This window comes from Salmo salar, chromosome ssa15 (assembly GCF_905237065.1).
Source record: "Salmo salar chromosome ssa15, Ssal_v3.1, whole genome shotgun sequence".
NCBI lineage: Eukaryota > Metazoa > Chordata > Actinopteri > Salmoniformes > Salmonidae > Salmo > Salmo salar.
In genome coordinates this window covers 26,585,117-26,729,295 of record NC_059456.1, presented here as the reverse complement: position 1 = coordinate 26,729,295, position 144,179 = coordinate 26,585,117, and the positions used below count along the sequence as shown (strand labels likewise).

Sequence of the window (144,179 nt, the reverse complement as noted above, 5' to 3'; positions counted from 1 at the left end):
TCAGGGCAAAAAGTTCAATGTTGGTTTCATCAGACTAGAGAATCTTGTTTCTCATGGTCTGAGAGTCATTTTGGTGCCTTTTGGCAAATTCCTAGCGGGCTGTCATGTGCCTTTTACTGAGGAGTGGCTTCCATCGGGCCACTCTACCATAAAGGCCTGATTTGTGGAGTGCTGCAGAGATGGTTGTCCTTCTGGAAGGTTCTCCCATCTCTACAGAGGAACTCTGGACGTCTGTCAGAGTGACCATCGGGTTCTTGGTCACCTCCCTGACCAAAGCCCTTCTCCCCAAATTGCTCAGTTTGGCCAGGCAGCCAGCTCTTGGAAGAGTCTTGGTGGTTCCAAACTTCTTCCATTTAAGGATGATGGAGGGCCACTGTGTTCTTGGGGACCTTCAATGCTGCAGACATTTTTTGTTACCCTTCCCCAGATCTGTGCCTTGACACAATCCTGTCTCAGAGCTCTACGGATAATTCCTTCGACCTTATGGTTTGGTTTTTGCTCTGACATGCACTGTCAACTATATAGACACGTGTGTGCCTTGCCAAATCATGTCCAATCAATTGAATTTACTACAGGTGGACTCCAATGAAGTTGTAGAAACATCTCAAAGATGATCAATGGAAACAGGATATACCTGAGCTCAATTTAGTGTCATAGCAAAAGGCTCTGAATACTTACGTAAATGTTTTTTTGTCATTTGCTAAAAATTACACAAACCTGTTTTCACTTTGTAATTATGGGCTATTGTGTGTAGATTGATGAAGAACAAAATAATTGAATCCATTTTATAATAAGGCTGTAACGTAAAAAAATGTGGAAAAAGTCAAGGGGTCTGAATACTTTCTTAATGCACAGTATCAGCTCCATGAAGGGAGAGCAAGGGACTCAATGCAGTGGCATCAACCGTGAGAAACATACGTCAATATCTCAAGGCCCTCAAATTTAAATCTGGACCGCAATTAATTATCAGGTAGAACAGAAAACCAGCAGTAGTCTGGACCTCGTAGGGTCAGAGTGGAATACCCCTGGTCTATCTAGCTTGTCTATGGCTGCACCTCTCAACCCTACTAGCTGACTGTCTGACAGACAACCCCCAACTCCTGAACCCCCAGAATGCACTCCTCACCCCTGCCAGCTGACAGACACCCCACCTCCCCCCTACCAGCTGACAGACACCGCACCTCACCCCTACCAGCTGACAGACACCCCACCTCACCCCTACCAGCTGACAGACACCCCACCTCACCCCTACCAGCTGACAGACACCCCACCTCACCCCTACCAGCTGACAGACACCCCACCTCACCCCTACCAGTTGACAGACACCCCACCTCACCCCTACCAGCTGACAGACACCCCACCTCACCCCTACCAGCTGGTAGACACCCTACCCCACCTCACCCCTACCAGCTGACAGACACCCCACCTCACCCCTAACAGCTGACAGACACCCCACCTCACCCCTACCAGCTGACAGACACCCTACCTCACCCCTACCAGCTGACAGACACCCCACCTCACCCCTACACTACACCACCTCACCCCTACCAGCTGACAGACACCCCACCTCACCCCTACCAGCTGACAGACACCCCACCTCACCCCTACCAGTTGACAGACACCCCACCTCACCCCTACCAGCTGACAGACACCCCACCTCACCCCTACCAGCTGGTAGACACCCTACCTCACCTCACCCCTACCAGCTGACAGACACTCCACCTCACCCCTAACAGCTGACAGACACCCCACCTCACCCCTACCAGCTGGCAGACACCCTACCTCACCCCTACCAGCTGACAGACACTCCACCCAACCTCACCCCTACCAGCTGACAGACACCCCACCCAACCTCACCCCTACCAGCTAACAGACACCCCACCCAACCTCACCCCTACCAGCTGACAGACACTCCACCCAACCTCACCCCTACCAGCTGACAGACACCCCACCTCACCCCTACCAGCTGACAGACACCCCACCTCACCTCACCCCTACCAGCTGACAGACACCCCACCTCACCTCACCCCTACCAGCTGACAGACACCCCACCTCACCTCACCCCTACCAGCTGACAGACACTCCACCCAACCTCACCCCTACCAGCTGACAGACACCCCACCTCACCCCTACCAGCTGACAGACACCCCACCTCACCTCACCCCTACCAGCTGACAGACACACCACCCAACCAGTAGTAGTAATAGTAGTGCTAGTCTGGTCTAGTAGTAGCAGTCGTGGCAGTCGTAGTAGTCGTTGTAGTCGTAGTCGTCATAGTCATCGTAGTAGTAGTCGTAGTAGTAGTCATAGGTGTAGTTGTAGCCATAGGTGTAGTTGTAGCAGTAGTCGTAGTCATAGTAGTAGTCACAGTAGTCGTAGTAATCGTAGTCATAGTTGTAGACATAGTAGTAGCAGATGTAATCATAGTAGTAGTCATAGTAGCAGTCATATCTGTAGTAGTCATAGTCGTAGTAGTCGTAGTCGCAGTCGCTGTATTCATAGTAGTAGTCCTATCCGTAGTAGTCGTAGTAATATTAGTTGTAGTAGTAGTCGTCGTCATTGTAGTAGTTGTAGTCATAGTCGTAGTAGTAGTCATAGCTGTAGTAGTCATAGTAGTAGTCGTCATAGTCGTAGTCATTGTAGTCATAGTAGTACTCATCGTAGTAGTAGTCATAGTCGTAGTAGTAGTCATAGTCGCAGTAGTAGTCGTGGTAGTAGTAGTAGTAATAGTCGTAGTAATATTAGTTGTAGTAGTAGTCGTCGTAGTAATCGTAGTCGTAGTAGTAGTAGATGTAATCATAGTAGTAGTCATAGTAGCAGTCATATCTGTAGTAGTCATAGTTGTAGTAGTTGTAGTCATAGTAGTTGTAGTCGCAGTCGCTGTAGTCATAGTAGTAGTCCTATCCATAGTAGTCGTAGTAATATTAGTTGTAGTAGTAGTCGTCGTCATTGTAGTAGTTGTAGTCATAGTCGTAGTAGTCATAGCTGTAGTAGTCATAGTAGTAGTCGTCATAGTCATAGTCATTGTAGTCATAGTAGTACTCGTCATAGTAGTAGTCATAGTCGCAGTAGTAGTCGTGGTAGTAGTAATAGTCGTAGTAATATTAGTTGTAGTAGTAGTCGTCATAGTAGTAGTCGCAGTCGCTGTAGTCATAGTAGTAGTCCTAGTTGTAGTAATATTAGTTGTAGTAGTAGTCGTCGTCATTGTAGTAGTTGTAGTAGTACTCAGTGGTAGTAGTCATAGTAGTAGTCATCATAGTCATAGTCGTTGTAGTCATAGTCGTAGTCATTGTCGCAGTAGTAGTCATGGTAGTAGTAGTAGTAATAGTTGTAGTAATATTAGTTGTAGTAGTAGTCGTGGTAGTAGTAGTAGTAGTAATAGTCATAGTAATATTAGTTGTAGTAGTTGTAGTCGTGGTAGTAGTAGTAGTAGTAGTAGTAGTCGTCGTCATTGTAGTAGTTGTAGTCATAGTCGTGGTAGTAGTCATAGTAGTAGTCGTTGTAGTCATAGTAGTAGTCATCGTAGTAGTAGTCATTGTCGCAGTAGTAGTCGTGGTAGTAGTAGTAGTAATAGTTGTAGTAATATTAGTTGTGGTAGTAGTAGTAGTAGTAGTAATAGTCATAGTAATATTAGTTGTAGTAGTAGTTGTAGTCGTGGTAGTAGTAGTAGTCGTATTCATAGTCGTAGTGGTAATTGTAGTAGTAGTCGTAGTCATAGTAGTCGTAGTAGTAGTAGTGCTAGTCTGGTGTAGTGGTAGTGCTGTGCAATTCAGACCAACCGTTGCCACAGTTGACAGGGTGTTTGAGCCCCGGGCCTACCCTGAGACATTCAAACCTACATTTCCCCCTTCATCTCTAACCCTCTTCACTTTGTCTAAAAGATATATGGAAGGAGTTCGGAATTCCATTTTAGAAAATAGACACCTGTAACCCAAAATGGCCATCTCCTAAATTTGACGCAAGCCTTCTACGTAAACCCAGCTTAGGTCACTTTAACTCCGGTGTACGGTGTCCATCTTAGGACACCCACAGTTTCAGCACAACCTCTTTTAATTTCAGCAGGATGTTGAAATTTAAGCAGGAGTTGCCTCTGAGCCTGTCCTAATATGAACACCGTACATTTGGTCTTTTCACGTGTTTGTCCCGAGAGAAGGACGTCATACCTCCGCTCCAAGGTGAAATCCCCCTAGGTACAGATCTAGCATCAGCTTCCCTTCCCCCAGTCCTAACCTTAACAATTAGTGGGGGAAATTAAAAACTGTCCTAAGATCAGAGTCTAGGGGCAACTTTATTAGTAGAGGATTAGTAAATATAGGATTTAGGTTCTAGACAGTCCATCTGTTGTTTGGGGATTTTCCCTGACATCAAACAACCTTGAACTCCTGCCGTACACCTCCCCTTCCTGCCGTAAATACTAAATACCCCTAACTCCCCCACCTCACACCCCCCATTCCTGCCGTAAATACTAAATACCCCTAACTCCCCCACCTCACACCCCCCATTCCTGCCTTAAATACAAATACCCCTAACTCCCCCACCTCACACCCCCCATTCCTGCCTTAAATACAAATACCCCTAACTCCCCCACCTCACACCCCCCATTCCTGCCGTAAAAACTAAATACCCCTAACTCCCCCACCTCACACCTCCCCTTCCTGCCTTAAATACAAATACCCCTAACTCCCCCACCTCACACCCCCCATTCCTGCCTTAAATACTAAATACCCCTAACTCCCCCACCTCACACCTCCCCTTCCTGCCTTAAATACAAATACCCCTAACTCCCCCACCTCACACCTCCCCTTCCTGCCTTAAATACAAATACCCCTAACTCCCCCACCTCACACCCCCCATTCCTGCCTTAAATACAAATACCCCTAACTCCCCTACCTCACACCTCCCATTCCTGCTGTAAATACTAAATACCCCTAACTCCCCCACCTCACACCCCCCTTCCTGCCTTAAATACAAATACCCCTAACTCCCCCACCTCACACCCCCCATTCCTGCCTTAAATACAAATACCCCTAACTCCCCCACCTCACACCCCCCATTCCTGCCTTAAATACAAATACCCCTAACTCCCCCACCTCACACCCCCCATTCCTGGCTTAAATACTAAATACCCCTAACTCCCCCACCTCACACCTCCCCTTCCTGCCTTAAATACAAATACCCCTAACTCCCCCACCTCACACCCCCCATTCCTGCCTTAAATACTAAATACCCCTAACTCCCCCACCTCACACCTCCCCTTCCTGCCTTAAATACAAATACCCCTAACTCCCCCACCTCACACCCCCATTCCTGCCTTAAATACAAATACCCCTAACTCCCCCACCTCACACCTCCCCTTCCTGCCTTAAATACAAATACCCCTAACTCCCCCACCTCACACCCCCCATTCCTGCCTTAAATACAAATACCCCTAACTCCCCCACCTCACACCTCCCCTTCCTGCCTTAAATACAAATACCCCTAACTCCCCCACCTCACACCTCCCCTTCCTGCCTTAAATACAAATACCCCTAACTCCCCACCTCACACCCCCCATTCCTGCCTTAAATACAAATACCCCTAACTCCCCCTACCTCACACCTCCCATTCCTGCTGTAAATACTAAATACCCCTAACTCCCCCACCTCACACCCCCCCTTCCTGCCTTAAATACAAATACCCCTAACTCCCCCACCTCACACCCCCCATTCCTGCCTTAAATACAAATACCCCTAACTCCCCCACCTCACACCCCCCATTCCTGCCTTAAATACAAATACCCCTAACTCCCCCACCTCACACCCCCCATTCCTGCCTTAAATACTAAATACCCCTAACTCCCCCACCTCACACCTCCCCTTCCTGCCTTAAATACAAATACCCCTAACTCCCCCACCTCACACCCCCCATTCCTGCCTTAAATACTAAATACCCCTAACTCCCCCACCTCACACCTCCCCTTCCTGCCTTAAATACAAATACCCCTAACTCCCCCACCTCACACCCCCATTCCTGCCTTAAATACAAATACCCCTAACTCCCCCACCTCACACCTCCCCTTCCTGCCTTAAATACAAATACCCCTAACTCCCCCACCTCACACCCCCATTCCTGCCTTAAATACAAATACCCCTAACTCCCCTACCTCACACCTCCCATTCCTGCTGTAAATACTAAATACCCCTAACTCCCCCACCTCACACCTCCCCTTCCTGCCTTAAATACAAATACCCCTAACTCCCCCACCTCACACCTCCCCTTCCTGCCTTAAATACAAATACCCCTAACTCCCCCACCTCACACCCCCCATTCCTGCCTTAAATACAAATACCCCTAACTCCCCTACCTCACACCTCCCATTCCTGCTGTAAATACTAAATACCCCTAACTCCCCCACCTCACACCCCCCTTCCTGCCTTAAATACAAATACCCCTAACTCCCCCACCTCACACCCCCCATTCCTGCCTTAAATACAAATACCCCTAACTCCCCCACCTCACACCCCCCATTCCTGCCTTAAATACAAATACCCCTAACTCCCCCACCTTACACCTCCCCTTCCTGCCTTAAATACAAATACCCCTAACTCCCCCACCTCACACCTCCCATTCCTGCTTTAAATACTAAATACCCCTAACTCCCCCACCTCACACCCCCCATTCCTGCCTTAAATACAAATACCCCTAACTCCCCCACCTCACACCCCCCATTCCTGCCTTAAATACAAATACCCCTAACTCCCCCACCTCACACCCCCCATTCCTGCCTTAAATACAAATACCCCTAACTCCCCCACCTCACACCCCCATTCCTGCCTTAAATACAAATACCCCTAACTCCCCCACCTCACACCCCCCATTCCTGCCTTAAATACAAATACCCCTAACTCCCCCACCTCACACCCCCCATTCCTGCCTTAAATACAAATACCCCTAACTCCCCCACCTTACACCTCCCCTTCCTGCCTTAAATACAAATACCCCTAACTCCCCCACCTCACACCTCCCATTCCTGCTTTAAATACTAAATACCCCTAACTCCCCCACCTCACACCCCCCATTCCTGCCTTAAATACAAATACCCCTAACTCCCCCACCTCACACCCCCCATTCCTGCCTTAAATACAAATACCCCTAACTCCCCCACCTCACACCCCCCATTCCTGCCTTAAATACAAATACCCCTAACTCCCCCACCTCACACCCCCCATTCCTGCCTTAAATACAAATACCCCTAACTCCCCCACCTCACACCCCCCATTCCTGCCGTAAATACTAAATACCCCTAACTCCCCCACCTCACACCCCCCATTCCTGCCGTAAATACTAAATACCCCTAACTCCCCCACCTCACACCTCCCCTTCCTGCCTTAAATACAAATACCCCTAACTCCCCCACCTCACACCCCCCATTCCTGCCTTAAATACAAATACCCCTAACTCCCCCACCTCACACCTCCCCTTCCTGCCTTAAATACAAATACCCCTAACTCCCCCACCTCACACCCCCCATTCCTGCCTTAAATACAAATACCCCTAACTCCCCCACCTCACACCCCCATTCCTGCCTTAAATACAAATACCCCTAACTCCCCCACCTCACACCCCCCATTCCTGCCTTAAATACAAATACCCCTAACTCCCCCACCTCACACCCCCCATTCCTGCCTTAAATACAAATACCCCTAACTCCCCCACCTCACACCTCCCATTCCTGCCGTAAATACTAAATACCCCTAACTCCCCCACCTCACACCCCCATTCCTGCTGTAAATACTAAATACCCCTAACTCCCCCACCTCACACCTCCCCTTCCTGCCTTAAATACAAATACCTCTAACTTCCTCGCCTCATACCCAGTGGTGTAAAGTACTTAAGTAAAGAAGTATTACTTTTACTTCGCTACATTCCTAAAGAAAAGTATGTACTTTTTACTCCATACCTTTTCCCCTGACACCCAAAAGTACTCTTTACATTTTGAATTCTTAGCAGGACAGGAAAATTGTCTAATTCACACACTTATCAAGAGAACATCCCTGGTCACCCCTACTGCTTCTGATCGGGCGGACTCACTAAACACATACTTTGTTTGTAAATTATGTCTTCGTTTTGGAGTGTGCCCCTGGCTATCCGAAAATGATGCTGTCTGCATGGCTTAATATAAGGAATTTGAAATGATTTATACTTTTACTTTTGATACTTAAGTATATTTTAAACCAAATACTTTTACACTTTTACTCAAATAATATTTTACTGGGTGACTTTCACTTTTACTTTTACTTCATTTTCTATTAAGGTATCTTTACTTTATGACAATTGGGTACTTTTTCCACCACTGCTCACACCTCCCTTTCCTGGAGTAAATACTAAATAACCCTAACTCCCCACCCTCACATCTCCTCTTCCTGCCGTAAATACTACATTTTTACATTTTTATTTCACCTTTATTTACCTTTATTTAACCAGGTAGACCAGTTGAGAACAAGTTCTCATAAATACCCCTAACTCCCCCACCTCACAGCTCCCCTTTTTTGCTCACCTGCTTTACTCCTCTACTTTACTTGGTATAATTTCCATCTCTCTCTTTCGCTCCATCTCTATGCACCTCTCTCTCTCTATCTATCTCTGTCTGTTCCAGTTTCTCATGCTCCTAGTGCTGATAACCCAGCTTAGTGATTTCCACACTGGCATACACACACACAGCCTTGGACACGGACACCCACAGCCTTGGACACGCACGTGCACATGCACACGCACACACACACACACACTTAGCCATGACCCTTCCTCTTGCAACCACACAGTGGCCTGTATGTAACAGGGGGAGAAACACCTCTGTATCGCTGATGGGTATGTAGTGAAAGGTTGCATCCCAAATGGATGCATAGGCCCCTGGTCTAAAGTAGTGAACTACAAGGGAAAAGGGTGCCATTTGGGAGGCAGGCATAGTCACCATGTCAATGTGTGTAGTAAGCACTGGTTTCACAATGTAGGCTACACTCTTAAAAAACAAGTTCCAAAAGGGTTCTTCAGCTGTCCCCGTAGGTGAACCCTTTTTGGTTCCAGGTAGAACCTTCTTTGGGGTTCCAAGTAGAACTCTCTGTGGAAAGGTTTCTACATGGAACTCAAAGGGTTCTACCTGGAACCAAAAAGGGTTCTTCAAAGGGTTCTCCTATGGGGAGACAGCTGAAGAACCCTTTTAGCTTCTAGATAGCACCTTTTCTTTCCTAAGAGTTTAGTGTCATCTGGTTCGCTGCTACTTATTACAATGCAAGACGTTTCTCACACACGTTGTAGACAATTTCAATGGCCGACAGGGCATGCAGTTTATTGTGGGTAAAAGGAGACGAATCCTACCAAAAGCATATTAAATTACGTATTATTTACTGGGGATATGAATGTAACAATGCAGTAGTCAATTCAATGCTGACTGTGTGTGTGTGTGTGTGTGTGTGTGTGTGTGTGTGTGTGTGTGTGTGTGTGTGTGTGTGTGTGTGTGTGTGTGTGTGTGTGTGGTCTTCACAGTAAAGAGCCATGTGTCTGCTGAGGCACAGGGGCCCTTACAGAAACACCCTGGAAAAAAGAGGGAGAGAGAGACTGAGGAGAGAGAGAGACAGAGACAGAGACAGAGACAGAGACAGAGATCCTAAAGAAAGACAAAGGCAAGTGGCCAAGGGGTTCAGGGGCACTAAGTGTCATCTTGCCTCCAGTTGGAGAAAGAAGAAGAGAGGAGGGGCAAGTATGGAATTTAGCAGAGGAAAGTTCTCTTTTTTCCTGGACAGCTGAGTGTCTTATTATGGGATTAGATGGAACCAGTCTCCCCCCCAGGAATGATGTGGAACAGAGGGCTGGCGGTAAGGGAGGGAGGGAGGGAGAGTGAAAGGGAGGGAAGATGTTGGTAAGGAGAGAGAGGGAGGGAGGGAGGTAAAAGGAACGAGTGTGACAGTGGTTAAGGGGGTGATATGTGTGAGTTTATGGAGTGTACTGTTACAACTGGGTGGGGTGGAGGTTGGTGGTGGGTTAGCTTGCGGGAGGGCTTGGCAGCAGGCCCAGTGTGGGTGGAAGGAAAGCAGCCATGGTACTGGTGCTTGTAATGTGGAACCCTGCCAACTCTGCAGTCACTCCTCATTCTCAACAGTTGTCAGATAATGCCCATTCAGGCTCCTAAAGTGCCATAGCACAATATGGAATACAACTGAAGAATGGCTTTAGACAAAGTATATTGACAAGATGGTCAGGTGACCATTCTAACAATGGAAATACATGTCCTCAAAGATACGGGTGTGAACAACAGGCACAAAGTTGCCCGAAATGCCACGTACCTCCAGTGCATTGGAAGCAACCTAACCATTACAAAACGTCTATTATATCAGTGCATTGGAAGCAACCTAACCATTACAAAACGTCTATTATATCAGTGCATTGGAAGCAACCTAACCATTACAAAACGTCTATTATATCAGTGCATTGGAAGCAACCTAACCATTACAAAACGTCTATTATATCAGTGCATTGGAAGCAACCTGACCATTACAAAACGTCTATTATATCAAATAAGCCTCTCTCACTGACCTCCATACAAAAAAAGAATTTGTGGACAGATTTTGGGCAGAGTAAACTCCCCTGCTTCACCTCTTCCTCTCTGCTTTAGATACCCTTGTCCCCCTAAAACAACATGGCAGCCAAAGTATAGTATAGTATAGCGAAAATGAGCGTTTCTGATTGGCAGGTACAACCTCCCTGTTTGCGTTTGTTTTAGTGTGGCAACAAATGAACACGGCCATATTGAGGTGTGGTATAAAACAATGTTGCAACTCCAAAAACAGGCCATGCATTCTGAACTGAGTCGCTCGACACACACTTTTCCATAAACCCCCTTTTAAGTATAACGATAGGCCCTGATTCTGAAGACGTTTGATCCCAAGTGCTAACTCGCTAATATGCTAGCAGGCCAGGACCCGTGAGTGTGTGTGTGTGGGTGTGCGGGGGGGGGGGGAATTCTCTGTTTATAAATCCCAGTACCATTTGAAACTCGGTCCAAGTTTATTATCCACCCACTGTGTGATGGTTTTGTGGAAACCCTCAAAGCACTCATGAAATGTAAACACAACGTTTAAAGGGACTTTTTATTTTACCAGACGTCTAAAAACAAAGGGAGCGCAGGAAATAGACTCCCAGCTTGGAAGATAAACAAACCTAGCGCCTGCCAATCAAACTCAGGTGGTGACGGGCTGTGATGTCATCCAGGACACAGGCCGTGACACAGGAATTAAGCACACATCTATGCTCCTTGGAAGAACTCCGGTGTAGTATAGTCGGTACAGTTACACACATGTAGTGTATGTGAGGCCATGGTAGTTTAATGTAGCCGCAGACACGCACACATACACATGAACACACACACATGAACACACACACACATGAACACACACACACACATGAACACACACACACGAACACACACACACATGAACACACACACACGAACACACACACACACATGAACACACACACACGAACACACACACACACACACGAACACACACACACACACACATGAACACACAGACACATGAACACACACACACGAACACACATACACATGAACACACACACACGAACACACACACACACATGAACACACACACACGAACACACACACACATGAACACACACACACGAACACACACACACATGAACACACACACACGAACACACACACACATGAACACACACACACGAACACACACACACATGAACACACACACACACACACATGAACACACAGACACATGAACACACACACACCCAGCCTGGTACTGTAGACTATGCTCAGGGGGACAGAAGCCTTTTGGGGGACAGAAGCAAAATGTTGCATTTTACTGGCCCCCCTCTTGACGGTGTAGATCAAAAATGTATGTTTTAGAATTAATTTCCTGCAATTCTACACATTTTACAATGAGGCATAGAGAAAATGTTGCCGTTTTAAAGCCAGTTTGCCGCATTTCTACATATATTGCCATTGGTGGAGAGAAGATTTTGCAATATTATTAAAAAAATCTTGCAATTCTACAAATTATCCATGGGGCTGAGAGAAAGCAAATTTCTTGAAATTCTACACATTTGCCATGACTTATGCTATGTTAACATGATATCTCAGTGAGAATGACTAACAAACTGCACCTTGTGTATTCTACCAGTCTAACTCTCAACCTTGTCGGTCGCTTATGCAGTCAATTACGTCCCTTATGCCTAGGGCCGGCCCTGGCTATGCTGTTTATAATCTCACTGGGTCCTTTGTGTGGATTCCTCTGTTTGGCAGATGAAAACGACGATTGATGATTGATGCCAGTATGCTGCGATGGAATCATGGGTTGCATCCCAAATGGCACACTATTCCCTACATGGTGCACTACCTATGGGGCTCTGGTCAACACTAGTTCACCCTATAGGTAGTAGGGTTTAATTGGAGAAGCAGTCACAAATTAGGCCCACGTCGGTTAGCGATGTGGTGCGCTAGCTGTGAGTCGAGGGTGATCTAGAGCGCCTTTCAACAGCGATGGCGAGGCAGCGACCTTACTTCCTCTCTCTGAAGATCACACACAGGAAGTCTGTGGCGGGGCTCTTCGTGACATTGTTATTTATTTATTTAAATAGGCAAGTCAGTTAAAAACAAATTCTTATTTACAATGACGGACTACACCGGCCAAACCTATAACCGATGACGCTGGGCCCATTGTGCGCCGCCCTATGGGACTCCTAATCACGGCCGGTGGTGATACAGCCTGAAATCGAACCAGGGTCTGTAGTGACACCTCTAGCACTGAGATGCCTTAGACCGCTGCGCCACTCGGGAATCAGTGAGTGCCATGTGTGTTCTTGTTCACATGCACATTTGCATGCGTATGTGAGTGGGAGGTTGGCTGTGTGGGGTACTGTACAGTCTAGCTGAGGGCCTCATGCTGCACATTAAAACACTTAGGCTCATCTGAGGCAGTTTAGGCCTACTGTGAAACTCAGAGAGATTTTTTTTCAATAGACAGCTAAGTCAACACAGACTGGCTCCCTTACTGTTCAACACACTCCATACTGAAAACAGCAACACACTCCATACTTAAAAGGGCAACACACTCCATAATGAAAAGGGCAACACACTCCATAATGAAAAGGGCAACACACTCCATACTGAAAACAGCAACACACTCCATACTTAAAAGGGCGACACACTCCAAAATGAAAAGTGCAACACACTCCATAATGAAAAGGGCAACACACTCCATAATGAAAAGTGCAACACACTCCATAATGAAAAGTGCAACACACTCCATAATGAAAAGGGCAACACACTCCATAATGAAAAGTGCAACACACTCCATAATGAAAAGTGCAACACACTCCATAATGAAAAGTGCAACACACTCCATAATGAAAAGTGCAACACACTCCATACTGAAAAGTGCAACACACTCCATCATCTCTGTGACCTGCTTTTAGCCAAATGTCTCCATTTTCTTTAGAGGTTGCATTGGGTTAGGGTGTTTGGCAGTTTATCTATCTGATTTAGTAGCGAACACTGAGGTTGTTTTCTCCCTATTCCACGTGTCCAACCAGGCACTTGAACCCGGGCCACAAGACTGTGTTTGCCATCTGAGCTAAAGCCTAGGCATTAGCTCAGGGGGAAGCCTGAGGTTATTTCAGCCTATTCTTCATTTGATTTAGGGTGTTGGAACCGACGTCTCCTGCCTCAAGAGAGATTTGGCTAGGCCCTCAGAGATAAAGCCTAGGCATTATGTTAGGGAGCTATTGGAAGTTTTCAGGTCTCCAGCAAGGTTACTCAACACTCAAGCGGGTTTCAGCCGACCACATCACACACAAAGCCTATTATACGGAACCTTGTACAGAACTGTTTCTTTATTTAACAAGTCAATTAAGAACAAATTCTTATTTACATTAACGGCCTACCAGGGAACAGTGGGTTAACTGCCTTGTCCAGCGGCAGAACGACAGATTTTTTACCTTGTCAGCTTGGGGATTCGATCCAGCAACCTTTCGGTGACTGGCCCAACACTCTAAACACTAACCACTGTGTCTCTTTTCAATGTGTATTTTCTGAAGATCCTCTTTAGGCACCCTTTTTAGATTAGCGCAATGATAAGCAGATGTTTACATAATTCCTAGAAAACATGGAACTGAACAAATAGCCAGTGGAATGGCATCATTCCTTTAGTCGTGAGTGATGGGACACCATCGTGTTAGGTTCAGAACATGAGGTAAATGGAATACCTTATGAGCAAAAGACGTTGAAAAGATGTTGAAAATATGTTGAAAATAGGAATTTCTTGGTTGAAAGTACGTTGAAAATACATCGAAAATACGTATTTTTGGTTGAAAATCGTTAAAAAGACCTACTGTATTTTCAATGTCTTCAATGTGCTCACTGGATATGTTGTACAGAGCATTACGGTGCTTCAGTACCCATGCTACAACAGTGCTGTAAGGTATCTCTCTAAGATGCGTATAATCAAAAACATGGTAAAAACATCAGCTTGTTTCTGAAGCTAACATGATTAAATCCCTAGTAGGGAAGTTCCTAGAGTGTGTGTAGCGTAACCATGACAACGATTCAAATGGATGGGATTATGCTAATGTACTGTACTGGGTGTGTGAGGGGATTTCCTTCTCTGACACTACCCGTCTGATTGGAGACCGCCAACAAGCATTCGTGAATATACACCCACACGCAGACATGAATACGCACACACACACACGCACACACACACACACACACACACACACACACACACGCACGTGCATAGACACACAAATATGCGTATATACAAACACACACACACATTATCTATTGTCAGCGGTCAATGTACCTGTTTTCTCTTTCTCTCCTGCTTTCTCTCTACCAATCTCTCTATTTTTCCTCCCTCCCTCTATTAGCAGGTGGCCAGCACACAGCATCTGGCACACTGCCCCACTGCTGGTCAACAGAAAAACAGACCAGTAGTGACAATGTCATAGAGACAGAATTTCATCTGCGGACCCATTTCATTTACTACACTCCTTCAAACCCTCAATCTATTTTGAGATGAAGAGAGAGAGGAACTAGTATGTGTGTGTAGTATACGTATGTGTGTCTTTCTGTGTGTGTGTGTGTGTGTGTGTGTGTGTGTGTGTGTGTGTGTGTGTGTGTGTGTGTGTGTGTGTGTGTGTGTGTGTGTGTGTGTGCTGAGTTGACTCCGTGGTGTAACAGCCTGACATGATGATGTCATTGAGGGCGGCAAGCGCCTAAGGACAGCTCGGGTTTAAGGTCATGGAGGACCCCAAGAAGAGGTTACCCTCCACCCTCCACCCTAGCACCCCTCCACCCCTCCAGACCTACCCACAACAGCTGCCCCACATTCACACTCCCTCTATCATGGCCTCAGGAGTCAACCCTTATAACCAAAAACCATGGAGCTCTTTAACACCTTAAAACCCCAGCCAGCAGAACACTATCACTGATCCAGACAGAGGGAGTAACCCGGGGGAATGAGGAACTAATCGCACAGCCTTCCAGAGAGACCCAGGGGTCGGAGAGGGCAAGCCCAGGCCCGGCCCTATGTCTCAGGCGCTTTATGACGTCTGGGTCCCTGGGCTGGAACTCTGTAAGACCAGACAAAGGGCTTACATGACTTCTCTAATGTTTAGTCAACAAGAGCTTACGACTGGCAATATCCCTTTGATGTTCTATATGACTACATGGTTTTACGGTGAATGTCTGACCGCATTTCCATGACTTTGGGTAAAGGGATTTGATTTTGTTTACTCTGTGATTTTGATGCACATCTGTCTGTGTACTGAGATTGGATCAATTTGTATTTTTTTAATTATTTTTATTTCACCTTTATTTAACCAGGTAGGCTAGTTGAGAACAAGTTCTCATTTGCAACTGCAACCTGGCCAAGATAAAGCGTAGCAATTCGACACATACAACAACACAGAGTTACACATGGAATAACCAAAACATACAGTCAATAATACAGTAGAACAAAAGAAAACAAAAAGTCTATATACAGTGAGTGCAAATGAGGTAAGTTAAGGCAATAAATAGGCCATGGTGGCGAAGTAATTACAATATAGCAATTAAACACTGGAATGGTAGATGTGCAGAAGATGAATATGCAAGTAGAGATACTGGGGTGCAAAGGAGCAAGCTAAATAAATAAATACAGTATGGGGACGAGGTAGATAGATGGATGGGCTGTTCACAGATGGGCTATGTACAGGTGCAGGGATCTGTGAGCTGCTCTCACAGCTGGTGCTTAAAGCTAGTAAGGGAGATACGAGTCTCCAGCTTCAGTGATTTTTGCAGTTCGTTCCAGTCATTGGCAGCAGAGAACTGGAAGGAAAGGCGACCAAAGGAGGAATTGGCTTTGGGGGTGACCAGTGAGATATACCTGCTGGAGCCCATGCTACGAGTGGGTGCTGCTATGGTGACCGGTGAGCTGAGATAAGGCGAGGCTTTACCTAGCAGAGACTTGTAGATAACCTGTAGCCAATGGGTTTGGCGACGAGTATGAAGCGAGGGCCAACCAACGATAGCGTACAGGTTGCAATGGTGGGTAGTGTATGGGGCTTTGGTGACAAAACGGATGGCACTGTGATAGACTGCATCCAGTTTGTTGAGTAGAGTGTTGGAGGCTATTTTATAGATGACATCACCGAAGTCGAGGATCGGTAGGATGGTCAGTTTTACGAGGGTGTGTTTGGCAGCATGAGTAAAGGATGCTTTGTTGCGATATAGGAAGCCAATTCTAGATTTAATTTTGGATTGGAGATGCTTAATGTGAGTCTGGAAGGAGAGTTTACAGTCTAACCAGACACCCAGGTATTTGTAGTGGTCCACGTATTCTAAGTCAGAGCCGTCCAGAGTAGTGATGCTGGACGGGCGAGCAGGTGCGGGCAGTGATTGATTGAATAGCATGCATTTAGTTTTACCTGCGTTTAAGAGCAGTTGGAGGCCACGAAAGGAGAGTTGTATGGCATTGAAACTCGTCTGGAGGTTAGTTAACACAGTGTCCAAAGAGGGGCCAGAAGTATACAGAATGGTGTCGTCTGTGTAGAGGTGGATCAGAGAATCACCAGCAGCAAGAGCAACATCATTGATGTATACAGAGAATAGAGTCGGCCCGAGAATTGAACCCTGTGGCACCCCCATAGAGACTGCCAGAGGTCCGGACAACAGGCCCTCCAATTTGACACACTGAACTCTATCAGAGAAGTAGTTGGTAAACCAGGCAAGGCAATAATTTGAGAAACCAAGGCTGTCGAGTCTGCCAATAAGAATGTGGGGATTGACAGAGTCGAAAGCCTTGGCCAGGTCGATGAATACGGCCGCACAGTAATGTCTCTTATTGATGGCGGTTATGATGTAGTTTAGGACCTTGAGCGTGGCTGAGGTGCACCCATGACCAGCTCTGAAACCAGATTGCATAGCGGAGAAGGTACACTGGGATTAGAAATGGTCGGTAATCTGTTTGTTAACTAGGCTTTCGAAGACGTTAGAAAGACAGGGTAGGATAGATATAGGTCCGTAGCAGTTTGGGTCTAGAGTGTCACACCATTTGAAGAGGGGGATGACCGCGGCAGCTTTCCAATCTTTGGGAATCTCAGACGATACGAAAGAGAGGTCGAACAGGCTAGTAATAGGGGTTGCAACAATTTCGGCAGATAATTTTAGAAAGAGAGGGTCCAGATTGTCTAGCCCGGCTGATTTGTATGGGTCCAGATTTTGCAGCTCTTTCAGAACATCAGCTATCTGGATTTGGGTGAAGGAGAAATGGTGGGGGCTTTGGCGAGTTGCTGTGGAGGGTGCCGGGCAGTTGACCGGGGTAGGGGTAGCCAGGTGGAAAGCATGGCCAGCCGTAGAGAAATGCTTATTGAAATTCTCAATTATAGTGGATTTATCGGTGGTAACAGTGTTTCCTAGCCTCAGAGCAGTGGGCAGCTGGGAGGAGGTGCTCTTATTCTCCATGGACTTTACAGTGTCCCAGAACGTTTTGAGTTAGTACTACAGGATGCAAATTTCTGTTTGAAAAAGCTAGCCTTAGCTTTTCTAACTGCCTGTGTATATTTGTTATTAACTTCCCAGAAAAGTTGCATATCACGGGGGCTATTCGATGCTAATGCAGAACGCCACAGGATGTTTTTGTGCTGGTCAAGGGTAGACAGGTCTGGAGTGAACCAAGGACTATATCTATTCCTAATTCTAAATTTTTTGAGTGGGGCATGCTTATTTAAGATGGTGAGGAAGGCACTTTTAAACAATAGCCAGGCATCATCTACTGACGGGATGAGGTCAATGTCATTCCAAGATACCCCGGCCAGGTCGATTAGAAAGGCCTGCTCGCAGAAGTGTTTTAGGGAGCGTTTGACAGTGATGAGGGGTGGTCGTTTGGTCGCAGACTCATTACGGATGCAGGCAATGAGGCAGTGATCGCTGAGATCTTGATTGAAAACAGCAGAGGTGTATTTGGAGGGCGAGTTAGTTAGGATGACATCTATAAGGGTGCCCGTGTTTACGGATTTTGGGTTGTACCTGGTAGGTTCATTGATAATTTGTGTGAGATTGAGGGCATCATGCTTAGATTGTAGGATGGCCGGGGTGTTAAGCATGTCCCAGTTTAGGTCACCTAGTAGCATGAGCTCAGAAGATAGATGGGGGGCAATCAATTCACATATGGTATCGAGGGCATAGCTGGGGGCAGAGGGAGGTCTATAGCAAGCGGCAACAGTGGGAGACTTGTTTCTGGAAAGGTGAATTTTTAGAAGTAGAAGCTTGAATTGTTTGGGTACAGACTTGTATAGTAATACAGAACTCTGCAGGCTATCTTTGCAGTAGATTGCAACACCGCCCCCTTTGGCAGTTCTATCTTGGCGGAAAATGTTATAGTTAGTGATGGAGATTTCAGGGTTTTTGGTGGTTTTCCTAAGCCAGGATTCAGACACGGCTAGGACATCCGGGTTGGCAGAGTGTGCTAAAGCAGTGAGTAAAACAAACTTAGGGAGTAGGCTTCTAATGTTAACATGCATGAAAGAAAGGCTTTTACGGTTACAGAAGTCAACAAATGAGAGCACCTGGGGAGTGGGAGTGGAGCTAGGCACTGCAGGACCTGGATTAACCTCCACATCACCAGAGGAACAGGGGAGAAGTAGGATAAGGGTACGGCTAAAGGCTATACGAACTGGCCGTCTAGCACGTTTGGAACAGAGAGTAAAAGGAGCAGGGTTCTGGGCACGATAGCATAGATTCAAAGCATAGTGTACAGACAAAGGTAAGGTAGGATGTGAGTACATTGGAGGTAAACCTAGGCATTGAGTAATGATGAGAGATATAGTCTCTAGAGACGTTTAAACCAGGTGATGTCATTGCATATGTAGGAGGTGGAACAACATGGTTGGTTAAGGCATATTGAGCAGGGCTAGAGGCTCTACAGTGAAATAAGACAGTAATCACTAACCAGGACAGTAATGGATGAGGCATATTGGTATTAGAGAGAGGCATGCATAGCCAAGTGAACATATGGATCCAGTGATTGGTTGGGCTGACTGGGGACACGGCAATTCAGACAGTTAGCAGGCCGATGCTAACAAGCTAACAGTTAGTAGGCCGGGGCTAAACAAGCTAGCAATTAGCAGACAAGCTGGCAAGCTGGCAAGCTAGCAGTTAGCAGACCGGGTTAGCAAGCAAGCAGACCGGGTTAGCAAGCAAGCAGTTGGCAGACCGGGTCTAGCAGTTAGCAGACTGGGGCAGGCAAGTTCGCCTTTGGGGGACGTCGCGATGGGGTAAGTCTTTTTTTGCCTCTTCGTGCGGTGACGTCGATAGACCAGTCGTGGAATTAGTAGGGTTCCAAGTAGCTCTAGATAGCCAGCAGGCCAGTTAGCAGAATGTGCCTTCAGCGGATGTCGCGCCTGAGGGGCCTGTTGGAATCCTCTGGCAGATTATGTTGGTATTCCAGTCATAGAGGATCGGCGGGGTTCCGTGCCCCGTACCGGCAGTAGAAGGGGTCCGGATATTGTAGCCCAGGAGTGGGCTTCGGTGGTAGCACAGGAGCCCTGGCCGAGCTAGCTTCAGGCTAATTGGTGCTTGCTCCTGGATGGAAATGCTAGCCAGGAGTAGTCACCCGGGATTGCGGTTAGCTAGTTGCGAAGATCCAGATGAAAATGTTCAGAGTTTGCGGTAGGAATCCGGGGATATGGGGAAAAAAATATATAAAATAATAATAGGTCCGTTATGCTCTGGTTTGAATCACGTTGTTCGAACTGGCATTGAAAGGTTAGCTGATGACCGCTAGCAATGGTTTGCTAACTGATAGCTGGTAGGTAGTTAGCTGGCTAGCTTCAGTTGAAGGATTCCAGATCCGAAGTAAATAGAAATACTTTAGAAAAACAAAAACAGATCCACGCCACATTGGGTGAGGCGGGTTGCAGGAGAGTATTTAGAAGTTGAGGTTTAGGAAAATATTTTTAAAAGATATGCGAAGAAAAAGATATATACAAGGGACACGACAGGACAAAGACGTCTGACTGCTACGCCATCTTGGAAATCCCGCTGAAATCCCGCCGTCGCCGAAGCGCCGGGAGGGCTTTGTTGGCTGCAGTTCAATCTGGGCTCAGTTCATTAGACATGAAACGGAGTGAAACGGAGTGAAACGGAGTCTGGGCTCAGTTCATTAGACATGAAACGGGGTGAAACAGGGTTAAACGGGGTAAAACGGAGGGAAACGGGGAGGTTCTAACTGAACTTCGAACCAATAAGATGTGTTCATTTTTATTTTCAGTTCCAAAAATGTTTTGCTACAGCGAGCCTTAATGAACCGTGGTGCTGTTTTTTCCATTGCTTTTGTATTCATTTGAAATTATGTGGTCGTGGATGAGGTCGGCTGACCCTTTCACTGTGTCCAGTCCCAAATGGCACCCTATTCCCTATACATACAGTGGGGGAAAAAAGTATTTGATCCCCTGCTGATTTTGTACGTTTGCCCACTGACAAAGAAAGGATCAGTCTATAATTTTAATGGTAGGTTTATTTGAACAGTGAGAGACAGAATAACAACAAAAATATCCAGAAAAATGCATGTCAAAAATGTTATAAATTGATTTGCATTTTAATGAGGGAAATAAGTACCACCTCAGGGCACAATGAGTGCCTTGTCATGCCATACGGGTTGATGAATGCTCCATCAGTCTTCCAGGCCTTTGTTGACGAGATTTTCAGGGTGTAGTGGTGTAAATCGACGACATTCTGATTTACTCCGCTACACACGCCGAGCATATGTCCCTGGTGCGCAGGGTGCTTGGTCGACTGTTGGAGCATGACCTGTATGTCAAGGCTGAGAAATGTCTGTTCTTCCAACAGTTCGTCTCCTTCCTAGGGTATCGCATTTCCACCTCAGGGGTGGAGATGGAGAGTGACCGCATTTCAGCCGTGCGTAATTGGCCGACTCCCACCACGGTAAAGGAAGTGCAGCGGTTTCTAAGGTTTGCCAACTACTACCGGAGGTTTATCCGTGGTTTTGGTCAGGTTGCAGCTCCCATTACCTCACTGATGAAGGGGGGACCAGTGTGGCTGCAGTGGTTGGCTGAGGCGAACAGGGCTTTTGGTCACCTGAAGGCTCTGTTTACCTCGGCTCCCGTGCTGGCTCATCCGGATCCCTCTTTGGTGTTCATAGTGGAGGTGGACGTGTCCGAGGCTGGGATAGGAGCCGTGCTCTCTCAGCGCTCGGGCACGCCACCAAAGCTCCGCCCCTGTGTGTTCTTTTCGAAGAAGCTCAACCCGGCGGAGCGAAACTATGATGTGGGGGACTGGGAGCTGTTGGCTGTTGTCAAGGCTCTGAAGGCGTGGAGACATTGGCTTGAGGGGGCCAAACACCCTTTTCTCATCTGGACTGACCACCGCAATCTGGAGTACATCCGGGAGGCGAGGAGACTGAACCCTGGCCAGGCAAGGTGGGCCATGTTCTTTACCCGTTTTGTTTTCACTCTGTTCTACAGACCAGGTTCCCAGAATGCTAAGGCAAACGCACTGTCCCGGATGTTTGACACAGAGGAGCGGTCCATGGACCACACTCCCATACTTCTAGCCTCTTGCCTGGTGGCACCGGTGGTGCGGGAGCTGGACGCGGACATCGAGCGGGCATTACGCAGAGAGCCCACTCACCCCCAGTGTCCAGCTGGGCGCCTGTACGTTCCGTCTGCTGTCCACGACCGTTTGATCTATTGGGCCCACACGTCACCCTCCTCTGGTCACCCTGGCATCGGTCGGACCGTGCGTTGCCTTAGTGGGAAGTACTGGTGGTCCACCTTGGCCAAGGACGTGAGGGTTTATGTTTCCTCCTGCTCGGTGTGCGCCCAGTGCAAGGCTCCCAGGCACCTGCCCAGAGGGAAGTTACAACCCCTACCCGTTCCACAACGGCCGTGGTCGCACCTGTCGGTGGACTTCCTTACGGATCTTCCTCCCTCACAGGACAACACCACGATCCTGGTTGTTGTGGATCAGTTTTGTAAGTCCTGCCATCTCCTCCCTTTGCCCGGTCTCCCTACGGCTCAACAGACTGCGGTGGCCCTGTTCACTCACGTCTTCCGGCACTACGGTGTACCTGAGGACATAGTCTCTGATCAGGGTCCCCAGTTCACGTCCAGGGTCTGGAGAGTGTTCATGGAATGTCTGGGGGTCTCGGTCAGCCTCACCTCAGGTTTTCACCCCAAGAGTAACGAGCAGGTGGAGAGAGTAAACCAGGATGTGGGTAGGTTTCTGCGGTCATATTGCCAAGACCGGCCGGGGGAGTGGGTGGCGTTCATCCCCTGGGATGAGATGGCCCAAAACTCACTCCGCCACTCCTCCACTAACCTCTCTCCCTTCCAGTGCGTACTGGGGTATCAGCCGGTTCTGGCACCTTGGCATCTGAGCCAGATCGAAGCTCCTGCGGTGGACGAATGGTTTAAGCGCTAGGAGGAGACCTGGGACGCCCATGTGCACCTGCAACGGGCCATGAGGCGGCAGAAGGCGAGCGCCGACCATCACCGCAGTGAGGCCCCAGTGTTCGCGCCGGAAGCTGGGTCCGCGGGTTTGTGGGGCCATTCAAAGTCCTGAGGAGACTGAACGAGGTATGCTACAGGTTACAGCTTCCCCCAGATTACCGTATTAATCCCTCGTTCCATGTGTCTCTCCTCAGGCCGGTGGTGGCTGGTCCACTCCAGGAATCTGAGGTGCGGGAGTTTCCTCTGCCACCTCTGGACATCGAGGGGGCCCCGGCGTATGCTGTTCGAGCCATCCTGGACTCGAGGCATCGGGCGAGGGGCCTTCAGTACCTCGTGGAGTGGGAGCGGTACAGTCTGGAGGAGAGATGCTGGGTGCAGGTGGAGGACGTCTTGGACCCTTCGTTACTGCGGGAGTTCCACCGTCTCCATCCGGATCACCCTGCGCCTCGTCCTCCGGGTCGTCCCCGAGGTCGGTGTCGGCACGCTGCTGGAGCTGCGCGTCGAGGGGAGGGAGTACTGTCACGACTTCCGCCAAAGTCGGTCCCTCTCCTTGTTCGGGCGTCGTTCGGCGGTCGACGTCACCGACTTTCTAGCCATCGCCGATCCACTTTTCATTTGTTTTGTCTTTGTCTTACACACCTGCTTTCAATTCCCCAATTACTTGTTCATTATTTAACCCTCTGTTCCCTCATGTCTGTTTGTGAGTAATTGTTTGTATGTAGTACGGTCCGTTTATGTGGGCTCTCTTTTTTGTATTGCATTTGTATATGTTGAGAATACCAGCTACACACAGACCACATTACACAAGCCCCTAACCAACAACGCAGTTTAAAAAAATACAGATAAAACTAAGAAATAAAAGTAACAAGTAATTAACGAGCAGCAGTAAAATAACAATAGCGAGACTTTATACAGGGGTGTACAGGTACAGGTACTACCCACACCGGTTAGTGTGGGTATGTACATGTAGGTAGAGTCATTAAAGAGACTATGCATAGATGATAACAACAGAGAGTAGCAGCGGTATAAAAGAGGGGGGGCAACGCAAATAGTCTGGGTAGCCATTTGAATAGGTGTTTAGGACTCTTCTGGCCGGTACAGCTTGCCGTGCGGTAGCAGAGAGAACTGTCTATGACTAGGGCCTTCATCTGACACCGCCTGGTATAGAGGTCCTGGCGGGCAGGAAGCTTGGCCCCAGTGATGTACTGGGCCGTATGCACTACCCTCTGTAGTGCCTTGCGTTCAGAGGCCGGGCAGTTGCCATACCAGACAGTGATGCAACCCGTCAGGATGCTCTCGATGGTGCAGCTGTAGAACCTTTTGAGGATCTGAGGACCCATGCCAAATCTTTTCAGTCTCCTGAGGGGGAATAGGTTTTGTCATGCCCTCTTCGCGACTGTCTAAGTGTGCTTGGACCATGATAGTTTGTTGGTGATGTGGACACCAAGGAACGTGAAGCTCTCAACCTGCTCCACTACAGCCCGGTCGATGAGAATGGCGGCGTGCTCGGTCCTCCTTTTCCTGTAGTCCACAATCATCTTCTTTGTCTTGATCACGTTGAGGGAGAGGTTGTTATCCTGGCACCACACGGGCAGGTCTCTGATCTCCTCCCTATAGGCTGTCTCGTCGTTGTCGGGGACGCTATCTATGTAACTAAGGAACTTCGAACACTTGGAAAAAGTCCAAATATAAATCATTATAATCATTATTATTACTGTACCAAGTGGTCGCACTATTGCACTTCCAGTCATATCCTCAATTCACCCTTCAAACACTGGCAATGCGGAGGTGACCTCCTTCCCCTAACGCAGGACACACACACACACACACACACACACACACACACACACACACACACACACACACACACACACACACACACACACACACACACACACACACACACACACACACACACACACACACACACACACACACACACACAGTGCTTGACTTGGGCGGGCGCTCACCGGTGAGGAGTACCAGCACCTCAAGCAGCATGTTCTACTCCTGGCTGGAGCTCCTGTTCCTCTAATAGAATATTAGCTCAAAAGTATTGTGGTGCTCCTGCACCTAAATATAAACAGTAACACTAACCTAATTGTAACCCAAACTCCATACCTACCCCCTTTGCCAGTCCTTGTGGGACCAGCAAAATCTCTCTCTCTCTGTCTGTCTGTCACACACAGTCTCTCTGTCTCTCTCTCTGTCTCTCTCTCTCTCTGTCTCTCTCTGTCACACACACAGTTTCTCTCTCACACACAGTCTCTCTCTCTCTCTCTCTCTCACACACACACACACACAGTCTCTCTGTCTTTCTCTCTCTGTCTCTCTCTCTGTCTCTCTCTCTGTCTCTCTCTCTCTCTGTTTCTCTGTCTCTCTCTCTCGATCTGTCATAAACACACAGTCTCTGTCTCTCTCTGTCTCTCTCTCTCTGTCTCTGTCACACACACAGTCTCTCTGTTGGTCAGGTGACTCAGGAGGACAGGAACCAATTTATACACAGTCCTCTATGGATTTGTCATTAAATGTCATAATTACTTAAGGGACTTAGCTCTGACGCTTCAGTCAGAACTAGGCTACCCTGTGTGTATGCTGGTTTGGAGAACTCTGTCTCTCTCCCGCTCTGTCTCTCTCTCTCTCTCCCTCTCTGTCTCTCTCCCAATCTCCCTCTCTGTCTCTCTCTCTCTCCCTCTCTATCTCTCCCTATCTGTCTCTCTCTCTCCCTCTCAGTCTCTCTCTTTCCCATTCTCCCTCTCTCTCTCTGTCTCACTGTCTCTTTCTGTCTCTCTCTCCCTCCTCTGTCTCTCTCTCTCCATCTCTGTCTCTCTCTCCATCTCAGTCTCTCTCTGTTTCCATCTCAGTCTCTCTCTCCCTGTCCCTCCCTGTCTCTCTCTCTGAGTCTCTCCCAATCTCCCTCTCTGTCTCTCTCTCTTTCCCACTCTCCCTCTCTCTCTCTCTGTCTCACTGTCTCTTTCTGTCTCTCTCTCCCTCCTCTCTCCCATCTCTGTCTCTCCATCTCTGTCTCTCTCTCTCTCCATCTCTGTCTCTCTCTCTCCATCTCAGTCTCTCTCTCTCTCCATCTCAGTCTCTCTCTCCCTGTCCCTCCCTGTCTCTCTCTCTCTCTGAGTCTCTCCCAATCTGCCTCTCTGTCTCTCTCTCTTTCCCACTCTCCCTCTCCCTCTCAGTCTCAGTCTCTCTCTCTCGCTCTCTTTCTCTCTCTCTCTCCATCTCTTTCTTTCCGTCTCTCTCCCTCTGTCTCTCGCCCTCTCTCTGTCTCTCCTCCCCACCCTTTCTCTCTCTCATCCCACTCTCCCTCCCTCTCTCATCCCACTCTCCCTCCCTCTCTCTCTCCCTCTCTTTCTGTCTCTCTTTGTCTCTCTTTCTGTGGCACATAAAGTCATTGATCTTTTGCAGTTTTTGAGACGTGCAGCAGTTTGCCGTAATCCCGGCGTTTCATTGGCCCCTTAAATGTGTACACTCCATAGGTCAAAGGACATGCTAGTGAGGTCAAGCCACAGCGGAAGACAGGGAGAGATACACTTTGGTACTTTATTAGGAACCTCCATGTCCAGGCTTTACCTCAGCAGCCTAACACAGTGTGCCACACACACACAGTAATACAGGAGATGAGGTGTCTGTTTGATTTCCTTGTGTTGAAGTAACAGAGCAACAAGGAAGTGACTTAATCTTTTACTGGACAGCAGCCAAAGACCTAGGAGTCAGACCCTACACACACACCTTACACTACCAGACACACACACAGATGGAAACAAACACAGACAGACAGACAGACAGACAGACAGACAGACAGACAGACAGACAGACAGACAGACAGACAGACAGACAGACAGACAGACAGACAGACAGACAGACAGACAGACAGACAGACAGACAGACAGACAGACAGACAGACAGACAGACAGTGTCCTGCGTTAGGGGAAGGAGGTCACCTCAGCATTGCCAGTGTTTGAAGGGTGAATTGAGGATATGACTGGAAGTGCAATAGTGCAACCACTTGGTACAGTAATAATGTGTGTGTGTGTGTGTGTGTGTGTGTGTGTGTGTGTGTGTGTGTGTGTGTGTGTGTGTGTGTGTGTGTGTGTGTGTGTGTGTGTGTGTGTGTGTGTGTGTATCTATGGGTAGGGAAGCTAAGAGCTGGTTTGTAGTCTTGAGGATTTTGGCTGCATTACATAGCGCTCCCCCATACACACACACGCCTTCCCATTGGTCAGCACGCGACAGGTGCTGCCTTAAGAGCCCTTCTGCTGCCCCGTCACACACACTTCCACTTCTGCCCCCTTAACAGCCATTACCAGAACACATAGCCACCATTCTACCCCCGAGCCTTATCCCAGCTCTCTTTTTCATCCACACAGACACACACACACACACACACGCACAGACACACGCACACACACACACAGACACGCACAGACACACGCACACACACACACATGCACAGACACACGCACACACACACACACAGACACACGCACACTCACACACACACAGACACACGCACTCACACACGCACGCACACACACACAGACACGCACATACATCATACACGCAAGCACGCACACGCACACACACACACACGCACACGCACACGAGTCCTGCTGTAGGCAGTGACCAGCCAGCTGTTAGTAGACAGGGGTAGATTGATAGGATCTGCATTGCAGATGAATCTCCCTGGTCTCTCTCCCACCCCCTCTCTCTCCCACCCCCTCTCTCTCCCACCCACTCTCTCTCCCACCCACTCTCTCTCCCACCCACTCTCTCTCCCACACTACTCTCTCTCCCTCCCTCTCCCACTCTCTCTCTCTCCCTCTCCCACTCTCTCTCTCTCCCTCCCTCTCCCACTCTCTCTCCCTCTCCTCCTCCCACTCTCTCTCCTCCTCCCCCTCTCTCTATCTTTATATCTTGCTTTCCTCCTCACTCCCTCTCTCTCCTCCTCTCTCTCTGTCTTTATATCTTGCTCTCCTCTATCTCTTTCATCAGCTATTACTGATATTGCTGCCACACTACTTTCTCTTTGTTTCTTTCTATGTTTCTTTCTTTCTTTCTTTCTGATCTGGTCTCACTCCCTCTCGGCTCTCTTCATCCACCACCTCGTCCTCTTCTCATTCTGCATCAGTCTCCCTCACTCTCTTATTCTTTGTCCCTTCCCTTATTTTTCTCTTCAGTCTCTTTGCTATTTCCTCTCCTCTCTGCCTCCCTCCCTTTCTCACCCTCTTCCTCCCTCCCTCTCTCTCTCTGCCTGATGGTGTTAGCTGGTGCCAGCCCGTTGCGTGCCAAGCCAAGTGGTGGGAAGGAGAGAGCGTTGAGCACAAGTCTGCATGCTCTATCAGCCCAACCACCGGCTGCAGCCACACACTTCTGTCTGTGTCCCAAATTGCACAATTTCCCCTGTATAGTGCACTACGTTTGACCAGGGCCCATAGGGTAAAAAAGTAGTGTTCTATGTAAGGAATAGGGTGCCATTTGGGATACAAACAGGAGTCAGTGAGGACAAGGTTGTAAATAATGGAGGAAAGCGCAGGTCTGCGCTGCCACCGTGAGGAGGCTGGTGGTAGTGCGGGCGGCAAGCGGCAGAGGGTCAACAAGAGAAGAGAGAGAGAGAGAATGATGAAATCCTGGCAGCATTTCAGCAACGCCTATTCTGATTGGTTGGAGCTGGATGGGGGTTGTACCTGGCTACTGTGAGATCATCGCTCTAGCTGCTGCCGCGGCGACGACCGCTATACAGTAGCACTCAAAGCCACACAGGCTGATTATGCAAGAGGGAAGAGAGCGGGGGAGGAATGGAGGAAGGGCAATGTGGACGAGTGCAGGTTTTATGAGGATACTGTACTGTGGGTGATGGGATGAATCCAATGAACTCGTCTGTAGCTCCCTCAGAGGAGGCTGGTGGGAGGAGCTATAGGAGGATGGGTTCTTATAATGTCTGGAATGGAGTACATGGAACAGGTATCAAACACAACAAACATATGGACATCAAATGTTTGACCCAGTTCCAGGAATTCTATTCCAGTCATTTCAATGAGCCCCTCCTCCTAAAGCTCCTCCCACCAGCCTCCATTGCCATATATCCTCTAGCGTACCGATAGAAATGGGAAAGGAAAGGGAAAGGGGGATACCTAGTCAGTTCTACAACTGAATGCATTCAACTGAAATGTGTCTTCCGCATTTAACCCAACCCCTCTGAATCAGAGAGGTGCGGGGGCTGCTTTAATTAACATTGGCTATGCATTGTCTTTGTTTAAGGGCTGTTCCTTATCAAAGAAAGAAATATATGGGTACACATTTCCTTTAAGAATGTGGTGTAGTGCTTTGATATGGTCTTATTCAATGAGGCCAGCAAGGTTTTCCTCTGTCTAGAACATCAAGAATCACAAAGACTAATTAAACATCCTCAGGCATAGAGGAACCTTTAGCAGATAAATTGTTTTTAATTAATTCAACTCTTTAAAACGGCTCCAAAAGGTTCAAATCCATAAAAGATTATGGCCATGAGAACATCTTAATTTAAATGCAAATAGTCAACTGCCATTTAATTCAAATATGTAGTGTTAGCCATCACTCTGAATTCAAAGGAGAAATGTCATAATGTCTGTAGACAACTCTGACGCACCCAAATGGATCCCTATTCCCTATTATAGTGTGCTACCTTAACCTTCATTCAGTGTACTAAACAGAGAATAGGGTGCCATATGGGAGTCCAATTTTAAATCTCTAACACTATAAATGCAAACACAAAAGACACACAAAGGACGTCCAACTCAAAGGAAACAGAACTTTCTAGGATCCATTTGAGACTCAGGATGGTGGTGAACTAATAGAGAAGATGAGAGTTGACAAATGACTGCTGGGGGGTTGTGACACAATGCCGTGGTGGGCTAATTGCTTCAGAGATCACTAGTCTAACGTTACACGACTCGCAGCAGACACTGGCTGATTGCTTCAGAGATCACTAGTCCAACGTTACACGACTCGCAGCAGACACTGGCTGATTGCTTCAGAGATCACTAGTCCAACGTTACAAGACTCGCAGCAGACACTGGCTGATTGCTTCAGAGATCACTAGTCTAACGTTACACGACTCGCAGCAGACACTGGCTGATTGCTTCAGAGATCACTAGTCCAACGTTACACGACTCGCAGCAGACACTGGCTGATTGCTTCAGAGATCACTAGTCCAACGTTACACGACTCGCAGCAGACACTGGCTGATTGCTTCAGAGATCACTAGTCTAACGTTACACGACTCGCAGCAGACACTGGCTGATTGCTTCAGAGATCACTAGTCCAACGTTACACGACTCGCAGCAGACACTGGCTGATTGCTTCAGAGATCACTAGTCCAACGTTACATGGCTCGCAGCAGACACTGGCTGACTGCTTCAGAGATCATTAGTCTCTCTCTCTCTCTCTCCCTTTCACACAAACGTGCACCTGCTTTAATGCTATGCATATAGCACACATTGTCACACACAAACCAGCACTCTCACACACACACACACACACACACACACACACACACACACACACACACACACACACACACACACACACGCGCCGTCTGCTGAGGTCACCTTCACCGAGAAAAATACCTAGATAGGCACATTACACACATTACACACTAATGGATGAATAAGAGGCAAGCCTAAAACTATTGTGTAACAACTGTAATAACTGAGTAATAACAGTAATACAGTATATAAACCCAAAGATTACAGTAATACAGTATATAAACACCCAGATTACAGTAATACAGTATATAAACACCCAGACTACGGTAACAGTATATAAAACACCCAGACTACAGTAATACAGTGTAAAAACACACAGACGACAGTAATACAGTATATAAACACCCAGACTACAGTAAAACAGTATATAAGCACCCAGACTACAGTAAAACAGTATATAAAAACCCAGACTACAGTAATACATGATAAAAAAAACACCCAGACTACAGTAACAGTATTTAAACACCCAGACTACAGTAATACAGTATATAAACACCCAGACTACAGTAATACAGTATATAAACACCCATACTACAGTAACACAGTATATAAACACCCAGACTACAGTAACAGTGTCACGTCCTGACCAGTATAAGGGGTTATTGGTTATTGTAGTTTGGTCAGGACATGGCAGGGGGTATTTGTTTTATGTGGTTCGGGGTTTATGGGATATGTATTTATGTAAGAGGGGAGTTTGATTTATGTGTTCCGGGGTTTTTGGGTAATGTTCTTCTTTTGTATTTCTATGGTTTTCTATGTTGTGTATTTCTTTGTGTTGGCCTGGTGTGGCTCTCAATCAGGAACAGCTGTACATCGTTGTTACTGATTGAGAGTAATACTTAAGTAGCCCTGTTTTTACCTGTCCCTTTGTGGGAAGTTATTGTTACACTGCTGTGTATTAGCCTGCAATACTGTTCGTTCGATCGTTTTCTTGTTTTGTTTGTTACGTGTTCAAATAAAGTAATTATGAGCACTCAACCCGCTGCGCCTTGGTCCACTACGTACGACGACCGTTACAAACAGTATATAAACACCCAGACTACAGTAACAATATATAAATACACCCAGACTACAGTATAAACACCCAGACTACAGTAATACAGTATATAAACACCCAGACGACAGTAATACAGTATATAAACACCCAGACTACAGTAACAGTATATAAACACCCAGACTACAGTAAAACAGTATAAACACCCAGACTACAGTAAAACACTGTAAAAAAACACCCAGACTGCAGTTATACAGTATGTAAACACCCAGACTACAGTATAAAAATACCCAGACTACAGTAACAGTATTTAAACACCCAGACTACAGTAATACTGTATATAAACACCCAGACTTCAGTAATATCGTATAAAAACACCCAGACTGCAGTAATACAGTATATAACCACACAGACTACAGTAATACAGTATATAAACACCCAGACTACAGTAACACAGCATATAAACACCCAGGCTGCATTCCAAATGACACCCTATTTCTATAGTGCACTATTTTCCCCCATAGGGCTATGTTCAAAAGTTGTGCACCAGTGGTGGAAAATGTTCCCAATTGTCAAACTTGAGTAAAAGTAAAGATACCTTACTAGAAAATGACTCAAGTAAAAGTGAAAGTCACCCAGTAAAATACTACTTGCGTAAAAGTCTAAAAGTATCAAAAGTACATTTAATCACTAAAATGTACTTAAGTATCAAAAGTAAAAGTATAAATCATTTCAAAATCCTTATATTAAGCAAATGTACAGATAGCCAGTGGCACACTTCAACACAAATTAAATATTTCTGTTTAGCGAGTCTGCCAGATCAGAGGCAGTAAGGATGACCAGGGATGTTATCTTGATAAGTGCATGAATTAGACAATTTTCTTGTCCTGCTAAGCATTCAAAATGTACTTTGGGTGTAAAGAAAAATGTAAGGAGTAAAAAGTACATTATTTTCTTCAGAAATGTAGTGGAGTAAAAGTAAAAGTTGTCAAAATTATACTGCTCAAAAAAATAAAGGGAACACTTAAACAACACATCCTAGATCTGAATGAAAGAAATAATCTTATTAAATACTTTTTTCTTTACATAGTTGAATGTGCTGACAACAAAATCACACAAAAATAATCAATGGAAATCCAATTGATCAACCCATGGAGGTCTGGATTTGGAGTCACACTCAAAATTAAAGTGGAAAACCAGACTACAGGCTGATCCAACTTTGATGTACTGAACTTAAAACAAGTCAAATTGAGGCTCAGTAGTATGTGTGGCCTCCACGTGCCTGTATGACCTCCCTACAACGCCTGGGCATGCTCCTGATGAGGTGGCGGATGGTCTCCTGAGGGATCTCCTCCCAGACCTGGACTAAAGCATCCGCCAACTCCTGGACAGTCTGTGGTGCAACGTGGCGTTGGTGGATGGAGCGAGACATGATGTCCCAGATGTGCTCAATTGGATTCAGGTCTGGGGAACGGGAGGGCCAGTCCATAGCATCAATGCCTTCCTCTTGCAGGAACTGCTGACACACTCCAGCCACATGAGGTCTAGCATTGTCTTGCATTAGGAGGAACCCAGGGCCAACCGCACCAGCATATGGTCTCACAAGGGGTCTGAGGATCTCATCTCGGTACCTAATGGCAGTCAGGCTACCTCTGGTGAGCACATGGAGGGCTGTGCGGCCCCCCAAAGAACTGCCACCCCACACCATGACTGACCCACTGCCAAACCGGTCATGCTGGAGAATGTTGCAGGCAGCAGAACGTTCTCCACGGCATCTCCAGACTCTGTCACGTCTGTCACGTGCTCAGTGTGAACCTGCTTTCATCTGTGAAGAGCACAGGGCGCCAGTGGCGAATTTGCCAATCTTGGTGTTCTCTGGCAAATGCCAAACGTCCTGCACGGTGTTGGGCTGTAAGCACAACCCCCACCTGTGGACCTCGGGCCCTCATACCACCCTCATGGAGTCTGTTTCTGACCATTTGAGCAGACACATGCACATTTGTGGTCTGCTGGAGGTCATTTTGCAGGGCTCTGGCAGTGCTTCTCCTGCTCCTCCTTGCACAAAGGCGGAGGTAGCGGTCCTGCTGCTGGGTTGTTGCCCTCCTACGGCCTCCTCCATGTCTCCTGATGTACTGGCCTGTCTCCTGGTAGGGCCTCCATGCTCTGGACACTACGCTGACAAACACAGCAAACCTTCTTGCCACAGCTTGCATTGAAGTGTCATCCTGGATGAGCTGCACTTCCTGAGCCACTTGTGTGGGTTGTAGACTCCGTCTCATGCTACCACTAGAGTGAAAGCACCGCCAGCATTCAAAAGTGACCAAAACATCAGCCAGGAAGCATAGGAACTGAGAAGTGGTCTGTGGTCCCCACCTGCAGAACCACTCCTTTATTGGGGGTGTCTTGCTAATTGCCTATAATATCCACCTGTTGTCTATTCCATTTGCACAACAGCATGTGAAATGTATTGTCAATCAGTGTTGCTTCTTAAGTGGACAGTTTGATTTCACAGAAGTGTGATTGACTTGGAGTTACATTGTGTTGTTTAAGTGTTCCCTTTATTTTTTTGAGCAGTGTATAAATATTAAAGTACAGACAACCAAAAAAACGACTTAAGTAGTACTTAAAATATTTGTACTTTACACCACTGTAGTGCACTATGTACAGTTTAAGTCGGAAGTTTACATACACTGTCACGTCCTGGCCAGTATAAAGGTTAATTAGTATTGTAGTTTGGTCAGGACGTGGCAGAGGGTATTTGTTTTATGTGGTTCAGGGTGGTGTGTTTTGTAAAAAGGGTGTTTGATTTAGTAATTCCGGGTTTTGGTTTATGTTTAGGTATTTCTATGTGGAGTCTAGTGAGTGTATGTCTATGTTTGATTAATTGTGGTTGGGACTCTCAGTTGAAGGCAGGTGTTGTCTATCTGCCTTTGATTGAGAGTCCCATATAGTAGGGTGTGTTTGTGGGTGATTGTTCTGTGTTTAGCCTAGTGCCTTACCAGACTGTCAGTTTGTCAATCGTTCGTGGTTTTTGTTTGCTGTTTTGTATTCATTTTGAAGTGAATAAATGTTCAAAATGAACAATCACATACCTGCTGCGTATTGGTCTATCTTTTCCGACGATGATTTCGTTATATCGTCAGAAGACGAAGAAATCCCTGACATACACTTAGGTTGGAATCATTAAAACCCGTTTTTCAACCACTCCACAAATTTCTTGTTAAAAAACTATAGTTTTGGCAAGTCGGTTAGGACATCTACTTTGTGCATGACAAGTCATTTTTCCAACAATTGTTCACAGACAGATTTTTTCACTTATAATTCACTGTATCACAATTCCAGTGGGTCAGAAGTTTACATACACTAAGTTGACTGTGCCCTTTAAACAGCTTGGAAAATTACAGAAAATGATGTCATGGCTTTAGAAGCTTCTGACAAGATTATTTACATCATTTGAGTCAATTGGGGGTGTACCTATGGATGTATTTCAAGGCCTATCTTCAAACTCAGTGCCTCTTGCTTGACATCATGTAAAAATCAAAAGGAACCAACCAAGACCTCAGAAAAAAATTGTAGACCTCCACAAGTCTGGTTAATCCTTGGAAGCAATTTCCAAAAACCTGAAGGTACCACGTTCATCTGTACAAACAGTAGTACGCAAGTATAAACACCATGGGACCACGCAGCCGTCATACCGCTTAGGAAGAAAGACGCGTTCTGTCTCCTAGAGTTGAACGTACCTTGGTGCGAAAAGTGCAAATCAATCCTAGAACAACAGCAAAGGACCTTGTGCAGATGCTGGAGGAAGCAGGTACAAAAGTATCTATATCCACAGTAAAAACGAGTCCTATATCGACATAACATGAAAGGCCGTTCAGCAAGGAAGATGCCACTGCTCCAAAACCGCCATAAAAATGCCAGACTACGGTTTGCAACTGCACATGGGGACAAAGATTGTACTTTTTGGAGAAAAGTTCTCTGGTCTGATGAAGCAAAAATAGAACTGTTTGGCAATAATGACCATCGTTATGTTTGGAGGAAAAAGGGGGAGGCTTGCAAGCCGAAGAACACCATCCCAACCGTGAAGCCTAGGGGTGGCAGCATCATGTTGTGGGGGTGCTTTGCTGAAGGAGTGACTGGTGCACTTCACAAAATAGATGGCATCATGAGGGAGGAAAATTATGTGGATATATTGAAGCAACATCTCAAGACCTCAGTCAGGAAGTTAAAGCTTGGTCGCAAACGAGTCTTCCAAATGGACAATGACCCCAAGCATACTTCCAAAGTTGTGGCAAAATGGCTTAAGGACAACAAAGTCAAGGTATTGGAGTGGCCATCACAAAGCCCTGACCTCAATCCCATTGAATATTTGTGGGCAGAACTGAAAAAGTGTGTGCGAACAAGGAGGCCTACAAACCTGACTCAGTTACACCAGCTCTGTCAGGAGGAATGGGCCAAAATTCATCCAATTTATTGTGGGAAGCTTGTGGAAGGCTACCCAAAACGTTTGACCCAAATTAAACAATTTAAAGGCAATGCTACCAAATACTAATTGAGTGTATGTAAACTTCTGACCCACTGGGAATGTGATGAAAGAAATAAAATCTGAAATAAATCCTTCTCTCAACTATTATTCTGACATTTCACATTCTTAAAATAAAGTGGTGATTCCAACTGACCTAAGACAGGGAATGTTTACCAGGATTTATTGTCAGGAATTGTGAAAAACGGAGTTTAAATGTATTTGGCAAAGATGTATGTAAACTTCCGACTTCAACTGTAGGGAATAGGGTGCCATTTGAAACCCACCCAGTAACCTCAGAATTTGTAGCGATCTGTACGGAATGTGGGTGGTCCCTGGATTCTGTGTCTGTCCGTATGTTTTGGGCCACACTGTGTGTGTCCCCTGGCCTGTACTGCCCGGAATAAGAGCCCTGTCTGACCAATCAGCAGTCAGCCATCATTGCCATGGGAAAAACGGGCGGAAAGAGAACCATCAATTAACGAACAATGTCTTCAAGGACCGGGAAAAAATAAGACAAACGTTATTTTCCATCTTTGAACGACGGTTCAGGTTTCATGGAATTGAGGGTGACAGGCTCCCCTTAGCCCAGTGGGGTTTGTGTGTGTGTGTGTGTGTGTGTGTATGTGTGTGTGCGCGTTTGCCATGCTTCCGTGCTAGGGTGTGTATGCACGTACGTGCATCAAGTGTTTTTCCATATGTGTGTGTTTGCCATTCATGCGTGTGCACGTGTGTGCGCGCCCCCCAGAACAATGCCATTGTCTTATACTAGTAGAGACTGGGGCTGGCATTGAGGGCAGCTGCAGATTGTCAGCCTGTAATTTGCCTCTCTGTTGATGTGGAGGGATCAGGGGGAAGTGATGCGTGTGTAATTCCCTTTGTGGGGATCACATGGCCCTACCGGCCTCCAATCAAACTCCAACCTCCATCGTCCCGGTTACATAACCTTGTCCCGTCGTCACGGAGACCACCCAGCACTCCCCGCTGTAACCGTGGCCAAGTAGGTCATCGCTGGTGCACACGATCGATAGGCATCAGACATAACGCTTCCGTAACGTCTGGTTAACGCTCCACTAACGCTCAGCTAACGCTGGGCTAACGTTCAATTAAAACCCACATGTATTGAATGGTTTATCGATGATCAATAGGTAGCTTTGAAGCAGACAGGGTCGGATTGGGTGTGCAGCTAATGTTCAGCAAACGTTTGAATTATGTGACCGTTGTGGCGTGCGTTGTGTAATCGATTATTCCTGTACATGGTCAATTCCTAACAAACGTGTGTCGGTGCGGCGACAAACGTGGAGCCGACTACGTCTCTGCAGTGCTTTACCCTAATCCCATACTGTGGAGTTTCAACTGCTCATGTACGATCAATATTCTGTTGAAACTGATCTAAGTCACGTATCCCCTCTGTAGTTTATCAGATATTCCAAAGCTTCTCAGTAGTTGTCATGACTAACAAGGAAAGAGAGGGGAAGAGAGAGAGAGAAAGAAAGAGAGGGGGGGGCGAGATGCTGCTAGCTAATGTGCTCAGACAGTAGCTTTGTGTCACTCATTGTCCTGTCCCGTTGTTTGATGGCTTCCCTGAGGCCTCTCACTAACTAGCCTCCACTAGCCTTCGTTGGTGGCAATTTTCCTGTGTCACATCGAGTTCATTTCAAGCCACGTTTACATGCTGACACATATCTAAAAAGACCTGCGGAGTGAGTGTCCCTATGGTGCCCTTTGTTTCCTGGTTCAAAGTTCCAGCTGTGGGTCCAACAGGGGTCTGACAGGCTAAGCCATGCCCGAGGTGACAGCTCTCTGTTTGGGGTAAGGAGAGACCCTGTAGGGGGGGTAACACTGAGGTCCCGGAGGGGGACCAACAGAGGTTCTCAGACTGGGTCTGGACACTGGGGGTATGGGCAGCTGTGAGGGCCGGGGGCTAGGAAAGTGGTAGGGGGTGGAGGAGGGCTAGAGGGGTTATTTTCACCACCTATCATCTCTCATTGCTCTGGTGAGGGTTGAACGACCTGTTTTGGCTATTGTGAATTCTCTTTCTTTTTTAGATCCCATGACCTTGGCTTCTCTCTCCTCCTCCCTTGTCTCCAGAGTATAACCACTACAGTCCCTTTTAATTTTAAGGGAATATCTACAATAACCAGAATGTCCTCTACTCCCCTTCAACATCAATGACGAATTCACAGTACTACAATGACAAACTGACAAAGGGTCAGCAGACATGGAAACACTCCCTTTCTCCCCTCACCTCCCTCTAGCTACAGTACACTAAACCGATCCATGAGATAGTTACTGCACACAGGGCTATCACAGACAACCCCGAGGGTTCGGCTGAGGACACACCCAAGTACAAGAAGTCCCGCAACGACCTCCACAGAGACATCAAACAAGCAAATATAGGAATACGGTGGAATCTTATTACGGAGCCTGACGTATGTGGCAGGGGCTACAGTCCATTACAGTCCAATGATGCCTCTTTACCAGACGAACTCAATGCATTGTATGCACGCTTCGGCAAAAACAACTCTGAGACATGCACGAGGGCCCCCGCTGACCCAGGGGACTGGGTGATCTAGCTCTCCAAGGCCGACGCGAGTGAGGTTTTTAATCAGGTCAACACTTGTAAGTCACATTCTCAGAGCATGCACATAACAGCTGGCAGGCATATTCACAGTCATTTTCAACCTCTCTTTGTCCCAGTCTATAATCCCCCTGTTTTAAGATGACCACCATCATTCCTGTTCCCAAGAACTCTAAGGCTTCAGACCACAATGATTACCACCCTGTAACACTCACATCTGCAATCATGAAGTGATTTTAAAGGCTGGTTATGGCACAGATTAACTCCACCATCCCAGCCATCCTAGACCCACTCCAATTTGCATGCCGCCCAAACAGATCCATAGACGACGCAATCTCAATTGCTCTCCACACTGCCCTCACCCACCTAGATAAGGGGAACACCTATGTGAGAATATTGTTAATAGACTACAGCTCAGCGTTCAACACCATAGTTCCCTCCAAGCTGATCACCAAGTTTAGGATCCCTGCTTTATACAATTAACATATCATTATTTATTTATTTTTCCATATTTTCCTAATTGTTTCTGTGATCAAAAAATACAATTAACATTTAAATTAAATTCTTCAAGAGTCCTGTGTAGTATTTTAGTAGATACTTTGTGCAAGACAATTGATAAGCATTAAAAACTTTGTGGATGGAGCTTCCCGAGTGGCACAGCGGTCGAAGACACTGCATCGAAGTGCAAACTGCGTTTCTACAGATCCTTGTTCGAGAACCATGCCCGGCCACGACCGGGAGACCCATGAGGCGACGCACAATTGGCCCAGCGTCATCCAATTTAGGGGAGGGTTTGGCCGGCCGGGATGTAATTGTCCAATTGCGCTGTAGCGACTCCTCTGGTGGGATAGGCGCATGCACGCTGACATGGTCACCAGGTGTATGGTGTTTCCTCCAAGACAAAATGTTATTTTTTGTGGATGTGTATAATTTGTATGTATAAAATGTATAATAGTAATCTTTAAAATTAATAAATTGGGTAATTTTGTATAGATTTATTTAAATTTGCAATGGGCCGCTTCTGGGGGGATTCTGGTAAGATGCCGGCAAAGTCGGCTGAATTCCGGTCGACGGAAGCGCCCCGATGTACTTCATTCATTTTGATTCCGGGCCGAGTCTGACACCCGATTCCGGTCCGATTCAATCAGTTCTGGCCCCCCAGAAGAGGGCCGCTTCTGGGCCTATTCCTCATTACTAGCTGGGCTCTGACCTCCTCCCTATAGGCTGTCTCATCGTTGTTGGTGATCAGGCCTACCGCTGTTGTGTCATCGGCAAACTTGATGATGGTGTTGGAGTTGTGCCTGGCCATGCAGTCATGAGTGAACAAGGAGTACAGGAGAGGACTGAACACGCACGTCAACAAAACAAAGGAGATGATCGTGGACTTGAGGAAACAGCAAAGGGAGCAGCCCCCTATCCACATCGACGGGACAGCAGTGGAGAAGGTGGCAAGGTTTAAGTTCCTCGGCGTACACATCACGGACAAACTGAAGTGGTCTACCCACACAGACAGCATGGTGAAGAAGGCACAACAGCGCCTCTTCAACCTCAGGAGGCGGAAGAAATTTGGCCTGTCACCAAAAACACTCACAAACCTTTACAGATGCACAATCGAGAGCATCCTGTCGGGCTGTATCACCGCCTGGTACGGCAACTGCTCCGCCCACAACCGTAAGGCTCTCCAGAGGGTAGTGAGGTCTGCACAATGCATCACCGGGGGCAAACTACCTGCCCTCCAGGACACCTACATCACCCTATGTCACAGTAAGGCCAAAAAGATCATCAAGGACAACAACCACCCGAGCCACTGCCTGTTCCCCCCGCTATCATCCAGAAGGCGAGGTCAGTACAGGTGCATCAAAGCTGGGACCGAGAGACTGAAAAACAGCTTCTATCTCAAGGCCATCAGACTGTTAAACAGCCATCACTAACATTGAGTGGCTGCTGCCAACATACAGACTCAATAATAAAAAATTGGATGTAATAAATGTATCACTAGTCACTTTAAACAATGCCACTTTATATAATGTTTACATACCCAACATTACTCATGTCATATGTATATGCTGTACTCTATACCATCGACTGCATCTTGCCTATGCTGTTCAGCCATTGCTCATCCATATATTTATATGTCATATTCTTATTCATTCCTTTACACTTGTGTGTAAAAGGTAGTTGCTGTGAAATTGTTAGATTACTTGTTAGATATTACTGCATGGTCGGAACTAGAAGCACAAGCATTTCGCTACACTCACATTAACATGTGCTAACCATGTGTAAGTGACCAATAAAAATTGATTTGATTTGAATTTATTTGTTGAGGATCAGCATAGCGGATGTGTTGTTACCTACCTTTACCACCTGAGCGGCGGCCCATCAGGAAGTCCAGGATCCAGTTGCTGAGCTGTAGTCAATGAATAGCATTCTCACATCGGTGTTCCTTTTGTCCAGGTGGGAAAGCGCAGTGTTGAGTGCAATAGAGATTGCACCATTTGTGGATCTGTTGGGACGGTATGCAAATTGGTGTGGGTCTAGGGTTTCTGGGATAATGGTGTTGATGTAATCCATGACCAGCCTTTCAAAGCACTTCATGGCTACAGACGTGAGTGCTACGGGTCGGTAGTCATTTAGGCAGGTTACCTTAGTGTTCTTGGGCACAGGGACTATGGTGGTCTGCTTGAAACATGTTGGTATTACAGACTCAGTCAGGGACAGGTTGAAAATGTCAGTGAAGACACTTGTCAGTTGGTCAGCGCATACTCGGAGTACACGTCCTGGTAATCCGTCTGGCCCTGCGGCCTTGTGAATGTTGACCTGTTTAAAGGTCTTACATCAGCTACAGAGAGCGTGATCACACAGTCGTCCAGAACAGCTGATGCTCCCATGTATGCTTCAGTGTTACTTGCCTCGAAGCGAGCAAAGAAGTAATTTAGCTCATCTGGTAGGCTTGTGCCGCGGCTGTGCTTCCCTTTGTAGTCTGTAATCATTTACAAGCCCTGCCACATCCAACGAGTGTCGGAACCGGTGTTGTACTATTCAATCTTAGTCCTGTATTGACGCTTTGCCTGTTTGATGGTTTGTCGGAGGGCATGGTGGGATTTCTTACAAGCTTCCGGGTTAGAGTCCTGCTCCCTGAAAGTGGCAGCTCTACCCTTTATCGCAGTGCGGATGTTGCCTGTAATCCATGGCTTCTGGTTGGGGTATGTACTGTGGGGACACGGTCACTGTGGGGACAACGTCATCGATGCACTTATTGATGAAGAATCCCAGAACATATTCCAGTCTGTGCTAGCAAAACAGTCCTGTAGCTTAGCATCTGCTTCATCTGACCACTTTCATATTGACCGAGTCACTGGTGCTTCCTGTTTTAGTTTTTGCTTGTAAGCAGGAATCAGGAGAAGAGAATTATCGTCAGATTTGCCAAATGGAGGGCGAGGGAGAGCTTTGTACGTGACTCTGTGTGTGGAGTAAAGGTGGTGTAGAGTTTTTTTCCCTCTGGTTGCACATTTAACATGCTAGAAATTAGGTAAAACAGATGAGTTTCCCTGCATTAAAGTCCTCGGCCACAAGGAGCATCACATCTGGATGAGCGTTTTCCTGTTTGCTTATGGCCGTATACAGCTCATTGAGTGTGGTCTTAGTGCCAACATCGGTGTGTGGTGGTATATAGACAGCTGCGAAAAATACAAATGAAAACTCTCTTGGTAAATAGTGTGGTCTACAGCTTATGGTGAGATACTCTACCCCAGGCGAACAAAACCTTGAGACTTCCTTAGATTTTGTGCACACTGCCCACAAAATGAGGTGGAAACTGAGCTGCACTTCCTAACCTCCTGCCAAATGGATGACCATATTAGAGACACATATTTCCCTCAGATTACACAGATCCACAAAGAATTCGAAAACAAACCCAATTTTGATAAACTCCCATATCTATTGGGTGAAATACCACAGTCTGCCATCACAGCAGCAAGATTTGTGTCCTGTTGCCACAAGAAAAGGGCAACCAGTGAAGAACAAACACCATGGTAAATACAACCCATATTTATGTTTATTTATTTTCCCTTTTGTACTTTAACTATTTGCATATAATAAGACATTTGTAATGTCTTTATTCTTTTGGAACTTTTGTGAGTGTAACGTTAACAGTACATTTTAATTGTTTATTTCACTTTTGTTTATTGTCTAGTTCACTTGCTTTGGCAATGTAAACATATGTTTCCCATGCCAATAAAGCCCTTAAATGGAAATGTAATTTAATTGAATTGAGAGAGAGAGAGAAAGAGAATGAGAGAGAGAGAAATAACGAGACAAAGAAAGTAATCAGTGAGGCAGAAGGAGACAAAGAGGACTACATCATCATCAACACCTGAACATCTCCCACAGTGTCTACTCTTAATAAAAACTGCAGTCTACATGTCTAACAATGGTTGCCTCCCAAATGGCCTATGGGCCCTACTCAATAGTAGTGCACTATATAGGGAATAGGGTGCCATTTGAGATACACTCCATGTCTACCAACTAGCAAACAACGTTAAGCAATGAGTGCAACCTCTACAATGACATCATCTATACATTACAGCATGGACTGAGAAAGGGACAAAGAGAAGGAGGGAGAGAGAAAGAGAGGAGAAGGGAGGGAGGTAGAGCGAGAGCACATGTCAGAAAGAGAGGGAGGGAGGGAAGGGTGGAGGTGAGGGATGGATGGTGGGAAGGAGGGAGGGAGGGATAGGGAAAGTACACGTGAGAGAGAGAGGGAGATAGAGAGAGCATTACCCTCTGTAAGACAAAGAGAGCAAAAGACAGAGATGGGAGATTCATTTGTCAGAGTGCTCCTCCCCCTTTCAACACCCTGAAGTCCCGACTTCTTTGTTGAGTGTGCAGGCGGAAAAATTACCAAGTCTCCAGCATAAAAACACATTACTTAGCACCCCCGACTCCCTCCCTCTCCCAATTACCACCCCCTTCCCTTTGTTCCAATGCCCAGAAACAATAGAAAATCTAGTACAGATCATCTCTTATCTAGTACAGATAATCTCCTATTTTATTTGATCTAGGATAATGAATTTTCCTCATCGACTGGCCATAGTGGAAATATTGGTCATCAGTTGCGACATGAATAATGGTACTATGGTGCGACATGAATTATGGTCCTACAGTGCGACATATAATGGTCATACATTGTGATGTGTGAAAATGCGGCCCAGATAAACCAAAACACTAATCCTAATTTTGCTGGAGGTCATGCTCAACCGAATGCCAAAGAAAACGGTAGAGATTGTTTAAATAAACTTCCAATTTATGACACGTTGTGAGAAGGCCTTACAAAGAGAACATATTGGGGATGTATAGGCATACCTCCCTGGGCAGGTGAACTGTTCAATCAATACATTAAAAACATCCATTTCAAAAAAGAGAACACTGCTATAAACACATTTGGAAGGTTTAAAGGTTTAAAACACATCTTCATGTTGAAAAGAATAATGCTGGAGTCTTAGACACCTCTACACACTGTTACCTATATCAGAGATACAAATAAAATAACATTTTATTGGTCACAAACATGAATAGCAGATGTTATTGCGAGTGTAGCGAAATGCTTGTGCTTCTAGTTCCGACAGAATACTTGTTAGATATTACTGCACTAACAATTCCACAACAACTACCTAATACACACAAATCTAAGTAAAGGGATGGAATAAGAATATATACATGGATGAGCTATGACCGAGCGGCATAGGCAAGATGCAATAGATGATATAAGGTACAGTATATACATATGAGTAATACAAAATATGTAAACATTAAAGTGACATTTATTAAAGACGTTTAAAATGTCTTACATGATCTACATCCACACTAGTGCAAAAACAAAACATGCCTCCCAGAAATGCCTGTTGTTAGTTTATATGAGAGTGCTTTTCTAAGGTACATCACCTACACTGTGTACCCTCACAGAAGACAAGGACAGAAAGGCTTTTAATTTCAGACAGGCAGGGCAGGGGGCGACCCAGGGGCTATGAAAGGGGGCCACAGAGCCAGTTCTGACACTGTAAGAACGCTTTAGGAATTCACCGTGACAACAGAAACAGACTCTCCTCAGGTAGACCCTTATAACGAGAGAAGAAAATAAACATGTTTTGTCGTCACATCCACTGGATAGGTGGAGTGAAATGTGTTGTTTTACAGACAGGTGCAGTGAAATGTGTTGTTTTACAGATGGGTGCAGTGAAATGTGTTGTTTTACAGAGTCAGCCATAGTAGTACAGCACCACTGGAGTAAATTAGGGTTAAATGCTTTGCTCAAGGGCACAACGACTGATGTTTCACCTTGTCGGCTCAGGTATTCAAACCAGCAACCTTTTGGTTTACTGGCCCAACGCTCTAACCGCTAGGCCACACATGCATGCAGACCCCCATGCACCCACGCACAGATGGAGGATCTAGGCAGTGAACCCTTCCATAACCTCCCCGTAACCTTGGTGATGGTTCTAGGAAAAATGTGAGCCCCACGCTCAACCCTTTTGATCCCTCAAATGTTCTCCCATTCACTCAGTCCTTGGTGCTGTCAACACAGTGTCAGGTGAAGACACTTAAAAAAATGACTTCTACGCAAATAATCCAAACGTAAGTCTTCCTCTGGTACAGTGCCTTATTCCACATTTTGTTGTGTTACAACTTGAATTCAAAATCGATTCAATATATTTTTCTCACCCATCTACACCCAATGTTTGCAAAGTTATTGAAAATGAAATACAGAAATCTCATTTACATAAGTATTCACACCCGAGTCGATACTTTGTAGAAGAGCCTTTGGCGGCGATTAAAGCGATGAGTCTTTTTGGGTAAGTCTTTAAGAGCTTGGCACACCTGGATTGTACAATATTTGCCAATTATACTTTTTGTTTAGTTATTCAAGCTCTGTCAAGTTGATTGCTGATCGTTGCTAGACGGTCATTTTCAAGTTTTGCCATAGATTTTCAAGACGATTTAAGTCAAAACTAACTACGCCACTCAGGAACATTCAATGTCGTCTTGGTAAGGAACTCCAGTATATATTTGACCTTGTGTTTTAGGTTATTGTCCTGCTGAAAGGTGAATTTGTCCTGCTGAAAGGTTCATTTGCCTCCCAGTGTCTGTTGGAAAGCAGACTGAACCAGGTTTTCCTTTAGGATTTTGACTGCTGTATTCTATTTCTTTTTATCCTAACAAAATCCCTGCCAATGACAAGCATACCCATAACATGATGCAGCCACCACAATGCTTGATAATATGAAGAGTGGTACTCAGTGATGTGTTGGATTTGCCCCAAACATAAAGCTTTGTATTCAGGACTAAAAGTTAAGTAAAACTGCAAAAATTAAATTAAGTGCCTTTTTGCATACAAGATGCATGTTTCGAATATTTTTATTCTGTACAGGCTTCCTTCTTTTCACTCTGTCATTTAGGTTAGTATTGTGGAGTAACTACAATAGTATTGATCCATCCTCAAATTACAGCCATTTAAACTCTGTAACTGTTTTAAATCACCATTGCCCTCATGGTGAAATCCCTGAGTGGTTTCCTTCCTTTCCAGAATCTGAGTTAGGAAGGATGCCTGTATCTTTGTAGTGACTGCGTGTATTTATACAGCATCCAAAGCCTAATTAATATTTTCACCATGCTCAAAGGGATATTCAATGTCTTCTTATTTTAATTTTATTAATACCTATCGATGAGTCCATGCAACTTATTTTATGAATTGTTAAGCAAATTTTTACTGAACTTATTTAGGCTTGCCATAACAGAGGAGTTGAATACTTATTGACTCAAGACATTTCAACTAATCCGTTTTTTTTAATAAAAAACTTCCACTGACATTATGGGATATTATGTGTATGCCAGTTTTTTTTCCCGGCTGTTACACAACAAAATGTGGAAAAGGTAAAGGGGTGTGAATACTTTCTGAAGGCACTGCATGTCAGACAGCTAAATGAGACATCAAGGTGTTGAGTTGTATGAGCAACACCGTTTGGTTCCTAGAACTCTCATTTCCCAAGGGCATCATTAGAGGGTGAAACTTCCTGTTGCACAAAAAAAACATCCCCAAAAGCAGCTATGGTGGAGCCTTCACTTTACCGGGATACTTGGACAGGGATGTTTATTTACCCCGTAGCAAATTCCCTTTGTTGCAGGTAAAAAAAAAACAGTAATTGACCACACAAACACGACAGTGCAGCCATGAAACGTCCAATTAACTTAGCTGGCAATCAAAAGCTGGGTTGGGATGCTAGAGCAGGCCTGTGCTTGATCAGCGGGGGTCGAGCCACGGCGAGAAGCTAAATGGAGCCAACCTGGTTCTATAGGCACCAACGGGAAAAAAACGGACTGAAGCTGGGAGAGACAACCTGAACTTGTCTAATAGAAACCACTTGTTTTTTGTTTTCCATTGGAAAATGTTTTGCTACAGTGTGCACTAATGAATACAACCTTGGATCTGCCTGAGCCCAGCGCACTGCCTGAGGGCAGAACATTCCCTGGTTCTGATCCAGACCAATCAAAGAGGTATGCCTCTGAAGGTAGGATGAACTCTGGCGACCTCAGAGAGGCAAGATAAAACAACATGCATCCTGGGTAACTTCCAGGTATTTCCGGAGCGCTCCTGGTCTAACGCACCTTGGGCCGATTTTACAGTGAACTCTGCGGATCGGCTTTCAGCATGTGCGCGCGTGCATACATACAATCATGCATGCCTGTGTGTGTGTGTGTGTTCTTGGCCCAACATGTGTTTCTGATGAGTCAATATAAATCTGCATTTCAAATAAAACCTAATGGGAAGCAGGAGAGAGGGATGGAGTGTGAGAAAGGAGAGAGGGATTGAGTGGGAGAAAGGAGAGAAGGAGGACGAGATCGTGGGGGGAATGACATTCTTGCGGCCTGATGTAGAATGGATGCAAAATTAAAAATATCCCACGCTCCTGGAGGGGGTCCAAAACCTTGGACACACACACACAACCACTGTCAGGGGATCCTCCCCCAAAAACAAAGGAATCGCTCCGGATCCGGTAACCGCTCACTCACAGCCAATTGCGCCCCTGTGATCTGCGCCCCTCCTACACCCCTCCACCCCATCCTGCACCCCTCCTGTGCCCCAGCCTACGGTCTTACCCCTCTGGTATATCAAACGCCAGAGAGAGGGAGCTGTCAAACCGCTGGGATCAAAAAGCGGAACGAAACGTGAGACTGACAGAGTCCCAGGTGATGATTAATGAACTGTGTTTCTCTATAGCTGAGAAGAAACGAAAGAAGCGGAGCAGAGAAATATACAGATGGGAGCTCTCATTGAAAGTAGAGTACAGTAAGTAGCCCAACGTGCTAAGAGAAGATGTGTGAGAGACTCACGTTTCAGGGATGGCCATTTTGACGCAATTATCTTTATTCGAGATGAAAGGTTTGAGTTTTGTTCCGTTGAGGGCAGAGGCTGTCCGTCTATTTTCTTAGGCTTCCCAGAGAATTAACAGTGGATACAAGGTTTTCTATTCATGTCTCTCTCAGGTTTCCACTGGCGTCCAGCCATGTACACACACACACACAGTCTCTCTCTCCTTCACTCTTTTGCCACTGGCGTCCAACTGGGTACAACGGTGGAAACCAAACCCTCCAGTATTTTGACTGGCTGTGATCCGTGGTTCCGGGCGGAATGAGGCCAGAGCGGGATTGATGACTCTCACCTGGAGGAGAACATTTACAGGAAAAACTTCCTCGCTGGAATTCCCAAGTTCTTATATTGGATCCTGGACACACAAGGCCGCAGTCATGCCTGTGTGAGGGCCAAGTGGTCCCTGAGTGAAAGTGAAGAGTCCCTGGCGACACATACCACACACATGTAAGCTTGAAAACTCATCCAAGCACAGACAGGCGAGCATGCACGCATGTGTGTCTGTCTTTCTCTCTCTCTCTCTGTGTGTGTGTCTGTGTGTGTGTGTTTGGATTAGTGTTTTCAAGCTCACGTGTGTCTGTCTCTCTGTATGTGTCGCCAGAGACTTGCTTTTCACTCAGGGACCACTTGGCCCTCACACAGGCATATGAGAGAGACCGAGAGAGAGAGAAATAATCCAATCAAAATGTTCTTTGTCACATGCGTCGAATACTACAGGTGTAAACCTTACAGGGAAATGCTTACTTACAAGCCCTTAATTAACTAACAATGCAGAATAGAGAAAATGGAGAGATAATTGAGAGAGAGAGATCATGAGCAGATGAGCTCCTGCATTTTTCAGTATGTTCTTAAAAAATATATAGAGTTATATAAACTTGGATTTTGTGGCAGGGACATATACAGGATGCTAACCTCCACAACAGAACCTTCACGCCAAAACTCAAAACCTACAACCTGATTTTGGACGGAATTACCTGGAAGGCCCAAGCTATACAGCAAATGCTCTGGCAAACAAACAAACTGAAAACACCATCCAACCTGGAAATGAGTGAGTAATGTTTAGTATGAAACTATATTTTATATTCAAAAGCCAAGAAGAAAAATACATTACAATGATATATTTTACTTTATAAGGACTGAATGCTAAGTTAGGCTACCAAGCTTGCTTGGACAAAGAGATACAACTTCAATTAGCACTGACGTGTCAAGTGTGAATCTTGCCAAAGTCCTTTAGCCCAACAATGGCAGGAGAATCAAACAGGCTACCCCAACCAAATTCAGAGCTGCCTCTCGCAGTTCAGAGGTAATTAAAATACATTACCCTCTGTATGTAATAAATGACAAGGCAAGAAAAGAGTTCCTTATGGAAAATCAAGAGACACTTTTTTGCTCACTGTTATAAAAATGGGTACATAAGCAACTTAATCTTCCACACAGATCATCCCCTGGCATGGCACAGTGCTATATTAACACACTACCCCCCAAGAGGGGGGGTGTTAACGAGGGGTGGAAACTCCGGATATTAGACAATGAGGACTCAGAGTCAGCTAATATAGATCTCTATAAGTCTGGAACAGTATTGGTACAGGGCAACCCCCAAACAGTTTCAGCTGGACTTTCACCCAAACAAAGAGTTAGCTCAGCACGAGAAGCTCTCCCTTGAGAAAGACACCCCCACCCAAAGTGGGTCAGACCAGACCTCTTCATTATATAACCCCACAGACGAGCCACCCCAAGTGGAAAGTCAACCTCCCAGCACAGAGTACTACTCCCTCATTGAAATGAAGGATAAATTTACCCAGCTGGAGGTAAGGCAGGTGGAGCTGGAACAGCAGGTGATTACACTCCAGTCAGCACAGACCCAGACAGTCCAGCACAACAACACCCCCTTAACTAGACCTGGAGAGCTGGAGAGAGACATATCTGCACTCTGGACTGTATTGAGACAACATCTACAGGAGAAAGAGCAGGAGAAGAACAGAGCACTAGAGAGGATCAGACTGCTGAAGGAGAGGGTGAGGGGGATGGAGGAGAGGATCAGCCTGCTGGAGGAGAGGGTGAGGGGGATGGAGGAGAGGATCAGACTGCTGAAGGAGAGGGTGAGGGGGATGGAGGAGAGGATCAGACTGCTGGAGGAGAGGGTGAGGGGGATGGAGGAGAGGATCAGACTGCTGAAGGAGAGGGTGAGGGGGATGGAGGAGAGGATCAGCCTCCTGAAGGAGAGGGTGAGGGGGATGGAGGAGAGGATCAGACTGCTGGAGGAGAGGGTGAGGGGGATGGAGGAGAGGATCAGACTGCTGAAGGAGAGGGTGAGGGGGATGGAGGAGAGGATCAGCCTCCTGAAGGAGAGGGTGAGGGGGATGGAGGAGAGGATCAGACTGCTGGAGGAGAGGGAGAGGGGGATGGAGGAGAGGATCAGACTGCTGAAGGAGAGGGTGAGGGGGATGGAGGAGAGGATCAGACTGCTGGAGGAGAGGGTGAGGGGGATGGAGGAGAGGATCAGACTGCTGGAGGAGAGGGTGAGGGGGATGGAGGAGAGGATCAGACTGCTGAAGGAGAGGGTGAGGGGGATGGAGGAGAGGATCAGACTGCTGGAGGAGAGGGTGAGGGGGATGGAGGAGAGGATCAGACTGCTGAAGGAGAGGGTGAGGGGGATGGAGGAGAGGATCAGACTGCTGGAGGAGAGGGTGAGGGGGATGGAGGAGAGGATCAGACTGCTGGAGGAGAGGGTGAGGGGGATGGAGGAGAGGATCAGACTACTGGAGGAGAGGGTGAGGGGGATGGAGGAGAGGATCAGACTGCTGGAGGAGAGGGTGAGGGGGTGGCGTGTGACAGAGAACAACCTACTAGAGAGGAGGCCACCCCCACAGAGAAGCCAGCAGAACAGCCCACCTCAGCTCCCGACAAAAGTCTCGACACCACAGCAGAACAGTCCACCTCAGACCCTGACCATAGCGTCAAAATCACAGCGGGACAGACAAATGAAGAACCCCAAGCCCAGGGGATCTCACCCCCCTGTCAGCACCCTGATAGCCCTCCTGACAACCCCCCCACACCCACTGAGGACATACACAAAACAAATTGTACTCCTTATGGACTCAAACGGGAAATATATACAAAAAAATATATATACCTTTTCCCAAACACAGTGTCTAAACTCTGGTGTCCAAACACCCAGCGTGCCCTAGACCTTGTGTCTGAGGACCAACTAGGTTCACCTAGCCACATAATAATAAACACAGGCACAAACGACCTGAGAGCACAGCAGGGAAGGGTGGCCACAGCACTGAAAGGAGGGATTGAAAAAGCTTCTTCCACTTTCCCCAACGCACAAGTGGTTATCTCCCCCTGCTACCACGAAAAGACTTCCACACAGCAGGTAAACGCAAGAATTTCCCGTGACTGAAAACCAAATGTTTACCTGGTCCACCACTCCACCCTGGACTTGTACAGACTTTACGACCAGGTCCACCTATACAAGGCAGCAGTGCCCATCTTCGCACGGACCCTTCGCTCTCAACCGCAGCCCCAACACTTCACACAGGAGCAACAGATCAATAGACACACACCCCCAGCCCCCCCCGGACCTATACAGAGGGCCCACGCCGAGAGGACCTATATCCAGACCACACCCCCACCAGCCACATCCACACCAATCAACACCCCCCCAAGTCAACCATGCCCACACCCCATTTAGAACCCTAGAGATCAGACCTATGCCCCTCCTGCCCACCCCTTAACCCCCACTCCCGCAAAGAGAGCCTCAACATGGAAGTCACACATACACCCAGGCCGTGAGCAGGAACAGGCCCAACCCCCACTCTTACACTAGCCCAAGTCAATGGAATGTACCAGATGCTCAGCAGGCTCTGCTCACACTTACTGGCCGGAGGCCAAACCACACAACCAACAACATTGGACACTTTATGGAACACAAAGCCTTCACTATCTCATCCTGGAATATCCAAGGCCTGAGGTAATCTGCCTTTGGCCTAAAGAGCATGAACCTGGACTTTATCAAAGAAATACAGACATTATCATCCTACAAGAAACATGGTATAAAGGAGATGGACCCACTGGTTGCCCTCTATGTTACAGAGAGCTGGTAATCCCATCCACCAAACTACCAGGTGTGAAGCAGGGAAGGGACTCAGGGGGTATGCTAATTTGGTATAGCGCAGACCAAACTCACTCTATTAGATTAATCAAAAACAGGAACATTTCACATTTGGCTAGAAATGCAAAGGAAATGATCTCAACAGAGAAAAATGTCCTCCTGTGTGCTACCTATATCCCCCCACTAGAATACCCATACTTTAATGAAGACAGCTTCTCCATCCTGGAGGGGGAAATCAATCATTTCCAGGCACAGGGACCTAAATGCCAGAACCTGTCACCCTCAGCACACAGGGGGACAAACACCTGCCTGCAGGTGATAGCATTTCCTCCCCCATTTGCCCCCCTAGGCACAACTATGTCAATATAACCAACACAATAAACAGGTCACAACTCCTGCAGCTCTGTCGCACGCTGGGTATGTACATGGTCAATGGTAGGCTTTGAGGGGACTCCTATGGTAGGTACACCTATAGCTCATCTCTTGGCAGTAGTACTGTAGACTACTTTGTCACTGACCTCAACCCAGAGACTCTCAGAGCGTTCACAGTCAGTCCACTGACACCACAGTCAGCCCACTGATCACAGCAAAATCATAGTCTACTTGAACAGAGCAATACTCAATCATGAGGCATCAAAGCCAAAGGAACTGAGTAATATTAAGAAATGCTATAGATGGAAGGAATATAGTGTGGAACCCTACCAAAAAACAATTAGACAACAACAAATTCAATCCCTTTTAGACAACTTCCTGGACAAAACATTCCACTGTAATAGTGAAGGTGTAAACTTGGCAGTAGAAAATCTTAGCAGTATATTTGACCTTTCAGCTTCCCTATCAAATCTTAAAATTACAAACAGAAAACCAAAGAAAATGAACAACAATGATAAATGGTTTGATGAAGAATGCAAAAACCTAAGAAAGAAATTGAGAAACCTATCCAACCAAAAACATAGAGACCCAGAATACCTGAGTCTACGCCTTCACTATGGTGAATGACTAACAATACAGACACACCACGGGAAAAGAAGGAACAGCACGTCAGAAATCAGCTCAGTGTAATTGAAGAATCTATAGACTAACCACTTGGAAAATTGGAAAACACTAGAACAACAACACAAAGAATTATCTATCCAAAATGGAGACGTATGGGTAAACCACTTCTCCAATCTTTTTGGCTCTATAACAAAAGAATAAACAGCAAAAACATATACATGATCAAATACAAATCTTAGAATCAACTATTAAAGACTACCAGAATCCACTGGATTATCCAATTACCTTGAATGAACTACAGGACAAAATGCAAACCCTCCAACCCAAAAAGGCCTGTGATGTTGATGGTATACTCAATGAAATTATCAAATATACAGACCACAAATTCCAATTGGCTATACTTAACTTTTTAGTGACAGGGGGCAGTATTCGGAAATTCAGATGAATGACGTGCCCAAATTAAACTGACTGCTACTCGGGCCCAGAAGGTAGGATATGCATATTATTAGTAGATTTGGATAGAAAACACTCTGAAGGTTCTACAACTGTTTGAATGATGTCTGTGAGTATAACAGAACTCATATGGCAGGCAAAAACCTGAGAAAAATCCAACCAGGAAGTGTGGAAATCTGAGGTTTGTAGTTTTTCAAGTGATTCCCTATCCAGTACACAGTGACTTAGGGTTCATTTTGCACTTCCTAAGGCTTCCACTAGATGTCAACAGTCTTTAGAACGTTGTTTCATGCTTCTACTGTGAATAGGGAGAGAATAAGAGCTCCTGGAAGTAGATGAGTGAGAAAATGACATGAGCTCAGTGGCGCACTCACATGAGAGTTAGCTGTGTTCCTTTTCTTTTTTGAAGACAAAGGAATCGTCCGGTTGGAATATTATGGAAGATTTATGATAAAAACATCCTAAAGATTGATTCTATACATCGTTTGACATGTTTCTACAAACTGTAATATAACTTTTTTTGACTTTTCGTCTGAACTTAACTGTGCGAGCACAGTGCATTTGGAGTACTCTACCGCGTGAACAAAAAGGAGGTATTTGGACATATATATGGACTTAATCGAATCAAATTAACATTTATTGGGGAACTGGGATTCCTGGGAGTGCATTCCGACGAAGATCATCAAAGGTATGTGAATATTTATAATGTTATTTCTGAGTTTTGTTGACTCCACAAAATGGCGGGTTTGGTTTCGTCTCAGCGCTGTACTCAGATTATTGCAAAGTGTGCTTTCGCTGTAAAGTTTTTTTGAAATCTGACACAGCGGTTGCATTAAGGAGAAGTGTATCTATAATTCTTTGAATAACAGTTTAATATTTTATCAACGTTTATGGGAGGCAAAACATTTCTGAACATTACACGCCAATGTAAAATGGGGTTTTTGGATATAAATATGAACTTTATCGAGCAAAACATACATGTATTGTGTAACATGAAGTCCTATGAGTGCCATCTGATGAAGATCAAAGGTTAGTGATTAATTTTAGCTGTATTTCTGGTTTTTGTGACGCCTCTCCTTGCTTGGAAAATGGCTGTGTGGTTTTTCTTGTCTCGGCGCTGTCCTAACATAATCTAATGCTATGCTTTCGCCGTAAAGCCTTTTTGAAATCGGACAATGCGGTTGGATTAACGAGAAGTTCATCTTTAAAATGGTGTAAAATAGTTGTATGTTTGAGAAATTTGAATTATGAGATTTTTGTTGTTTTGAATATGGCGCCCTGCTATTTCACTGGCTGTTGAATAGTGTGTCCCACATTTCCCAGAGAGGTTAAACTCTTTAACATCATCCTTAGCTCTGGCATCTTCCCCAATATTTGGAACCAAAGACTGATCACCCAATCCACAAAAGTGGAGACAAATTTGACTCCAATTACTACCGTGGGATATGCGTCAACAGCAACAGTGGGGAAATCATCTGCATTCGTCACACCCTGATCTGTTTCACCTGTTCTTGTGATTGTCTCCACCCCCTCCAGGAGTCGCCTATTTTCCCTGGTGTATTTATCACTGTGTTTCTATACCAGTTCGTCTTGTATGTTTTCAAGTCAACCAGCGTGTTTTTGTCCCCCGTGCTCCTGTTTTCTATTCTCTTTATCTAGTCTTCCCGGTTTTGACCCTTGTCTGTTTTTCTGGACTCCGTACCCGCCTGCCTGACATCGAGCCTGTCTGCCACTCTTTACCTCTTAAACTCAGAATCTGGTTTTGACCTTTTGCCTGTCCACAACCATTCTCTTGCCTACTCCTTTTGGATAAAAATAAACAACAAAGATTCTAACCATCTGCCTCCTGTGTCTGCATCTGGGTCTCGCCTTGTGACCTTATAGCATTATCATTATCAGCAGACTCGTACATTTCCTCAGTGAAAACAATGTACTGAGCAAATATCAAATTGGATTTTTACCAAATTATCGTACGACAGACCACGTATTCACCCTGCACACCCTAATTGACAAACAGACAAACCAAAACAAAGGCAAAGTCCTCTCATGCTTGGTTGATTTCAAAAAAGCCTGACTCAATTTGGAATGAGGATCTGCTATACAAATTGATGGAAAGTGATGTTGGGGAAAAACATACGACATTAGAAGATCCATGTACACAAACAACAATTGTGCGGTTAAAATTGGCAAAAAACACACATTTCTTCCCACAGGGCAGTGGGGTGAGACAGGGATCCCGCTTAAGCCTCACCCTCTTCAACATATATATCAACAAATTGGCGAGGGCACTAGAACAGTCTGCAGCACCCGGCCTCACCCTACTAGAATCTGAAGTTAAATGTCTAATGTTTGTTGATGATCTGGTGCTTCTGTCACCAACCAAGGAGGGCCTACAGCAGCACCTAAATCTTCTGCACAGATTCTGCCAGACCTGGGCCCTGACAGTCAATCTCAGTAAGACCAAAATAATGGTGTTCCAAAAAAGGTCCAATCGCCAGGACCACAAATACAAATTCCATCTAGACACCGTTGTACTAGAGCACACAAAAAAATATTTATACCTTGGCCTAAACATCAGTGCCACAGGTATCTTCCACAAAGCTGTGAACGATCTGAGAGACAAGGCAAGAAGGGACTTCTATGCCATCAAAAGGAACATCAAATTCGACATACCAATTAGGATCTGGCTAAAAATACTTGAATCAGTTATAGAATTCATTGCCCTTTATGGTTGTGAGGTCTGGGGTCTGCTCACCAACCAAGAATTCACAAAATGGGACAAACACCAAATTGAGACTCTGCATGCAGAATTCTGCAAAAATATCCTCCGTGTACAACGTAAAACACCAAATAATGCATTCAGAGCAGAATTAGGCCGATACCCGCTAATTATCAAAATCCAGAAAAGAGCCGTTAAATTCTACAACCACCTAAATGGAAGCAATTCCCAAACCTTCTATAACAAAGCCATCACCTACAGAGAGATGAACCTGGAGAAGAGTCCACTAAGCAAGCTGGTCCTGGGGCTCTGTTCACAAACACAAACAAACCCCACACAGCTCCAGGACAGCAACACAATTAGACCCAACCAAATCATGAGAAAACAAAAAGATAATTACTTGACACATTGGAAAGAATTAACAAAAACAACTGAGCAAACTAGAATGCTATTTGGCCCTAAACAGAGAGTACACTGTGGCAGAATACCTGACCACTGTGACTGACCCAAACTTAAGGAAAGCTTTGACTATGTACAGACTCAGTGAGTGTAGCCTTGTTATTGAGAAAGGCCGCCGAAGGCAGACCTGGCTCGCAAGATGCTATGTGCACACTGCCCACAAAATGAGGTGGAAACTGAGCTGCATTTCCTAACCTCCTGCCAAATGTATGACCATATTGGAGACACATATTTCCCTCAGATTACACAGACCTACCAAGAATTTGAAAACAAACCCGATTTTAATAAACTCCCATATCTATTGGGTGAAATACCACAGTGTGCCATCACAGCAGCAAGATTTGTGACCTGTTGCCACAAGAAAAGGGCAACCAGTGAAGAACAAACACCATTGTAAATACAACCCATATTTATGTTTATTTATTTTCCCTTTTGTGCTTTAACCATTTGCACATCGTTACAACACTGTATATATACATAATATGACATTTGAAATGTCTTTGTTCTTTTGGGAGTGTAGTATTTACTGCTCATTTGTATTGTTTATTTCACTTTTGTATATTATCTACTTCACTTGCTTTGTCAATGTTAACATATGTTTCCATGCCATTAAAGCCCCTTGAATTGAATTGAGAGAGATCGTTGAGAGACAGACAGTGGCGGTTCTAGACCATTTCAACTGGGGGGGGGCAAGCTGGGGCCAGTTGTACTGTTAGAGGGGCCAGTTACATTAGACGTTATTGTTGTCATATCGTTTTCTTCACTGCATTGCAGGCATTAGCAGGCAAAAGACCATGTTCATAATCATCATCGTTGCCACTGTCTAATAACAGATGTAAAAAATAATATTTCATACTCCACATTTAGGTGGGCCATAAGGGGGTCCAAAATTGTTGTCACAGGGGCACTGCCCCCCCCCCCCAGAACCGCTAGTGGAGACAGAGAGAGAGATCGTTGAGAGAGAGAAAAAGAGATAATTGAGAGACAGAGATCGTTAAGAGAGAGAAAAGATAGGACAAATAGACGGGGGTAAGGGTGGGGTAAGAGGAGACCCCAGAGACTAGTCTGAGGGGCGAGCCCATCGATCTGGTACACTGAGTGGGGTTGCATTTCACCTCCTCAGCAGAACACTGGCGCTTGGCCCATCTGTTCAGGGTCACCTCCAGATATGTGTGTGTGTGTGTGTGTGTGTGTGTGTGTGTGTGTGTGTGTGTGTGTGTGTCTGTATACGTCAAATCAAATCACATTTTATTTGTCACATACTTTGTAAACAATAGGAGTAAACTAACAGTCGGCAAACCATTTCTGTATGGACCTCGCTTTGTGCACGGAGGCAGTGTCATGTTGAAACAGGAAAGGGCCTTCCCCAAACTGTTGCCACAAAGTTGGAAGCACAAAATCATCTAGGATCAAATCATATTGTATTTGTCACATGCAACAGGTCATAGACCTTACAGTGAAATGCTTACTTACAAGCCCTTAACCAACAATGCTTTAAGAAAAAAAAGTGTTAAGTATAAAATAGATAATTAAATAAAAGTAACAAAATTAAAGAGCCGCAGTAAAATAACAATAGTGAGGCTGCACCAGTTAGTCGAGGTAATTGAGGTAATATGTACATGTAGGTAGGCCTGGGCGGTATACCGTATTTTACTATATACCGGTATTGATGCAGGGACCGGTTTGGGTTTTTAACTTTACCTTCTATAACGGTATTTGAATGTTTGGTTGTTAAATGTAATACACCGCGCTTAACGTCCATTTTTATAGTTTACTCCGCAACTTGAGTCTTCCCTCTCCGCTCTCTCTCACTCACTCTCTCCATGCTGCTTTCCACACAGACCAAGTCCCACCCCCTGTCACTCAAGGAGTGCATTTGTTGTTACTTGACCACGAGACACTTTCGTTCAGTCTGGATGGTTAATGCAGCTCATGCAACAATGTTGATGACAACGATGTTGTTTCCACTTTGATCTTAATATAAATCCACAAGCGTTCTATAATTACAACATTAGTGTTTCTTACATCTGCAAACAGATATTTTCTTAGCAAGTTAAGCTAAATCGTGTTAGCCACTAATGCTAATCCCTAGTTAGCTGGCTAGCTAAATAGCTAATAAAAGTACTAAGAGTCAGAGCAAACAAAGCTAGCTAATACAGCCTGATACCATTACTGGTGGAGGCTTAAATCAGCATCTTGTTTGTGCAACAGTATCTTCTAAATCAAAGAGGAATAGGCAAAGCATGAATATGTTGGCTATACGAATAAAGATTTTATGTATCCAAAGATTATAGGGTCCCCTAGGTAACACTGAACATCACTTTGATTCCTACCCTGTCACAATAACCCATCCATGGTATTTTCATTCATTGTCACGTCAAACAACACTGTATTCAATGTGCCCACTGTTATTTATATTTTAACTATAGAATTAGAATAAACATTCTATTTCCATGATTCCAAAAGTTCACCCAAGTGTTTTGATCTAAATCGGAATTGCAACATTTGGTTAAAAATAAGGCCTAGTATTTTTGCCCATATCGTGGCAGTGTGGATCTCAAATGAGTGCAGGAAATTTAGAAATTGATGGAAATGCAGGATATCATTTTAGGTTGAAGTTGAATTGAACAGTATAAAACAATCAGAATGGAGAAAGACACATTGAAATCACTTAGAATATATGTGTTGCCACCCCTAGGATCACTCACTACTCATTAAGCAAATTTAGAACTTTTATTAATCATAAACATAGAACCATGATATGATATTTTGGCCATATCGCCCAGCCCTACATCTAGGTAGAGGTAAAGTAACTATACATAGATAATAAACAGGGAGTAGCAGCAGCGTAAAAGAAGGGTCTGGCTAGCCCTTTGATTAGCTGTTCAGGAGTCTCATGGCTTAGGGGTAGAAGCTGTTAAAGAAGCCTTGTGGATCAAGACTTGGCGCTCCGGGACAGCTTTCCGTGCGGTAGCAGAGAGAACAGTCTATGACTAGGGTGGCTGGAGTCTTTGACAATTTTTAGGGCCTTCCTCTGACACCGCCTGGTATAGAGGTCCTAGATGGCAGGAATCTTGGCCCCAGTGACGTACTGGGTCGTACGCACTACCCCTCTGTAGCGCCTTGCAGAGGTCGGTGGTCAAGCAGTTGCCATACGAGGCAGTGATGGAACCAGTCAAGATGCTCTCGATGGTGCAGCTGTAGAACCTTTTGAGGATCTGAGGACCCATGACAAATCTTTTCAGTCTCCTGAGGGGTAATAGGTTAAGTCGTGCCCTCTTTACGACTGTCTAAGTGTGTTTGGACTATGATAGTTTGATGGTGATGTGGACACCAAGGAACTTGAATCTTTCAACCTGCTCCACTGCAGCCCCGTCGATGAGAATGGGGGCGTGCTCAGTCCTCCTTTTCCTGTAGTCCACAATCATCTCCTTTGTCTTGATCACGTTGAGGGAGAGGTTGTTATCCTGGCACCACATGGCCAGGTCTCTGACCTCCTCCCTATAGTCTATCTCATCATTGTTGGTAATCAGGCCTACCACTGTTGTTTCATCGCTAAACTTGATGGTGTTGGAGTTGTTCCTGGCCACGCAGTCATAAGTGAACAGGAGTAAAGGCGGGGACTGAGCACGCACCCCTGAGGGGCCCTGTGTTGAGGGTCAGTGTGGAACGTGTTGTCACCTACCCTTATCACCTGGGGGCGGCCCGTCAGGAAGTCCAGGATCCAGTTGCAGAGGGAGGTGTTTAGTCCCAAGATCCTTAGCTTAGTGATGAGCTTTGAGGGTACTATGGTGTTGAACGCTGAGCTGTAGTCAATGAATAGCATTCTCACATAGGTGTTCCTTTTGTCCAGGTGGGAAAGGGCAGTGTTGAGTGCAATAGAGATTGCATGATCTGTGGATCTGTTGGGGCGGTATGCAAATGGAAGTGGGTCTAGGGTTTCTGGGATAATGGATGCGATTGTATGCTGTAGCGCTAAGAGTCCAATGACGGCGAGCATTACAAATCAAATCAAATTGTATTGGTCACATACATGTGTTTAGCAGATGTTATTGCGGGTGTAGCGAAACGCTTGTGCTTTTAGCTCCGACAGTGCAGTAATATCTAACAGTTAGCTGCGACTGGGAGACCCATGGGGTGGCGCACAATTGGCCCAGCGTCGTCCAGGTTAGGGGAGGGTTTGGCAAGCAGGAATATCCTTGTCCCATTGCGCACTAGCGACTCCTGTGGCGGGCCGGGCGCAGTGCACGCTGACACGGTCGCCAGGTGTACAGTGATTCCTCCCGACACATTGGTGCGACTGGCTTCCGGGTTAAGTAGGCATTGTGTCAAGAAGCAGTGCGGCTTGGTTGGGTTGAGTTGTGTTTCGGAGGCAAACGGCTCTCGAAAATATATATAAAAAATCAAATCAAAAACAATATAAACTCAGCAAAAAAAGAAGTCCCTTTTTCAGGACCCTGTCTTCAAAGATAATTCGTAAAAATCAGAATAACTTCACAGTTCTTCACTGTTAAGGGTTTAAACACTGTTTTCCATGCTTGTTCAATGAACCATAATTAAATTAACATGCACCTGTGGAACGGTCGTTAAGACACTAACAGCTAACAGACGGTAGGCAATTAAGGTCACAGTTATGAAAACTTATGAACCTACTAACAGCTAACTGACTCTGAATAACACCAAAAGAAAGATGCCCAGCGGCCCTGCTCATCTGAACGTGAATGTGCCTTAGGTATGCTGCAAGAAGGCATGAGGACTGCAGATGTGGCCAGGGCAGTAAATTGCAATGTCCGTACTGTGAGATGCCTAAGACAGCGCTACAGGGAGACAGGACGGACAGCTGACACCTGCACAGGATCGGTACATCCGAACATCACACCTGCGGGACAGGTACAGGATGGTAACAACAACTGCCCGAGTTACACCAGGAACACACAATCCCTCCATCGGTGCTCAGACTGTCCGCAATAGGCTGAGAGAGGCTGGACTGAGGGCTTGTAGGCCTGTTGTAAGGCAGGTCCTCACCAGACATCACTGGCAACAACGTCGCCTATGGGCACAAACCCACCGTCGCTGGACCAGGCAGGACTGGCAAAAAGTGCTCTTCACTGAAGAGTTACGGTTTTGTCTCACCAGGGGTGATGGTCGGATTTGCGTTTATCGTCAAAGGAATGAGCATTACACCGAGGCCTCTACTCTGATGCGGGATTGATTTGGAGGTGGAAGGTCCGTCACAGTCTGGGGCGGTGTGTCACAGCATCATGGGACTGAGCTTGTTGCCCTTGCAGGCAATCTCAACGCTGTGCGTTACAGGGAAGGCATCCTCCTCCCTCATGTGGTACCCTTCCTGCAGGCTCATCCTGACATGACCCTCCAGCATGACAATGCCACCAGCCATACTGCTCATTCAGTGCGTGATTTCCTGCAAGACAGGAATGTCAGTGTTCTGCCATGGCCAGCGAAGAGCCCGGATCTCAATCCCATTGAGCACGTCTGGGACCTGTTGGATCGGAGGGTGAGGGCTAGGGCCATTCCCCCCAGAAATGTCCAGGAACTTGCAGGTGCCTTGCCTTGGTGTCTGAGAGTGGGGTAACATCTCACAGCAAGAACTGGCTAATCTGGTGCAATCCATGAGGAGATGCACGGCAGTACTTAATGCAGCTGGTGGCCACACCACACCAGTCTTGCTGTTGGTGTGGCCACCAGATTTGCCAGTTCTTGCTGTTACTTTTGATTTTGACCCCCGCCCCCCTTTGTTCAGGGACACATTATTCCATTTCTGTTATTCAATTTCTGTTAGTCACATGTCTGTGGAACTTGTTCAGTTCATGTCTCAGTTGTTGAATCTTATATTCATTTTAATATTTACAAGTTTTATATTTATTAAGTTTGCTGAAAATAAACGCAGCTGACAGGGAGAGGACATTTACATTTTACATTTAAGTCATTTAGCAGACGCTCTTATCCAGAGCGACTTACAAATTGGTGCATTCACCTTATGATATCCAGTTTCTTTCTTTGCTGAGTTTATATACATATACAGTGGGGGAAAAAATATTTGATCCCCTGTTGATTTTGTACATTTGCCCACTGATAAAGAAAGGATCAGTCTATAATTTTAATGGTAGGTTTATTTGAACAGTGAGAGACAGAATAACAATAAAAATATCCAGAAAAACACATGTAAAAAATGTTATGAATTGATTTGCATTTTAATGAGGGAAATAAGTATTTGACCCCCTCTCAATCAGAAAGATTTCTGGCTCCCAGGTGTCTTTTATACAGGTAACGAGCTGAGATTAGGAGCACACTCTTAAAGGGAGTGCTCCTAATCTCAGCTTGTTACCTGTATAAAAGACACCTGTCCACAGAAGCAATCAATCAATCAGATTCCAAACTCTCCACCATGGCCAAGACCAAAGAGCTCTCCATGGATGTCAGGGACAAGATTGTAGACCTACACAAGGCTGGAATGGGCTACAAGACCATCGCCAAGCAGCTTGGTGAGAAGGTGACAACATTCGGTGTGATTATTTGCAAATGGAAGAAACACAAAAGAACTGTCAATATCCCTCGGCCTGGGGCTCCATGCAAGTTCTCACCTCGTGGGGTTGCAATGATCATGAGAACGGTGAGGAATCAGCCCAGAACTACACAGGACGATCTTGTCAATGATCTCAAGGCAGCTGCGACCATAGTCACCAAGAAAACAATTGGTAACACACTACGCCGTGAAGGACTGAAATCCTGCAGCGCCCGCAAGGTCCCCCTGCTCAAGAAAGCACATATACATGCCCGTCTGAAGTTTGCCAATGAACATCTGAATGATTCAGAGGACAACTGGTTAAAGTGTTGTGGTCAGATGAGACCAAAATGGAGCTCTTTGGCATCAACTCAACATGTTTGGAGGAGCAGGAATGCTGCCTATGACCCCAAGAACACCATCTCCACCGTCAAACATGGAGGTGGAAACATTATGCTTTGGGTGTGTTTTTCTGCTAAGGGGACAGGACAACTTCACCGCATCAAAGGGACGATGGACGGGGCCATGTACCATCAAATCTTGGGTGAGAACCTCCTTCCCTCAGCCAGGGCATTGAAAATGGGACGTGGATGGGTATTCCAGCATGACAATGACCCAAAACACACGGCCAAGGCAACAAAGGAGTGGCTCAAGAAGATGCACATTAAGGTCCTGGAGTGGCCTAGCCAGTCTCCAGACCTTAATCCCATACAAAATCTGTGGAGGGAGCTGAAGGTTCGAGTTGCCAAACGTCAGCCTCGAAACCTTAATGACTTGGAGAAGATCTGCAAAGAGGAGTGGGACAAAATCCCTCCTGAGATGTGTGCAAACCTGGTGGCCAACTACAAGAAACGTCTGACCTCTGTGATTGCCAACAAGGGTTTTGCCACCAGGTACTAAGTCATGTTTTGCAGAGGGGTCAAATACTTATTTCCCTCGTTAAAATGCAAATCATTTTATAACATTTTTGACATGCGTTTTTCTGGATTGTTTTGTTGTTATTCTGTCTCTCACTGTTCAAATAAACCTACCATTAAAATGATAGACTGATCATTTCTTTGTATGTGGGCAAACATACAAAATCAGCAGGGGATCAAATACTTTTTCCCCCCACTGTCAGAGCGGCATTGTATAGAATACGCTATATACATATGAAATGTTAGATGCAATATTTACACACAATTGACCCTTACACACAATTAAAGGGACTAAGATACCGTAGAATAGTATAGAGTACAGTTTATACATATGGGATGAGTAATGCAAGATACAGAGACATTATTAAAGAGGCTAATGTTTCATTTCCTTAAAGTGGCCAGTGATTCCTAGTCTATGTCTATAGGCAGCCACCTCTGATGTGCTAGTGATGGCTGTTTAGCAGTCTGATGGCCTTGAGATAGAAGCGGGTTTTTAGTCTCTCGGTCCCAGCTTTCGGTGCACCTGTACTGACCTCGCCTTCTGGATGATAGTGGGGTGAACAGGCAGTGGCTCGGGTGGTTGTTGTCCTTGATGATCTTTTTGGCCTTCCTATGGCATCGGGTGCTGTAGGTGTCCTGGAGGGCAGGTAGTTTTCCCCCGGTGATGCGTTGCGGTTGCGGGCGGTGCAGTTGACGTACCAGGCAGTGATACAGCCCAACATGATGCTCTCAATTGTGCAGCTGTAAAAGTTTGTTAAGGTTTTAGGTGTTAAGACAAATTTCTTTAGTCTCCTGAGGTTGAAGAGGCGTGCCTTCTTCACCACACTGTGTGGATGGACCATTTCATTTTTTTTGTGATGTGTATGCTGAGGAACTTGAAACTTTCACCTTCTCCACTGCGGTCCCATCGATGTGGATAGGGGGGTGCTCCCTCTGCTGTTTCCTGAAGTCCTTAGTTTTGTTGACGTTGAGTGAGAGGTTATTTTTCCTGGCACCACACTCCCAGCGCCGCTTTTACACCATTCCAGCCGACGCTTGGGATTGGGCATAAGGATCTTAGGCTTGTGTGCAGCTGCTCGGCCACAGAAACCCATTTCATGAAGCTCCCAACGAAATGTTATTGCGTTTACGTTGCTTCCAGAGGCAGTTTGGAACTTGGTAGTGAGTGTTGCAGACGATTTCTACGTGCTACGCGTTCAGCACTCGGCAGTCCCGTTCTGAGCTTGTGTAGCCTACCACTTCGCGGCTGAGCGGTTGTTGCTCCTAGATGTTTCCACTTCACAATAACAGCACTTACAGTTGACCGGGGAAGCTCTAGCAGGACAGACATTTGACGAACTGACTTGTTGGAAAGATGGCATCCTATGATGGTGCCATGTTGAATGTCATTTAGCGCTTCAGTAAGGCCATTCTACTGCCAATGTTTGTCTATGGAGATTGCATGGCTATGTGCTCGATTGTATACACCAGTCTGTAATGGGTGTGGCTGAAATAGCCAAATCCACTAATTTGAAGGGGTGTCCACATACTTTTGTACACATAGTGTACCTTGTGAAAAGCCTGACGACCACCAACAGCGGATTTTTAAATCTCTCCCGTTGGAACAGTAAACACCTGGTACAGTGATGTTATAGTACTGTTGGATTGTTTCACACTTTATTAGCTCTACCATTTTCGAATCATTTTTCACTAGCGGATCAAGGCAAGAGAACTTGTGAGGGGAAACGGCTCATATCCCCTCTTATCCTCTTTCGCTCGACCGAACAAAACCCACCAACCCAGTTTCCTGATCATAATGTAAATATAGCTCACCCCATGAAGAATACAGACTGTGCTGAAAACACAATGAGCAATATATCCTAAAATAAAACATGAAAGAAAAACACTATTTACAGTAAGGTTTAAATCACAGTTAACATGAAAGAAAAAGAAGATGTATATAATATAACTTATTGTTATATCTTAGGACTTCTTACACTTCTCTTATTTTCATGACAGGAGAGTGAACCTTTTCTAGTAGACACTCCATGTACTTCTAAACTCTGGTTCCATGTCAGATTTTAACACAGGGGAGTAGTTTGAAGCATTCCTAAACTCACAGACCTTTAATTCTAGGGTCAGATTGAAAACACTGTGGGGAGTTCTACAGCATTCCTAAACTAACATCAAACTGGTCTTGAGTCAGATATTGAACAGTGGGGAAAAGCACGGATGAACACTGGGTCTTGTTCTCTGGTCTACAGAAATCTAAGACATTCCTAAACTAACATCAAACTGGTCTTGGGTCAGATATTGAACAGTGGGTAAAAGCCCTGGGAAACATTACTGAACACTGGGTCTTGTTCTCTGGTCAGGTTGAGACCACTGGGGTGTAGTTTTCTACTTTTTAGTAGGATGGTTCACTTGTGTTTCGCACACGTTCTTGACTTAAAGTTCCGCAAAGTCTTGTGTATACACACACACACTCTCACACACACACTCTCTCTCACACACACACACACACACACACACACACACACACACTCACCAGTAGTCCGAGACTGTGGACAGATTTACCTGTCAATCTATGGAGGGTTTTCTCCTGAGAGGTGGTGTAGACAGTCATCTAGATCTTGTTTTCTTTGTGTGGGTGTTCGTGCCAGACACAGAAGCCTCCACTCAAAGACAATTTGCTCACTTATCTTTCGCTTTCCGTTTGTGCCTTTAAAAACTATTCTCAATGTCTAGGAACCCTTTCAACTCGTCTCAATGTCTAGAAACCCTTTCAACTCTTCTCAATGTCTCGAAACCCTTTCAACTCTTCTCAATGTCTAGAAACCCTTTCAACTCTTCTCAATGTCTAGAAACCCTTTCAACTCTTCTCAATGTCTCAAAGCCCTTCAAACTCTTCTCAATGTCTCAAAGCCCTTCAAACTCTTCTCAATGTCTCAAAGCCCTTCAAACTCTTCTCAATGTCTCAAAGCCCTTCAAACTCTTCTCAATGTCTCAAAGCCCTTCAAACTCTTCTCAATGTCTCAAAGCCCTTCAAACTCTTCTCAATGTCTCAAAGCCCTTCAAACTCTTCTCAATGTCTCAAAGCCCTTCAAACTCTTCTCAATGTCTCAAAGCCCTTCAAACTCTTCTCAATGTCTCAAAGCCCTTCAAACTCTTCTCAATGTCTCAAAGCCCTTCAAACTCTTCTCAATGTCTCAAAGCCCTTCAAACTCTTCTCAATGTCTCAAAGCCCTTCAAACTCTTCTCAATGTCTCAAAGCCCTTCAAACTCTTCTCAATGTCTCAAAGCCCTTCAAACTCTTCTCAATGTCTCAAAGCCCTTAATATTCTTCTCAATGTCTCAAAGCCCTTAATATTCTTCTCAATGTCTCAAAGCCCTTAATATTCTTCTCAATGTCTCGAAGCCCTTTATATTCTTCTCAATGTCTCGAAGCCCTTTAAATTATTTTCAATGTCTCAAGGAAACAAATAAAGCTGGACTAAAATGGGGCTGAATTAAGGTGTTAGGACATCACAGCCAGGATGTGGGCATGGCATGGGAGGGGACAGTCTGTGTGTGTGTGTGTGTCTACCTGCCAGTGTGTAAGTCTATGTAGGCTATTTCTGGTTCACACTGACTATCTATCTACACACTGATTAGCTACATCTACAGATCCATCTATAAACAGCTGTGTCAGATTCAGAGCAGTCTGTATTCCATGTAGCTCAGATTCAGAGCAGTCTGTATTCCATGTAGCTCAGATTCAGAGCGGTCTGTATTCCATGTAGCTCAGATTCAGAGCGGTCTGTATTCCATGTAGCTCAGATTCAGAGCGGTCTGTATTCCATGTAGCTCAGATTCAGAGCGGTCTGTATTCCATGTAGCTCAGATTCAGAGCGGTCTGTATTCCATGTAGCTCAGATTCAGAGCGGTCTGTATTCCATGTAGCTCAGATTCAGAGCAGTCTGTATTCCATGTAGCTCAGATTCAGAGCGGTCTGTATTCCATGTAGCTCAGATTCAGAGCGGTCTGTATTCCATGTAGCTCAGATTCAGAGCTGTCTCTATTCCATGTAGCTCAGAGTCTCTAACCTTCCTGTGCCATATAGAGTTTGATTTCTAAATGGCACTCTATTTCCTATATAGTGCACTACTTTTGACCAGAGCTCCATGGGCCCTGGTCTAAAGTAGAGCAGTACATGTGGAATAGGGTGCACACACAGAGATAATGAAAACGCTAGTATAAAAAAGTGGAGAGGGGGGAAAAAATATGACCATGGAAGAGAGGGCTAAGAATAGCAGCTAATTGTGTGAAACCTGCCACTGGCTCTCACACACACACACACACACACACATTCCTTGGCAACGAGTCTGAACAGTAACCTAAGTTGGCCCACCACAGAAACCAAGGCAATCAGGAAATCAAAGTGCTGTGTGTGTGTGTGTGGGGGATAAGCGAAAGCAGAAGACGTGGTGGAAACAAATCGTCCGAAAAATGAGCGGTGAGTGTGTGTGTGTGTGTGTGTGTGTGTGTCTCTGCAATCTGATGTATAGGTGAATGAGAGAGATTTTGTTCACTCATCCCCTCATCTTCCCCCTACCTTCACTCCTGGAGAGCCAGACGGACAGGGAGGAGAGAAAGTGTCAAAGAAAGAGGTCAAATAGGATGAATGGATATCATAAGGTGAATGCACCAATTTGTAGGTCGCTCTGGATAAGAGCGTCTGCTAAATGACTTAAATGTAATGTAAATGTAAGTCCATTCTCTCCCCCTCTTTTTCCACCACACACAAACACAACATCTCTCTCTGATGGGCCACTCTCCTCTAACTGTGCTCAGACATTTCTTAACACAAGACAAAAGGGAAAGAAGGAGAGGAGAGAGGAGAGTGGAGGGGTTAGGTGAGGAAGGAGAGCAGAGAGGAGAGTGGAGTGGTTAAGTGAGGAAGGAGAGAGGAGAGGAGAGTGGAGTGGTTAAGTGAGGAAGGAGAGAGGAGAGGAGAGTGGAGGGGTTAGGTGAGGAAGGAGAGAGGAGAGGAGAGTGGAGGGGTTAGGTGAGGAAGGAGAGAGGAGAGGAGAGTGGAGTGGAGGGGTTAGGTGAGGAAGGAGAGAGGAGAGGAGAGTGGAGTGGTTAAGTGAGGAAGGAGAGAGGAGAGGAGAGTGGAGGGGTTAGGTGAGGAAGGAGAGAGGAGAGGAGAGTGGAGGGGTTAGGTGAGGAAGGAGAGAGGAGAGGAGAGTGGAGGGGTTAGGTGAGGAAGGAGAGAAGGAGAGGAGAGTGGAGGGGTTAGGTGAGGAAGGAGAGAGGAGAGGAGAGTGGAGGGGTTAGGTGAGGAAGGAGAGAGGAGAGGGAGAGTGGAGGGGTTAGGTGAGGAAGGAGAGAGGAGAGAGTGGAGGGGTTAGGTGAGGAAGGAGAGAGGAGAGAGGAGAGGAGAGTGGAGGGGTTAGGTGAGGAAGGAGAGCGGAGAGGAGAGTGGAGGGGTTAGGTGAGGAAGGAGAGCAGAGAGGAGAGTGGAGGGGTTAGGTGAGGAAGGAGAGAGGAGAGGAGAGTGGAGGGGTTAGGTGAGGAAGGAGAGAGGAGAGGAGAGTGGAGGGGTTAGGTGAGGAAGGAGAGAGAGAGGAGAGTGGAGTGGTTAAGTGAGGAAGGAGAGAGGAGAGGAGAGTGGAGGGGTTAGGTGAGGAAGGAAAGAGGAGAGGAGAGTGGAGTGGTTAGGTGAGGAAGGAGAGAGAAGGAGAGGAGAGTGGAGGGGTTAGGTGAGGAAGGAGAGCAGAGAGGAGAGTGGAGTGGTTAGGTGAGGAAGGAGAGAGGAGAGGAGAGTGGAGGGGTTAGGTGAGGAAGGAGAGAGGAGAGGAGAGTGGAGGGGTTAGGTGAGGAAGGAGAGAGGAGAGGAGAGTGGAGGGGTTAGGTGAGGAAGGAGAGGAGAGTGGAGGGGTTAGGTGAGGAAGGAGAGCAGAGAGGAGAGGAGAGTGGAGGGGTTAAGTGAGGAAGGAGAGAGGAGAGGAGAGTGGAGGGGTTAGGTGAAGGAGAGAGAAGAGGAGAATTGGTGAAAGGAGGGTGAGTGCAGAGTCAGAGACAGAGACAAAGAGAGAGAGAGAGGAAGGGTGAGGGAGAAGGAAAGAAGGAGAGGGGTGGAGAGGAGAAGGGTGAAGTGGAGAAGAGAGAGGGGAGAGGGGTGGAGAAGAGAGGAGTAAAATGGAGAAGAGAGAGAGAGGAGAGGAGTGGAGAGGAGGAGAGAGGAGTCAAAGGAGGAGAAGAAAGGAAGTGTTTGTTCACAACCACCGGCTGATAACTTCTCTTATCTCTTGCCCAGCTAAACCACATGCCCCTAGGCCACACTGAGGGAGCGGTGTGTGTGCGTGCGTGCGTGTGAACAAGACAGGGCACGTGCCAGACGGACAGGGAGGAGAAAAAGTGTGAAAGAAAGAGGTCAAATAGGATGAATGGAGAAAGTGAGAGAATAAGAGAGAGAAAACATGGCCATGGAGAAAGGAGAGAGAGCAAGAGAGTAACAGACAGACAGATGGGGGAAAGATGAGTAGAGTTAGCAGGGGCTCGGCTTTGACCTGGTTCCACTCTCTCCCCCATGGTCACCCAGTCGCCTGATGACCACACACATCGCCGGCCCGCCGCGGTGCAACTGGCAGGGCACAGACGCCATCGCCCCACGACACAGAGCCGCCGCCACAATCCTCCAGACACCCCAGCTGGCCACCATTTTTGCTTGACAGCCCTGACTTAACATCTTTGGAGCTGATAGTTCGCCGTAACAAAAAAAATGACCGTTGTGTCCGTGGAAAATTTTGGAGGGAAAGTGTGAATGTCAAACAACGCTTGGACTGCTACCGTATGTAGAAAACATATTTGCTTAGTTTTGTATTACTAGCAAAACATAGCGGCTGCCAAGACATTAACATAAAAGCTACAGGTTTTTGAATTGTCGAGTTAAATGTTAAGTTAAATGAGGAGTGAAATGTACACAGAGTATAACAGTGTGTATCCAGACAACGGTGACTGGGGTTGGGACGCAAATCGGTGATTCGCTCCACATGTTCCAACTCCGGTTGAACCTTTAGGTCCTCGACTTCTGACTCCCCTGTTTATTGCTTATTATTCATTTATTATAATTACTATTTATTACAGTTTATTGGAACGCGATATCTTTAAGGCTTTATTCATTTCAGCTTTAAAAGGCCCGGTGCAGTCAAAAACGTGATTTACCTGTGTTTTATATACACGAGTGTACAAAACCTGCTCTTTCCATGACATAGACATGCGATCGGATGTAACAATTACAGGCATGTGTGCTTTGTCAGTGGCTGCGATGTAGGGTTCAGCCAGGAATTGATGGACAGTCGGAAGAGGTAATTAAATGGTAGGAGGAACATCCCAGCTTCAAGTGGTTTCAGATTTCACATCCTACGTCACACAGGCTCAAAACAAATACTACTGGGTCCGTGAAAACCAGGGCTATCACTCAATGTAAGGCAATTTTAATCTACAGTGTCCACAGATCAATTTAAGTGAAAATGTCAGTCGGAATCAGTACCAGAACCACACAGGTCCCCAAAACAGGGGTTCTTACATCGCAAATGTTTTAAACTCTTCCCTCTGCAACTGTATCCTGGACTTCCTGACGGACTGCCCCCAGGTGGTGGGGGTAGGCAATAACACATCCGCCCTGCTGACCCTCCACACGGAGGCCCCTCTGGGGTGCGTGCTTAGTCACCGTCTGTACTCCCTGTTCACCCACGACGGCATGTCTGCACACGACTCCAACACCATCATTAAGTTTGTTGACGACACGATGGTGGTAGACCTGATCACCGACGACGATGAAGGAGGTCAGAGAGCTGGCAGTGTGGTGCCAGCACAACAACCTCTCCTTCAGCGTGAGCAAGACAAAGGAGCTGATCGTGGACTACAGGTAAGTGAGGGTGAATGAAGTGAATTCAATAGCTTGATTGCTGTTGGCAGTTTCCCTCTATGGCAAGTGATGTTACACCACTGTGAGTGAGGTTAGCTAACTCCTGGTCCCATTCATTAGGCACAAAACAAAAAGAAACAGGGAGGGACTAGCTGAACTTTCCCAATGTGAAACGCTCATTTTCGTTTTCCGATGTAAAACGTTTTGCTTTGGCATGCCCTAATGAATACGACCCCTGTCCGGATGTCTGTCTCTCTCTGCCTCTGGGCTGCGTTCAGAGGAGTTTTTGTGTTCCTGAACGTTCCCCAGCGCGGTCTCGTTCCTCAATAACACCTCCTGAACAGCCTACTGTACAAGCCTTTGGGGCCTTTTAACTGTTAGTTTCACTCAGTGGGAGATTTATACATCTATTAATGGAGGGGAGAAATTCAGCCTGTGGATGTTTTTATCTGCTCGATCTCAATGCGTGACTTTACATAGCAACAGCGATGAAAAATATATTTTTTCTTTATTTAACTAGGCAAGTCGGTTAAGAACAAATTCTTATTTACAATGACGGCCTACACCGGCCAAACCCGGACGACTTGTGCACTGCCCTATGGGACTCCCAATCACGGCCAGTTGTGATACAGCCTGGAATCGAGCCAGGGTGTCTGTGGTGACGCCTCTAACACTGAGATGCAGTGCCTTAGACCGCTGCGCCACTCGGGAGCCCAATCTCTAGACTCTAGAGAGTAGTAGTACTACTGCGAATGGGAGTTGTAGCGATTGCGGAATAGTCCTTACTCTCTCTGTCTCTCTCACACACACACACACACACACAAAAACACTTCCGGTGCGGAGGTGCACTCTTTATCACTGTGACAGTTCCATTTAACACGCGGCTCAAACGCACTTAGCCTCACATCCGTGTTTCCTGTGCCCCCATAGCGAGCAATAACACCCCCCCCCCACCACTTAACATTTGAGACGGGCGTAAAGCAGGAACAGATCCCATCGCCATTCACAGAAAAGCTCATCATATCCCTCCATATCTGGAGAGACAGCAGACTAGTGGTGGGATTGGGGGTTTGCTGTTATCCAAGACAAAGAGAATAGGCGATGTATCCAAGCTGCCAAACTTAGAGAAACATGTATGTTTCCGATAGAGTCACGTTGAATAGCTGGTTTATACTGTATGCCTATACAGTCAGTATACAAAACATTAAGAACACCTGCTCTTTCCATGACATAGACTGACCAGGTGAATCCAGGTGAAAGCTATGATCCCTTATTGATGTCACTCGTTAACTCCAAAAGATTTAAGTGCCTTTGAACGGGGTATGGTAGTTGGTGCCAGGCGCACCGGTTTGTGTCAATAACTGCAATGCTGCTGGGGTTTTCCTGCTCAACAGTTTCCTGTGTATATCAAGAATGGTCCACCACCCAAAGGACATCCAGCCTACTTGACACAACTGTGGGAATCATTGGAGTCAACATGTGGAACGCTTTCGACACCTTGTCTGAGTCCATACCCAGATGAATTGAGACTGTTCTTAGGGCAAAACGGGGTGCAACTCAATATTAAAGGTGTTCCTAATGTTTTGTACACTCAGTGTATGTTGCCACTAGAGAAAGCACATTTTGTACTGGTCAGCTGACCTGGAAGGCCTTCTGTTTTCTCGTGGAAGACAAGTCTGCTTATTTAAGTAGTGTTGTATAGAAAATCACAGATGTACAACACGTGGCCATTTGTAGATGGGATAAGGGATATGAGTGATATAAGCAGGCAGGCAGGCAGGCAATGAACACATGCACACACACACACTTTAGGCCTACATATTGGGCTTGGCACAACTCAAAATACAAATTAGGTTACTGAATAGGGTAAAACGACATGTTTAATATCCAAGAATAGGGGATTCATCCAAGGCCTACATCTGACCTTTCCAGTGAACTGTGTTATCCCCAGAGAACCTGAGCTCTAATGTCTCATCACCTACTGACAATTAAAAATACAACTCCAAGGCTGGCAGAAAGCCAGCAGTGTAGTGCTGCAGTGAGGCCTCTTCTCTCCCGGCAGCGGCATTAATCTAAAACACATGGCGAAACACATGACTTTTTTTCTCAGGTCTTTCATTACAGCTACCGACGGACGGATGCTGACTGTTGCGGAGACGGATGCCGACTTGCTGTGACCTCGGGCATGGGGCGGCTACTACCAATTTCGCAACGCGAGCGGCAGCCATCTGCACAGTTGGACCTCCCGCCACTCTCTCACCCCGTAGGACACAGCACACAGAGATCCGGCCGTTTTCACATGGTGATTAATCACAGCGGACACGCTGTGCTGAACATGGCCAATCACCTCTATTAGCCCAGGAATCACCGCCAACACAAGGCGAGACAGAGGAGACTTTGTTGGCGAGAACACGGGTCATTGTCCGCCGGTCGTGGCCTTGGCGACGCCTGGGTCCGTTTTGCGGACATGAAGTGGACATTGTGCGGGGCGTGTTTAGACAACCTCGCCGTGCACGGCCATGCATTTCCTCCCCAGTAGAGGCTACGTTTCCCATTTCATATTTTGCCACAAGATTCATTTTTCATGAATGTTTCATATTAGGCCTACATGCTAGAAGATGATTAAAAAAGGCACTTACTTAGCAAAGTAGCAGAAATGACATCTGGCGTGGCTTCCTCCACAGCAATAATTGGCACATGAAAGTTGTTTTGCACATTGATACTCGAACCCTAACTTCTTGACTTTTTATTCTATATCACTTTCTCCGAAGGGCCCGTGGCGGGGATTCGATGACAAAACGCCAGGTTACAATGAATTTCCTTTCTACAGTTTAATCCAAACCCAAGTAGCAGCAGCAAAGACTTCATCACTCTCCTTTTTTACGGATGATTCCTAAAACTAGGAAAGTTTCCACTTTGGAACGTTATATTTTTAATATTCATGTTTATATATTCCTAAAATTTTGAAAATTGTTATTGAAATCAAAATAACTTACTACTCATATTACAGCGCAAGAGGTAGAGCTTCATTTGACACACATTAGTCCTTTGTAGCGAGTACATATGAAACGTTATGTAGTATTAGAGGTGGTCTGGGTAAGGCGCAAAATGTTCCAACTTAAAACATCATTGAGAAATAATTAAGATACAAAATGTCAATTATGCTGTATGACAACAATTCTTTCTCCAAAAGACCCTTCGACGGATAAAATTGTAAAAGAAATCTAAAAATTCTGGTCTTATTTTATTATAGTTTGGTGAGGAATCACCCTCTCATCTCTCAGGTGAATCTCCTCAGGTGCAGGTGAGCATTAGAAGGGTACCCTACTGTGAAAATAAAAGTCCCTAACAAAGTCTCAATGGCAACGCCATAATAAAAGTATCAGATAACATAACATTTCTGATTCGGATTACTCCCTGGGAGCCGTGGACGTGGATTAAGGCAGCCTCCCGGACCTCTCTGATTCAGAGGGGTTGGGTTAATTGCGTTAGACACATTTTGGTTGAATGCATTCAGATTGTGCAACTGACTTGGTATCCCCTTTCCATTCCCTGTCCCTGCTTTCAAGACCAGATAAGAGGACAAAATTGAACTACCTGAAGTATGAGGTGACCAATTCAGGACTGTACGCAGCAGAAGGGCCACTAGTCACTCTAGTTATAGACATCCAGGTTGTCATACAGAAGGTTCAGGACCCATATCCACAAAATATCTCAGAGTGTATTGATCTAGGATCAGTCCATATAACCTCATTATGATCTAAAAAGGCAAAAATTATTCTAGATCAGCACTCCTACTCTGAATTGCTTTGCGAATATGGGCCGTGATCCTCATCTTCCTCCCAATTAAAGTAATCTCACTGTTCAACACATTGTGTTAACCTACCTCACAACCTCTATATCAAGGGTGGAAATCAGTCTGGGAACTGGTTGTTTGTAAAATCCTTGAATTCACCTTAAATACATTTTTTACATGTCAAAATTATTTCACTCCCAGAATCTGGTCCATGCCTGTATATAACCCTCAATTCCTAGGCTACTGATTTACAAACACAAATTACCACTGCCATAAGCATTTTGTATGCTTAGCCGGTTTCATCTCAACCAAATTCCATTAACATTTGCTGATATTTCCCTCCGCAGGAACCCACGACAGAGTCATGGCCCATTGGCAAGAAGATGATGCAGAGTTGTCTGGATTCTTAATACAACGAAATAAGACTGGGGTAGTAGGACTTAACATACAAGCTAACTATAGTCTACATACCTACGCCCTCCCAGGCCCACCCATGGCTGTGCCCCTGCCCAGTCATGTGAAATCCATAAATAAAGGCTAAATGTATTTTTTATCGGTTTCAATTGACAATTGTGATGTCAGACACAGGCCTGGATGTTGCTGTGAGGGCTCACCTGGAAATTAAACTAGGGGAAACACTGGCCTAAGGGACCTTGGCAAGATTTAAGTGAACCAGTTATGTAGCGTTGTCAGTTACCTGCATTGCTGTTAATGCTCATCCTGGACTGGTCAGTCGACGGAACAGCTCCTGATCGCTCCCAGACAAAACTGTGGGCAGCAATGCCGGCGAAGACAGGGAGTCGTGCCAATCAAAAGAGCTGTCAAAGAGAGTATTCAATGGCACGCCATGAAGTCCACGGCACGCCAGCAGTTCTGCCAGTGGGGATGCCTTCAGGCTGGCAGACACACAGGCGGGCAACGCAAGGGGGCAAGGGTCTTGGCAAAAACCTTGCGTTGGGTTGGCATGCCTTTTGGTCGAGTAGAGCTGGCATCACTAGGCCACTACCAGACTGCCCCTCTCCCCAGTCCGGTAGGGAGTCGAGAGAGAACACACACCGTCATGCTGTGGAACAAAAGTAGCATTGGCGGGGAGAAAGGCTGTTTTTGAAACGCGTCTTGTCTCTAAAGTCAATAAAGGCTTTGTAGTGAATGGGGTTGGAAATAGGCGTTGTGAATCACAATGAATCGCGGCCTGCTGAGCTTTGTGGATCAGATGGGTTTAATCAGATGGTTTTAATTAATAGCAGACGTTTGATAGCCGACTCTGCTATTGAAGGGATGAGGCAGGATAATGCGTTGCGCACCAAGGCGGCCCCATGTCGCAGTTAGCTTTTTGGTTTAGTTCCAGGGCCCACTGAGGCACAGATAAGACAAGACTAATCAATGTTTATCGTAAAGAGAACTGTCAGTCACACATCTATCCTGGTCTTCACCATAAAAAAATTGTGTGTAGTTACCTTCAACAATTGCCCTTTGGGGATTAATAGAGTGGATGGAATTAAAACTAATCTCCCCTGACCCATAGACTACCTGCAAAATGGGAAATATTTAAATCATTGACATTTTAATGAGCATACGAAGGCAATCTAATACAGATGAGACCAATAAAATAAAAAATAAAATAATTAAATGTAAAGTCTTATTGTAACCCCAGAGGTGGTGCTTGTTACTTAAGCGGTCAAACCATGCTATCAAACGTTACACAGCGGGTCTAAGTGGACTACAAATGCTCTTCTCTTTGAAGAAACATGCACTACTGTAGTAGAACAAAGTAACAGTTTATCAAAATAAGCAGTTTGTTGAAAAAATCAGAACCATGACAACCTCTGATTAACCTGCATGTGAGAACTGAAGACTCATAGAAGACAAAGGCCCAGAAAGAACATAAACAAAGACCCACAACAGTGGTAGGTAGGCCTGATCACCGACTATGAGACAGCCTATAGGGAGGTCAGAGACCTGGTAGTGTGGTGCCACGACAACAAGCTTTCCCTCAATGTGAGCAAGACAAAAGGAGATGATTGTGGACTACAGGACAAGGAGGGCCGAACAGGCCCCCATTAACGTCGACAGGGCTGAAGTGGAGCGGGGTCGAGAATTTCAAGGTCCTTGGTGTCCACATCACCAACAAACTATCATGGTCCAAACACACCGAGACAGTTGTGGGGAAAAAAAGTTATATAGCTGCAGCATCGAGAGCATCCTGACCGGTTACATCACTGCCTGGTATGGCAAATGCTCAGCATCTGACCTTAAGGTGCTACAGAGGGTAGTGCATCACTGGTACATCCAGGACCTATATACTAGGCAGTGTCAGAGGAAGGCCCAAAAAATTGTCAATTACTCCAGTGACCCAAGTCATAGACTGTTCTTTCTGCTAATGCACGGCAAGCAGTACCGGACCACCAAGTCTAGGATCAAAAGGCTGCTTAACAGCTTCTACCCCGAAGCCATTAGACTGCTGAAAAATTCAACAAATGACCAACCCCCCCCCCTTTTGTTTTTGCACTGCTGCTACTCTCTGTTAATTATCTATGCATAGTCCCTTTACAAATTACCTCGACTAACCTGCACCCCACACATTGACTCGGTACCAGTACCCCCTGTATATAGACTCATTATTGTTATGTGATTTTCTTGTTACTTTATTTAGTAAATATTTTCTTAACTCCATTTCTTGAACTGCATTGTTGGTTAAGGGCTTGTCAGTAAGCATTTCACAGTAAGGTCTACACCTGTTGTATTCGGCGCATGTGACAAATCAAATTTGATTTGAACAAAACAATGGACTTCAACAAAGACCCACAAAAGGACTTCAACAAAGACCCACAAAGGACTTCAACAAAGACCCACAAAGGACTTCAACAAAGACCCACAAAGGACTTCAACAAAGACCCACAAAGGACTTCAACAAAGACCCACAAAGGACTTCAACACATAATGAGTAGCTAAGACCAGAAAGGACAACCTTCCACCTCCCAAAGACCCCCAGTATAACTTTTCCAAGTGGACTGGCACGTCTTGTGTGATGCGAGGGCACCACCTGGAGGAGAAGTTGAATGTGTGCTCTAACTGAGGTTTACCCATGTCAATATTTAGAACTGGTAATTGATGAGTTCAGCTTCAAACTATTACAAAATTGTCAGAAATAGTTTTAAAGGCATAAAAAGTTCCCATTCACAATATTCCACTAGACTTTTCAACATCAGTTTTGGTCCTATATTTATATTTTTAATCCCCGCCCCCGTCCCCGCAGGAGGCCTTTTGCCAGGCCGTCATTGTAACTAAGAATTTGTTAACTGACCGGCCTAGTTAAATAAAAGTTAAATAAATAAATGAAAAATAAAATCCCCCCCAAAAATGTTTGAGGTGTCAGGTGACAAAGCAGCTAGAGAACATTTAAACATGAGCCTAGTCCCAGCTCTGTTCGCTTTGCCAACTCCTGTGGTCATTGTCAAACCCCTATAGGAGTTGGCAAGACGGCACAAACAGATCTGGGACTAGGCTACAGCAACATAGGAGTGCAGAGATAACACAATTCAGCCTTGCGAGTCGCTTCACAAAAGGTTGTAGGACATCATACAGCAAAGATAATTTTTAATGGTCCCAAATATTTCTGAACAACTAAGTATACACTTATGTAAAAGAAAACAACAAAAAAAAGAGAAGATATGACAAAATTGATCACATCTACAATTCCACTCAATCTTTAATCAAGACGGGATTACAAATTCTTTTTCCCAAAAAATCTGCAGTTTCAAAGGGCAAAAAAAGGGTCAAACTAGCTCAACCTACTGAGGTCTTTAAAAACCTGTTCAAGAGCGACTGAAAATGTCCTGAACATGTAAAGGCTGGGTTGTTTACAAAAACAGGAGAGAGGGAGAGAGAGAGAGTGTGAGAGAGAGAAAGAGAGTAAAAAGACAAAATAAGAAACCGCTGTCTTTTTTCTAATCAAGAGGAAGAAATTCCCTCTGAGCGACGACAATGACATCATCAAAATGAAAAACAGACAGCATTTTCGCCGCACCGGTGTCTGCCGTCTCCCGTCTGGTCATAGAAACTAAATTCTTTAAAAAACAACGTAAAAACAACAAAAAAACGGAGAGAGAAAAAGGGGGGAAATGTAGCGAAGGGAGGAGACAGAAAAAAAGGAGCTGGGTGAAGGAGGAGTCAGCGTAGGGGGTGAGTGGTGGTTCTGCGTCCGGATTGGCCGGCCCCATTTTGGGGGTCGTTGCGATGTCCTTCCCTGAGTGGGGGGTTGGGGGTGGGGCAGTGGGTCATGGTCTGAGCCAGCAAGCTCTTTGGGGTTTTAGTTTGTATGTGAGTGTGTGTGTGGATAAATGTGTCTATTTTTCCGGTATTTTAGCTTTGTTGAATTATAAATCGTCAGTCCGCCCCTTTTATCTGACGGTAATATCGGAGATAGTCATTTCTCCACGCCTTCCTCTCTCGTCCATTCGTTCGCTGCGTTCGCTCCTAGCTCTGCGGCCTCCCGATTGGCACTTGTATATTGGGATTAGTCCGAGGAGACGCGTTTCCATTCATAGTCCGCTCCTCAACAAGAGCCCCATTAAAAAAACCAAGGGGGTGAAGTCATTGATGGTTTTAACAGTTTTTGTTAGTTTCTGTGCCTATCGTGGGATCGGTGGGAAATAGTCTGGCGCTCGGAGCGAGAGAGAACAACAACATTAACTTTTTTTTATTTTATTATTATTATTATTTTTAGGAGCTCAGCTTGGACTTCTTGGACAGGGGAGGAGTCTCCTCTTTACTCTCGCCGCTCACGTCCTCTTCGTCTTCCTCGTCGTCGTCGGGGTAGTCCACCAGCCCCACCAGACCTCCCTGAGAGAGCGAGAGATGGCGAGAGAAAGCGAGAGATGGAGAGAGAAAGCGAGAGATGGCGAGAGAAAGCGAGAGATGGCGAGAGAAAGCGAGAGATGGAGAGAGAAAGCGAGAGATGGCGAGAGATGGCGAGAGATGGAGAGAGAAAGCGAGAGATGGCGAGAGATGGAGAGAGAAAGCGAGAGATGGAGAGAGAAAGCGAGAGATGGAGAGAGAAAGCGAGAGATGGAGAGAGAAAGCGAGAGATGGAGAGAGAAAGCGAGAGAAGGGGGAGAGATAATTCATCTATTCAGATCTGATCCGGGGGCCACATCAGGACCGCAAGCTACTTCCTTGGGGCCCACAGACTGATATCTGATTCCCATCCAGAGAAGTTATTCCCTATTGGAACAATTACATTTATTACTATCGCATATTACAGGCCACATATCTTTGGAGTAACCATAGACCACCTACAAAACAATCTACACCAAGGGCGCAACAACTCAAACCACTAACATAGAATGCTGGCAAATATGTTAATGAACCCCCAACAGCACACAAATAATATTTTGCACAATGTGGGCATTACTCAAAATGGCCAACTATAACAGCAGCAAGATGGGTGTTTGAGACTCCGGCATCAGACTGTGCAAAGCTAGCATACACCGCACCTGCTAATTTGGGGTAAATTGACTACTGGGAAAAGTCAGCGGTTGTTCGTAGTGGCTCTGTAAACAAACCCAAAGTGTGGATTGCAGTCTGTCCTTCTCCAGACTGCGTTCAAGGTAAGGAAACAAATGTCAATTTTCTACTATGGGTAAACTATCCCTGTCTTCTGTAAGACCTAAAGTACTAAAACACCCCCCAGCCCCTAAAACAAATCACCCCATTACTAGTCACAGAACGAAGACAACTGACAAACTGGCAGGGTTACCTGGCCTTGTCCAATAAGACATTTTCATTTTCCATCAGGAAACATTTGAAATGGTTTCTGTTCTTACGTGCCTTAATGAACACAACTCAGGTCCCCGTGGGGTAGGTACTACTGCCCACCTTTGTGGTGACTGCTGTCGGGGGCGAGCCCTTGGCCCCTGACCCTGGTGATCCTGGGGAGCCTGGCGAGCCGGGGTGCAACGAGGCGGAGGGCGGCGGGCTGGACAGGCTGGTCTTGGTAGTGGAGCCGGAGAAGGACAGCTTGAAGCTGGGGCTTTGGCGGCCCGACAGACTACTGGACTTGCCCAGAACTTCCTTTTCGTCTGAGTCTTTCACTGTGTGGTGGAGAGACCGAGATACAGACAGTTGTAGGCAGTCAGTTTGACCATTTTTAAAGACACAACTTACTTTGTTCTCAGTACATAGAGTATGTCAGCTACTTTCGAATGCATGAGATGCGCTTAAATTTTGTTAACTCAGAGTAACAGAACCAATTGAATAATCCCAAAAGTACAAATTCCAAGCTAATCCACGTGTACCTAAAAACTGTATTTCACATAACTGGCCTGGGTCAAATACATGTTTTGCCAGGAATTCATGCATTCTTTCCCTGCAACTTACGTTTCTTCCTCTCCATGAACTTGCTGATGGGGTCCATGAGGTCTTCGTTCTCGCCGCCGCTAGTTTTGGTGGTCTTGTTGTCCGAGGGGGGCACCACCGCCTCGCCATCCTCCAGCTCGTCCTCGTCCGCGTTGAACCACATCTCCTCGTCGTCATCCAACGTCCGCGCGTCCCGGCGGAACCTGTGGTTCCTCAGGATCGACCTCATGCTGTGTGAGGGGAGGTGACCAACGGTTAAACCTGACCATGACTGTAGAGTTTATTGACAGATACATAATGAATAGCAATCAATAAAGAACCGGCAGATTCCAAACTGTAAAAATGTTAAAACTATTGGTAAAGTCAATAGTGGAGGGGCATAAATATAGCAGCCCCCCATCCACTTATCACAAATTCCTCATTTGTTAAGTTCTCCGTATTGTACAGTGCTCTCTGTTACTCTTTTCTTGTATGGTCATTAGCAAAATATGCATGATCCCAATTCTAGATCCAAGATGGCGGCAACTTGAAAAAAAGAAAAAGATAGTGCTGATTTGTTGACACATTGTACCATGTCGCGTGTAGTAGTTTAAACAGTCAGTGGGTAGCGCTAAAACAATCACATATCTGAACTCTGACATCTTTATCAACGTTTGACATTAGATCGAGTCAAAAGATCACAGCTCTAGCCAATGGGAATCCTTCAAAGCCAAAGACAACCACTCTCTCACCCTGTAGCTAACGGTAGTCATTCCCAAACAACCACTGCCTCACCCTGTAGCTAACGGTAGTCATTCCCAAACAACCACTCCCTCACCCTGTAGCTAACGGTAGTCATTCCCAAACAACCACTGACTCACCCTTGTTTGGTAGTCATTCCCAAACAACCACTGCCTCACCCTGTAGCTAACGGTAGTCATTCCCAAACAACCACTGACTCACCCTTGTTTGGTAGTCATTCCCAAACAACCACTGACTCACCCTGTAGCTAACGGTAGTCATTCCCAAACAACCACTGACTCACCCTGTAGCTAACGGTAGTCATTCCCAAACAACCACTGACTCACCCTGTAGCTAACGGTAGTCATTCCCAAACAACCACTCACTCACCCTGTAGCTAACGGTAGTCATTCCCAAACAACCACTGACTCACCCTGTAGCTAACGGTAGTCATTCCCAAACAACCACTCCCTCACCCTGTAGCTAACGGTAGTCATTCCCAAACAACCACTGACTCACCCTTGTTTGGTAGTCATTCCCAAACAACCACTCCCTCACCCTGTAGCTAACGGTAGTCATTCCCAAACAACCACTGACTCACCCTTGTTTGGTAGTCATTCCCAAACAACCACTGACTCACCCTGTAGCTAACGGTAGTCATTCCCAAACAACCACTCACTCACCCTGTAGCTAACGGTAGTCATTCCCAAACAACCACTGACTCACCCTGTAGCTAACGGTAGTCATTCCCAAACAACCACTCCCTCACCCTGTAGCTAACGGTAGTCATTCCCAAACAACCACTCACTCACCCTGTAGCTAACGGTAGTCATTCCCAAACAACCACTCACTCACCCTGTAGCTAACGGTAGTCATTCCCAAACAACCACTCACTCACCCTGTAGCTAACGGTAGTCATTCCCAAACAACCACTGACTCACCCTGTAGCTAACGGTAGTCATTCCCAAACAACCACAGCTAGAATGACCACCAGCAACTCCAAACATCACTAGCAGAATTTTGATTCCACCGTCCTTCCATCCATTCAATCATTCATCCATCCACCCACCCACCCACCCACCCACCTTCCATCTATCCATCCCCCTCCCACCATCTTACAGTCTATATGTTCCCAGAGGGGGAAATCCATTTGCACCACATAGTAAAAACAATTGACACATGACAAACATATACAAAAACAATATTACCTGTCCAGTTTGGGGTTGTCAATATATTACCTGTCCAGTTTGGGGTTGTCAATATATTACCTGTCCAGTTTGGGGTTGTCCTGCCTCTCCCTCTGCTGTTCGTAGCGCAGCTTCAGTCCTTTAAAGGTCTGCACATAGTTCACGTCCTCCAGAGCCTTCCAGTAGTTCTCCACTATGTGGGCCGTCAGGGACTTCACATCCTCCTGGGGGGAACGGGAGAGTATAAAGGGAGAAAGAGAGAGAGGGAGGAAGGGAGAGGAGGAAGGGGGGAGGGAGGCAGGGAGGGATGGGAATAGGGAGAACGTACCAGTCTTGTTTAATACAATGTCCTGTGTCATGTATATATACGCACATTAGTATGTGGACTCTAATACAATTTGTGAATTCGGCTATTTCCAGCCACACCTGTTGCTGACTGGTGTATAAAATCGAGCACACAGCCATGACATCTCCATAGACAAACATTGGCAGTAGAATGACCTTACTGACTTTCAACGTGGCACCGTCATAGGATGCCACCTTTCCAACAACTCACAGTTCATCAAATTTCTGCCCTGCAAGAGCTGTCCCGGTCAACTCTAAGTGCTGTTATTATGAAGTGGAAACGTTTAGGAGCAACATCTGCTCAGCCGCGAAGTGGTAGGCCACACAAGCTCACAGAACGGGACCACCGAGTATGGAACGCGTAGAGCGTAGAAATTGTCTGTCCTCGTTCGCGACACTCACTACTGAGTTCCAAACTGCCTCTGGAAGCAGCAACAGCACAAGAACTGTTCGTCTGCAGCCTCATTAAATAGGTTTTCTTGGCCGAGCAACCGCACACAAGCCTAAGATCACCAAGTGCAATGCCAAGCGTCGGGGCTGGAGTGGTGTACAGCTCAAACATTGGACTATGGAGCAGTGGAAACGCGTCCTCTGGAGTGATGAATCAAGCATCACCATCTGGCAGTCCGATGGACAAATCTAGGTTTGGTGGGTTCCAGCAAAATCCCACACCATCAGACCTCCTCCTCCATGCTTCAGGGTGAGAACGACACATGCGCAGAACACCCGTTCACCTACTCTGCGTCTCACAAGACACGGCGGTTGGAACCAAAAATCTCAAATTTGGACTCATCAGACCAAAGGACAGATTAACACCAGTCTAATGTCCATTGCTCGTGTTTCTTGGACAAGCAAGTCTCTTCTTATTATTGGTGTCCTTTAGTAATGGTTTCTTTGCAGCAATTCGAGCATGAAGGCCTGATTCACGCAGTCTCCTCTGAACAATTGATGTTGAAATGCGTCTGTTAGTTGACCTCTGTGAAGCATTCATTCAGACTGCAATCTGAAGTGCAGTTAACTTTAATGAACTTATCCTCTGCAGCAGAGGTAACTCTGGTTCTTCCTTTCCTGTGGCGGTCCTCATGACAGCCAGTTTCATCATAGCGATTGATGGTTTTTGCGACCACTTGAAGAAACTTTCAAAGTTGTTGAAAATTTTCAGATTGACTGACCTTCATGTCTTAAAGTAATGATGGACTGTCGTTTCTCTTCGCTTATTTGAGCTGTTATTGCCATAATATGGAATTGGCCTTTTACCAAATAGCCCTATCTTCTGTATACCACCCCTACCTTGTCACAACACAACTGATTGGCTCAAATGCATTCAGATGGAAATAAATTCCACAAATTAACTTTTAACAAGGCACACCTGTTAATTGAAATGCATTCCAGCTGACTAACTCATGAAGCTGGTTGAGAGAATGCCAAGAGTCTGCAAAGCTGTCATCAAGGCAAAGGGTGGCTACTTTGAAGAATCTCAAATATAAACACTTTTTTAGGTTAATACATGATTCCATGTCTGTTATTTCATCATTTTGATGTCTTCACAATTAATCTACAATGTAGAAAATAGTTTAAAAAATTTTTTTTTTTAAAAACCTGGAATGATTAAGTGTGTCCTAACTTTTGATTGGTACTGTATATAGATAACATTTTGTGCACAAATCTGTTTACATCCCTGTTGGTGAGCATCTCTCCTTTGCCAAGATAATCCATCAACCTGGCATATTAAGAAGATGACTAAACAGCATGATCATTAAACAGGTGCGCCTTGTGCTGGAGAAAATAAAAGGCCACTAAAATGTGAGGTTGTCACACGACACAATGCCACAGATGCCTCAAGTTTGGATGGAGCGTGCAATTGACATGCTGACTGCAGGAATGTCCACTAGAGCTGATGTCAGAGAATTGAATGTTAATTTCTCTATCATAAGCCACCTGACCACATGTAACCACACCAGCCCAAGAGCACACCGGCTTCTTCACCTGCGGTATCGTCTGAGACCAGCCACCCGGAAAGTGCACACTGTCAGAAACTCCCTTTGGGAAGCTCATCTGCATGCTCGTCATCCTCACCAGGGTCTTGAGTGCCCCACGGTGGCAGTGGGGTTTCGGTTTGGACTGGCATAAGCTACGGACAACGAATTGCAATTTTATCGATGGCAATTGCATTTTATTGATGGCAATTTGAATGCACAGAGATACTGTGAAAAAATCCTGAGGCCCATAGTCGTGCCATTTATCCGCCGCCATCACCTCATGTTTCAGCATGATAATGCACGGCTCCATGTCTCAAGGGTCTGCACACAATTCCTGGAAGCTGAAAATGTCCCAGTTCTTCCATGGCCTGCATACTCCCCAGACATGTCACCCATTCAACATGTTTGGGATGCTCTGGATCGACGTGTACGACAGCGTGTTCCAGTTCCCACCAATATCCAGTAACTTCACACAGCCATTGAAGTGGAGTAGGACAACATTCCACAATCAACAGCCTGATCAACTCTATGCGAAGGAGATGTCTCACGCTGCATGAGGCAAATGGTGGTCACACCAGATACTGACTGTTTTTCTGATCCACGCCCCTACTTTTCTATTTTTAAAGGTATCTGTGATCAACAGATGCATATCTGTATTCCCAGTCATGTGAAATCCAAAAATAAGGGCCTAATTACTTTCTTTCAGTGTATATATTCGAAAATTACAATAAAAAGTTACATCACAAAAAGATGAGACATCGGAAGCGGAAAAATACTCACCACGCGGACATACTCAAACATCTCTATGATGGCTGAGTTCATGAGGTTGTAGCGTGCGCCATTGTTGAGGAAGGCCTTGACCACGGGCTCAAAGAGAAAGTTCCTTATGATGTAGCGGTTGTAGAACTCGTCCTTCAGACCAATGATCCGCCGCATGAAGCGCAGCGCGCCTGGAGGAGAGAGAGAAGGTGGTGGAGGAGAGAGAAAGAGCGAGAGAGGGTGGAGGAGAGAGAGCGAGAGAGCGGGCGGTGGAGGAGGAGCGAGCGCGGTGGAGGAGGAGCGAGCGAGAGAGGGCGGTGGAGGAGCGAGCGAGCGAGAGAGGGCGGAGGAGGAGAGAGAGAGAGAGAGAGAGGGCGGAGGAGGAGAGAGCGGGTGGTGGAGGAGAGCGGGTGGTGGAGGAGAGCGGGAGAGAGGGTGGTGGAGGAGAGCGAGAGAGAGGGTGGTGGAGGAGAGCGAGAGAGGGTGCGAGGAGAGAGAGAGGGTGGTGGAGGAGGAGAGAGAGAGGGTGGTGGAGGAGGAGAGAGAGAGGGTGGTGGAGGAGGAGAGAGAGAGGGTGGTGGAGGAGGAGAGAGAGAGGGTGGTGGAGGAGGAGAGAGAGAGGGTGGTGGAGGAGGAGAGAGAGAGGGAGGTGGAGGAGGAGAGAGAGAGGGAGGTGGAGGAGGAGAGAGAGAGGGTGGTGGAGGAGGGGAGAGAGAGAGAGGGTGGTGGAGGAGGGGAGAGAGAGAGAGGGTGGTGGAGGAGGGGAGAGAGAGAGAGGGTGGTGGAGGAGGGGAGAGAGAGAGAGGGTGGTGGAGGAGGGGAGAGAGAGAGGGTGGTGGAGTAGGGGAGAGAGAGAGAGGGTGGTGGAGGAGGGCGAGAGAGAGAGGGTGGTGGAGGAGGGGAGAGAGAGAGAGGGTGGTGGAGGAGGGGCGAGAGAGAGAGAGAGGGTGGTGGAGGAGGGGAGAGAGAGAGAGAGGGTGGTGGAGGAGGGGAGAGAGAGAGAGAGAGGGTGGTGGAGGAGGGGAGAGAGAGAGAGAGAGGGTGGTGGAGGAGGGGAGAGAGAGAGAGGGTGGTGGAGGAGGGGAGAGAGAGAGGGTGGTGGAGGAGGGGAGAGAAAGAGAGGGTGGTGGAGGAGGAGAGAGAGAGGGTGGTGGAGGAGGAAGAGAGAGAGGGTGGTGGAGGAGGAGAGAGAGGGTGGTGGAGGAGGAAGAGAGAGGGTGGTGGAGGAGAGAGAGAGGGTGGTGGAGGAGAGAGAGAGGGTGGTGGAGGAGAGAGAGAGGGTGGTGGAGGAGAGAGAGAGGGTGGTGGAGGAGAGAGAGGGAGGGTGGTGGAGGAGAGAGAGGGAGGGTGGTGGAGGAGAGAGAGAGGGTGGTGGAGGAGAGAGAGAGGGTGGTGGAGGAGAGAGAGAGGGTGGTGGAGGAGAGAGAGAGGGTGGTGGAGGAGAGAGAGAGGGTGGTGGAGGAGGAGAGAAGAACACGAGAGAGAGGGTGGTGGAGGAGGAGAGAAGAACACGAGAGAGAGAGAGGGTGGTGGAGGAGGAGAGAAGAACGAGAGAGAGAGAGGGTGGAGGAGGAGGAGAAAGAGAGGGTGGAGGAGGAGAAAGAGAGGGTGGAGGAGGAGAAAGAGAGGGTGGAGGAGGAAAGCATGAGAGGAAGTGTCAGCACTGTGTGACAATATAGCTTCCGTCCCTGTCTGTCCAAAGCAGAGTTAGATCCAGAGACTCCGCACAACACCTGCCACCCAAAGCCAGCCGTGCTAGCTGACAAGCCAAGAGACTAGTCTATCATGTTGACTTATGTCTATGGGAAGGTGACGTCAATTGAACGATGGCAGTTACTACAATCGCTAGATACAAACTAGCTAGTGATTTCACATCAGCTACAGTGCATTTGGAAAGTATTCAGACCCCTTCCCTTTTTCGACATGTTGTTACATTACAGCCTTATTCTAAAAAAGGATTAAACTAAATTGTGCAAACCCACAGTTTCCTCAGCTATCCGGGTGGCTGGTCTCAGACGATACAGCAGGTGAAGCCAGAAAATGTATTTAATCCATTTTAGAATAAGGCTGTAACATAAGAAATGTGGAAAAAGGAAAGGGGTCTGAATACTTTCCACATGCACTGTAACACTCAGGGGGAAGGGATCTGATGTAGGCTGAAGCATGGGCTTGGTCCCTCTGTATTTACCCCATTGGACAACATCCTGACTCATCTTATTATTTTATTATAAATATATAAATTATCATTATTCACTAAAAAAAAAGGTTGATTATTTTGGTTTCTACTACAAAGTAGGGCAACGTCATTGCCGGTTGTAACCACATTTGTAAAACGATGCCATTCTAGCAATTGAAGGAGTAGAGAAATAAACATGGCGGCAATGGAAAACTGGGATCACCCTCTTTATTAACAAAGGCCAAAACGACTTTCAAAATGCATATGCAAAAACTGCTTTCGAAAGTGTTTTCCTGTGATTGCATTAAGAATTGCTGTGCATTGACTTCATGTCAGAATACATGTTTCCCTCCCTATGACTCCTGCAAATGCCATCTCCTCATTAGTTATACCCACGTGGGTGACTGAAAGACGAACGAAGTCAGTGGCGGTAATGCACCTAATTTATGAAAGTTGCCAATCGCAATATAAAGTCGAGAAGAAAAAGCCTGGAAGGAGGAGAGATGTCTAGAAACGATTCGGTTGACCGTTTTATGTGTGGATTAATTGGCAGAGTAGAGAACCTTGTGCATTTCAGGTAAAATAACAACTCAATGTTTTTATCCCAGGACAAACTAGCTAGCAACAGCAAGCTAGCTAAAAAGGACAAATTAGCTAGCAAGTGCAAGCTAGCTAGCTAAATTGCCATAAATGTTTAATGCATTCGACCTGTCCCCAAATTAATGTAATTGGTTCAGAGTTTGTTTTGATATTTTAACCTGCGTGTCGTGATCGCGTTTGGTGTAGGGGGACAAAATACATTTACGCACGATGGCTCACGGCGCATCCGGTTTGGGTTCCTTGTCAGGGATGCAAACTGCTGAGGGCCCAAAATGGTGGACCTTTTTTTTGTTGCACTGAAACATGCGAAAAATCCCTGCTAGCAGGAAATGCAGGTTTAACTAACTAAACAACAAAGAATATGATCCACATGATCAGTCTCTGTGTGTAAAATAAAAAGTGGTTAATGTGAACCTAACTCACAGCTAAAAAATGTAAAGAAAGCAATCTAAATGTTATTTGTTACCTACATTTTACTGCAAATGAGAAAAAACTATACAGTAATAGTGCAGTTAGCCATGACAGCCTTTATAATAGAATGCTTGTTACCATGACAGCCTTTATAATAGAATGTTTGTTACCATGACAGCCTTTATAATAGAATGCTTGTTACCATGACGGCCTTTATAATAGAATGATTGTTACCATGACGGCCTTTATAATACAATGCTTGTTACCATGACGGCCTTTATAATAGAATGCTTGTTACCATGACAGCCTTTATAATAGAACGCTTGTTACCATGACGGCCTTTATAATACAATGCTTGTTACCATGACAGCCTTTATAATACACTGCTTGTCACCATGACGGCCTTTATAATACACTGCTTGTTACCATGACGGCCTTTATAATACAATGCTTGTCACCATGACGGCCTTTATAATACAATGCTTGTTACCATGACGGCCTTTATAATACAATGCTTGTTACCATGACAGCCTTTATAATAGAATGCTTGTTACCATGACGGCCTTTATAATAGAATGCTTGTTACCATGACGGCCTTTTTAATAGAATGCTTGTTACCGTGACGGCCTTTATAATAGAATGCTTGTTACCATGACGGCCTTTATAATAGAATGCTTGTTACCATGACGGCCTTTATAATAGAATGCTTGTTACCGTGACGGCCTTTTTAATAGAATGCTTGTTACCATGACAGCCTTTTTAATAGAATGCTTGTTACCATGACAGCTTTTATAATAGAATGCTTGTGACCACACACACATAAATATTGCACTTGGGAAAAAAACATCTTAAAGTAGTAATATAATGAAACAAACAGGCATTATATTGTTGCTCTATTATAGTGGCCACTATAGTAGACATCGATCAAGTGCACAAGGCTATGTGTTCAAAAATAACGTTCACTGAGTTAAAAAAAATTATAATCCCCCCTCATTAATAATATGACGTGTTACTGTCACGTTCAACACAACAAAAGCAATATCTTTGGGCTACACATTACTACATTGTACACTTTCTGCCTGTGGACATCTGTTCTACAATGTGCCAGCAGAGCATGATACCCTTTGTTGGCATAATTGATCTATTTCAGGCAGATAGTACACCTGGCATACTCCTTTTATCCACTGTATTGAAAAAATGAGAGAGGGAAAGTGTGCGGTGTTCCTTTCATCTCTCCATCTTAAGCCAGGCCCAGCTCCAGCTACACTTTAACCCTGAATCCACTTGTTTAACAATCAACACCTCCTTTTCACCTAATTCTCACATTCTGAAAATTAGCCACATACAGTAGAGGTAAAACATTAGTTAACAGATTTGATCAGATGAGTTGGCTAATGTTGCTCAACATTTCTCTGGCTAGCTAACGGAGATCCAGCTAGCAAGATACTTAATGATAATACTTGTTCCACAACACTTTCTCCCTCAACTCAAACTTTCCAAATGCCAGTAGTTTTTCGGTTAAAGCTCATGAAGTACGCTTCATCACCTTCTCACCCTCATCTCCGTGGTCAGGCTTCTCACCTAACGTTACCTCTTCGTTATCTTTCAGGGGACGCGCTGGTGTAACTGACAAGCTGCCTTTCCAGAGCGCTAGCTGATGCTGTAACTAGTAAGTTGGTTGTCTCTTCTCTCTTCAGTCGGGTGCTGCGCTGCATTCTTTTGTTATGTGAACAATTGGCTGAGCCTTCGATACAGCCAGTATTGCTCCAAACGCGCATCACTCGATCTCCCCTCCCTCCCTCCCAAACTTTGCTCATCGGATGTACACGAATCACGTAGGTCACCTATTTTGGATTCAAAACGGCATATTTCACCTAAAGGTGACTAGTTTGCATCCCTGAACAGTGAACTTTAACCCCTGACTATACGGTGTATGTATGTATGTATGTATGCATGTATGTATGTGATATATATATATATATATATATAGGGGACTCACAAAGGGCCAGGAAGGCGTGCTGCGAGGCGGTGAGCACCAGGACACGGCGTAAGACGTCCTTGTTGATGATGTAGTTCTTGATGTGGTAGGTGTGGTGCTCCACGCAGAACGTCAGCAGCTCCAGGATCAGAGCCAGCAGCTGAGACGTCTGGAAGTCATCTGGGGGGGGTTCATAATTATCATAAAGCACTCACACACATACAGTACAGTGGCTCATATGGTGAGCGCGTGTGCGTGTGTGTGGGGGTAAGATTGGTGTTCATTCACTCACACATACAGTAGCTTATCTCAGGTGAGCGTGCCTGTACATATAACTTTCAGTGAATGTGTCCTTCCTCATGATAATCAGAGAACTCACATTACAGTGGGCCATGGACAGGTCAAAAATAATGTCATCTTTGCACACACACACACACACACACACACACACGTGCGCACAGGGGATTGATGACTCACCTTTGCTGAGTTTGTCGTCTGTGGTGTTGGCCAGTAGAGGAGCAGAGAGGATGTGCATGCAGTGCTTGTAGAAGAAGCTTAGGAACTCAGTCTTCTCAGTTTTCTGCAGGAGGACCAGATACAAACTGAGTTACAAACACTCCCAAGTAAAAAACAAAGCTTCAACAAAACACAGGAGATCTACACCAGGGATTAGACGAGAGAGAGGCCTCATCTCCGGACGAGAGGAGAGAGGTGTGAGAAGGAGCTAGACCTTCGTTGGCGATGACCAGCATGTTCCCGCGTGAGGGTTGTTAGCTCAGGGTGAGAGGTGTAAGGTAGGGTGAGAGGTGTAAGGTAGGGTGAGAGGTGTAAGGTAGGGTGAGAGGTGTAAGGTAGGGTGAGAGGTGTAAGGTAGGGTGAGAGGTGTAAGGTAGGGTGAGAGGTGTAAGGTAGGGTGAGAGGTGTAAGGTAGGGTGAGAGGTGTAAGGTAGGGTGAGAGGTGTAAGGTAGGGTGAGAGGTTAAGACGCTCTACTCACGTTGGCGGTAGCCAGCATGTTCTCAGGGTCCACCAGGGTGCGCAGCAGGCCCATCAGCTGCACGGCGCCGCCCAGCTCGGGGTCCGTGTCACAGATCATGTGCTCGATGATCAGGTTGATCAGCAGAATGTCCTGGGAGAGACACGGTGGGAGATACAAGAGAGACTTTAGACAGACACCATTAGCACTGCTCCCCCTAGGGACAGATCTGGGATCAGCTTCCCCTCCCCCAAACCTAACCATTAGTGGGGGGAAATGCAAAACTGACCCAAGATCAGCGTCTAGAGGCAATATTACCACTAGCACTCATGCTACCTTTAAAAACACATAGGCGACTCAAAGAACGTCAGACCGGATGATGTGAAAACCTGTTGACTACCGTACGTTGCTTGGCAGTTTGCCTGGCTGGCTGATTTGAAGAACATGCTAGCTTAGCAACATCCAAAATTCCAAACTGAACAAATATGGCACTTTGAACATCCAAACTTCCTAGCTACACTGTAGGTGATGTTGCTAAACATATCCTGATAGACATTAAAATGAGCCTAGTTATTGTTTTAGTTAGTCTTCATGACTAGTCTTATGCTAACAGAAGGCAAAAGGTTCAACCTTTTAGGCATCATTGTCTCATTGCAAACAATGACATCAGGTGTCGTCCTGGCATGATGAGTCGCCTATGTGAACGCAGCATCATGCACAATGGTGGCGTTCCAGGTCATTTTTATTGCAGTCAAGCTGTGCAGATTACCAAAGGATTCAAGATCACAAAGCCTGGAACGTCTCAGGAATCTCATTGATGGGACATAAGCCTAGAAATATTCTGAAATGCACAGCAGCGCGACAGCAAAAACGACAACCTGGAGCGTCACCCCTCACAATGTTCCAACCAGTGGTTGGAACCGGTTCAGGGAACATAACCGAAAACCGGAAAATAACAACATTGAGGAACGAAACAGAACCGAAAGTGATCTCTAGTGTTCCGGAACAGTCCGTTATTTTGGTTGTTTCATATTTGTACCATTTCGATAGTCCATAACTGTGAGGTTAGCATCTCGGATGTCCTACTAAGGGAAATGCAGGGGTGTATTCATTAGACAAAAAACGTAGCAAATTCAGTTCCAAACGTTTTGCAAAGGAAACAGCTTAAACCAAAGGGAAAGCATTTTTTGCAATGACAACGAGAGTTTCTATTGGACAAATTCAGGTACTGTTGAAGTTGGAAGTTCACATACACCTTTGCCAAATACATTTAAACTCAGTTTTTCACAATACCTGACATTTAATCATAGTAAAAATTCTCTGTCTTAGGTCAGTTAGGATCACCACATTATTTTAAGAATGTGAAATGTCAGAATAATAGTAGAGAGAATGATTCATTTCAGCTTTCACTTCATTCAGCACATTCCCAGTGGGTCAGAAGTTTACATACACTCAATTAGTATTTGGTAGCATTGCCTTTAAATTGTTTAATTTGGGTCAAATATTTCGGGTAGCCTTCCACAAGCTTCCCACAATAAATTGGATGAATTTTGGCCCATTCCTCCTGACAGAGCTGGTGTAACGGAGTCTGGTTTGTATGCCTCCTTGCTCACACACACCTTTTCAGTTCTGCCCACAAATTTTCTATGGGACTGAGGTCAGGGCTTTGTGATGGCAACTAAAATACCTTGACTTTGTTGTCCTTAAGCCATTTTGCCACAACTTTGGAAGTATGCTTGGGGTCATTGTCCATTTGGAAGACCCATTAGCGACCAAGCTTTAACTTCCTGACTGAGGTCTTGAGATGTTGCTTCAATATATCCACATACATTTCCTCCCTCATGATGCCATCTATTTTGTGAAGTACACCAGTCCCTCCTGCAGCAAAGCACCCCCACAACATGATGCTGCCACCCCCGTGCTTCACGGTTAGGATGGTGTTCTTCAGCTTGCAAGCCTCCCCCTTTTTCCTCCAAACATAACGATGGTCATTATAGCCAAACAGTTCTATTTTTGTTTCATCAGACCAGAGGACATTTCTCCAAAAAGTACAATCTTCGTCCCCATGTGCAGCTGCAAACCGTAGTCTGGCTTTTTCATGACGGTTTTGGAGCAGTGCCTTCTTCCTTGCCGAGCGGCCTTTCAGGTTATGTCGATATAGGACTCATTTAACTGTGGATATAGATACTTTTGTTTCTGTTTCCTCCAGCATCTTCACAAGGTCCTTTGCTGTTGTTCTGGGATTGATTTGCACTTTTTGCACCAAAGTACGTTCATCTCTAGAAAACAGAACGCTTCTCCTTCCTGAGCGGTATGACGGCTGCGTGGTCCCATGGTGTTTATACTTGCATACTATTGTTTGTACAGATGAACGTGGCACCTTCAGGCATTTGGAAATTGCTCCCAAGGATGAACATTTCTTTTGATTTTCTCATGATGTCAAGCAAAGAGGCACTGAGTTTGAAGGTAGGCCTTGAAATACACCCACAGGTACACCTCCAATTGACTCAAATGATGTCAATTAGCCTATCAGAAGCTTCTAAAGCCATGACATTTTCTGGAATTTTCCAAGCTGTTTAAAGGCACAGTCAACTTAGTGTATGTAAACTTCTGACCCACTGGAATTGTGATACAGTGAATTATAAGTGAAATAATCTGTCTGCAAACAATTGTTGGAAAAATTACTTTTGTCATGCACGAAGTCGATGTCCTAACCAACTTACCAAAACTATAGTTTGTTAACAAGAAATTTGTGGAGTGGTTGAAAAACAAGTTTAATGACTCCAACCTACCGTAAATTCCGGACTATAAGCCGCAACGTTTTTCCCAGCTTTGAACCTCGCGGCTTAAACAATGACGCGGCTAATATATGGATTTTTACCGCTTTCAAATTTTTTTCTCTCCAAAAAAACACATTCTGTGACGTACTCAGTTTTTTGGCGGCATGAAGCTTTCATTAGACCAATGAAATTGCAGAACGGGTTAACCTGTTAGGGCTAGGGGGCAGTATTTACACGGCCGGATAAAAAACGTACCCGAGAAACTGCCCAGAAACTAGAATATGCATATAATTATTGGCTTTGGATAGAAAACACCCTAAAGTTTCTAAAACTGTTTGAATGGTGTCTGTGAGTATAACAGAACTCATATGGCAGGCAAAAACCTGAGAAGATTCCTTGCAGGAAGTGGCCTGTCTGACAAGTTCTTGTTCTTCTTGACTCTCTTTATTGAAAACTGAGGATCTTTGCTGTAATGTGACACTTCCTACGGCTCCCATAGACTCTCAGAACCCGGGAAAAAGCTGAATGATGTAATTCCAGCCCCTGGCTGAAAAACATTTGGTAAGTGGTCTATCAGAGGACAATCAGACTGTGGCGCGTGCACGAGACGACCCCATGTTTTTATTTTCTCTCTCTTTGTACTAAAACACAGATTCCCGGTCGGAATATTATCGCTTTTTTACGAGAAAAATGGCATAAAAATTTATTTTAAACAGCGGTTGACATGCTTTGAAGTACGGTAATGGAATATTTAGATTTTTTTTGTCACGAAACGCGTCGGGCGCGTCACCCTTCTTTACCCTTTCGGATAGTGTCTTGAACGCACGAACAAAACGCCGCTATTTGGATATAACTATGGATTATTTTGAACCAAACCAACATTTGTTATTGAAGTAGAAGTCCTGGGAGTACATTCTGACGAAGAACAGCAAAGGTAATAACATTTTTCTTATAGTAAATCTGACTTTGGTGAGGGCTAAACTTGGTGGGTGTCTAAATAGCTAGCCCTATGATGCCGGGCTATCTACTTAGAATATTGCAAAATGTGCTTTCACCGAAAAGCTATTTTAAAATGGGACATAGCGAGTGCATAGAGGAGTTCTGTATCTATAATTCTTAAAATAATTATGTTTTTTGTCAACGTTTATCGTGAGTAATTTAGTAAATTCACCGGAAGTTTGCGGGGGGTATGATAGTTCTGAACGTCACATGCTAATGTAAAAAGCTGGTTTTTGATATAAATATGAACTTGATTGAACAAAATATGCATGTATTGTATAACATAATGTCCTAAGATTGTCATCTGATGAAGATCATCAAAGGTTAGTGCTGCATTTAGCTGTGGTTTGGGTTTATGTGACATTATATGCTAGCTTGAAAAATAGGTGTCTGATTATTTCTGGCTGGGTACTCTGCTGACATAATCTAATGTTTTGCTTTCGTTGTAAAGGCTTTTTGAAATCGGACAGTGTGGTTAGATTAACGAGAGTCTTGAAAAAAAAAAATGTATGAAATGTATGCATTTACTACTGTAAGTCGCTCTGGATAAGAGCGTCTGCTAAATGACTAAAATGTAAATGTAAATGTCTTTAAAATGGTGTAAAATAGTCATATGTTTGAGAAATTGAAGTAATAGCATTTCTAAGGTATTTGAATAACGCGCCACGGGATTCCACTGGCTGTTACGTAGGTGGGACGAAATCGTCCCACTGGCCCTAGAGAAGTTAAGGTCAAACAACTTTTTTGTTTACTGTTTAGATTAAATCGAGCGCTCTCAAACTTCCCATCATTCTGATTACGGAAGTCATTTTGTCACCCTCATCATGGCAAAGACACGGAGAAATGCATATGATGCAGCTTTCAAGTTGAAGGCGATTGATCTGGCTGTTGGAAAAGGAAATAGAGCTGCTGCACGGGAGCTTGGTCTTAATGAGTCGATGATAAGACGTTGGAAACAGCAGCGTGAGGAATTGACTCAGTGCAAAAAGACAACTAAAGCTTACTGCTAATTTTTTATTTTTTGTTACAAGCCGTGTTTCATTAAAGCCTATTTATTTTTGTAACAAGCCATGTTTCGTTAAAGCCTATTTATTTTTGTTACAAGCCGTGTTTCGTTAAACCCTGTGTAAAGTTAATTTGTTTCAATGTACCGCTAGGCACCTGCGGCTTATAGACATGTGCGGCTTATTTATGTTCAAAATAATATATATATTTTTTAATTCAGTGGGTGCGGCTTATATTCAGGTGCGCTTAATAGTCCGGAAATTACGGTAAGTGTATGTAAAATTCCAACTTCAACTGTAGGTCCCTCCCCGCTTAATTGTGTTTGCTTATGTTTGGTTCATATTAAAACACATCCCTGGTATAGGTGAGAGCTGTACTCACGTCATCGTTCTGCTGGGACTCCTGCATGACAAACTCTCGTACCATAGAAGGGTTGTACTCCACCAGATAGGAGAAGATATCGGTGGCCGCGCCGCGCACCTGCACATCATCCATCCCCTGATGGCACGCACACACACACGACATCAGTCACAGAACACAATGGAATAGAATACTACGGAGTAGAACAGAATAGAATAACAACTTCATAAGTAGATAGTCAAGGAAAAAAACAGCTGAATTTGTTAGTAATTGTTAAAGGCGTATGGCACCTTAATACGCTGGTCAAAAAAGATCAGTGAAATGCTTGAGCGGTATTTGATTTAGTTTGCCTGGTCAAATGGAACGCCTCCAAACGTTATTTTACCATTTCTGACCCTGACGCCCAAGCTTAATTAACTGAATGTTGACTGATTTTATTCCAGTGTCATACACCTATTGGTGGCCAGTTCACATGGGCTTATAAGTAACACTATTATTTCTTTATGTGCACAAAGTACAAAACTAAAATTACATGATCGCTAAATACTGCACAATTTAAACACCTCAGCAATCCCCTTTTCACCAAAACATGTGTAAATATTGTACTATAAATTGGGCCTTCCTGTATTATAGTGATGTTAAAATGTTTATTCTGTTCTACTGAGACATTTACTTTATGTTCCTATTATTATTTATTATTGTTGTTGCATTGTCCAGAAGGAACCTGCAAGTAAGCATTTCATTGGACGGTGTATGCCATACATACAACTAATAAAACTTAAAAACGTGCACACAGACCATAATCTTGGCAAGAACAGCTGCCATTTTGTCACATTTTACAAACAATACATTTCTTCTTCTCCCCAAGACTATGAAAATAAAATCCTCAAACACTTTCAAGTATTTGTCGTGTATGACCCAGGTCTGGAGTGCTGTGTGGGCTCTCACCAGTACCACCTCTAGTGCAGGGAGAATGCCCATGTTCGACAGCGTCTTGAAGAAGGCTTCTCTGTTTTGAGGTTGTAACGTTTGGGAGAAGGCGCAGAACTCCTTTAGGAAGTTTACCTGTGGGGAAGACAACTTCATGTTAGCCAATGACTACTATACAATGTGTGAGAAAAGTGGAAATAATTGTCAATTTTGTCCAAATAAACTATTGTGCTTGATTCACATTATAAGACCAGGCCAAGCCAAGCCCTACCGGCCTGGTAATGCGACCTAGTTTGGTCGGGCCCATAGTGGGAGTCCGGCATTAGTTGCGTCTGTGCTGATGTCAGTTGGCGTACCAGTTCGTATCGCTTGTCGTCGTCTGTGGCCTCGTCTGTGAGCTGTGCAAAGAGGTCTGTCAGGAACTTCTCATCGTCCTGACCGTGAAGGAAAGAAAAACAAAAGAACAAAGGATGAGCAGGAGGATAACGGCATAAGGTTTTACACGGAAACAGACCTGTCCGTTTTTGAGTTTGACTCCCAAATGGCTATGGTTGGAGAGGGGTAAGCTGATCGTAGATCTGTGCCTATGAAGGCAATTTGTATCTGAAGCTTGCATGGTCAATAGGTCTGCTGATGTTTAGCTGTCCCACCATGACGTGTTTACCCTGGGGTTGTTTCAATAGGCACGAAACAAGAGAACATTTTTCCAAAAAGAGGAAGTACTACCGGTCCTTGTCCAATAGGAACACTCATTTGAACTTTTAGTTGAAAAACATTTGAACTTAACAACCCTGACTCACCGTAAGAGGAAGTTGAAAACCGTTTCCTAGATAAAGGACCTTTATGAGAAGTCCTTATTAGTGATGGGGGGGATGATTGTTACATATCGGCATATTTATTTATTTGACTTATATTGCAATATAAATGTTTTCATTAATCACAATATTTTTTTGCGCTAGTGGGCAGTACCTGTGACAAAACTCTGTTTCCTTCTAGAGCACGTTCTCCTCTTTTTAAAATGATGAGCCAACATGTTGTTTTCAGCACTTATTTCCATGACTGATCAAAACCTAGTTTTGGAATGGCTCTCGCTTATCCCTCTGCAGCAGACATATAGTGAGCAATATGTTTGGAACATTTAAAATAGCAGAGTTGAAATACATTTAGATTTGTAATATACTGAAAAAAATATTTAAAAAAATGCAACATGCAACAATTTCACCGATTTTTACTGAGTTACAGTTCATATAAGGAAATCAGTCAATTGAAATAAATTCATTATACCCTAATCTATAGATTTATCACGACTAGGAATACAGATATGCATTGTTTTATCACAGAAGAAAAAACAGTCAGTATCTGGTATGACCACCATTTGCCTCAAGCAGTTTGACATCTCCTTTGCATAGAGTTGATCAGGCTGTTGATTGTGGCCTGTGGAATGTTGTCCCACTACTCTTCAATGGTTGTGCGAAGTTGATGGATATTGGCGGGAACTGGAATGCGCTGTCATACATACCGGTCCTGAACATCCCAAACATGCTCAATGGGTCACATGTCTGGTGAGCACGCATGACATGGAAGAACTGGGATAATTACAACTTTGAGGAATTGTGTACAGATCCTTGCGGCATGAGGCCGTGCATTATCATGCTGAAACATAAGGTGATGACGGCAGATTAATGGCACGACTATGGGCCTCAGGATCTTATCACGGCATCTCTGTGCATTCAAATTGCCATCGATAAAATGTAATAGTGTTTGTTGTCCGTAGCTTATGCCTGCCCACACCATAACCCCACTATGGGGCACTCTGTTCACAACGTTGACATCAGCAAACCACTCGCCCACACGACACCATACACGTGGTCTGCAGTAGTGAGGCCAGTTGGACATACTGGCAAATTCTCTAAAACGACGTTGGAGGTGGCTTATGGTAGAGAAATGAAATCAATTCTCTGGCAAAAGATCTGGTGGACATTCCTACAGTCAGCATGCCAATTGCACGCTCCCTCAAAACATATGTGGCATTGAGTTATGACAAAACTTAAGTGGCCTTTTATTTTCCCCAGCACAAGGTGCACCTGTGTAATGATAATGCTGTTTAATCAGCTTCTTGATATGCCACACCTGTCAGGCTCACTAGTGTATGGACAATATCTGGGATCTTCTATTTCAACTCATAAAACATGGGTCCAACACTTTAATATTGCGTTTATATTTTTGTTCCGTATACATATTGTATCAGCATCTAAGTAATTCCTAGTCACAACATTTTTACCATAGTTAGCCAAGTTTCAGAGTCAGCCAATTAACTTTTCTTATTGGACAAGCCCAGCTAGTCCCTCGCTGCTTCAGTCTGCTTTCTTCACTTTGGTGCCTGATTAACACAGCCCATGTCTGTCCGTTTCCCCCCACACAGCATAACTTGTTTACAAAACACTCTGCCGTTTCCACGGAGACTACCGTACATAAACAAGGTGTGGAGTTGACAGTGCAAAAACCATAATGTCACTTGCCCATAAAAGCAGCCAATCATTGACCATGGGTACAGCACATACAAGACAAACTAAAAAGCACATGCTTCCTTTATAGTGAGAACACACAGCAGTTATTTATACTACACTTTATCTGGTGTTTCTGTACTGATACAAAGGCTGACCATTTATTTTAGTTCCAAGCGGTGGGGTTAGGGCCCGGCTGACCAAGCGGTGGGGTTAGGGCCCGGCTGAGCAAGCGGTGGGGTTAGGGCCCGGCTGACCAAGCGGTGGGGTTAGGGCCCGGCTGACCAAGCGGTGGGGTTAGGGCCCGGCTGACCAAGCGGTGGGGTTAGGGCCAGGCTGACCAAGCGGTGGGGTTAGGGCCAGGCTGACCAAGCGGTGGGGTTAGGGCCAGGCTGACCAAGCGGTGGGGTTAGGGCCAGGCTGACCAAGCGGTGGGGTTAGGGCCAGGCTGACCAAGCGGTGGGGTTAGGGCCAGGCTGACCAAGCGGTGGGGTTAGGGCCAGGCTGACCAAGCGGTGGGGTTAGGGCCAGGCTGACCAAGCGGTGGGGTTAGGGCCAGGCTGACCAAGCGGTGGGGTTAGGGCCAGGCTGACCAAGCGGTGGGGTTAGGGCCAGGCTGACCAAGCGGTGGGGTTAGGGGCAGGAGTATAAACCTGGCCAGAGAAAACTCTGGGTTCTAGGTACGGTTCGCAAGGGTTTATATAGCCTGGGTACCAGTCTCTTTACTAGCTAATCCACTTCCTGTACTCCATGTCAGACTGGCCTTTCTTCAAATACGAACACTATCAATAATGAGCTTGAGGAGATCACCCTCACAGTTATCGTCCAATCAAAACGATTATGCAAATATTGGAACACTACCACTTTTTCTCTCCACAGAACATGTTGGTATCTGGTTGCTAAGCAATGGTTTGTTTGTCCAGATGAAACCAGTCTGTCAAAAGTTTCTAGCTCACATCTAAATGCATAACGCAATTCAAACAACAAAATGCCTTAAAATATAGCAACTTGCCTAGCTAACAGCTAAATGTTTATTTTTGACTTTGTTATAAATTATAATTCTATTTGAGGCTCCACATGTCATCATGGAAAATATTCAATGTTATTTCCAACAACCAATGAGCAACTCTGCTGTAAATCCAGCACATACTGAATGTTGAGATTGCCAAATAAACGGGCCTTTCGGCAATGACAAGGAGTGGAACGTTAGCGACTGGTACTCAGACTGGGGTTTATATGGCTATCATAAGAAAAACTAAAACGGAAATAAAAACCAAAACACAGAAATCGCTGACATTTCACCATTACAGCACGCTCCCCATGTGTACACCTGCATGTGTGTGTGTAGCGCCTTACTCTGGCCTATGTTGTCCTGACTGTGGCCACTTAATTCAAATCAAAATCAAATGTTATTTGTCACATCCTTGGTAAACAACAGGTGCAGACTAACAGTGAAATGCTTACTTACGGTACAACAATGCAGAGATAAAATGTTACTAATTATAGAAAAAGTAAGGAGGAATAAATACAAAACATTTTAATGTTAACTGTGCATGCTGGTGCCCTCCCTGTGTCCCCACAGACTCACCTGCAGCATGCCCACGATCTCCACCTTGTTGAAGAAGATGAACGAGTGCAACGTGGAAAGCATGTTCTCTTCGAACACCGACGGCGTGGGCAGCACCATGTCCTGGATGTACTGCACCCGGTACGTCTGGTGGATCTTGGCGCGCAGCTCGGGGTCGCCGATGGGGATCACCTCCTTGAAGCGGGCAGTCTTGGTGAGGAAGTCACGGTGGCGCCGCGGCGCAGCCCCCAGCACCGGGTCGTGCTCCAGGCAGCCAATCACGTCCATGATGCACTCCTCGGAGAACATGACCTCGAACAGGGCCGTGCGGTTCAGCAGGAAAATACCCTTGACAATCTCGTAGAGGTGGTGGAGGCCGTCGGCGTTCTCCAGGTCCTCGCACTGGCGGAAGAGCTCCAGGAGCTTGCGGATGTAGCCCTCGTTCTCCACAGCCAGGGCCAGTTTCTCACGGCGTAAGGGCGAGGGGAGGGAGGAGGCCACAAGTTCGGCGAGCTCCTCGAGGCGGCCCAGCTCACAGGGTGGGAGCTCGAGCCCCGGGGAGGACATGTCGTCGAAGCGCTCCTCCTCCGACTCGTCCACCAGCTCTTGGGTGATGTCCACCGACGGGTCCTTGCCCTGGACCTGGTAGAGATGGGACAGAAACACGGGAGTAAACATCATATGAACAAACCAATGAGTTATAACACCACAACATTAGGGACAGAACAGAGAGAAACATGAGTCAAAACACAACACATGAAGGCATTAGTTATACATAAACATGCATGCGCTAACCTTTAAACCATACTTAGAAATGTAGAAAATTCAATTATCTCACATTAAGTGAGTGCTAAACATATAATTATACTTCATTATTAAGGGATTTTGGGCTTCTAGCCACAAGACAATAGAGTTGAGTATGTTCCACCTTCATCTTATACTCACACGCAAACAGAGAAGAAAAGTGGGATTACCTGACAGATTTTCTCCCAGATCTCATCGCAGCCGGCCTTCTCCTGGAAGCTGAGGGCCAGGTCATAGTTCTCAGCCTCCGACCATACTATCAACGTGTCCTGATGGAAAGAGACAAAACAGCACTATTACTATCATAAATACGCTGTTAGAATAAGACAGGAGACATTACGCTAACATTCAAGTGTCTTCGTCTAGCAAGTGACTCACCTGTTGTTTCTGGTAGGCTGTGTTTGGGTTTATCTTCGACTCCAGCAGCAGGGAACCTGGGGGTGTGAAGAAACACAAAGTGAGTTAGCGATAACACCAAAAACTAACATGCAGTATCTCGGCCCCTCTTTGGGTGGCTGTGGGGACAGTGTGATTATGTAACTGTAAGGCAATGACACACCGTTTAGACCGAGCTGCGTTTACAACAGGGGCCTGGCTGAGATGGGGCATGATATTCCATGATCACTTCTAGCTATGTATTTGTATCTTTTAGTGCACATAGTATGAGGATTCAGGGTCAGTGACTTGTATTGAACTCAAGGGCTCAATGGACCACCCACTAATTAGATATCAGGCTCCTCTTTTGACTTTCTTCATAATAGTACACAAAAACGAGGCTACGTAGTTTGTTTACAGATAGCTAGCTAGGTGTTATCAACAACATCGTGACATGATCAGAACAAAGAGTATAGTAATCAATCAATGGTTGTGAGTATTAGTGAGAGTATAACAATACTTTTACCTGACTCACCATCGCTCTCCGCTCGCACCAGCAGAGACATGCCTTTCAGCCGCTCTACATAGCCCGAGGAGACGTGTCCGGTGCCGCGGTCGTCCCATTGTCTGTCCTCGTTGAGCGTATAAACTTTGACTCGGCGGCGGGTGTCCGTCATCTTGGCAGGTGGTCGTGACCGCTTTCCCCCAGCCGACTTCTGTTTACCTCGCGCCGCAACGCGCCAACTCTACCGACTGCCTAGTATGGTGGTTGTGAGGATCAACTACCGTAGATCCACTTAGTCAGTAGATTTCAAAAACTAGATTAACTAGATGGTTATCGCAGGTCGCTATGTGTAGCTTGCTACAGATGCTAGCTGGCTTCCACAAAACTTGTCTCGCGCAGACCAAAAAGCCTACGACGCGTCCGTTCGCGCTGTCTAACAGATCAGTTAGCTAGCTACCTACACATTCTCCTTCAGAAACTAGCTACACAAACAGTACAACCATAGCCCAAATAATACGTATATAAACTAGGTTCGAATGGGAAACATTCAGTGTAATATTATGGCTATGTTAGAGGACTTCAGCTATAGTACACTGAGATAATTGCTGTATGCTAGCTAGCTAGCTAGCTATCTACCGGAGCTAACTAGCTAGCACGTTAGCTAGCTAGTCGGCTAACTGCCTTGCTACATTCAACATCTTATGAAAACAGTACATTATTATACATCGACAAATACCATGCACCGGTTACATTATTGCCCGTTTACGAACCGCAAACAGTGTCGTTAAATGTAGCCCGACGTTTCCGATCAGCTATACGGCTTTCTATAATACGTTAGCTGCTAGCTATTTCTTTCCCAAGTGTTCCGCCATGTTCTGGCTCTGGGCCGCGGAGAAATCCGTCTCTCTCCTCACTGGGTGTCCTTGCATTTCAAAATGAGGCAGACCATCAAGCTGTAATCGTATAACTCCCCCCAATGTTATGTTTCACATACTAACATTATTTGTCATTCATTTCCATCATATACTGCTTATCTAGATAATTGTTAACTACAGCCCCTGTGACCATTCAGCCATCTTGGGTCCCTTCAGAAAGTCAGTACGGGGTTTCCAGCACAGCAACAACAGGGCAGCACAATAGTATCCAGCTGCAGCCCCGCAGTAGCCTGTCACAAAACTAGCCTGTCACTAAAACCAATACCATCGACAGGCCGTGGTTAATCCCTAGCACAAACATGTTAACTTTTTCTTTCCTCCTTTCCTAACTTCGAGGAAAGGGTGGTAGGGATGGAAAGGAATCTAGAAAAGGAGGTAAGGAAGTTAGGAAAGGAAGCTAGGAAAGAGGAAAAGATAGGGAGTTAGAAAATGGAGTGAGGAAATCGAGAAAGGAATCTAGGAAAGAAAATGAGTAAAGTAAAGGAAGCTAGGAAAGAGAGCTAGGAAAAGAGCTAGGTAAGGAAAGGAGATAAGGAAATAGAGATAGTGGAATAGTGGAATAAGAAGTAGGGAAGGAAAGGAAGTTTTTTTTTACACTGTTGCTACTCGCTGTTCATTATCTATGCATATTCGCTTTACCCCTACCTACCTCAATTACCTCAACTAACCTGTACCCCCGCACATTGACTCGGTACCTCTAATACTCGTTATTGTTATTTTATTGTGTTACTTTTTTTTTACATTAGTTTATTTAGTAAATATTTTCTCAACTCTATTTTCTTAAAAATGCATTTTTGGTTAAGGGCTTGTAAGTAAACATTTCACAGAAAGGTTTACACCTGTTGTATTCAGCGCATGTGACAAATAAAATTTGATTTGATTTGATTTGGAAAAGAAAGGGAGCTAGGAAATGAGGTTGGAAAGGGAGCGAGGAAAGGAGAAAAGGAATCTAAGAAAGAAAATGAGGAGTTTACATGTATGTGGTAGGAATTAACCATGTCCAGTAGATGGCAAATTTTCTCATAGAAAATTGATGCAACAATTTCCTGTTATGATGCGATCACATTTAATTGTCTTGTATCTGTAAAAACAGCTGGACATAATGATGTCACACCTAAAAAACATATTTTCTAAATGCTTAAAACTAGAATGTCAAATAAAAATGAAGTGGTTGAAGTGTTTCCATTTAGTCAAATTGCACATTAGTATCTGTTTCATTTCTCAGGTAGCATGAAAAAGCCAGCATGGATAGAATGCAAGAATTTACTAATATTTGCCATATTCTAGTAATTTTCATGTGTCAAATTTCTGCCCTACTAGAGCTACCCCGGTCTGTAAGTGCTGTTATTGTGAAGTGGAAACGTCTAGGAGCAACAACAGCTCAGCCACGAAGTGGTAGGCCACACAAGCTCACAGAACAGGACCGGCAAGTGATGAGGCGCGTGGCGCTTAACAATCCTCTGTCCTCGGTTGAAACACCCACTACCGAGTTCCAAACTGTCTCTGGAAGCAACATCAGCACAAGAACTGTTCGTCGGGAGCTTCATGAAATGGGTTTCCATGGCCAAGCAGCTGCACACAAGCCTAAGATCACCAAACACAATGCCAGGCGTCAGCTGGAGTGGTGTAAAACTCACCGCCATTGTTCTCATGACCAGTGGAAACGCGTTCTCTGGAGTGATAAATCACGCTTCACCATCTGGCAGTCTGACGGACTACTCTGGGTTTGGCGATTGCCAGGAGAACACTACCTGCCCCAATGCATAGTGACAACTGTAAAGTTTGGTGGATGAGGAATAATGGTCTGGGACAGTTTTTCATGGTTCAGGCTAGGCCCCTTACAATGAAGGGAAATCTTAAAACTACAGCATAAAATGACATTCTAGACGATTCTGTGCTTCCAACTTTGTGGCAACAGTTTAGGGAAGGCCCTTTCCTGTTTCAGAATGACAATGCCCCCGTGCACAAAGCAAGGTCCATTCAGAAATGGTTTGTCGTAATCTGTGTGGAAGAACTTGACTGACCTGCACAGAGCCCTGAACGCCGACTGCGTGCCAGGCCTATTCACCCAACCTCATTAATGCTCTTGTGGCTGAATGGAAGCAAGTCGCCGCAGCAATATTCCAACATTTAGTGGAAAGCCTTCCCAGAAGAGTGAAGGCTGTTATAGCAGCAAAGTGGGGACCAACTCCATATTAATGCCCATGATTTTGGAATGAGATGTTAGACGAGCACGTGTCCACATACTTTTGGCCATGTAGTTGTATGTATGTTGTATCTACATAGGCCTTATTATATGGGCTAGCCAACTCATTTTCAGCATTTCTTCAGTTAGTAGCAAAGTAGGCTACAGCCTCATGATAAGCCAATGCCAACCTAATAGTTTCTTAAGAAGAATTTATACATAGGCCTACCTGTAGGTACTCTCTCCAGGGTGTCATCCTCCTCGTCGTCTACGGACGCCTCTCCCTCAGGGCAATTGTCATCACCTATGTGGAGATTGAGAATCACAACATTATTGCAAGGTACCTTGCTGAAGTCCTATAGCCTAACGTAACATTACTTACCAGCACGTGAGCTGTTTATGTTGGTGTGCATTGAAACAACAGGTCTTTGTCCTAGGATTTCATTCTTTCCGATAGGAAGTGGAACATGCTTTTACCTCCAGGACCACATCGAGGAAGCTCTCTTTTTTCACTCAGGTAGCGCTGTTTCAAGGCCTTCCACTTGGATCTTAAGATGTGCCAGGCTTTGTTATAGCCCTTACTCTGCATGTCTTATTTACAGTAATTGTTCAAACAATGAGGCGTTTCTTTGGCGTTTCCCATCTTAAATACTTTTGAATCAAACAAAAAAACTCTTTGGTCTCTTCCTCCGTCCACTTGAATCTTTGTGTACTCGGCAGGGTTTGAATGGCGCTGGAGGGTATAGCAGCTGTTTTACAGGCTCCTGACCAATTGTGCTATTTTGTGTGTTAACTTCTTTAGTACATAATGCTTCCGCCATCGTTTCTTATGATAGAAAAGAGCTTCTTGGACATCAGAACAGCGATAACTAACATCGATTAGGATGAGGATTTCTACTTCAATGAGTCGAAAGACATACTGCTCATTCTGGACCAGGCCCAAATCCCTGAGACTCTGAAAAAGGAAGAGGCCGGAGTGCGGGATACCTGACAAGACTACATTTCCGGAAAAGGGGCCGCAGATCGGGCAACCTTCTGAGAATCCGGTGGCGAGCAAGTATACTCCCACTGACATCCGTTCTTCTTGCTAACATGCAATCATAGGAAAATAAAATTGATGACCTACAATTAAGATTATCCTGCCAAAGGGACATTAAAAACTGTAACATCTTATGTTTCACCGAGAAGTGGCTGAACGAAGACAGACAATATAGAGCTAGCGGGATTTTCCATGCACCGGCAAAACAGAGACGCTACCTCTGGTAAGACGAGGGGTGGAGGGGTGTGGCTATTTGTCAATAACAGCTGGTGGGCAATGTCTAATATTAAAGAAGTCTCGAGGTATTGCTCGCCTGAGGTAGAGTACCTTATGATAAGCTGTAGACCACACTATCTACCAAGAGAGTTCTCATCTGTATTATTCGTAGCCGTCTAGTTACCACCACAGAACGAAGCTGGCACTAAGACCGCTCTCAACCAACTCTATAAGGCCATAAGCAAAGAAGAAAATGCTCACCCAAAAGCGGTGCTCCTAGTGGCCAGGGACTTTAATGCAGGCAAACTTAAATCTGTTTTACAAAAATTTTACCAGCATGTCACATGTGCAACCAGGGGAAAAAAAATCCTAGACCACCTTTACTCCACATACAGAGATGCATACAAAGCTCTCCCTCGCCCCCATTTGGCAAATCTGACCATATTTCTATCCTTCTGATTCCTGCTTACAAGCAAAAACTAAAGCAGGAAGTACCAGTGACTCGCTCAGGACGGAAGTGGTCAGATGACGCGGATGCTACACTACAGGACTGTTTTGCTAGCACAGACTGGAATATGTTTTGGGATTCATCCAATGGCATTGAGGAGTACACCACCTCAGTCATCGGCTTCATCAATAAGTGCATCGATGATGTCGTCCCCACAGTGACTGTACGTACATTTCCCAACCAGAAGCCATGGATTACAGGTAACATCAGCATCAAGCTAAAGGCTAGAGCTGCCGCTTTCAAGGAGTGAGAGACTAATCCGGACGCTTATAAGAAATACCGCTATGCCCTCAGACAAACCATCAAACAAGCAAAGCGTCAATACAGGATTAAGATTGAATCCTACTACACCGGCTCTGACGAGCTGAATGCCTTTTATGCTCGCTTCGAGGCAAGCAACACTGAAGCATGCACGAGAGCACCAGCTGTTCTGGATGACCGTGTGATAACGCTCTCGGTTGCTGATGTGAATAAAACCTTTAAACAGGTCAACATTCACAATGCCGCTGGGCCAGACGGATTACCAGGATGTGTACTCAAAGCATGCGCGGACCAACTGTCAAGTGTCTTCACTAACATTTTCAACCTTTCCCTGACCGAGTCTGTAATACCTACATGTTTCAAGCAGACCACCACAATCCCTGTGCCCAAGGAAGCGAAGGTAACCTGCCTAAATGATTACCGCCCTGTGGTACTCACATCGGTAGCCATGAAGTGCTTTGAAAGGTTGGTCATGGCTCACATCAACAGCATCCTCCCGGACACCCTAGACCCACTCCAATTCGCATACCGCCCCAACAGATCCACAGATGACGCAATCTCAATCACACTCCACACTGACCTTTCTCACCTGGACAAAAGGAACACCTATGTGAGAATGCTGTTCATTGACTACATACAGCTCAGCGTTCAACACCATAGTGCCCACAAAGCTCATCACTAAGCTAAGGACTCTGGGACTAAACACCTCCCTCTGCAACTGGATCCTGGACTTCCTGACGGGCCTCCCCCAGGTGGTAAGAGTAGGCAACAACACATCTGCCACGCTGATCCTTAACACTGGGGCCCCTCAAGGATGTGTACTTAGTCCCCTCCTGTATTCCCTGTTCACCCACGACTGCATGGCCAAACATGACACCAACACCATCATTAAGTTTGCTGACAACACAACAGTGGTAGGCCTGATCACCGACAACGATGAGACGCCCTATAGGGAGGAGGTCAGAGAACTGGCAGTGTGGTGCCAGGGCAACAACCTCTCCCTCACTGTCAACAAAACAAAGGAGCTTATTGTGGACTACAGGAAACAGAGGGCCGAGCACACCCCCATCTTCATAGGCCGCGTTTTTGTTGTTGCACTGTCTCTACCCACACATGCATATTTACGCTACACACATATGCTGCTGCCTAGTCACTTTTACCCCTACCTACATGTACACCTGCACATTGACTTTGTACCAGTACCTTGTAGATAACAATAACAAGGCTATTTTGTTTTACTATTTCTTTTTATTAGCACATCTTTCTCACTTTTTAACTCAGCATTGTTAGCTCATAAGTAAGCATTTCACAGTAAAGTCTACACCTATTGTATTCGGTGCATGTGACAAATACATTTAATTTGTTGCTCTGTCCTGAAAGCATACGCTATAATAGAATGAATGAAATGCGGACTGGTGATTTATAGTTACGTGATGATATTACGTGCCCCGCGTACCTTCAAAATGAGTCAGCATTAATCACTTACTCGAAAATCACTGTTTCTATCATTTGTTCGCAATAAAGTTTTACCTAAAATATAAATCCACCACTGTTGAAAGGATAAAAACGTTCATTTTTAGAAAATGTCTCTATATATTCCATTTCGCATCACATTTGCGACATTGCTTTTGTTGAATAAACCTGGGTCAATGGAAACCTGCCTAGTGACAGGCTAGTTTTAGTGGCAGGCTTCTGTGGGTCTGCAGCTGGGTGCATATCGAGCAGCCCGCCACTTTTTAAAGCAACAGTACACAGGTTTCAAAACGTAAGACAAGAAGAGCCTCTCAGCATCACTTGGTGCAAAATATGAAGATATATGCAGCTAATGACAAGGAATCATAATACACGTGCACAGTAATAGAAAAATATTACATTATTTGGAAGAAACTTTTCAGATTCAGGTCTCCCTAGAGAATGTCATGTTTCATCCTCTGGTAATTTACCAAATGTTTCTATCTAAAGAATTCAATCCATTTGTGAATCCTCATTACACCAAAGATGAGCTATATATTGATAATCTTTACGTAAAGATTTGCCTCTTCTGCTCCTCTTGTTCTCATCTTCTCAGTATAAAAGCATAGATGCAGTCTGTACCATAAGTAGTATATTGATATGCTTTCAGTAAAAAAAAGACACTCCAAATCAAATCTGAAAACAATAGTTCATTTCCTGTATTCAGAGAAAATAACAAATGAACATGAAATCAGATGTCAGGCAAATACGTTTACAAAAACAGACAGGTTTAAAATGAGAACGATAGTAAGAGGTGCAAATATGGAAGTTAATCTACTGACACTAACATCACCCTAAATCAAAAATCAACATTTTAATTGAAAAAAATTTAATGAACAAATCACACCCTTAGTGGCATGTTACAATTCAATTCTCCCTTAAAATGTATAAAAACAAAGCAAAAAGTCACTCATATCCCTCTTCCTTGAACAGAAAGGAGAACATTTGCTGAAAGAAAAACAGTACTTAAATAGTTGTACTGTTTTTAGCGCGTTTTTCTTCTGTTCAATAGACCCATCTTCACCAAGCAACTAGCCCCTCCCACAAATTGACCCAAACAAATCACAGGCTTGTCTCCCGTCACCCCACCCCCAGATCAGTCCCTGTTCAAATACCTTCAATATAATTGTTTTCTCCCTTCCTTGGAGTACTCACTGATCTGATTGGCGAAAGCAATAGGTTGATAACCTTGCTCTCATCTATCCAATCACTTCTAGATCTGTGATTCTCAAGGAAGGGAGGCTGCACTTTGTTCTGTGTGTACTGAACAGGGCCACTGTCCCCCTCCCTTTATACAGCCCAGTAATAACCCAGACCAATAAAACCAAGGCCCACCCCTACAGCCATCTGATGAAGTTGTCCCCATGCACTGTTCCAGAATCAGGGTTTTTACCTCCTAGTGGTTTGGTTTCTGATCGTGGTAGAGCAAACTGACCCTAGATCTGTGCAATGGGGGCAACGTCTTGGCTACCCTGCCTTTACTTCCCAGCTTGTTGAGCCTGACGCCGCAGGAGCACATAAATCTTCTCCTTGATCCAGTCTTTGTTGTACGGCTGGTACGTCTGAGTGTCCGCCCGGTACCTGAATGAAGAGCAGAGGTTAGTATTCATTAGCCACCAAACAGAATAAAAACAGACAAACCAGGAGGAAATACATCAACGTTTCCAACAAGAAACAAACCTTTATTTAACTAGGCAAGTCAGTTAAGAATTTGTTCTTATTTACAATGACGGCCTACTGGGGAACAGTGGGTTAACTGCCTTGTTCAGGGGCAGAACGCCAGATTTTTACTCTGGGATTCAATCGAGCAACCTTTGGGTTACTGGCCCAACGCTCTAACCACTAGGCTACCTGCTACCCCCAAAATAAGACCCAGGAGAAACATGTCATGAACATAAGATTGTTCTCCCACGACATTAAGCCTTGTGCTCAATTGGTACAGATAGGCTATTTGATCCCAGGAAATAATTCTACCAGACCTAATTACCGGGGGAAAAACAGAAGGCAATTCTTAGTCGCAATCCAAAATGGAACCCTAGTCCCCTAAAACCTTGGCAGAGCTGTGAAATGCCAGGATAGACCAGGGTGGTATTCACTAGGAATGGAAGCAAACGAGCCAAAACGGTGAGGGACTACCTGAACTTCTTTTTTCTCCCGTTGCAAAACATTTCGCTACGGTGTCAACTAACAAATACAACCATGCAGTATAATAATAGCACCTCTGGAATGCAAGGTGGATTTATTGCTAAACCATTGGGCTCTAACTGTGAGGTTGTACAGTACTACTTACACTAGACAGCTGAGGTCCGCCAAGTCATCAATGAAGTCAAACAGCTGGCTGATGTCATAGGTGATGGAGGGACTGTTGGGATTCATCCTCTTCAGGTGCTCTTCGTACATTTTACACACACCTGGATCAGGAGGGACACAGGTTGATACGGTGATACATAGAACGAGGCTACATCATGTGAAAATACTTCTGAGTTCTGGACAAAAACACACTGTGCTGACCAACAGTTAAAAGCAGAATGTCACCATGTAGAATCGTGGATATTATAACAGAAAGTGACGGCCAATGTTCTGGTCAGAGGCAATAGGATGGCCAACCGCTTATTTTAACCATTCGTTGGCACAGTGTGTTCTTCAAGTAGGGCCTACACCGGGGTAGTGTTCAGTAGGGCACACCGTAGCAAAACGTTTTGAAACTAAACATGAAAATCTGTCTTCTTATTGGACGTTCGGGTAGTACTCCATTAAAAAAAAAAAGGGGGGGAAAAGTGTTTTATCCCTACTGGGAACAACCACTTCAGAGACCCAAACAGCACCACTCGGTTTCTGTAGACTGATTCTAACCTTCCATGCATTCGTTGACTGACTCGTAGTCGGCATATGTTCGCCCCTCTGGTCTCTTAGTTGGCTGGACAAGCAGAATTGTGTGTGACTGTAAAGAAGAGAAAAACAGTCGTTTTTTTTTTTTTTTTACATATGTAAGTGTGTATTTGGCCTATACTGTAACAACCAAAACACACCGACCATGACGTTGTCTTCCACAATTGCATTGGGTAAATGTTGTTACACACTTTGCCACTGCTCAAATTGTATTTTATTATACAGACAAAGTTACAATTTATCCAATAAGAATTGAGCAGATGGAATTTGGTCTGACGAACCTCATAACAGTTCCTAACGAATCAGCTTTGCTTACTGTCTCGATAACGCAGAGACTTGTTGTTATTGTATGATACGCATCAACATCCGCGAAGCTTGCTAACATTAGCGTAAATGACTGCATTTTGCTTATTAGACAAATGTGTATCTAGCTAGTAAAGTTGCGAGTTCCTGCCAGAGCCCTGTGGCTCGGGCTAGCCAGCTAGCCACAGTTTTAGCTAGCTAGCTCAGCAAGAGTCGAATGATTGGATAATGTAGTTCAGATAGTTTTTGCTCTTCGTACAGTGCAATCACACTTACCATGTTTGTGCTGGAGTCCGATTATACTTTTAAAGCTAGACTTACAGATTCAGCGTTTAAATGGCTGTTATATTGCTCTGTTATCGCCGTGAAATGCAGCTGTATGGATAGAAATTACGAGAAAGGAAGTAGGGATGGTTCGTTCGGGAACGGCTCTTTTGAACGGATATTTTTTGCTGAACGTCGGGAACCGAATCGCAGTGGTGAAAGAGCCGTACGTTTGGCTCCCTTGCTTGCATACTCCTGCGATTGCTTTTAGAGCACAAAAATACTTTTTCTAAAGAGAGAAAATCCTCACTGCAGAAACAATCAATAGTTGCGAGAGTGCGTCAATCAGGTCTACGCAGATTTATTCAGTGAGTAAAAAAATATATATATACTAATTTGCTCGGGTACAAATATATTTGAACGCACAACATTTTGCTTTACATTGGAGATTTGCTATGTTGTCATGGTTCAAGGTCGATTTTTAAGCATTTTGAACGAAGAGCCGTTTGGGAGCCAAATGAGCCAGCTCTTTCACGGGAAAGGAGCCAAGTTGGCTGGCTCACCGAAAAGACTGCGAATGGCCATCACTAGAAAGTGGAGAAAATGTCTATCTATTTCAAAGTAAAAGAACCTATTCAAAATAAAAGTCTCCATTAACTACGTGAAATATATACTGCAAAAAAATTATAAAGGGAACACTAAAATAACACATCCTAGATCTGAATGCATGAAATAATCTTATTAAATACATTTTTCTTTACATAGTTGAATGTGCTGACAACAAAATCACACAAAAATAATCAATGGAAATCCAATTTATCAACCCATGGAGGTCTGGATTTGGAGTCACACTCAAAATTAAAGTGGAAAACCACACTACAGGCTGATCCAACTTTGATGTAATGTCCTTAAAACAAGTCAAAATGAGGCTCAGTAGTGTGTGTGGCCTCCACGTGCCTGTATGACCTCCCAACAACGCCTGGGCATGCTCCTGATGAGGTGGCGGATGGTCTCCTGAGGGATCTCCTCCCAGACCTGGACTAAAGCATCTGCCAACTCCTGGACAGTCTGTGGTGCAACGTGGCATTGGTGGATGGAGCGAGACATGATGTCCCAGATGTGCTCAATTGGATTCAGGTCTGGGGAACGGGCGGGCCAGTCCATAGCATCAATGACTTCCTCTTGCAGGAACTGCTGACACACTCCAGCCACATGAGGTCTAGCATTGTCTTGCATTAGGAGGAACCCAGGGCCAACCGCACCAGCATATGGTCTCACAAGGGGTCTGAGGATCTCATCTCGGTACCTAATGGCAGTCAGGCTACCTCTGGCGAGCACATGGAGGGCTGTGCGGCCCCCCAAAGAAATGCCACCCCACACCATGACTGACCCACCGCCAAACCGGTCATGCTGGAGGATGTTGCAGGCAGCAGAACGTTCTCCACGGCGTCTCCAGACTCTGTCACGTGCTCAGTGTGAACCTGCTTTCATCTGTGAAGAGCACAGGGCGCCAGTGGCGAATTTGCCAATCTTGGTGTTCTCTGGCAAATGCCAAACGTCCTGCACGGTGTTGGGCTGTAAGCACAACCCCCACCTGTGGACGTCGGGCCCTCATACCACCCTCATGGAGTCTGTTTCTGACCGTTTGAGCAGACACATGCACATTTGTGGCCTGCTGGAGGTCATTTTGCAGGGCTCTGGCAGTGCTCCTCCTGCTCCTCCTTGCACAAAGGCGGAGGTAGCAGTCCTGCTGCTGGGTTGTTGCCCTCCTACACGTCTCCTGATGTACTGGCCTGTCTCCTGGTAGCGCCTCCATGCTCTGGACACTACGCTGACAGACACAGCAAACCTTCTTGCCACAGCTCGCATTGATGTGCCATTCCTGAATGAGCTGCACTACCTGAGCCACTTGTGTGGGTTGTAGACTCCGTCTCATGCTACCACTAGAGTGAAAGCACCGCCAGCATTCAAAAGTGACCAAAACATCAGCCAGGAAGCATAGGAACTGAGAAGTGGTCTGTGGTCCCCACCTGTAGAACCACTCCTTTATTGGGGGTGTCTTGCTAATTGCCTATAATTTCCACCTGTTGTCTATTCCATTTGCACAACAGCATGTGAAATTTATTGTCAATCAGTGTTGCTTCCTAAGTGGGCAGTTTGATTTCACAGAAGTGTGATTGACTTGGAGTTACATTGTGTTGTTTAAGTGTTCCCTTTATTTTTTTGAGCAGTGTATATAACGCCAGTGATAAACTGGGGCCACTCTCCAAGTGTAAAAAGTGAATAAAAATATATTATGACACAAGAAGAAGGATAACATGCTACAACAGATTTGTTCAGTTCAGTTTATTGATACCAACAATGACAGAAAGCACAGAGAAATGGTGCAGGTCAGATCTTGGAAGACATTTGTTCACAGATGAAGTAATTTATGGAATTGCTTCATATCTTTCCTTTCCTCTGTATGGTGTGTGTATGACTGAAACACATTCATCCTGTGTCTCTTAAGACCGGGCGCGGTATGCCCTCGCCCTCGCCCTCACGCCCACCCTTACTCTCATGCCAGACTGTGCAGGTGGGGATGCCTGTCGTGGTGTCACGACGGCGCCGCCACACTCCCTCTGGCAAACGTCCCTGGACACAAAGTTGTTGGCATTGCCATGGCAACCACCATACCAGAACTGGGTGCAGCTGCCAGTGGCTGAGTTGTAGTGGAAGCGGGATGTCCAGTTGGCACAGGGTCCATCGTCACGTGACAGGGAGCACATATGGCCGGACTGAGCATAAGCTGGGGCAGAGTGGTCCTGCAGAGAGAGAGAGAGAGAAAGTCAGACACACGCACACACAGAGAGACATACATACAGAAAGACAGGCAGACAGACAAACAGGTGGTATAGTAAGACATATATATATTTAACCTTTATTTAACTAGGCAAGTCAATTTAAGAACAAATTCTTATTTACAATAACGGCTTACACCGGCCAAACCCATGACGACGCTGGGCCCATTGTGCGCCGCCCTATGGGACTCCCAATCACGGCCGGTTGTGATACAGCCTGGATTCAAACCAGGGTGTCTGTAGTGATGCCACTCTGGTATAATGGGTGGTAGCAGCTCTTACCGCAGGTGGGTGGTAATCAGCACATCCTGCCCTTCCATGACCCTGAGCAGGAGTCACCCCATCCAGACAGCAGCCGTACCTGACAACCAGACACACACACAGGTAAGATATAGAAAACAAACCAACAGGTAGCTGGTATGGACAGGCACACACAAAGACAGGTGAGACAGAAACACGGACACAGACGGCATCCATATAGGCCAGGGCTGCCCAACCCTCTTCCTGGAGATCTACTGTCCTGTAGGTTTTCGGTCCAACCCTAATTTAGCGTATCTGATTCAGCTAGTTAAGGTCTTGTTGAGCAGCTAATTAGTAGAATCATGTTTGTTAAATTAGGGTGGGACTGAAAACCAAAAGACATTTTACATATTTAGCAGACGCACAGTAGTGAATGCATACATTTCATTTCGTGCATTTATTTATTTGATAATATATATATATTTTTCTTTGTACTGGCCCCCCGTGGGAATCGAACCCACAACCCTGGCGCTGCACACACCATGCTGGCGTTGCAAACACCATGCTCTACCAACTGAGCCACAGGGAAGACCTGTACGGTAGATCTCCAGAATGAGGGTTGGACTGAAAACCAACAGGATGGTAGATCTCCAGGATGAGGGTTGGACTGAAAACCAACAGGATGGTAGATCTCCAGGATGAGGGTTGGACTGAAAACCAACAGGATGGTAGATCTCCAGGATGAGGGTTGGACTGAAAACCAACAGGATGGTAGATCTCCAGGATGAGGTTGGACTGAAAACCAACAGGATGGTAGATCTCCAGGATGAGGGTTGGACTGAAAACCAACAGGATGGTAGATCTCCAGGATGAGGGTTGGACTGAAAACCAACAGGATGGTAGATCTCCAGGATGAGGGTTGGACTGAAAACCAACAGGATGGTAGATCTCCAGGATGAGGGTTGGACTGAAAACCAACAGGATGGTAGATCTCCAGGATGAGGGTTGGACTGAAAACCAACAGGATGGTAGATCTCCAGGATGAGGGTTGGACTGAAAACCAACAGGATGGTAGATCTCCAGGATGAGGGTTGGACTGAAAACCAACAGGATGGTAGATCTCCAGGATGAGGGTTGGACTGAAAACCAACAGGATGGTAGATCTCCAGGATGAGGGTTGGACTGAAAACCAACAGGATGGTAGATCTCGAGAAGAGGGTTGGGCAGCCCTGATATAGGCCATTGAGTTAAAAGTCACTAGTTGGACTGCAAGTAACATACATTTTTGTCACAATCAACCTCTTTGTGCCATGTGTGTGCAACACAACGCTATCTCTATCTGAACGTTATGTAATGTTCTGTAACCGTTCTGGGCCGTACTGAACAGAACCAATGTCTTACCGGGTGCGTTCACAGTCATCTGTGGGACAGCCCTCTCCTCTATGCCCACCAGCGGAAGTGTGGCCATCCGGGCAGCAGCCATAGTATGACTGGGCACAGTGGGGACCAACCACGGTGGTGGAGTAAGGGTCATACACTGTGTTAGTGGCTAAAGAGAGCAAACACACATAAGGTCACATGTTTACATAATGTATACAAATAGCCTATACTTAATGAGAGTAGCTTACCAAGACAAACTTCCAAAAGGACTAATTCAAGGTAAAAAGGAGTTGGAGCACTCCACAAAGAAAGGCAGAGATTTTTTTTTTTTTTCACTCTGAGGAAGACGTTAGCTTGGCGTTGAAACATCAGTCGTCTGTTCGCATCCTGTTCAATGGATTAAAGTGAGCAAAAATAAATACATCTCTGCCTTTTCTTTGTGGAGTGCAACAACTCCTTTTCACCTCAAATTAGCCCTTTTGGAAGTTTTTCTTGGTAAGCCCTTCTCATGATTTTTGTCATTGTTGTTGATCACCTTTCCTTTCCTTTGTTTGGTGAGGTACGAAGGCCCACCTGAACTCTATATTATACTTAAAGTACATATACAAAAAGTAAATACCCACCCGGATAAAAATGAGCATGTAAGAATATGTAGAACTGAGTGTGTTTATTTTTTAGCTAGACAGTATATTTAGTAGTGGTAGGTATGTTTAGCTAGACAGTATATTTAGTAGTGGTAGGTATGTTTAGCTAGACAGTATATTTAGTAGTGGTAGGTATGTTTAGCTAGACAGTATATTTAGTAGTGGTAGGTATGTTTAGCTAGACAGTATATTTAGTAGTGGTAGGTATGTTTAGCTAGACAGTATATTTTTAGATATAGGCCTACCAGTTTGGCAAATGGAACGTGTGATGTATATATGTAGCTACGATTTTATGATGGATTACAACACTGCCTAGACCACTCAAATTCAACTCTGGACCTCAAAGCTAGTTCCTGGACTGATTCAGACCTGGGATACCAGGTGGGTGCAATTAGTTATCAGGTAGAAGACAAAACCAGCAGGATCTGGACCTCGTAGGGTCAGAGTTGAATACCTTTGGTCTAGACAGGGAGGACTGGGACATACAGTATGTACCATAAGAGAAGTGTGTTTTAGCACCACCACCACAGGAGGTTGGTGTCACCTTAATTTGGGAGGACGGGCTCATGTTAATGGCTGGAGCTGAATAGGTGGAATGGTATGAAATATATCAAACCTATGGTTTTCCAAGTGTTTGATGCCATTCCATTTGTGCCATTCCAGACCTTATTATGAGCCGACCCTCCCCTCAGCAGCCTCCACTTACCACCACCAATCAACTTACACCACTGTGCACACACCCCTCGTTACTATGACAACTAGCATAGCTATGTCAGCAAATAACTGCTGTCTGAACATGCACAAATCCCATTTGATCACTTGTAACTTGCTGATTGGACAATCTGTAGACCAAAACAGATTTGAAAAACAGAACTGATTGGAGCATTAAGGCTTGCAGGGTAAACAAGGCTTCAGAGAAGTGTGTTTTAACCTGAGGATAGATAGTCTCATAGTCAACTGTGATTTATTGGAGTGAGAAATTAGTGATAAATAAACAGTAAGCTATTTCTGTCTCTACTTTAATTATCCCAAGACAGTATACGAACATTGGTGATTATAATTTCACACACAAACTGATACACACACGTACCTGAAGGGTTATAAGGCACAAATCCTCTCAGAGTTCTGTCATGTCCTCTTGGGTCATGGACACTTGGTACACCTATACAGAGAGGGACAAGGATGAACACACACACACACACACACACACACACACACACACACACACACACACACACACACACACACACACACACACACACACACACACACACACACACACAGGGATTGGACTCACTCTGGGCTTCATGGCAGGCCTGGGTGTTACAGTGCTCCACAGTGGGGGGTCTGGGATGGGGGGAACATCTGTCCTCCCCATGTGGGTTCTGTTCTATGTCCATACACACCACCCTTCTCTCACGCACCCCTCCACCACACTTCTTAGAGCACTATAGGGACAAAGAGAGGGAGGGAGAGACAGAGGGAGAGGGCAGTGAGAGAGAGTAGGATGGAAGGATAGAGAGGGAGAGAGTGACACAAAAGTAAGGAAAGATGAGAGGATACATAAGAGTGAACTGTAGTCTGTCAAAAGTATCTCTCTCATTGTTTATGTATGTTATTTAAAGTGTTTTGTAATGTAGGATTTTGACCCAATAAAAAAAAGGTATCTGTCTCACCAGTCCGAAGTCATTGACATGCCAGCTGATGTGGGTATGGCAGGCTTGTTTGTGGCAGGCCTGGACTGTGGGTGGGCGTGCCAGACCGCTGCAGGCCTGCTCCGCAAGATGCTCTCCTCCCGCCCCCACACAGAACACCTCCCTGGTCTGCTGGCCATCACCACAGCTCACTGAGCACTGGACATTGGACATATCAATTAGGGAATTTAACGGCAAAACAAAATCTGCAATCTGAAAATCATTCTGTGGCGACACTGTAGTTGGTCAGTACAGTAGTTTACACCTTGCTAGAGAGGTACAGTATAGTGAACATGATTTTGCGTCCCGACAGATACATCTTGTTGACAGAGAGGTTTGGGAAACACTCTCCTAATCTACCCTCTGTCTTCATATTGCTAACGTTGACTCTATACTGGCCATACTGGTACCCGGTACCCAGTACCCAGTATTCACCACACTGTAGCTACCCAGTACCCACCACACTGTAGCTAACCAGTACCCAACACACTCTAGCTCCCCAGTACCCAGTCCCCACCACACTGTCGCTACCCAGTACCCGATACCCACCACTGTTGCTACCCAGTACCCACCCAGTACCCGGTACCCACCACACTGTAGCTACCCAGTCCCCAGTCCCCACCACACTGTCGCTACCCAGTACCCGATACCCACCACTGTTGCTACCCAGTACCCACCACACAGTAGCCACCCAGTACCCGGTACCCAGTACTCACCACACTGTAGCTACCCAGTACCCAACACACTCTAGCTACCCAGTACCCAGTCCCCACCACACTGTCGCTACCCAGTACCCGATACCCAGTACCCACCACACTGTAGCTACCCAGTACCCAGTCCCCACCACACTCTAGCTACCCAGTACCCACCACTGTAGCTACCCAGTACCCGGTACCCAGTACCCACCACACTGTAGCTACCCAGTACCGGTACCCAGTCCCCACCACACTGTAGCTACCCAGTACCCGATACCCACCACACTGTAGCTACCCAGTACCAGTACCCGATACCCACCACTGTAGCTACCCAGTACCCGGTACATTTTGTTTTAACATTTTAGTAATTTAGCAGAAGCTCTTATCCAGAGCGACTTACAGTAGTGAATGCATACATTTCATACATTTATTATTATATATTTTTTTTCTCCCCGTACTGGCCCCCCGTGGGAATCGAACCCACAACCCTGGCATTGCAAACACCATGCTCTACCAACTGAGCTACAGGGATACCCACCACACTGTAGCTACCCAGTACCCAGTGCTCACCACACTGTAGCTACCCAGTACCCAGTGCTCACCACACTGTAGCTACCCAGTACCCGATACCCACCACATTGTATCTACCCAGTACCCGGTACCCAATACCCACCACACTGTAGCTACCCAATACCCAGTACCCACCACACTGTAGCTACGCAGTACCCAGTACCCACCACACTGTAGCTACCCAGTACCCAGTATTCCCCACACTGTAGCTACCCAGTACCTGGTACCCACCACACTGTAGCTACCCAGTACCCGATACCCACCATACTGTAGCTACCCAGTACCCACCACACTGTAGGTACCCAGTACCCAGTACCCACCACACTGTAGCTACCCAGTACCCAGTACTCACCACACTGTAGCTACCCAGTACCCAGTACTCACCACACTGTAGCTACCCAGTACCCAGTACCCACCACACTGTAGCTGGACACACTGTACTCGGCACACTGCTGCTGGTTGCAGGCCTGCTGGCTGGCCGGCCTGGGTAGTCTCTGGGAGACGCAGTAAGAGTCATCCACCACGTGGGGCGCCGTCGAGTCCTGGACCATGCACTGTACACTACGGTGCTGTGTGCCTCCATTGCAGGGGGCTGAGCACTCGGACCAGGCGCTGTATGTGTAGGCGTACGTGAGGGACTCGCGGTGGCGCAAGTTGGCGGCGGGAGCGGGAGGGGCGGGCGCCACATCACGGTCCATGCCGAGGATCTCTCCGTTGATCACCGCCTAGATATCAGATAACACAGATTAAGACAATATGAGTGTGTGTGTGTGTGTGTGTATGTGTGCGTGCGTATGTGTGTCTGTGAGTGTGTGTGTCTGTGTGTGTGCGTATGTTTGTCTGTGAGTGTGTGTGTGTTTGTCAGTGTGTGTGTCTGTGTGTGTGCGCACGTGCGTGCATGGCATGTTGAATTATTAAATGTCGAATGAAAAGAACGATATAAGGTAAGTGCTAATACCCTACAGATGCCTGCGATACAGATGTCACTGCGGCCCACATAGCAGGGTGTCCCGTCCACCACGGCAGGCCTGTGTCTGTAGAAGAAGTTCTCTCCACGGGGGACGCAGTTCAGCTCACATGGGTTAGACGCTTCACATGTTAACAGCAAACATTAGTCATTCTTCATGTATGTAAAATTAGGATATGGGTAATAATCCACAGTGAAATATTACACTTTATAATTTGCATGTAATTCCCATTGTACCTCCATGGTAAGGCAGCCAGGTGTAGCGCTTGCTCTGGAAGTCCATCCTATTAAACTGGGCACACTGCTCCTCACGGATATCCCTGGAACCCACTGGACATGCCTGCATGGAGCAATTACAGACAATCTCAGTTTGTTGGGGTTTTCATTGGGGGGGGTTGTGTGTGTGTGTGCGTGTGCATGCGTGTACCTGCGTATTACAGGTGCGGTAAGAATTTGAAGATCCCACGCAGTTGTTTCCTCCGTCTGTCCTGCAAATCAAAGAGGAGAGTCAGAAAAACATACAATCCTCATACACACACACACTCTCAACACACACACTCTCAACTCTCAACTCTTTCTCTGTCTCTCTCTTTCTTTCTCTGTCTCTCTCTCTTTTCTCTCTCTCTCCATCTCTCTCTCTCACACACTCTCTCAACTCTCTCACATTCACTTTTTTTTACCTTGCTGTGATACATTGCCTGGTCCTCATGGCTACTCCTGTGCCACAGGGGCGGCTGCATGGCCCATAGGTTCCGTATTCTCCCCAGTAGTCATTGCTGGGCGCCGTTAGCTGGAACACAACAGCAGTGAGCACACCAAACACCATAACCCGCCAGTAAACACAGTACTCGGTAAGTATACACCAGAATAGCAAGTGGATAACATCCTATCACCACAAACAATTACATATCATTACACAAACCTTTTACACACCAGTATGGTAATGATATAAAATCCCCACATTCCAGCTGTTTTTGTAAACAAAATATATGACTATGTGTGCCTGTAATGTGTAATGACATGAGTCGTGTTGTATTATTGCTGTTTTATATACATGTTGGGGTATTATGTAGTAGTATTGGATCATCATATGTATTTCCGGTTAGTTTTTGTTTTGTTTGTCTTTCATTGAGGGTACTCACTGAAAATCTGCTTTGTATAACATTGATATATATAGGAAGCTCCAACAGTATTGGGACAGTGACACATGTGTTGTTGTTTTGGCTCTGTACTCCAGCACTTTGGATTTAAATGTTACAAAGATCACGAGGTTAAAGTACAGACTGTCAGCTTTAATTTGAGGGTATTTTCATCCATATCGGCTGAACCGTTTAGAAATTACAGCACTTTTTGTACATAGTCCCTTCATTTTAGGGGACCAAAAGTATTGGAAAAAATGCACTTATATGTGTATTTATGTATACTGAACAAAGATATAAACCAACATGCAATAATTTCAACGATTTCACTGATTTACACAGTTCATATAAGGAAATCAGTCAACTGAAATAAATTAATTATGCCCTAATCTATGGATTTCACATGACTGGGCAGGGGCACAGCCATGGGTTGTCCTGGCCCAGCCAATCAGAGTTTTTCCCCACAAAAGGGCTTTATTACAGACAGAAATATTCCTCATTTTCATCAGCAGTCCGGGTGGCTGTTCTCAGACGATCCCGTAAGTGAATAAGTCAGATGTGGAGGTCCTGGGCTGGCGTGGTTACAAGTGGTTTGCGGTTGTGAGGCCAGTGGGACGTACTGCCAAATTCTCTAAAACGACGTTGGAGGTTGGACATTCTTGCAGTCAGCTAATTGCACGATCCCTGAAAACTTGAAACATATGTGGCATTGTGTTGTGTGACAAAACTGCACATTTTATAGTGGTCTTTTATTGTCCCCAGCACAAGGTGCGCCTGTGTAATGATCATGCTGTTTAATCAGCTTCTTGATATGCCCCACCTGTCAGGTAGATGGATTATCTTGGCATAGGAGAAATGCTCACTAACAGGGACGTGAACAAAAATATTTCTGGGATCTTTTATTTTAGCACATGAAACCAACACTTTATATTTTGCATTTATATTTTTGTTCAGTATAGTAAAATGTTAAGTGTTTGGTCCATATTCCTAGCACGCAATGATTACATCAAGCTTGTGGTTCTACAAACTTGTTGGATGCATTTGCCGTTTGTTTAGGTTGTTTCAGATTATTTTGTGTCCAATAGAAATGAATGGTAAATCATATATTGTGTCATTTTGGAGTCACTTTTATTGCAAATAAGAATAGAACATGTTTCTAAATACTTCTACATTATTGTGGATGCTACCATGATTACATATTGGCCTTAAATGAATTGAGAATAATGATGAGTGAGAAAGTTACAGAAGTACAAATATCATACCCCAAGACATGCTAACCTCTCACCATCAAGTCAAATGAAGTCAAGCTTTATTTATCCATCAACGCAATGTGCTTTACAGGAAAAAAATATTTAAAAAAAACAATGAAAATAAAGCTGAAATATTTACTACACAAAAAACATAAGATAAAATCAAAAGAATGACAAACTGAACAAAAAAGCACCCTGAGGAAAAGCAAATCTAAAAATGTGTTTTAAGATCTATTTTTTCATGTTTCCAGTTTCAGCCCCCTCGGGTTCTCTGGCAGGCTATTCCAGAGGCTGGGGGCATAGTAACTAAAGGCTGTCTCTCCATGCCCTCTTGGTCCCCCTCGGGTTCTCTGGCAGGCTATTCCAGAGGCTGGGGTCATAGTAACTAAAGGCTGTCTCTCCATGCCCTCTTGGTCCCCCTCGGGTTCTCTGGCAGGCTATTCCAGAGGCTGGGGGCATAATAACTAAAGGCTGTCTCTCCATGCCTCTTGGTCCCCCTCAGGTTCTCTGGCAGGCTATTCCAGAGGCTGGGGGCATAATAACTAAAGGCTGTCTCTCCATGCCTCTTGCTCCCCCTCAGGTTCTCTGGCAGGCTATTCCAGAGGCTGGGGGCATAATAACTAAAGGCTGTCTCTCCATGCCTCTTGCTCCCCCTCAGGTTCTCTGGCAGGCTATTCCAGAGGCTGGGGGCATAATAACTAAAGGCTGTCTCTCCATGCCTCTTGGTCCCCCTCGGGTTCTCTGGCAGGCTATTCCAGAGGCTGGGGTCATAATAACTAAAGGCTGTCTCTCCATGCCTCTTGGTCCCCCTCAGGTTCTCTGGCAGGCTATTCCAGAGGCTGGGGGCATAATAACTAAAGGCTGTCTCTCCATGCCTCTTGGTCCCCCTCGGGTTCTCTGGCAGGCTATTCCAGAGGCTGGGGGCATAATAACTAAAGGCTGCCTCTCCATGCTTCTTGGTCCTAGGCTTTGGGATAGTTAAAAGTGCCAGAGGACCTGAGGGACCTACTGGGTACATAACTTAAAACCATGTCTGACATATTGGGGTGCACAATCCTGGATTGATTTAAAAACCAATAGAATAATCTTAAAATGAATTCTAAAACTCACAGGCAGCCAGTGCAGACTTTAAAACCGGTGGTGTGTGTGCTCAGTCTGGTGTCGGTCACTACCCATGCTGCATCATTCTGTATGTTTTTACAGTTGACAAATTACCTTCTTGGGTAGACCATTACAATAGTCAAGCCTGCTTGTAATAAAAGCATGGATGAGTTTTTCTGTATCAGCCTGAGAGAGAAACGGCCGCACCTTGGCAATGTTCCTCAGGTGGTAAAAAGCTATTTTGGTCACATTCCTAATGTGTGATTTGAAATTGAGTTCAGAATCAAAAATAACACCTAGGTTTTTTACTTTTTATTGTCCGTGAATTAAAATGTGCGGCTAGATTCTCTCTCTGTGCTTTGGCTCCAACAAAAAGTACCTTGTCTTGATTTACCTATAGGAAGTTGTGAGCCATCCAAGTATTTGAATCACTAATACAGTCTAATAATTTATCCGTGGAGCTAAAATCCTCTGGTAACACAGAAATGTAAAGTTGTGTATTATCTGCTTAGCAGGGAAAATCAATGCTGTGCTTTCTGATAACGCTGCCAAGGGGTAACACCTATAAACTGAACAGTATCGAACCTTGTGGAATGCCACGTGACATGTATTTTCACTGAGTTATCTTCAACAAGGGTGACAAAAACTCTTGACCTGTTAAATAGGTCCTAAACCAATTTAGAACTGGACCGGAGAGACCAACCCACCTCTCCAGTCAGTCCAGAAGGACATCATGGTCACCAGTGTCGAATGCAGAACTTAAATCTAAGGGTACAAGGACAGACAGCTGTTTGGCATCTGCGTTGACTCTATGATCATGTATCACTGTAAATAAGGCTGTTTTTATGCTGTGGTGGGCACGGAAAGCAGATTGGATTTTATTCTAAATACGGTTGGCACTTAAAAAATAATTTAGCTCTTTGAACACTAATTTCTACAGAATTTTGCTTAAGAATGGAAGGTTGGAGATTGGCTGAAATTTGCTAAGAGCTGAAGAATCTAAATTACTTTTCTTCAGAAAGGTTTTCACCATAGCAGTTTTTAGTGCAGTGGGGAAAGTGCCTGTGAACAGGGACTGATTAACAATAGCTTTCACTTCTTCAGATATGCAATTAAAAACAGTTTTGAAAAGGTGGTGGGGATAGGATCGAGATGGCAGGTAGAAGACTTAAGTTGTGATATCCCTTTCCTGAGCATGTCTGTGTCAACCAGGGTAAATAAATCCATAGTGCCTTTGTGTGCTAGGTTAGGGGACATATCACCAAACTTCACATCAGATCTTGACTGATACCCAGCCTAATGTTGGTTATCTTATCTCTGAAATATGCCGCAAACTCATCACATTTAGATGTGGAGGAAAGTTCACATAGGTCTGGGGGGGTAGGATTTATCAGGCCATCAATGGTCGAGAAGAGCACTCTCGAATTATTCAGATTATTAGTGATCAAGTTAGAAAATGAGCCCGTCTGGCATTTCTAATTGCCTTGTTATATATGCCAAGTTACTGTCTCAGAATATCATAATACACCTGTAACTTTGACTTTCTCCACTTCCACTCTGCCTTTCTGCTATTTCTCTTTAATTGATTAGTTTCCTCACTCATCCAAGGGCCTCTTTGTTTTGCTGTGGCCCTTTTCAACTTGAGCTATGGCATCAACAGTTGCCCTTAAATTGCAATAAAAACGATCAACTAAATCACCACGAGAGGAAGGCAGAATAGGTGATGGAGTATTGTTCATAAACTCAATAAATCTGTAGCAACTTCAGAGGTAAGATAGCGCTTCTTAATGCGTTCAGTATTACCCTGTGCTATGGGAAACAGGGTAGTAAAAAAATACAAATAATAATAAAATACAATAACAGGAGATGTGAGTATTTTTGAGGTGGGGGGTATGGTATTGGTGAGTCTGTAACTTTCTCACACATCATTATTCACCTGTATGTTTTTTTAACCCAAGCAATACATCAAATCAAATAGGTATCACTCACAGAAGATGATGGTACAGCCAGTAACTGCAGGAGAACCAGGACCAGTAGGATGTTCATGTTTACTAGCAGAGATAGGAAAAATACAAAGGTGCCTAAACGTTTGCAAAAATGTCCAAAATACAATAGAATATATGATCATCATTCAATCGTACCTTTTCAAGATCTCTGTAGTTCAAATCCACTCCTCTTGCTCAGTGTCCCAGAAGGATGTGCACTCGCCCTGGAGACAGGAAAGCGACTGACACTCAGTTATCAGCCCTCTTAACTTCCCAGCTCTCAGAGCTGTTAGCTATAGTACAGGTGTCCGGTTACAATTAACTCCTTGCATGAAATTAACGCCTTTTAAATTCAATTCACTTTGCTCCTTTCAACTTGGATTTCCCCCATCACTTTGTTTTTCATATTTTTTGTTGTTGCTTTTTATCAGGATACATACCTATTTTGGGGTAAAACTTTTCTTCTGTTCATTCTGGCAAACTATGATATTCAACTCTGTCTGAAGTGACATCCAGGCCAATAATGTGTTGGTAGTACAGTATGTTATTGTGTACGGTATTTGCTACATCGACCTTGTTGCACACAGACATTGATATATTGTAAAGCAGGACAGGGCAGAGCAGGACACCATAAGAGCAAACAATAACACAAAATGTACCTTTTATTTTACAGTGAAGAAATTACCTCTGATCATTACACAATAATAACCAAGGAATTACAACACTGAATTACTCTTTCTCTAGGAATCAGTCTATGAAGCACCACTAGGCTAAACAGGTAGTTAGTTACCAGTTATATTCTTTGAAGAAAGTACCAGAAAGTACCCATTATTATTCCACAACCATTATAGTACCAGGTAAGAGGTAAGTATCAGTGGTATCAGTAACGTAGAATAAAGTGAACAATTGGAAGGACAATGAAATGATCCTAGAATTCAGAACGTATATTGTGATGGGGAAATGATAACAAAGGTCTATAGTGTGGAGGTGTGGGCTGATTGTCTCTAGACTTGATTCTGGCTGTTATAATAAATTGTTCTCATATATCTGATGATAATGATTGATGACAGAGCTAGTTACCGAAAGTCCAAGGACACACTGACGATTCACATGAATGTATACACACATAGGTATTGTATTGCACCATTATGTATCAAGTATATACTGTACATGCTGTGTGATTCAGTTTAAGACTGCAACAATCTTCTGCTCTGCTGTGGATTGTTGTTCCCTTTTTGCTATTATTAAACCTAATTCATTGTACCAGCTGCCACTCTTTCTTAGAGGCCTGAGTTTTCCTTATTACAAATATACACATCCATAAAAGCATAGAGTATAACAGCTGGAAAAGACATGGTTACACACATCCAGAGACAACAGTTAGTTAAGTCCTTTAAAGGTTTGTTTGTGGCTCAACTTCGTGCGACGTTTACCACTCCAACCGCTGAAAGTCCCTTTTGCACACCCCACAACCCCACTAAACACACACCAAGTCACTGAAATCACCTTAGGGGGTTATTTCGGAGTTATTTCAGTGTGAAAACAGAGGAAGAGCAATGCCAGGGTGGGGAAGGAATCATGCCCTGTTTCTGTGTGTTAGGGTGCCATTAGTAGCGGTTCCCATGCCACGTTTTCACCAGACAGGAGAAGACAGTAGACATTACGGCTTCTCTGCTGGGGAACACACAGCCACACGGAACCCTGGAATATATACTTTAATCTAATCAGTAGGCTATCTATCCTGGGGAGAGAAAGGGGAGGGGGAGGGAGAGGTAGAGAGAGAGAGAGGGAGAAACACAAGGCAGAAAAAGAGGGGGATTTCTCAGTCAAAAGCAGACGAGACAGAGTGCAGGAGAAAGGGACGAGACAGAAAGCTGGAGAAAGGGACAAGACAGAGAGCAGGAGAAAGGGACAGAAAGAGACAAGACAGAGAGCAGGACAAAGGGGCAAGACAGAGAGCAGGACAAAGGGACAAGACAGAGAGCAGGAGAAAGGGACAAGACAGAGAGCAGGAGAAAGGGACAAGACAGAGAGCAGGAGAAAGGGAAAGAAAGGGACAAGACAGAGAGCAGGAGAAAGGGACAAGACAGAGAGCAGGAGAAAGGGACAAGACAGAGAGCAGGAGAAAGGGAAAGAAAGGGACAAGACAGAGAGCAGGAGAAAGGGACAAGACAGAGAGCAGGAGAAAGGGACAAGACAGAGAGCAGGAGAAAGGGAAAGAAAGTGACAAGACAGAGAGCAGGAGAAAGGGACAGAAAGTGACAAGACAGAGAGCTGACGTGGAGAAGTGTCCTCCGATGACCTGAAAGCCCAAATCAAAAATAACTACAGTATGTAATGTGTAGAACTGTAGTTCTTTCTGGTCGGTTCTGAACTACTTTGGTGACCATATTTCAGGTGCTCCCAACTGGGTTCAAACCCATGGTCTACTTCATGCTACTGCGTTAGCTGTGAACTAAAGCCTAGGCATTAGCTCAGGGAGCTAACGCTAGTCTTCAGGTCTCAAACAAGACTGTTAAACTTGCATAGGCTCAGATATGACAGATTGCTCTTTGATTGACTCATCCCTCAACATCAAAAACAGCTAAATAAAAACGCTAAAAACACCATTCCACAAAGATGTCTCCCCCCTCCCGTATCTCCACAGAGAGTGATACATCTCTATCCTCTCTAAACCCACCACACAGTCTCTGCTCTCTCAAGTGTCCATTTGGTTTTCCATAGAGCAGTCTGGGACAGAATCTGAATCAGTCAGTCTCTCATGGGTTGTGTTCAGTATATCGCCAAACATTTCGCAGAGCAAATGAAAATCTTCACTCTCATTGGAAACATCCAGGTAGTATCTCCCGGTTTCACTCCATTTCAAAATGATTTCTGCCAACTGAACACCACAGCACTCTTTTCCACTCAGAGCTGCCTGTTGAGCTTCTGCGCTTGCCTCTCCTTGGAGTTGAAGGCGAACTTGGTATCCTGCAGCTCCTCCATGGCGTCCATGGCCTCCTGCATGTCACGGGACAACGCCTCGTACCTCTCTGCCAGCTCTCTCCGCTCCTGCCTCAGCTCCAGCACCATGCGGGTTAGCTCCGTCATGTTGTGGCCACAGTGGCCCCGGAGCTGCTCCACGTCAGAGAGGAGAACCTCCATGCTGTTCATCAGCTGCTCTAGGCGCTCGGGAGACACCAGCATCCCGCCCTCCCCCATCCAGACTGAGAAAAGGCTGTAGTGAAGAGGCTTCACAGGAAGACTAGCAGATGGCCTGGAGTCAGCTAATGGGGATCCAAAGAAAGAAGAAAGAGAAATCCAAACCAGGAAACAGGAATGTAGCAGTGATCAAACCAGGAAACAGGAATGTAGCAGTGATCAAACCAGGAAACAGATATTTAGCGGTAATCAAACCAGGAAACAGAAATGTAGCGGTAATCAGAGGTGCTGATGATCAACAAGTAAAGTGGGAAAGAAATATGAGTACAGAGTTAAAAGAAAAATGCTAGAAAAAACAAGAAGAAAGTAACAGAGAAAGAGAAGTGGCTCCTGCTCTTATTCTCTCTGTAAAAGGTTTTTAAGCTTCTTCTGGCTGAATACAGGTCTAAGGGTAATCCTCTGTGCTTTGTGTGTTTGTGTGTGTGTAATAGAGAGTACAGTATGTCTGCACAGACCATAGTGTGTCTGCACCTGTGTGTGTTCAGCCTGCTCTCTGACGTCTGCTGCTCACTAATCCGCTTACAACAGCTAACCTGACCTCCACCCCACAGTCAGGGTGCCTGCTTACCTCCCACTCCATCATCCTTCCCAGCCTGAATTTGTCTGTCTGAGTCAAGGTGATCATAGATCACAGAATTCCATATAAGACGCAGAGGCAGAATGTGAATTACGGGGGTCGGCTCCCCTGAATGAGACATGAGCTCCTCTAAAGGTAACAAAAGTAAAAGTTGTTTTTTTGGGGGGGGGGGGGGGGATCATTTGACAGAGATGTGCGCCGACAACAAGATGTGCGCCTCTGTCTCAGAATGTGTAGCCCAAGTATCTGATGCTTTCTGGACTAAAACAGTATTACATGGGCTAGATAGAGGGGGTGCTGTTTTGCCCGGATGCTTTCTCTGGTGAGATACTGTAGATTCAGCCACTGTAGATTCAGCCACTTGTGAATTGAAGGAAAATTCTAAAACATTATTTCATACGTTTTTTCTTTTTTTATATTGTTCACATTTTTGGGGAAGATTGGCTTCCCGTGGCATACATGAATACACCCACTAGTAGGCCTAATGACAATCACAATGCCATTACACTTATGGTGTTTAACAGCGCAGCCACAGGTAACCTACTTTTTTAAGTGATTTGTTTGAGTATCAGATGAAAACATCATGACTGGTTGTTCATACCACATTAAAATGTAAATACATTTTTACTGTTAAATTACATGTCTTTACTATTAGACCCATTAAAGTATGTTTCCCATGCTCCTCTGAATGTCACAGTATACTTTTTTCCCTCTGCAGAGGTCTTGCTTTCTCTCTGGCTTCATTATGGTGATAGAAACTGTGAAGACACACAATTCATGAATGTGTAAGTCAATACAATCTATGTACAAGAACTCTAGCATGGGAATATTAAACCTTACCGAAATGACCATGATGTATGAGATGCAGAGGTCAGCTGCACCATTTGATCAGCAGAGGTCAGCTGCACCATTTGATCAGCAGAGGTCAGCTGCACCATTTGATCAGCAGAGGTCAGCTGCACCATTTGATCAGCAGAGGTCAGCTGCACCATTTGATCAGCAGAGGTCAGCTGCACCATTTGATCAGCAGAGGTCAGCTGCACCATTTGATCAGCAGAGGTCAGCTGCACCATTTGATCAGCAGAGGTCAGCTGCACCATTTGATCAGCAGAGGTCAGCTGCACCATTTGATCAGCAGAGGTCAGCTGCACCATTTGATCAGCAGAGGTCAGCTGCACCATTTGATCAACAGAGGTCAGCTGCACCATTTGATCAGCAGAGGTCAGCTGCACCATTTGATCAGCAGAGGTCAGCTGCACCATTTGATCAGCTGTCACAAGGAGAAGCGGACCAAAGTGCAGCGTGTGTGTCGTTCCACATTTTATTTACACTGTGAAACTATGCGATACATAAACATAAACTACAGAACAAAACAACAAACCGTGACACAGAGGTGAAACATACACTACTCAAAAACAATCTCCCACAAACCCAGGTGGAAAAAAACCCTACTTAAGTATGATCTAATTGGAGATCATCCCAAACAAAACCCCAACATAGAAATACAAAACTAGACCCTGACAACATAGAAATAGAAAACATAGAAGAAAAAAACCTGTCACGCCCTGACCTACTCTACCATAGAATATAACATCTTTCTATGGTCAGGACGTGACATCAGCAGAGGTCAGCTACACCATTTGATCAGCAGAGGTCAGCTACACCATTTGATCAGCAGAGGTCACTTTCAACATGGGAATGTAGTAACTTTGGTTACATTAGGACAAGATATTTATGACACAAACACATTTGACACCATACCCCACAAGGACCTGGACAAAAGGAACACCTACAGTACATGAGAATGCTTTTTATGAACTACAGCTCAACCTCAACGTCAGCAAGACGAAGGAACTTATTGTGGACTATAGGAAACGTAGGGCCAACCACGCCCCCATTCAGATCGACAGGGCTGTAGTGGAGCAGGTCGTGAGCTTCAAGTTCCTCAGTGTCCACATCACTAAGGACCTATCATGGTCCACACACATCAACACAGGGCATGACAACTCAGGAGGCTGAAGAGATTTGGCATGGGCCCTCAGATACTCAAAAAGTTATATAGCTGTACCATTGAAAGCATCTTGACTGGCTGCATCACCGTTTGGTATGGCAACTGCTCAGCATCCAACCGCAAGGCGCTACATATGTACGGCCCAGTACATCACCGGGCAGAACTGCCTGCCATCCAGGACCTCTGTACCAAGCGGTGTCAGAGGAAGGCCCTAAAAATTGTCAAAGACTCCAGCCACCCAAGTTCTCTCTGCTACCGCACAGGAAGCAGTACCGGAGCACCAAATCTGGGACCAAAACAGCTTTTACCCCCAAGCCATAAGACTGCTGAACAGTTAATCGAATGGCTACTCATACTATTTACATAAACACCCTTTATTATTTATTTATGCATCTTAATTGTTTTGCACTGACTCTACCCACACACTACACTGACACAGCAACACACACACTGCTGCTGTCGTGGTTGGACCTGGTCTCGCTTGAAAAATAGATTTGGATTCTGTTTGACTTGACAATTCCATAAGGACATGGTAGGAGAGCAGAAACAGACAGTCACCCAGGCTAGTCCGACACTTATTAACCAGGCTAGTCCGACACTTATTAACCAGGCTAGTCCGACACGTATTAACCAGGCTAGTCCGACACGTATTAACCAGGCTAGTCCGACACGTATTAACCAGGCTAGTCCGACACGTATTAACCAGGCTAGTCCGACACTTATTAACCAGGCTAGTCCGACACGTATTAACCAGGCTAGTCCGACACGTATTAACCAGGCTAGTCCGACACGTATTAACCAGGCTAGTCCGACACGTATTAACCAGGCTAGTCCGACACGTATTAACCAGGCTAGTCCGACACGTATTAACCAGGCTAGTCCGACACGTATTAACCAGGCTAGGCCGACACTGTTTCAGTATGATATATTGGATAAAGTAATAAAGACAGACACCAATGTCTAGTTCAATAGCCTTGTTCATGCATTGTACAAATCCCTACACGCGGAGTCCGGGGAACAGTCCGGCTAGTCGATTACCTATCAACTAGACTCCGTATAACATCATCCTTTTCAATAGAAAGTGCAAACATAACAGCATAACATTAAATTCTTAACAATCAAGTCATAACAATTAAGAACGCATGACATTTTCTTTTTACTTCAGTTGTCATCTTCCTTTCTTTTTAAATTTTCTTTTTTTCTTTATTTTCTTTTATTTTATTTATTTTTATTTTTTAAATGTTTATTTTTATAAACAGGAGGACAAGTTAACACAGTCTCTTGCTTACAGAGTAAGCCTGTCCGGTGGCTTGCACAGCCGACCCACCCGTGAGTAAGTATTGGCTCTGACAGGGGTAGGATTAGGGCCACGAGCTGGAGAGCTTGGTGGGGTAGAAGCCTCACCTTCAGTTGGCTCATGTCTCAATTCTGCACCTCTTACCCTTAGGCCTGGACTGTGATCCATCTCATCTAGGTGAGTGTATGGCGTGTTCTGGTTTGTCCGCTCTGCTATGCGCAGATCCACCCGATTGCGACGATAGAGGGAGCCACCAACATCCACCAGGTAAGAGCGTGGTGCAACTCTCTGTAGGCACGTGCCCAGCCTCCAAAGTCCTGTGTGGTCTCCCGGCAGCGGTTTCATCCTTATCGTTTCACCCACCTCCAGTTCTGGTAGGTCTCGAGCAGTCCGGTCGTAGAAGCACTTAGCGAGCTGCTTTCTGCGACGCAGTTTGTCCGTGACGCCAACCATGACGCAGGGGCTCAAGTAGCTTGTTAGCTACGGGGATGGTAGTCTTCAGACGTCTGGACAGAAGGCGTTGTGCTGGGCTGCTGTCCATGTTTTCGGTGGGTGTGTTCCTCCACTGTAAGATCGCTTTCCATGGGTCGTTGCTGTCGCGCGGCCCTGCTTAACAGGTTTTTTGCAATCTTGACAGCTGACTCTGCCTTGCCATTTGCTTTTGGGTGTCTTGGAGAGGAGGTTACATGGTCAAACTCCCATTCTGAGGCGAAACGCTTGAACTGTGCAGTGAATTGTGGGCCATTGTCCGTGATTACCTTGTCAGGCTGACCTTGCCTGGCAAACTGCGCCTTGCAGCGCTTTATGACCGTCTCTGCAGACAAGTCAGGGAGCAGTTCAATTTCCCAAAAGTCAGAGTAGTGATCCACAATGAGAAGATAGTCCTTTTGTCTGTGGCTGAATAAGTCCATGCTGACGATTTGCCAGGCCCTTGTGGGCAGTTCGTGTGACATCATGGTTTCCTTTTGCTGTTCATGAGCGTACTCGTTGCACGTGGTACAGTTGCTGACAAAGTCTTTAATTTCTGCTTGCATGTTTGGCCAGTATAATGTTTCACGAGCCTGGCGGTAGCATGCGTCACCTCCAACGTGACTGGAGTGTATGCGGGTAAGCATCTCTGGACGTAGTGATTTGGGAATAATGACCTTCTGACCTCTGAACAAGACGCCATTTTGCACGCTGATCTCATCTCGAAAGGTCCAGTATTCTCTCACTGTGAAAGGTGTCTCCTCTTTCAGGTATGGCCAACCTGCGAGAGCCATGGACTTCAGTGATTGTAGGTGTTCGTCCTTGTCAGTGTGTTGCCTGATCTGGGCTAGGCGGTGATCTGTGACATTTAAGTAGTCTGCCTGATTGATCTGTTGAACATCTTGTTGTTCCTGCTGTAGCGAACAGATGGCCTGCCGCTGATAGGCAGTGCCTCTGCCTGTACATTGTGCCGTTGCCCTGCTCAGTGTGTCGCTGATGTACATCTCTGGTCCTGGCTTGTAAATGACCTTCAGGCTGTAGTTTTGCAGAGTCAGGAGCATGCTTTGAAGCCTCTTGGGCGCGTTGAGGAGAGGTTTACTGAATATGGCAATGAGTGGTTTGTGGTCAGTTTCAGCGGTGACCAGCTCTCGACCATACAAGTAGTGATGGAATCGCTGGCAAGAGAAGACGATGCTGAGGCACTCTTTCTCAATTTGTGCATAGTTCTGTTCGGTGGGGGTGAGCGCTCTCGAGGCAAACGCAACGGGTTGGCCTTCCTGCATAAGGCAGCATCCAAGTCCCCTTTGACTGGAGTCACTCTGGATTGTGACAGGCTTCGTGACGTCGTAGTAGCGCAACACTGGCATGGATGAAGCCAGAGATTTCATCTCCTGCACCGCTGCCTCGTGCTTGGGTAGCCAGTGCCATGGTGTGTCTTTGTCCAGCAACCGGCGCAGAGGCTCACAGACTGCTGATAGGTGTGGCATGAACTTTGCAAGATAGTTTGCAAAACCGATGAGACGCTGTACTCCTTTTGCATCAGATGGGTTTGGCATGTCGAGGATCGCTCGGACCTTGTCTGGGTCCGGCTTCAGGCCTTTGCCGAAAGAATGTGGCCATGGAAGTGGACGTCTTTCACCTTGAACTGTAGCTTCTTCAGGCCAAGACGAAGCTTAACTGTTCGACAGCGCTCCATCAGTGCCAGGAGCTTCACATCGTGGTCGCGTTCTGCTTCATCGTCTGTGTCACCACAGCCTACGATCAGGACATCATCAGCGATGGGTTCAATGCCCTTGAGCCCAGCCAGTAACTCGTGCTGCTTGCGTTGGTATACCTCAGGTGCCACTGAGACACCAAACGGGAGCTTGAGCCAGCGTTTCCGACCCCAGGGGGTCCAGAAGGTAGTCATGAAGCTGCTTTCTTCGTCCAGCTTGCATTGAAGGAATGCATCTCGGGCATCCACCAAGGTGAAAATCCTGGCCTTGGGAAGCTTGTAGAGGACATCCTCTAGTGTCGGCATGATGTAGTGGGATCGTTTCAATGCTTGGTTCAGATGCTTTGGGTCGATGCAGACCCTCAGCTTCTCTGGTTTTTTCACTATGACCATATTGCTGATCCAGTCAGTTGGTTCGGTCACAGATGTCATGTGGCCATCGGCCTCATACTTGTCCAGCTGGGCCTTCACAGCCACTTTCATTGCAATGGGCACATTGCGAGGAGCACACTGGACTGGAGTGATGCTCTCATCCACTTCAAAGTGTACCTCACCAGGCACTGATTCAACGGGCATGTTGAATACATCGTCATATCTGTTGAGTAGTTGTTCTTTGGACAGGGGTCCATGCTGGACATGATCCACAATGTGCAGGTCATTTGGTACAGTGAACTGCATCAGTCCCAGGCGTTCGCATGTAGAGCCTGAGAGGAGAGGATGTTGACTGGTTTTCACAATCTCAAACTCCAGCTTGTGTTTGCGTCCCCGAATAACACATTCGGTCTCAAAGGTGCCCATAGAGCTCATTAGCTCTCCTGAGTACAGCTTTAGTCTAGTATCGCTGGGCAATAGATGCGTGTCAGGTGCCAGATTGATTTTGTCTTTGTAGCTCATTACGTTGCATGTAGCACCGGAATCCAGTTGACATTGTTGTTGCTTGTTGTGTAATCGTAGTGTCACAAACCATTTCTTCCCTCTTGAGTGTACAGCCCCAATGGATTCATGCATGTAAATGTTACTTTCACTGTTCAGCCCTGAACATTGAGTGACATCATCAACACAGTGAATCTTGCCCTCACTCACCCTTCTTTTGCTTTTGAGACACACTTTTGCAAAGTGATTATTAGTTCCACAAGCTCTGCATGGTTTTCCATAGGCAGGGCAGTGCTCTTTGCCACGTGTGTGCGTATTCCCACAGTATATACATGCTACTGGGCTCTCTGTGTTCACCGTTCGTGGTGAATTACTCTGCCTTGATTGGTTTTGCCTGAATGTCTGCCTAGCAACAGCGTGAACAGTGTCAACGTCGGAGCGTGGGGTTTCGATTTCCATTGCTCTCATTCTCATGTCAGTGACTTCAGCAGTGCGGCACATTTCGATGGCAGTTACTAATGTTAAGCCTCTCTCTCTCAGTAGACGCCGGCGTGTATCCTCATTTGCAATTCCCAGTACTATTTTGTCACGAATCAATTCATCTTTCAATCCCCCGTATTCACAAGTGGCGGATTTTTCTCTCAAACGGGTTACAAAATTGTGTACTGACTCACCCTCTTCCTGTTTGCAGCTTCCGAAAACGAACCGCTCGTAAATTACGTTTCTGGCGGGTTTGAAGTAATTCTCCAATGCATCCAATATAGCCTTTGCATCACACTGTTGTCGCGCTGTGAGGGTGAGATTGTGCCGGTAGATATGCCTGCATTCGCTGCCCATTAAACTCCTCAGAGTTGCCGCTTGTACCTCGTTGGGTTTCTCATGTAGACCGGTCGCCAGCGCATAGTCCTCGAATTCATCCCTGAAATTGTCCCAATTAGTATTCCAGTCCCCTGTGAGAACCATGGGATTAGGTGGCGGAATGTTCGCTGCCATAGCGATGGAATAGGAGACTTCTTTGCCTTCAGTCATCGAGGTAGGTAGTGATGCTAGCTAACCAGCTAACAACTAGTTGATCAGTGTTGTGAGTAGGAATCGGCGTGTGTTCGCATATGGAACGTAACCGCGCCTATACTGTACTTAGCTACAAAAATAACAAACGTATGGTTTTCGAGCCACTTCTGATACCATGTTTCAGTATGATATATTGGATAAAGTAATAAAGACAGACACCAATGTCTAGTTCAATAGCCTTGTTCATGCATTGTACAAATCCCTACACGCGGAGTCCGGGGAACAGTCCGGCTAGTCGATTACCTATCAACTAGACTCCGTAACAGACACGTATAAACCAGGCTAGGCCGACACGTATTAACCAGGCTAGTCCGACACTTATTAACCAGGCTAGTCCGACACGTATTAACCAGGCTAGTCCGACACGTATTAACCAGGCTAGTCCGACACGTATTAACCAGGCTAGTCCGACACTTATTAACCAGGCTAGTCCGACACTTATTAACCAGGCTAGTCCGACACGTAATAACCAGGCTAGTCCGACACGTATTAACCAGGCTAGTCCGACACGTATTAACCAGGCTAGTCCGACACTTATTAACCAGGCTAGTCCGACACGTAATAACCAGGCTAGTCCGACACGTATTAACCAGGCTAGTCCGACACGTATTAACCAGGCTAGTCCGACACTTATTAACCAGGCTAGTCCGACACGTATTAACCAGGCTAGTCCGACACGTATTAACCAGGCTAGTCCGACACTTATTAACCAGGCTAGTCCGACACGTATTAACCAGGCTAGTCCGACACTTATTAACCAGGCTAGTCCGACACGTATTAACCAGGCTAGTCCGACACGTATTAACCAGGCTAGTCCGACACGTATTAACCAGGCTAGTCCGACACGTATTAACCAGGCTAGTCCGACACGTATTAACCAGGCTAGTCCGACACGTATTAACCAGGCTAGTCCGACACTTATTAACCAGGCTAGTCCGACACTTATTAACCAGGCTAGTCCGACACTTATTAACCAGGCTAGTCCGACACGTATTAACCAGGCTAGTCCGACACGTATTAACCAGGCTAGTCCGACACGTATTAACCAGGCTAGTCCGACACTTATTAACCAGGCTAGTCCGACACGTATAAACCAGGCTAGTCCGACACGTATTAACCAGGCTAGGCCGACACGTATAAACCAGGCTAGTCCGACACGTATTAACCAGGCTAGTCCGACACGTATTAACCAGGCTAGTCCGACACGTATTAACCAGGCTAGTCCGACACGTATTAACCAGGCTAGTCCGACACGTATTAACCAGGCTAGTCCGACACGTATTAACCAGGCTAGTCCGACACTTATTAACCATGCTAGTCCGACACGTATTAACCAGGCTAGTCCGACACGTATTAACCAGGCTAGCCCGACACGTATTAACCAGGCTAGTCCGACACTTCATATGCGTGCTTTTGAGGCAGCTCTGTTGTGTCTGCTGGGATGAAGGAACAGAGAAAACGTAAAATATTGCATGATGTAGCAGCACAACTAGCTACTTCAATTATTACCTCAGCTTCTTCAGTATCAAACATTGGCTTTATTTGCCTCCAACTTTGACGTTTGTGAGTTTTGTTCTGTAAGCATGTCCTCCGTTGCCTGTTGCTCGTTATGTGTGTTTTCCTGAACCACTTTACACAAGAAGAAGTTCCTTCACATGAACAATAAAGATATTAGAGTTGAATTGAAAGGTATTTTCTTCCTGGTAACTATGTATCAGATTCAGTGATCATTTCTATCTTCAAGTACCAGAAAACACCCAGATATAGTGTATAGTTGGAGCTTGGAAGTACTCTTGTAAATGTTATTGTTCTTCCCTCCAAAGGCAACAGACAGCACAGCAGGTACACATACAGAGCGGTGATTGAGCTCATGGACTCTTTTATTCTCTGGGTAATAACAAATAACATACACTCACTCCTCTCAAACAGAATGAACCAGTCTGAGAAAATGGCCTATTGCAATAATATGGCTAAAGTCGTAATACCGCCAATTAGCCACCAGATGTCAGTCTATACCCATCAATGTAATACAATGTCACTATGAGTGAATATAATAATAATTTGGGGTGTTTATATTTTTCATTTATATAAGTGTGAAATGGAAATTAGGTTTTTGTATATCTCAAACCCCCCTGAGACACCACCAGGGAGGGGAGTCAGGGTCACCATTGTCCAGCACCCCTGGAGAAATTGACATTAAGTGCCTTGCTCAAGGACACAGACTGATTTTTCACCTTGTCAGCTCAGGGATTCGAACAAACAACCTTTCAGTTACTGTCCCAACGCTCTAACCTCGAGGCTACCTGCCGCATATCACATTTTACCAAACACAAATTCAATAATTATGCAACCTAACTTCACAAATGAAACAGTACCTACCTGTGACTGTGAAAATGGCAACAGCCTGTGTCACACTGATTCCAGTGGCTAAAATATCCTAACTCTCATTTTGCGAGAAAAATCGACTTGTTTGACATAGATTGCATCTTATGAAAACGTGTTATTGTAACATCCATTCACAGTTACTCTAAGAACTCAAAAATACTTTAGAGCAGGATGCAGCAGCAGGTAAGTCAGGGATGGGCAGCATTGATGAGGGAGGGGCCACAGTTGTTCACTAGTCTGCGTACCAACATCCAACCCCCCCATACAATCTACCTGCAGTGAAGCCGCTCCGTTTGCGCATATTTTCTCGTCATAAAGTTAATTTACGAAAATCGCTTTTTAGCAAGTTTTCTGACTAGCTAACATTAGCCAGCTAGCTAGCGAGTGTTATGATATGACAATGAATTTGTCATTTGTAATTCGTGTTGTTTAATGATTTAGGGACTCCTGAGAAAACCAGCAAAACAGGCTGTCGTCAGTGGATGTAAATAATCTTGCTAGCTAAAGCATTTACTGCAAATTGAATGTACAATTGTATAAACTTGCCTTGCAATGCAGCTTAAGTAACATAGCTAGATAACTATTTACTTGCTTATTGTGTAGTGGATGATACAAATAACTGCATGTCTATGGATGTGTAGCTCGATACAGTATTTAGCCGACACGTGTATGGACCCTAAAACGTTTGGTATGAATA

The 144,179-nt window shown here is 45.5% G+C and overlaps 3 protein-coding genes across 6 annotated transcripts; all 3 read right to left on the bottom strand.

Moving 5' to 3' along the window:
- Positions 1-79,532: 79,532 nt before the first annotated feature.
- On the bottom strand, positions 79,533-106,591 carry LOC106571146 (serine/threonine-protein phosphatase 4 regulatory subunit 3). 3 transcript variants are annotated; one of them, XM_014143878.2, is made up of 15 exons: positions 105,299-106,591; positions 104,767-104,822; positions 104,559-104,657; positions 103,606-104,226; positions 99,870-99,947; positions 99,532-99,648; positions 98,605-98,721; positions 93,461-93,592; positions 92,942-93,044; positions 92,486-92,644; positions 87,321-87,490; positions 84,298-84,440; positions 82,331-82,539; positions 81,830-82,044; positions 79,533-80,794 (listed from the first exon to the last, which is right to left on the bottom strand). In XM_014143878.2, exons 1-15 carry the CDS (start codon positions 105,438-105,440, stop codon positions 80,675-80,677), a joined length of 2,481 nt encoding a protein of 826 aa, XP_013999353.1. In that variant the 5' UTR covers positions 105,441-106,591; the 3' UTR covers positions 79,533-80,674. The 3 variants fall into 3 exon arrangements, with proteins under 3 accessions (XP_013999353.1, XP_013999350.1, XP_013999352.1); XM_014143875.2 differs by having other exon boundaries at positions 105,290-106,589; XM_014143877.2 differs by having other exon boundaries at positions 84,298-84,437; positions 105,290-106,588.
- Positions 106,592-112,561: 5,970 nt separating this feature from the next.
- On the bottom strand, positions 112,562-115,664 carry LOC106571145 (enhancer of rudimentary homolog). Its single transcript, XM_014143874.2, has 4 exons — positions 115,393-115,664; positions 114,778-114,865; positions 114,215-114,335; positions 112,562-113,505 (listed from the first exon to the last, which is right to left on the bottom strand). Exons 1-4 carry the CDS (start codon positions 115,393-115,395, stop codon positions 113,403-113,405), a joined length of 315 nt encoding a protein of 104 aa, XP_013999349.1. The 5' UTR covers positions 115,396-115,664; the 3' UTR covers positions 112,562-113,402.
- A 2,038-nt stretch (positions 115,665-117,702) lies between these two features.
- Positions 117,703-142,746, bottom strand: LOC106571140 (papilin). 2 transcript variants are annotated; one of them, XM_014143859.2, is made up of 14 exons: positions 142,607-142,746; positions 130,042-130,109; positions 129,890-129,951; positions 125,091-125,200; positions 124,838-124,898; positions 124,648-124,750; positions 124,402-124,532; positions 123,860-124,168; positions 122,161-122,337; positions 121,782-121,932; positions 121,575-121,646; positions 119,862-120,009; positions 118,503-118,581; positions 117,703-118,184 (listed from the first exon to the last, which is right to left on the bottom strand). In XM_014143859.2, exons 3-14 carry the CDS (start codon positions 129,944-129,946, stop codon positions 117,885-117,887), a joined length of 1,698 nt encoding a protein of 565 aa, XP_013999334.1. In that variant the 5' UTR covers positions 129,947-129,951; positions 130,042-130,109; positions 142,607-142,746; the 3' UTR covers positions 117,703-117,884. The 2 variants fall into 2 exon arrangements, with proteins under 2 accessions (XP_013999334.1, XP_013999332.1); XM_014143857.2 differs by lacking the exon at positions 142,607-142,746 and having other exon boundaries at positions 130,042-130,291.
- Between the last annotated feature and the right edge of the window lie 1,433 nt (positions 142,747-144,179).

Bases quoted from the DNA above. Each gene is read 5' to 3' on its own strand.
- LOC106571146 (XM_014143875.2), bottom strand. From the start codon at position 105,440: ATGACGGACACCCGCCGCCGAGTCAAAGTTTATACGCTCAACGAGGAC. The intron at 98,722-99,531 runs GTGAGAGCCCAC...GCGTGCCATCAG, and splicing joins CTGCACTAGAGGTGGTACTG to GGGATGGATGATGTGCAGGT. The intron at 84,441-87,320 runs GTGAGTATTTTT...CGTTCCCCCCAG, and splicing joins TGTTTGAGTATGTCCGCGTG to GAGGATGTGAAGTCCCTGAC.
- LOC106571140 (XM_014143859.2), bottom strand. From the start codon at position 129,946: ATGAACATCCTACTGGTCCTGGTTCTCCTGCAGTTACTGGCTGTACCA. The intron at 124,751-124,837 runs GTACACGCATGC...TGCTCCATGCAG, and splicing joins ACCGCACCTGTAATACGCAG to GCATGTCCAGTGGGTTCCAG. The intron at 121,647-121,781 runs GTGAGTCCAATC...CTCTCTGTATAG, and splicing joins GGCCTGCCATGAAGCCCAGA to GTGTACCAAGTGTCCATGAC.
- LOC106571145 (XM_014143874.2), bottom strand. The intron at 114,336-114,777 runs GTTAGAATCAGT...CTCCTGATCCAG, and splicing joins AGTCAACGAATGCATGGAAG to GTGTGTGTAAAATGTACGAA. The intron at 113,506-114,214 runs GTAAGTAGTACT...CTCTTCATTCAG, and splicing joins GCGGACCTCAGCTGTCTAGT to GTACCGGGCGGACACTCAGA.